The sequence below is a fragment of the Cygnus olor genome, chromosome 9 (genome assembly GCF_009769625.2).
Source record: "Cygnus olor isolate bCygOlo1 chromosome 9, bCygOlo1.pri.v2, whole genome shotgun sequence".
Classification (NCBI taxonomy): domain Eukaryota; kingdom Metazoa; phylum Chordata; class Aves; order Anseriformes; family Anatidae; genus Cygnus; species Cygnus olor.
The window spans coordinates 24162407-24305642 of record NC_049177.1 but is presented as its reverse complement, the minus strand read 5'-3'; the positions used below and the strand labels follow the sequence as shown (position 1 = coordinate 24305642).

Genomic DNA, 143236 nt, shown 5'->3' with positions numbered 1-143236 from the left:
GGAGGTCTGACATCTCAGGAAAATCCTTTGTAGTACAAATCCTTCGAAAGAGGGGCAGATTTGCGTAGGTGTGAGTGTTAATCCTGTAGTCTGTGGTGTGCTGATGACCAGCAGAGGTCATCAGTTTCTGAGCATATGATCACCAGCCATCTGTGGTGATATCTGTGGCAAAAATAATGGATATGGATTTCTTTTTTCAGCCTTGTCGAGCCACACCGGCTTGGTTCTTGGTGGTTGGCTTTTCAGTCAAGATCAGTCATTTAAATTAATTTGCTATGCTTAGGAAGACTGCAGTGTATTTTTGCCATTGTATGTTGGTTACTGAGATCCGGACTCTCAGGAGCAGTGCAGGAAACCTGCTTTAAAACCAGGCACCCATCTTCTTGCTGCCATACCTGCTGTAACAGGACTGCATGTGGGACAAAAAAGGGAGATCCTGGGTTGGGAGAACACACTGTATGAGTACAGGTCTGATACTTCACTATTCTGTACATGTGTTGGGCAGTCACACTCGCAGCAGTGCATAAAACTCCAGCATGGAAACAGAACAATTGGACTCAGGGGTGTTCAACTGTGGCCTGGATGTGCTGCAGCATGTGTGCTCTTGGCTTCTTTCTTGTTCTTTCTCAATGAAACATAGCCATGCACTGCTTAATGACATATATAAGCCAGAACTAAGAAACTGGAAGTAACTGCTTACCTTCCTGGGGAAAGAAAAAAAGAAAAAGAAAAGAAAGAAAAAACAACACAAGAATTATACTTCTAACTTCGGCTGAGGCTTGGAGTGGCTTTTTCTTTCCCTGCAAATGTCTCTGGAGCTGTTGTCTGAAGTGCAAGATGGTAACTCATCAGGACATTTCAGTTTTCACAGCTCCATTTAATTTCCCTTTTCACCCAGGAGCTGCAGGAGTTATAAGACTCTGTACAGGCCCTGCCGTGAATTTAAAGAAGGCTTTGTAAATTCTGGCAGCTTGGGTGATAAAGCTGTCAGGTCTCCACTACCAGCTACTCCAGTAGTAATGATTGAGAGTGGTAAGGGTGAGGGTGAGAAATGTTGTTCCTCCTTCCGTGACTGCTGCTGTCCAAACCTGACGTGGCATTTCAATGTATGACCGGTTGCACAGAGTTGTTAATTACTCCTTAGGATTCCCTAAGGTCTGAAGCACAGCAAGTGGTGGGCATAAGTTTTTATTGTGCACTTTTAGTTTACAGTGTTTGGGGATGATGTAGAGTGATTTAAAATGTTTTGCCACTTTTTTTCCAGTATGGATTTACAGGCTAGCATGTGACTGACTTGGAAATGAATATTCAGCATAGCACAGTGTGTACCTGCTGAACCTTCACATCTGCGTCTGTGTGGAGCTTCACTTGTTCAAACGGGGAAGGCACCACTGCATGCTCCTATGGTCCCAGTTAGGTGAAGGGACCTTTTGGGGGATATTATTTAGTCACTAATATGTCTTGAAAAATGATGTCGTCATCATGGCACAGAAAGAACACTACGAAATTCTTATCCTTCTTTTCTTCGATGAGTACTAAATATTTATGCCATATATTAGTTTTCTGCTGTTACTGTTGTACTCGTTAGGAGCTATATGATCTGTTACCATAAGCACGCTACTTCATCTCATGCTGTATTATGCTTCATTTCTAATCATTAGGCTATCCAAATATTTAACCAGTGTGCACATTGGCAGCTGAATTATATGAATGACATTGAACTCATATGCAACTCAAGATGAGTTTATCCTAGGATTTGCAATAGATTTTGTATCTGATCTTTAAAAGTACTGCTCAGTCCCTGAGCTACCAAGCAATACCGAAGTCATAGCATTAGAAAGGATCAGTGCAATATGTAGGGAAAGCAAGCAAGCACAGCATTTAAAAGCACTTTTAACACAGGTTTGCTCTCATTCTTATAGGCAGAAGACTGGGTCATTGAGTAAATAGCTGTACATAGTTTGCTCGAAAGCTCAAGTGCCAAAAGCCCAAAGCCAGAACAGTGCTGGTGGAGATGTGCCAGCCACAACAGCTGGCTCACAGCAGCTTAATTTTCAGTAGATGCTTCAATAAATAGAAGAAGCAGAGAATGGAAATTCATGGGGAAGATATTCCTGTGGTTAATTTAACAGACCACCTGAGGTCACTATTCCCTCACATAAACAGGATCCAGGAAAGGAGCCCATGAAGCTACCTGAGAAGCTCTTGGACTCCTTGCCCAGGGGGAGCTGCTCCAACTTGCCTACAGGGAGGGATCTGTCCCAGAGGTGTTGTCCTGCTCTGGCCTGCTCTCTTCATTAGTGCATTAACATACATGTAAAACTCCAGAGAATCTAAGAACAAAAGAGAACACAGTGGGTTATACATGAGGTTTTGTTTTAATATTTACTGCGAAGTGAATTTGGGATACAGAGCAACATGCACAGCTTCTAGGACATTTGACACTGCCAAGAGACAAATTAATAAAAATTCCATGATGTAACTCTAGAAGTATATTAAAAACCTTAAGCTGGGTACATGGGAAGCATTGGGCAATAGGAATTATAGACCTCTGTGGTCCCTACCAGTGTCCAATTTAGTTTTTGTTAGGACCATGGCTATAATTACTCTGTATTTTTCACTATCAAGGTCCTAAACAAGCATATGTTCCTAGCAATTTCACTCATCTTACTATTGCATCAAGTAATAATTTGGAGGAATGAAATAGTTTCCATTCAGAGGAACATAACATAACAAAGCACGCTCAGTACTTGGAGTGAGGAAATAAAGGTGGGGCTGTGCTCAAGTGAGCTGCTTAAAGGTTCAAGGCAGAGGCAGCAGCTGGTTGTGCCTGCAGTGCTCGAAGCTGTAGGAGGTCTTCTTCTACAGGAACAGTTTGCGCCTTGCCTGCATGCAGGGCGATAACTCAGCTTCCACATTTAGTATTCCCCCCTGGCCCAAAATGCAGCAGTAGCTCCTGTCTGCCTCTGCAGGTACGGCTGCGGCTGCTGGGTCGCGGGCCCCAGGAGGGACATCCTCACATCCCCTCCATGGATTGCTGCTCCTCTCTGCAGCTTTTTTTTTTTTTTTTTTTTCAGGCAGTTTCTCCCGTACAGCACCATTTCTGCATTTGCAGTCTGGGATTCATTTACCCCCCCCAGTTATGGCCTGTTCCTTCAGGAGAGGAGGGCTCTCGTTGCCTTTTATTGGTTGCAGCTGTGAAATTGCACACTGACAATTTCAACAATGCAGCAATACGGAGCTGTGCTTGGGAAGAGGTAGTGCTGCTTCAGCTTGTCTTCCGTGGCCTCAAGGAGCGCTGCGAACGGGAGGAATAACATCACCTAATTCCTCTGGGACATGACACTTCCAGGCACTGCGAGATAATCTGCACTAAATTTACGGGGATAGTGCTCCAATTATTTCCCAGTTTTTGCCTATTTCTTCAGTTCCTTGTAAGGAATCCAATTAGCAATCCAATTTATAGTATGAGCCGCAAACATTATTACTGCTGAACTTCAGAGGCAAGAACAAAGAGATGAGAAGAAATTTCTTTAAAATAGCTTTCAACAGAAATCTGCGTATTGTGACACTCCAGCTTTAGCTGATCCGTAGATAAAACCTGTGCATTACATCATCGAGCTTTAACGAGCTTTATTGCAGCAGAGATATCTGTGGTTTAGTTTCCTTTAACCAGGTAATGTGTTGCATAAAACCTTCATATAACACATATTTGGTCCAGTGCCGTTCAGAATTGCAGGGTGTACTTCTTGAATAATGTTTAAGAGAGCAGCAGGTTAAATTCAGGCTGTGCAAAGGGTACCACAGAAAAATGGGTCGGTGCTGCTGTTTGTCAGCAGAGGGGGATAATCCTCAGTCTTGCTCTATGTCGAAGTGGTGTGGAGCTGCTGGATGCTCCAAAGGTGTTGGTTTTCTGCAAACCCTGTCCTGCTGCTGCAGCCAGAGGCCCACTGGATGCCTATGGCAATTTCATGTTGAAAGGGGCCCTATTTTTTCTAAATTCCTGGGCCTTTTACGAGTCGCTGCTACCCCTGTCACGGGGTTAGCACCAGATGCTATTTCCCAGTAGCCTTTAAAATACAGAATAACCCAAACGGTGATGTCCCTTGAATCAGGCTGAACGAGGAGATGTCCTTGATTCATGAAATAGGATCCTCTTCTGGGTATTATGAGGGAACATGCTCCCCGTGCTAACTTATGTTCGTTAACAGCTCCTGGCTCCTGTTTCATGTTTATCAAACATCACAGGTTATTGTTGCTTGATAACCACAGAAACCAAAGCTTTTTCCTTATCATCAGGACAACTTCGGTAGCTCAGCCTCTACATTGTCTTATGAATGTGCTGTACTGTCAGAGAAACCCTCTTTGCTGATTAATTCTCCGTTGATCTATAATGCTTGGCTTTTCTGCACCGATTGCAAAGAAGGTTGCTCTCCTCTTTTAAAGGGGGTTGGCAATCTTCGTGGGGTACTGGTACCTGCCTGTCTATCCCTGAGAGCCTGTGCAGGAAGCACAGCCAAGTCCCACAGGTCCATCCAACTTACAGTCTCTTGTACTACAAATTTTCAAATTTCCTTTTATTTTTATTTCTTTATTTTTGCGTGTGTGTGTAAAAGATCATGTCTGGTCATGCTGCTCAGTTCAGCCTTGTTTACCAGGGCTGGGGAACAGCCGTGCCCAAGACTTCCCTTGAAGCCAAAGCATGGCCAGGAACCAGGAAACCTTGCTTTACTTCTGGTATGTTTGTTACCTCTACCAGGATGCACCGAAGCTCAGACTCAGAAATAATTGTTTTAAAAAGGTAAATATTTGTTCGTCGGGTCATGATAGGAATCTTAGAGACTATTGTACAGTAGCTGTTTGTTTTCCACTAGTTTTATAATCTGTCCTGTCTCATCTAAAAACCTCTGGTTCCATTAGTCGGCTAAAGGAGACCTGGTGAAAGGTGTGCTGCCCTCATAGGCACGGAGCTGCCAGCAGAGGAGCCACGGCGGTGTGAACTCTGGGCACTGGCATCAGTAAAATAAATATATTGTTGTAGAGTTTATATTTTCACATATTAGCACTTTGAGTTCTCCTCTGAGAGAATATGAGGATAGCAATATGCAGGTAAAAATGGTTTGCACATTAAGTCTGTTAAAAACCTGTACATAAAAATTGGTGTTGACATTTCCTAGGCTTCCCTCACTCTAGCTGGCTGGAGACAAAACCAGTCAGAGAAGAAGCCATAAACCGTTCAGTGACCTTGCTCCAGAAGCAAACTTGTATTCCTTGTCCTTTGGTTGGGATGTGCACTGCTCCCCCTCCCTCCATCACTGCTTTTGTGGCTGGAAGCAGAGAGCAGGAGTGCGTTGGAGGCATGTTAGGTATTTCAAAGTGGATGGAGGAGACAAAGATTAATAGCTTATAGAGAGAAGGAAATTCAGGAACGGAAGAGATGGAAGGAGGAGGGCAGGAATGCTCTGCCCTCCCAGGGCTCTGCCAGACCACTTAAGCATTTTACCAATAGGTCTCACACCAGTGGTAACCTAGGACATTACTGAAGTAGCAGGTTTGGCAAATGCGATGGCAGTTAGCCATTTATTATTTCTTCTTTTTTCTTTTTTCTTTTTGCTTGTGCCAGTCCTCTCTGATAGTATATGCATTTTATAATTATTCATCAAGATAAATTCTCAGGAAGAGGTGTTGCAATTTCAGTGGGTTGAATTTTTCTTCCCACCGCTCCCATCACGCTGGCACAAGCATGACAGGGAGATCTGACACATCCCTATTAAAAGATGTCTGTACAGGTATTGCTCTGCTATAAAATTGCAAAACTGGAGCTTATCATACGTACGATAGACTTTTGATGTAAAGGCACAGACTGTAGACTGCTCTTTGTGCGTGGAAACTTCCACGGCTGCTATGAATGCTTGCAGCTCATGATTTATGTAAGAGTGCATGCATTTATATAAAAGACAACCTCAAAGACGCTAGTTTTGTTATTGAAGATCTCTTGGGGAAAACAGGTCAAATAATCAGGGTTGTTGCAGAAAGATGCTTACGCCAGTGCTTGAGTCCTGTTTTCCTGTATTGATGTTTGGATTGAGTGCCTTTTAGAAGGTACAATAATTCCGGATAGAAAGCTGATGTAGAACTGAACTCTGAAGTATTTTGATGCCACCAGAATATGTTAAGCTTTTGGATACTAAGATATCTGGACTAATGGAGTGTGAATTAGCCACATCTATCCAGGTGTGAACGCTTTAATGCAAGGAGGACTTGGTGTTTCTCGATGTGTCCCCATGGTACGTGTGCCACAACACTACAGCTGACCACAGTGCTGACTGTAGGCACGCTCACCATGATAGTGAACTAATTATGCTTGATTTCATCATGTTGTGCCTTTTGTTATATGAGGAGAGATACAGGAAAGGGAAGCAAGAAGTATTCATGTGTGATTTGGAGAGGTTTTCTTGGGATCTGAGTATTATCTAACTGCAGTGAAATATCTGCCCTGAATGCCATGTACTGCCTCTGGCAAGCCACCAGGATGCATGGAGTTGGATGCATTTCCTTGCTTTGCACCATCGTTTTTCCAGCTGTTACTTCATAAATCAGTCAATTGTTGCGCAGGTGGCAGATAATTAATGTATATGGGCTAGCAGGCTTCTGTTGTGCAATTCGTGGCTGTGGGGAATGCAAAGAACTGATACAAGCTCTTTCCTCTGCCAGCCAGAAGATGGGTGAGGCCATGTGCTGTGCCTTGTCACCCTGTCCTTTAATTACATTGCTGCAATCCCATTACAGCCCTCTTCAGTATTAGGAGGCTTTATTCTGAGCTTGGCCTCAGTTGTTTTGTGTCAAATACTCTTGATGTACATTTTACTGGCAATTTATCTTCCTGTTCATTTTTTTTTCTTTAACATCTAAACCTCATCAAGATTCATGGCATGTAACTCATCCTTGAATATGACCTTGAAATAATGAGATATATCTGATCTACTCCCTGATTATGAAGCAAAGATAGGAGCTGTCTGAAAAAATAACTGAACCATCACCCTGGCTGACAACGTCTATTCCTGACACTGCCACTGTTTGGCATCCTTTCCTCCCCTCCTCCCTCTTTGCTCAGGCCTTGTAAAAAAGCAGACTGATTTTTCTTACAGATTTTCCAGATTTACCCTATTCTCCATCTTGTAGGTATTTCTGCTCTCCTCTCAGTCCTGCTGCTTAGTTTTTCTCTCCTGCCTGCCTGTTTATCAGCAGTAGGCTGGACATGCTTCTGATGCAAAGGGTACACATGCATCCTTTCCATTCGCTTTTAAACCAAGACTAATGGCTCTTGGTAACTGAGGAAGTAGAGCTTATATTAGGCCACATGAAGCGATTTCTACAGCCTATTTCTATCTCAGAACTTCTTTTTCCAATCTAAGGTAGCCTTGGTTATCCTGGGAACAGTTCCGGGACAGCTTCACTTTGGGCTCACTCTGGTGGAACACCAGACTCAGCACAGTTTATCAGCTATAAACTCCAATGACGTAGCAACTACTGCGAGCACCTTCTGAAATAAGGGTGGAGCAGACACCAACGATGACAGGAGTCTCGGAATTAATTCTTACCTCTGCCTGTGAATCATAGCCTGAGAGCCAGGGAGTTCCTATAAAATTGCCAAGAGGTATTTTCATAACCCGGGCTCTATGAATTCCGTGGCAAAGTATTGCTTTCTCTGAGGAATAAATGACAAAATTGGTCATGCCTTGAACTGAGCTATCTTCATTTAGCCCAGGCCAAGATTTCCTCAGTGTGTGTTGGGAACGGGAGTGAAGAGGAGCTTGCTTTGTTTTGGTTCTTGCTGCTGGCTGGAGCCACGGGATGAGGCCTGTGCCTCTGCCGTGTGCTCACACAGAGCCCTTCCTGCCTTTGGGGACCCTGCAGGTGTCCCACCTTCCTTGTCAGCTAACAAACACTGCCATTACACTGAATTTTCAGCCTCCTGAGATATTGACCTAACAGGTTGGTAACTTCTACTCCCGATTCCTCAGCTGCCACAGGCCTGAGGCAGGCCGCACGCTGTGTGAGGCTCTGTGTGGGTGGAGCAGCTTAGGTGGCGTACTTCAAAATAAGTCTGGCTTTCCTACTGAATCCCCAGTTTTTCACTTTCTGATCAGGTTTTGGTCAGAGGGAAAGGCTGATACGATCTCAATGAGGCACTTCAGGGCTTGTGCAGGAAAATACTCCAGGCAGCTGGGGCCTGGGAGAGCATGAATTGAGAGTATGAGCAAGCTAAGAGACACCAAGTAATTCAGGTGGCAGCGGAGACGAAAGTTGAGATTTTATATCCCTTTTTTCTGATGAACCATCCCATGACCTTTCAGGAAGTAATGAGGAGCCCACCTGGTTTGGGGGGTGTTTTAGAAGAGGATGTGGGAGTTGTGCAAGGAGGCAGGGCAAGGTGGTGCAGCGGGGAGGGATGAGGCTCCAAATCTCTCCTCCAGGGATTAATGCCTGCAGCAGAAACCCCCTCAGAGCTGAAGGGAAGTGAGACCATGATCACTCCCTGCTCAGCCAACCCTCTGTCCCAGCAGCAAACGTCAAACATCACCTCCCCAGGCGGGTGAGCCAGGAGCAGCCTTGGCCCTGCAGGGAGGCTGGTGACCATGCTGCCAGCGGGGCCATGGGCACTGGGTGTGCTGCGTCCTGCAGCCCTGCTGCTGCATGCTCTCATCCCCAAAGAAGCATTACAGGTGGCCTGTACTCCAGAAAGGAGAGGAGTGGCTCTGCTTGTCACGTTTTATCACTGAATTCTGCTGCTGTCAATACCTAGATGCACACAGAGAGTCCAGATTAATAAATTACCTTATCTTGGCTAGGAAGATATCTGGAGTTGCCAAACAGAGGGAAGTAGATTCCGTGCAGAAAGCAGTTTGTGGTAGGATAAGAACGGTGACTTGCTGATATAGCGGGGGTTTGGTATTTTAGGAGTAAATAATGAAGATAGCTTGGGTAGGGGCTGACACACACGAGGGGCAGCACTGCTTTCAGTACAGCATTGGGTGTTGATCCTTTTGTGTGAACATGAGGAGGTTCTCACAAGGTCAGTAGTTTTTAATTTGAAAATTAGCCTTTTCTGTTTCAATTTTCGAATGCTCAGCCTGGCACGCTGCCACTTGTCCATGTCTCTGCCCTGGGGAGCAGTAATCCATTGGCGAGAATCGGCCCGATTTTGGCAACTGCATACTGATGCTGTGCGAGTGTAATTTGGTTCTTACGGCTCTATTGCCTGCCAGCACACCCGGCTGCTCTTCTTGTGCTTAGAGAGCCACTTTCACAATGGTTTAAATATTTCTTTTCCTAGCTTCCAAGTAGGTAGGGAAATTGAACTCTAGAAGTGGGGCATTGCCTTGGTAAGAAGTGAAGGGACACAAACACAAAACGTCGTGTTCAGGGTCCTCCTCAGCAGACGCTGTATGATTAGATGACTTCCCTTTTTGTGACAGTTTTGCATGACAAAACTTTAGGGAAAAAAAATTACTTCAATATCCTTAGAATTTCAAAACTTCAGAAACATGGGGTCTCATTTTTCAGGGAATTCCGTGTAGATAGAATCAGATGCCCAGATGATGATCTGTCTCCACAGGTGACTGCTCCGAGCCCAGATGCCCTGAGGATGTGTAGGACAGTAAGCACTTCCTCACCTGCTCCTTTGGGCTATTTTGCATCTTTTGTAGAAAAATCAAGAGGAAGGATGGGAACATAGCATTCACCACTGAGTTCAGGCATTTCTCTTTCATTTGTTAGGTTATTAACGAGCCACTGAAGGCTCTCTAGGAGTGTGAAAAGAACTGGGAATATCACACTTAATATACATTAATGCTACATATTGCTGCTGCTCATGTTAACTGAGTTTGCTGGCAGCTGATCGTCAGTGACATCTACATCCTATGACCACCTTCTGAGCCAGAATCTGCTGCTACCCTATTTCAGGCCCTGCATTTTAATTCACATGATAGAAGATATACAACAAAATAATATAAAAGAAAACCCGGCAAGATATGCGCTGGTAATGATACTGATCCCTACATGTCTTGTGTAAGGCCACAGCTGAGCAAGAGGTCCAGGGAAGCTTTCCTTACTAGTCTTAATAGCAAAGGCTGCCTGGAAGGGCTTCAGGAAGATGCTTCTTGGGGTTCGTTGTCTGGACACGTGCATGTGTAGTCACCCTCTGCAATGGATTTGGGAGGTGAGCCATGAAATTGGCCGGGAAACTTTTACAGCAGGATAAATGCTAGCTTTGATTAAATGAAATTAAGAAAATGCTGGCCAGCTGAGCTCAAAAATTTCTCGGCGCTTAATTTAATGATGCATTTGTATTTTCAGGGTGAATGCAGCTGGAACGAGTTCATTTTCCTTTCTGCTTTTGTTTCATTTATTGCTGTTGGTTCTGTCTGCTGTCAACGTATTGCCTTTTTTGCATAAAAACTTCCAGCTGCTGTGATCAGCCTGAACTACAAGTAGCATAAGGTAATAATGGAGCAATTAACTACAATTAGCGTGGAGAAATAACGAAGCAGGAGAAACGAGTGTCCTGCCAAGGTGTTTTCTATGGAGCCCATCACTACACTCTTCACAGCACAGTAGTTGCCCATGTGCTGCACGTACCGAGCTGTGTGCTGGTGTTACTGGCAGATCTCTGATATGTGCACCCTCCTGGCATGGCTTATTGCTCTTACAGCAATAGGTTCTTCCATATTAATGCTCAGATGCAATCTGATGAAAAACACTTTTCATCATGTATGAACGGCTTCACCTGTGGGAAAAAGGATTTCAAAACTGGAGCAGCATTTCCTAAGCTGTGGTGTGGTCTCAAGCTGTGGACAGCGGTGTCCCGCCTTCTTCTCTCTTTCAGTTGGGGAAAAAATGGTTCTGTTCTCTGCCGTGTGCCAAAAATGCTTTGGGAATCTCCTTCTGGAACCCACTAATTTTGGATAATAAGTAGGTAGAGATATTTCAGCTTTTTTTTTTTTTCTTCCTAGTAGAAAGGAGTGAAAAGGGTTGGAAAAATCTCAACACGCTTTTCAGCAAGGAGAGGTTATTTTCAGCCATCTCTCTACATCCTCGACAACCTCTTGCCCAAAATCTCCTTTGAAATTTAGTAAACAAGCAGAAAAACACACACAAAAGAAGTGATTTTAGTTAAGTCATCCCAAAGAGAAGCAGCTGCTGCTTTCCTCCTTCTCCCCAGCACCTCCTGCAAAGCTAAACACAGATAACAGGAATAATAAGGAAGAGAAGTGCTTTACAGGACTCCCACCATGAGAGGTCAGTGGAAATTCCCCCTTCTTGCCTGTTTGCTTGTTCTGTTTGCTTTAAATGTTTAAATTGCAACATTACATCGGGGTGTGTGCTCCTTAAGATATGAGACCCAACCTTTGCATACCTATAAGAAAGTGTTTTTCCTTGTACTGCTAAAAGCAGGCCAGTTGGGTTTGATGCCGTTGGGAACAAATAACCTTTCTGGGAAATAAGAAAAGAAGAAAAAGGAGGCAGTGGAGGCCGTCTGGGCTGCAGTTACCACACCCAGGATGAGTTTGTGATCTCGAGGAAAATGGGCCTGGTGAAGAGCAAAGTCAGGACCTTGAACTTCTGAAGAGTGAACTTCACGCTATTTAAAGACCTAGTGGACGAGATCCCCTGGAACTGAGCTTGGCAAGGGATGCAAAACACAACAAGAAAGGATTCTATAGGTACATCACTCAGAAAAGAAAGGCCATGGAGAGTGTACCCCTCTGATGGATGAGAAGGGGGAACTGGTAACAACAGACACGGAGAAGGCTGAGGTACTCAGCAACTTCTTTGCCTCAGGCTGGAGCACGAATGAGGGTGACCATTGCAGTCCATGCACAGATATATTTAAGGAGCTCTGAAACCTCACCCCAAAACACCTGCAACAAAATGGCCTGTTTGCCATGATACCAATGTGGATATGCATCACAGTGCCTATGAGTAAAGAGAAAACACAGGGAGGTACAAGTCATGCACTGAAGTATTGTTTCCAAAGAATAAAATTTTATTGTTTTCAGAAAAACTGCATACACATGTTCAGATCTGTTCAACCTTCAAAACATGTCTTCGTTTCCAAACAAATTTAGGAAGGCATCATTCTTTTAAGCACTGCAGCTTGAAAAAGATTTTTTTTTTAATCCTATAAGTGTGCAAACATCATTTGAAAGCTATTTACATTTTACACCTCTCATTTGAATAACAGCAGCATCAGCTGTTAGATACATGCACTGTATAACTCACATGATTTGATTTGGCATTGATATTTGATTTGGATGTAGAGTGAAAAAGCAACAAACCTTCCGTTGTTTGAGAAACTTCCCACAGGCAATTAAAATAAATCTCATTTCTTCTTTATAAAGGAGATGTCTTTAAGCACTCAGACTTCCCTGCAGTTGTTAAAATGTTACTTCCACTCTATTTACTGGATCATCTTCCCCTGGTGCAGCATGCACTTTGCTTGCCTTAGTGAATGGGAGCAGAAAAAAAAGATGTCTTGGATTTTCTCAAAGGTGGCAGGAGTGCAGTGACACAGACACAATTCTGTTTCTTTGTGTCCTTTTCAGTAAACTGCAAGATTACCTATAACCTTTTTTTTTTAACTATCTTCGTTAGACCATCTAAACAGATGCAGCAACCTGCACGCAAAAAGTTGGATTCAGTTAGTACTCCTATTACTCTCTCTCCTAATTTCCTCTCCCACCCATTACAAACCAGAAGTCATAAACCAGATGTTAGTTAGCACTCAGATCACGCTCTGTTACTCATCTCCTTACATCCTCTAAGCACAACGTATTTTGTCCCAGCATTCTGTTGGCAGAACTTCTTTCGGTAAAACCAGCGCAATGCTTTCCTCACAGCCATCACAAGCAGCCTTTGCTGTTCCCTGTATGCCAGCACGATTAAATTGGGCTGCTGGAGGTGTATAAAGCCATACACTTGAAAACCGTGCCATTCTGACTACCTGCCTTCTGTCACAACAGAGAAAGTCCTGGAGATGTTAGAGACTAGAAGATGGTCTTGAAAGCAGGGGACTCATCGTACATGAATATTTTGCTTAGAGTGAGCTGGTTTAATACTAGGTAAGTGTTGCATTCCAGTGTTCCAGTATCACAAAACAAAAGCAGGCCTGTGTTTAATTCAGCTGGGAGCGTGCAGCCAGTAGTCAGTGCATTATTCTGGTTTTCAGCTATGGTAATTAAGCAAGCCGTATTTTGTAAGATAGAGTGGGATTTTCATAACTGCAAAACTCCTTCAGAATAAATACACAGAATTGTAGAAGCCATTGCATTTCACACGCTGCAAGAGCTGCTAATCACTACTCAGGCGAGTTCAGTTCACGATGGAAACCGTGCTGTCGGGCTGGCCTCCGAATATCTGGGAGAAGAACTCAAAAGCCAGGCGGACGTGGATGGGGACGAAGACGTAAGCAGTGTACACCACCATAGCGAAAACAGTCACGGTGATGGTGTGGAACATGGACTGCTCCCAGGGCTCCAGCACGTAGCTGCAGGTGATCAGCAGGTACTGGTAGTACAGCCAGTAGATATAGTCCTTCACGTGCTTAATATCCATCTTCAGCTTCCAGTGACTCTGAGAAGATGACCTGTAACGATAGAGGAGTCTAGATCGCATCTGCAGCGGAAAAAAGGACCTGGAAATAAAAACTGGTGGGGTGGCCGTATTTCAAGTCCAATTCCATGTGTAATTGTTACATAAAATAAAGTTTGAAAGGAAACAATGCATCAGTACCACGGACAGCCTCTACTGCTCTGGAGGCAACCAACCTTTAGCTCTGGAACTGCTGCCTGCAGTTATTAAAGTTGTATCAGCTGGGCACTCGATTCTGTATTCCACTTATGAGTATGTTTGGCTATTCATTCTGCCTAAGAATTAAAACCCCATTAGCTTGTAAAGGCGCAGGGTTCACGTGGAAGTCAGGGTAATATGCATTTAAAAAGGGAAGGCTTTGGGCCAGCTTCCATACGTGTGGACGGCGGACTCTCACGCTCTGGACTAAGGATGAAATGAAAAGGGCAGCTCTGTAAAATCTGCTTACTTCTGATAATCATTTGTTAGTGCTCTGCATTTGTTGAGGATGAAGACAAGCTATGAAGGAGGGGAAAAAATAATCTCAAATAGCATAAGAAGTTTCTTCAGCTCATTCAAAAGCAGCAAGATACATTATAGATTAGAAGAGTATTTAGTGGAATCTACATGTCTAGGAAGGAATTTCCTCTCAGATAACAGCTTTATGCATTCATTGTTCCCATCTCCACACACAAAGGAGAACGGCTGAGCAAGTATTAACTAGGAAACGGGTTTTCCCTTCCACTCTTTGGTTAAAGTTGTTTTTCACTATTTTAAATAATCTTTAAATTTGGGATAAAAACATCTACTTAGAGAAAATAGAACGATAAGCAACTGTACAAGGCTTCACAGAGAGACTCCTTCATGGGGATTTTGCGGGGGCTGAGTTTAAGGACACACAGACTGAGTTTAAGGCCACACACACGAGGCCAGCTCACGGTAAAAGGGAGCAGCAGACTTAGTCCTGCCGGAAAACCTTCCAGACTATCATTTTGGTGTACAACCTGTTGCCTAAAGTGCCAGGCACAGAGATTTTTGGACACGTCAGGTCTCTCCAGTCTTGAGCTCCTCAGAGAGCTTTGGGCAATGGAAGGTTTCTGTCCCTCAAGGCAATAAATACTAAGCTAACACCGGAAAATTTGCTGCCTGTGATTGCAATAACGATGGATCACTGGCGTACGCCAAATAAATTATGGTATTCAGCCATTTGCTGCCTCTGGGGGCTGTCTGGTGTATTCTCTCCGCAGTAAGGCAGTAGGTGGGTGTTTACCAAAGGGAAGACAAATTACAAAAACCCCCAAACCCCTGGTTTGTTTTGCAGCAGCTTCACTCTGGTTACCGCCGTGTACCACTTGTCCCAGCGGATGCACTGCTACGTGCAGCACCTTGACGGCTCAGCTTTGCCCACCCTTCCCGGCGCACAGCTCGCCTCGCGGAGAGGCCGCAGACAGATTTTTGGCCCCTTTCTCTGGGAGGGCAGCAAGCACAGGCTCACCTGAGCACGGCAGCCTTTCGGGTTGATCTGACTCTCCACTTGCCTCCCCAAGGCCGCCGATTAGGGAGCCTTGGCTCCCTCCTTCATCCGTCCGCTGGCTCCTCTCCCAGCATTTCTCTCCCCCCTCGGCTTCCTATCCAGCCCTCCTCCATCTGCTCCCCTCTTGCTCCTCAGCTCCCAACACCCCACGAACACGACCCCTCTGCTGCCAACAAGTGCAGGAACGCGGTAAACACTGAAAGGGGGGAGGCTGGTTTGCCTTAGCAGATTTCCATGCGGAGAAGTTTCTGCACTCGCCCCGTCCAGCCTTTACTTTCCACCCGCCCCTCTTCTTCGGTGCCCTCCAGCCCCAACCCATCTTTTTCCCCTCCTTCTCCCAAGGCAGTCCCTTTGCCTCACTTCCATCTTCCCCTTTTCTCCTAGACTACATCTCCCAGACTGAGGTCCTACGATGCTTCCTTTTTAACTCTCACAACAGGTATCTGTGCTGTGAAAAGCTTCAGCTGCGAGGGCACAGGCTGGGGAGAAAGGTCTGCCGTGGGCTTCTGGCCTGGCCCGAATGGAAGATGATTCCCTGCAGAGAAATGGGTTTAAGGCAGAACACAGGAGAGGCCTTAAAGCCTTGTAAATATTGCAAAGCCTGTAATAAAAATGACACAGCTGGCAAACTGTGACTCACTGGGAGCCAAAAGTGTCTCTATTTAAACCGCCTGCGAAAGGAGCAGCATTTTTCAGTGAAGAGGTTAAGCCCTTGCCTATAGAACCGAGAGCAGAACGATAAGAGCCCTCTTACGCTATCTAGGATCGCAGTGTTTACGCTGGGGTTATACCCGTGCTGGTTAAACTCATTCCTTGCTTGGGTAAATATCTGTCAAGCCTGACCGAGGAGGAGCCGCGGGGCCGGAGCGCCTGCCGTGCCCGCTTCACCCCGCGAGGTTAGCGGGGGGCTGCAGGGGCTTGGGGGCAGGGAAGGGGGCTCGAGCAGCTTTCTGCCCGCAGCAGCACACACGTGTGTGCGTGGCAGTACGGAGCTGGCATGCCTTCACCTGCAGAAGGAGAAGCCCAAGATAACAACAAATGTCCCCGGGCTGATCTCACCGACCCCAGAGCAGCCTGCCGGGCTGCAGGCGCGGCGCCGTCGCTTGCTCGACGTTGTCCTTTGGGAGGGATACGTGAAGAAGTACGAAGTAAATAAGGAGCAGGCTTCCTGAGTTATTCTGGAGGCACTTTTATGGTTCCTCCAGCCCAGGGACTGCGTTTCAGCCTGGCTCTGTCACCGATCCCCAGCGACACGGGGCCCAGCAGCCAGCCTGAGCTCGGGCTCTTCCAGCACCCCGTAAGGCGAGCTGTGCTCGCGGGCTGCGCGGTCTCCGGCTGAATGATAGAGGCTGAGATAAGTAAAAGGCAAACAGTCAAATTACAGCCTCCGGCCTCACCGCTAACGCTTCCACTGCGTGCAACCACCCGGAGGCTTCTCCGTTAGCAGGGCTCTGGGAACGCAGCAAGCACCAGGGGTGTCTCGGGACGATGCGGTTCTGCATGCATAATTTATCGAAGGAAAACATAGATGGGAAGGAAAAAAAAGCCCTCCCCAAGCAGCTGCTTAGGCAATGAGATACAGGAACCCCGTGTTACAGCTGCCTTTCCTGACCCTATTCCCTCCGCATCAGCTCGGGGCCAGCTTGCAGCATGAGCAGCACCCCGAGGCTCCGCACCTCCAGGCTCACCAGCCGAGCCAGCTGCCCTGTAGCACTCCCAAAAGGAGTGGCAGGTCGCTAGACAAACTGCTAAGGCTAAAAATTCTGCATTTTAAACAGGACTTGTCCTAAAGAAGCTTCTGCTTACATTTTTAAGCATTACTGGATTTTCTTACATTAATGCCGCAGTCAGTTCCAAGCAGAAGGGGTCCTGTGCTACTTGTTTGTCAGTTTACGCCATAATGGGAGGAGATAACTCCCTGTTAGGCAACTATAAATTAGCAATCATTTGTCTACAAATTTGAATTTAAGTATTCTGTTGTGCTGTGGAAATGCCTTCCTGTTTAGAGGGCACAGGACTGTTACAGCCAGCTCTGAATGAAATGAATAGAATCCAGCTTCTGAGCCATTAAGCAATAATCAAGTTATTTTCAGCAATTTCACCTCCAAGGAAAAAAAGCAAGAAGAGAAACCTGTAAAGCAGCTTTTATTGTCTTAAGTGGCAACCTGATTTTCTTGCTTGTTGACACATGTCTCTGATTAGAGCGCTTGGGAAGATAAATCATCACCCCCCAAAATTCCAGGTTTCCTTTAAAAGCATGCCTAGTCTCAAAAAAGAAAAAAAAAAAAAGAAAAAACCCAACTCCAGCTGTAGTTCACAGTGCTACGGCTGGTGTTTGGAGGTATGACTTGCAGATGCCAGCAACAAGCACTTTGCTGTAACATTTCTGCTTTGAGCGACAACGCTTTGGGCCCTCCGTTCACACCAGTCCACAACCGGTGGCTGAAGGGCACCTGCCCAGGCGCACACACTGGGAAATTCCTGTGGAAGGAAACAAACATTCTTGCAGGGGAACTGGGACAGACTGGTTTCCAAAGAATGCTTGAAAAATGCCTTCACCCTCACTGGGAGAGTCTGGCTGGCTACACGTACAGAGAAAAAGGGTTTCCAACATACATTCAGCTCTAGACAACTTTGGAGTGGGGGAAAACAAAGGCTGGAGCTGTGGATAGCCCCACCATCACGGAGCAGGAAGGAAAGGAAAGTAGGAAGGAAAACCAACCAAACAAAAAATCAATCCCAAATATTGCAGATATTTAGCTGGCTGAACATTGATTTTTGCTAAATAATTGCTGTGACAGCACAGGAACAAGACGTGGTCAGTTTTGCAGACTCCTGAGGGACTGCATTTGTGATGAAGCTTCAGAAAAACCCTGCCATGGGACCCCGAGGCTTGTATTTGGCCTCGCACGCAGGACACCCACAGCATGCAGGCTCCACGGGGCAGATCCGACAAGGCAAACTGCAATAATTAGGTACATTGTCTCATTTCTGCTATTAGAAGTACGGGTAGCCATGCCCCACGGAAACTGAAATCTATATCGAGTCTGCAAATTATTTATCTGCCACTGGTGCCATCTGTAATCCCCCCGTGGCAGTTCTTTCTTGCCCTGCTGTTACTCAGACAGTCCACCCTGGCTTTTCCAAGGCACCAGTCTTGTCCCCCTTAATGCTGACATAGCTCTGGGATGACCCCATTGATTTTATGTAGGCTGACGTTTCTGAAAAGGCAAATAGAACGAGAAAGGGATTCGCATTCCCAGTCCAACATGCATCTGCTTTGATGTGTTTTATCCGGCGAGCACCACGCAGTGCATAATGACTGAAACACGGGTCCTGCGGACCAGTAATCAGGAGGAAGTCGGGAAGAAATTTAGATGAGGCAGCAGTTAAAACGGTGTGGAAAATCCAAATGGCAGCATTGCCTGGGGACACCGTCTCGTCTGTGCGGCCCTATCGCATCTGTGCTGCTCCGGTTCCCCGTACGCAGCCCGGCCTGGAAGGCTGCCCTGTGGGCAAGCTGAACCCCGGAGTACTTACACGTGGGTGTTTAGATGCACCCTAAAGCTTGTTTTTCACAGGGAGGTAATGCCAGGTAAAGAATGTCAGTGGAAAGGACAGCAATAGCCTTTGCACAGCTCCCGTTATGCACAGCTATGCGCCATTAATAGCATCCTTACATATAGACCTTAATCAATAACCTCCCCTCCTCAAGTCCTGGAGGGAAAACACACGGCAGCTTTGAGGCTGTTTCTGGTTTCTCTTCCTCAGCACTCGTCCTCCTGCACCAGCACCTCGTCGCACGCTTGGCCACGCGTTGCTGCCGGCTGCTGTGCTGCAGGAGCCGCGCTGGCACGCCCCACGCAGGTGCCCTTTCTGGCCACCATTCACGCAGCAACGCCTGAATGAAGCCGAGGCCGGGTGACGTTTTACTACTGCCCGTGACTCAGCTGTGTGCACGCTGGTGGACGTGCTCCAGCGGCACCTAGGGCCTTTCTTGGAAAAAAATTATCTTCCAGGAATGGGAAAGCACTTCGGGGGTGGAAACAGTGGCAATGGCGTTTTCAGCCACATTTCCGCTTTAGCACGTGCAATGTGAACACAACCTAGGGACCTAACCAGCATCCATCGCTTGGCAAAGAAGGCTTCTTTTTGCCTTGGCAGCTTCCAACAAGGCAGAGAAACGGCAATCGCTTGGCACCCAGCCGTGGCCGTGCCTACCAGTGCACAGACACACCTGCAGTTGGGACCAGTGGCTTCCCACCAGCATCTCTCTGTACCCGGTGGCAGTACACGTAGATAATTTCCAAAACGCAGCTTTGAAGGCCAATTGATTGGAGCCCTCCCCTTTCTCTGCAGTCGGGCAGGGAGGAGGGAGAAGGTGCAGCCCCTCTCTGCGACAAAACCATACTCGGGGCAGCTCCGTCCCGGCTTCTGCCAATACCTATCTCCAGGCCAGGTTAAGCTCTCAAAGAATTTTCTGTTCTTCCCCCCTCTGAAGTTCCCGCAGACACCCTCCTACACAACTAGCTCGTACTTACGATTTACAAGCCCCTTCCTTTCCAGCCTTCTCTGGGCCGAGCATGCTCCGGGCTCTCGTCCTCCCGCGGTGCCAGGACCCGCACCTTGGGGCTGAGCCGGCTTCTGGCGATGGGCACTGCTGGGAGGGAAACACATCGGCAAGCTGAAACCTCAGCTCAACTCCTCCCTGCGTTTTCTGTGTAAGTTTATTAACATTAACACAGTTTATTAACATGGTTTTGAACAGAGCTGATTCCCAACTAGCCCCCAAATCTGTGACAAGAGGCCAGCACCGGGTCTAAACCGCAAATACTTCAAAATTTAGAGCTTCTGAAGAACTAACTTTTCTATGAGGTATCTTATAGGGTTTTGGCCTTGCTCTAGAGGGCAGACCTAAGCTCACACAAGATTTTTATGATTTGGGCCATTGGCTAGATCCTTCAAGGGAGCTTAAAAGGCTTGGGAGCTCAGAAGGCAGTGAACACACATTACTCGCTTCACAGAACAGCCAAGATGGTTTGTGTTCTGCAAAGTTTTATTTTCGAATGTACTTCTTATTTTATTCAGACTCCCTTGGTTCTCTGAGTCATTCCAGAAGCAGCTGTACATAATAGCTGCTCTTGTGTTATAGGTAATACGAGCAGGTGAATACTGTCATGGTCATGGCAGGGACTAGGGGAAAACAGGCACCGAACTCTTGTGCAAGCGCATATCCCTTGAGCACTAGGGAAAGGAAGCAGTGTTGCACCACGCTGGTTATCAGTCTGGAAGGTGAAAAGAAAAACAAAGTGAGACACTTGCAACAGATATAAAATAAAAAGGGAGATCTGCATTTTTCGGAAACCTATTTAATCCCGCAGATGTGATAAGGAACAACTCCCTTGGCAGGCCACTTCATCCCAAGGAGGAAAGAGGTTTGAAGGCAGGAACTATTGATACAGCGGAACACCCCTTAAATGTGGGACACTGCAAGACCACCGTGGATTTTTGGAGCGGAGGGGACAAGCAGCGCTCCTGCTCGGTCAGGCAGCAGGGCACAACAAGGCACAACGTTGCAACACGCCGCTGTGCTGACTGTCCCAAAAAGCGGGGTTGAATCATATTTAACCAGATGGCCCAGGTGAGCAGAGAGGAGGAGGTCTCCTCGAGATCTTACTCGAAGGCACGCGCCGTGCACCCACGCCAGGGGCAGGCTGAGCAGAGAAGCGAGCGGGGCTTCTGCCGGGTGCCTGGTCTGGGGAATGCTCCCGCACTCAGCTCCGTGCCCGGAGCGTGGCAGGACCCAGGGAGCACAACTGCTACCCACACACGTGGGAAAGCTCGGTGCAAGCGGGCCTGGCAGAACGCACCACGGGGCCATGGATGGCTTTTCCTACCGCATGGCTAGGGCACCCGAGTCTCGGTGCCATTCACCAGGTCGTGCGTCCTGGCCACGCTCTTGGCACTGTGTGACTGCGCACGTATTCTGCAGGCACCCTTTCACCCCATTGCTGCCCACCAAGCAGCACCTGAGCTCTGTGCAGAGCTGTCCCGCATTCCTCTGCCAGGACCACATCACCCAGGACTCACTCCAGGGACTCACAGAATGGCTCTCGTGGCACGGCTCCCTGTGCCACGCTCACGATACCCAAGTGCAAAAGACCGAAACATCCAAATCCCTCAAGCACCTGTAAATACACAGCCCAAAGAGTGGCGGGCGTGCAGATGAAGCAAAGTAGCGGCTCTTACGCCAGGCACCCTCCTGCCCTCTGGCACTGCTGCACCTGCATCCCACCGGGGGGGCTGGCAGCGAGCAGCAGCTCCGGGAGAGCCACGGGGCGGAAAGCGGCGCGCAACGAGCGGTGGGAGCACCGCAGCTCGGCACCGCCTCCACCTCCAGACCCCTCCAGCCTTCTCCTCCGGGACCCCCTGGCTTGTTTTCCCCCCCAACCGGCTGCAGCAGCAGCACCTGCAAAATCGCTCCCTGCAACAAGTCCGGGGGCCGGCAGCCGTCCTTCAGCTGCCCGCTGCCCTGCGCGCAGCCCGGCGCTCATCCTGCGCGCTCCGCTCCCGGCTCTCCGCGGGCTGCCCGCGCGGCTCCGCTCCGCCAAGGTCACCGGCCCCGGTGCGGGGACACCCCCAGCCTTGCGGGGGGTCCCTTCCCCTTTCCCCTTCTTCTTCCCTTCTCATTCCCCTTCTCCTTCTCCCCCCCCCCCCCAGCTCGGGGACCCCGTGCGCACCGCGCCGCCCTCACCTCCGCTCCTCTCCGCTCCGCGCCCCGGCGCCCTCCGCTCTTAAATCCCCGCCGCCCCGCTCCGCACCGCACCTCTCCGCCCCGCACCGCACCTCTCCGCCCCGCTCCGCACCGCCCCGCCCCGCCGGGCCCGGAGCGGGGCGGGGGCCGCGGGTCAACGCGCCCCCCCCGGCGGCCCGGCTCCGGGCGGCGTCGGCTGCCGAACCCCGAGGGAGCCCCCCCGCGGCCACCCGCGGGGCCGGCGCGCTGCTGCGGGGGCCGTGCGGGGCCGTGGGATGCGGGGGGATGCGGGGGGATGCGGGGGATGCGGGGGGATGCAGAGGGATGCGGTGCGGTGCGGTGGGATGCGGCGGGCCGGGATGCGGTGGGCTGCGGTGCGGCCAGGCGGGAGCGCAGCTCGCCCTGCGGCTGGGGGGGGGAGCCGCGCTGCGGGGAATGGTGGTGGTGTAGCAGAGGAGGTGTTGCCGGCACAGGGAGAGAGAGGTGCGGGTGGGCAAAGCCTGCGCGGCGCCGCGCAGGGCCGCTCGGCAAGCAGCTTGGGTTTTCTGCGCCCATTTCCCCGCTCGGTACCGAGGGCGCGCTGCAGCGGGCCGCTCGCTGCCCAAGAGCCCCGTGAGCTGCCCGGGTGTTGGCGCTCTGCCTGCTTTCCCCGGCAGCTTGGTGCAGGCGCAGCCTCTCCCGCCGAGCAGAGCGATGGCAGCGCTCCTCTCGCCGGGCTGAGCCTGTCATTTAGGGTTATGGGTGTTCCTGCGGGGATGTGGCATCTCTGGGTGGCTCCTGGTGTCCCCCCGCTGCCGTGCACGCTGCGCCGCCTTCCGAGGGAAAAATCCTTCCCTCGCTTTGACGAGAGGGTGCTGAGAACACCTCCTGAGCACCAGTGGAGGGCTGTCTGTGGTGCCGGGTCCTCGCCTGTGGCCCTGGTCTCTGGCCGGCAGCAGGCAGCTCCCGCAGCCGGAGGTGGGCTGAAGTCGCCCCAGTGCCATCAGAGGCACCATCGCCTCCGGGTGCTGCACCCAGCCCAAAGGAGCGTGGGCACCCACGGGTGCATCCTCAGCCCCGGCACTGAGCCACCCGCTTCCCTGCCCCACGTCCCAGCGGGACGAGCTGGGCTAGGGGAGCCATCTGCCAAAAAATAAGTTTCTTTTGCCAGCGACTGCGGCGCACGGTGAGCACGACTGCCTGGGGGCAGCGCAGGGATGGGGCTGCCCAAGCAGCACCCTGAGGGTTTGGCCATGGCCCGCTGGTCGTGCCCCGAGGTGTGGCTGGCACTGCCACTGTCACCCCAGCACTGCCACCGCGGGGCCGCCCCATCGCGGCTCTGGCACAGAGTGGTGCTTGCTGAAGGCCATAAACGAACTCAGACTGTTTCAAAGGCCAGAAGTAACGACAGTTACTGAAGCTGCTTTTGTATAGGAGCACATTTTAATGATGCTTTAAAAATGCTCTTTCCTCGTTTGGTGTCTTTAAAGGCGCTTACACAAACAAAGTAGCGCCAGCAGCAAAGGGACAGTCAGGATCCGGTGCTTTCGTTCCCAGCTCGTACCCTAAGAACAGTGCCTCTTTCTTCTGCTGCTATTTTTATGGATGTTGACTGCAGAACTGATGCTGGCTTAGTCTTTGATCCTAAAAATACTTACACAGAGGCTTTGTTTTAAGCTAACAAGTAGTCGTACCCCTCTCTAGCTCCATGGATGCCGGGCGTATGGAGCTTGATATGAGATTTTTGCCAGGGAAGTAGTAGCAGGTGTGTATCCCTCACAGCGATCCCTTCAAAATACTTGCAAAAGCACTCTTGGTTATCAAAAATGAGGCTGTGGTTTGATTTATCGCGCACAGGTGCTGGGAAAGGGAAGGTTTGTTCCCTCCACCTGCTCTTTCTCCTTGAGCTGCCCGCTCCTGTTGGTCTCCTCCATGCACTGAGCCAGGAGAAGCCTGTACCAAGCTGGGCTGCCCCTTGTCCCTGGGCAACAGAGCCCCAAACCCTCCCAAGGCCTTAAAAATGGGCCTAGAAAACAAAAGCTAAGTAATATGGGTAACCTTGATGTAGCCGTCACCTTCCTTGGGGTTGCCATCCCTTGCTCCAAACCTATTAGAACCCCAGACTTCCCAAAGAGTCATGCACTTGGCACGGCAAGAGGCATAGCAAAGTCATAATTTTTATGAAGTATATAAAAAGAAGTCAGTTTGTTTCCTTGTCTAGCTGGGGGCTGGTGCTCTGGAAGATCTGCTCCCTTCCTTGTTTCATCACTGGGGATTTGTGTTAACTATTACTGGGGATTCGAGCACTCGCTTTCGCTCCTCCAGGACACATCCAGATTACCCCCTAGAGACAGGAATAACGCGGCATACCTGCCGTGACGGCTAGCACAACATTTATAAAGTCAAAACTGCGCTCTTTGAATATTCCATGAGTCTGGAGGCTCTGTCACACCCTGCTGGGACGTGCCACCGGGCAAGGTTGCTTTTTGGCTCCGCTCAGCGAGCGGCTGCATTGCACACCACGGCAGGCTTTGCTGTCCAGGTGCACGTTGATCCTGTTTCCTTCTGCCAGCTCCTGCAGTTTGGCTCCTGCCAGAGGAAGCAGAGGTTTATGCAGTGCCCGGACCCATTGCTTTCTGCCACTTGCTTCACCCATACATCTCAGGCTTCATCCATCCCGGAAGGTAAAGCACCAGGCTGTGAGGCTGCTCGCTAGGGATTAAGGCAACCCTTTGAGAACACAAAAACACGGAGGTTCTAAAAATAAAGATCTGAATTTGTTAGCTGTCTGCCTTCGTGTCATAATCTATGAGCGTGTTTGGTATTTGCAGGCTTTGAATGGCAAATATTTACCAAGTCATACTGAAGTACCGTGGTGATGATTTTATTAGCTCCACGACAGGCTCTGCACTTGCCCTCTGCAGGCGGTAACTTCTGCTGACACGGGGCAGGGTCTGAGATTCCCCTTACTGCAGTCTGGATCGGTATGGTTTACCTGAAGTGCAGGAGCAAAATACCTGCAGGGTCCTCTGCGCGCCTGAGCAGATGTAAGGATGTTCCTTTGAAACTAAGAAAACAACAGGCCTAAGCTCTTTTTTTCTCTTTTTCTTTTTTTCCCCTTCCTTATTTTTCTTTAATTATTACTATTTTTTTTTTCTTTTTCCAGTAAGAAAACTTGTGGATGTATTTCCCTAGTTAGTCAGGTTTTCTTGATTAATGGAAGGGAAACATCGAAAGTAAGGGTCCCGCCTCGTGCTGCGTGTCCTCTGGGCTTCGTGCAAGCTGGGATCCATGGTCTGGTGGCACGGAACCACGGAACCACAGCGGGGCTGTGGCTGGAGGCACCTCCGGGTCCCTTTGCCCCAGAGCAGGGCCCAGGGCCACGTCCCGGTGGCTCCTGGAGGTCCCCAGGGAGACCCCAGCACCCTGTGGTACCTGGGCCAGGCTCCGGCACCCGCACAGTAAATCAGAAATGAAGTTGCACAGGAAACTGCTAATATGTAGCATCCAATCTCTTAACACCATAAATATCAGCACTAACGGGTGCTGTGGGCAGATTCCAGCTGGGCGATGCTGCCTGTGCCCGGGCCGGGGCAGAGGGGCTGGGAGGCATGCGAGATCTGGTGCCACGCATAATTAGAGGATGAACGATTAATCAACTTGAGTACCAGGGCTGGGTGGGATCTATACTCCTGCATGATTCACATTGTCTCATCACTCTGCTCCCAATGAGTCCTTCTGAAAATATTAAATTGCTACAGCCAGTTTAATAGTCTGTATAAGCAAGTGCGTGATCTCCTGTCACAATTTGAATCTCATAAATGACCTACAGAAGATCTGAACACGTCCGTACCCAACCCTCACTCAGATATCAGGTGTGAATGTTTGTCTTTGTGGATTAAAAATACCTTAAGGGACCTTAAATATCAGACCCTAAAGCTGCCACAAGCTGGGACCTGGCGGCCAAGGGCACCAGAAGTTGGGGCAGCGGGCGGGCAGCAGCCTATGGCACCTGCTCCTGGCACTGCGTCCTCAGTGCTCTGGAGGAAACCTCTTCTTTGGGGGCTGAATGCTTCCCTTGAGAGCACTGGGTGGTGTTCGGTGGGGTTGGAAGCCCTCGCCTGCTGGCCGGTGGCGCCAGGCAGCGGTGCGGCTCCTCTGGGTCGCAGCCAGTGGCTGGAGAAGGCTTTCACCTCCGTGTACACACACGCAATTCCCTCCTCTATCTGCTTCATCTCCTCGTGCTTTCACAACGCTATACGGGTATAACCAGCCTTGTGAGTAATCCTACTTATTCTGATACCAGTTTTCCACGGGAGATTTCTGAAACCTCTGGTGTTTTCCTCCCCCCTCCCGCCTCCTGCTCATCATCCCTCTTCCTTCACAGCTGCCCCTGCCAACTCGCAAACCCCACTTTGCCTTTCAGCTCTGCTCAGAGAAACGTGCTGCATTTCACATGAGGTCTGGCACATGGCAAAGGTCAGCACTACACAGGGAGTCCAAACCGGGCTCCGACACCTCCTCGCAGACAGCAGCTACTGCTGTGGAAATCCATCCTACCAAGGCACGTTTTTATTCTCTTTATCCATTTTTAAAGCCTGCTAGGAGAGGTGGAAAGGAAGTCCCTCTGCTCCTACACCATTAAAAGATCTAATAAATACAATATATTTTATAATTTATTTATAATATTAATTTAGTACTATTGGACATTCACCTTCATTATCCTGTCGGAGATTCTTTCGCTGCCTCTGCTGCTGCTGGGAGAGGTGCAGGGAAGGAGGGGAGAGCTGTGGGCAGGGGCTCCTCTCGGGGCACCTCCAGGGGAAATTAGGAAAAATGTGCCTGGGAGAAGGAGGGTTGGTGGTTTGGTGGGTGCGAGATAACCCTTCCGGGCACGGGGTGCTGTCTCTTAAGGAAGTCCCCTGGCAGCACAGGCGGCAGCGGCTGCTCGTGCTTTTGGGATGCAGACACCGTGTGCAGTGCACCTCACTGCCTCTCAGAGCACGCTGAGGTGTAAGATGGGCCTGAGCCCATGACGCTGTGCTCCTGCCACCTCTCACCTGTTAAATGTGGAGTTGTGTTTTTAGGATGGTTAATTTTCACCTTGCATGGGCACGAGGAGCCTGTTCCAAAGAAACCAGTGGCAATCTTTCCTCTGAATTTAGTTTTGATCTGGAGTCCCTCACATCTAGTTTGCATGTCAGAAGAAACAGTGCTCTCCCTCCCCTGTGGCTCTTTAATACTGTAAATACCCCAAACTCCCAGCAAGTTCTGAGCCCTCCACACACGGCAGGCAGCTTTGTTCCCACCTGCTCTCAGGATTACAAGTGTGCAGCACGCGCCTCTTCTAAAACACCGCCACTCCAAGTGGTGCAACCTGGCTTTGTTACAAAACATGCACTTGCCAGGACAAAGCGTTTGGGCTAAAGCAAAGTAGGAGTTTCCATTTCTTTATTCCAGGGGTGTTGCGACATCACAGCCCATCAGTGTTGTGCCACAGGAGCTCTGCAGGATGGGGCTGGAAAAGGTTAAATGCAATTGCATTTGGGATTATTGTTATTTCCCTCTAGCCTGAGTCTTTTTAGCACAAGGCTCAGAGCTGACTTTTTAAAATGAAATCTGCAATTTTCTGCAATCACAGGGTTTTAAGAGATTAAGCTTTAAGAATACTAAATATCATAAGTCTCACAGCAAAGCTGTGTGGGTCGGCAGTAGTGGTACCTGCCCTGCTTCTTGATACCAGTTCTCCCCTTTTAAAAAGAAGGTGCATAGGCATAAACCCCTGTTTTTAATTAAATTCTGCCTTTCATAAGGGAACATGGAGGTGTATGGAGATAGACCTTCTGTGACTGGTGAAGTAATTAGATGAAAACTGAAAATATAGGGCTTACTCAACAGGGCCGGCATAAAGTGTCTTAAAAACCAGCACCTGTCCTCTGCTGATTAATAGGCAGCTCCTGTGCTGGTGATCCCTGCATCCACCTCTGGTAAATGTTGCCTGTTGTAATTGGGAAAAGCCTTCTTAAAGCTTAGCAGCCAGCCAAGTCGGATTTATTTGTCAGTGCAAACTTCTGGGAACTTTTTGTCTGAGAAGAAGTACACCTGGTCCAGGCTCAACTGCTGTGAGCAGTTTTCTAGCTATATTCCTGTTCTAATAGGTCCGATTAAAACACATTGCCTTAACATGAAGCGACACAAGGTGCTCTTTGCTAGAGAGCTGTGCTGGTGTTTCTGGACGGGGCAAGCGTGAGGTGAATGGGGTGCTGTAGGGGCACAGGGGGCCTGCTGGCAGAGCAGAAGGCTGAGGTGAGCCCTTTTCCCGGCTGGAGAGAGATTTCTTTCGGCCACGAAGGGAAAAGACAGGCTGATGTTGCTCTCTAGTGGAACAGCCTGTGTCTGCACCGCGAAACCGGCGGTGCCAGGGGACGGTGCTGAAGGCACTTGTAGGCCCCCCACTGCTGCAGGCCTTCTGCTGGGTCCCGCCTGCCCTCCTGCAGGGGGAGAGGGCTGTTTTCCCTCAGGGATGCTCCACCTGCAGCGTGGCTCTGCTGGGACAAAGCCATCACCTTGCAGCTGGGAGCCAGGGCCCAGCCTGGCCATGCGGGCACTTGGGCCATGCTGCTTTGCAGACGGTGTGGTGATGGCATACCTTCGTCCTTAGCCTGTCTCCAGCTCCGTTTCCCCTCTGCTATCCCAAATTTATCGCTCCCAAAGCTGTGTCCCAGCAGCAGCGGCTCGGAGCAGGGGATGGCACCCTCAGAAGCCGGCAGGGCCCTCGCCTTTCGATGCTCAGAAAGTGCAATTAATGTTGTCTCTTCATATAAAATCACTCTGACAGTTCCTCTCCTTGCCGTGATATTATCCAAAATCCAATTTTATAGTCCACAGTGTGAGCAGTTTTAAAAAGTAAATTACAGGTCATGACTGTTTATAGAAGTCCATGTGATTTTTATCAGGCTATTCACAGGCAAATGTTTAGCCTGAGAGAAATAAATATTTCGGATCAGTTGGGTGTCTGTTTAAACACAATCAGTTCTAAATTTGGGTAAATAACCCTGCTAGTCTGCAGCATGCTGAATGCAGGACGCACTTCCTTTGGGGTTATTTTGGCCTCCAGCCAGCCTGGCTCTTCCCCCCCACCAGCAAATATCGTCTTCCCTGAAGATGGCACTGGAGAAACGGAGGGAAGCAATCCCACCACTCGCTGTTAGCAAAGGCCCGGCTATTGAGGACGGTTTTGTCTCTTTCTCCTGAGGCACACTGAAGGAGAGCAGCAGTACACCGGAGGAGCAGGGTTTCTGTGACACCCCCACCCTGAAGCACAAAGGGAGACCAGGGGGAGAGCAGGGAGCGAGGTAACTTTATCACTTTTTTTTTTTTACCTCTGGCCATCTCCAGTTCCCAAACGAGCACAATGGACGTGTTTCTTAGGCAGAAGCAACTGCGTGGTGGTGACAAAGGGATTGCAGCGGGGCCGTGCTCTGCCCCTGCTCGGTGGCTCGAGGTGTCCCTTCGCGGGGCGGGCTGGCACCCCAAAGGGGCCTCGGGATCTGCGACAGCTCCGTGCTCCACTTCCCAGCTCCCACCTAAATAAGCACGCGCTGCTGATGGCTTAAATCTGCATTTAGGGACTCCTGAGTGATTGACTCAATAGGATGTAATAGGTATCATAAAGTTCTTACAGTTCTTAAATAACTCCCTAAATGCTTATTTATGTGAAATGGCTGCTTTTGGGTCTTTCTAGTCATTACGCTTTAAAGAGCCATAAATCTCTATTTAGGTGTGACCGCACTGCCAGCCAGCGGGCGCAGGAAATGTAAAGCAACACATGGTGTAGGGCTTGTGGGTTACTTTGTCATAGACTGATATATATATATATTTTTTCCCATGTTATTTCCCCTTGATATCTGAATCTCAGTAACACTAAATGAAATTATACTTTTAGGGGGAGATTATTTTATCCCCTTCTAGCCAGTGGAAATTCCTGTAGCAGAATTTTCATTTTGAGGTCAAGCATTGGGTAAATATTTGAGTAAATCCGAGGTAAATTTGAGGTCAAACCCTACAAACCTGCATTCAGGGCTCAGTCTGGAGGCTGCATGTAGGGTGTTAGAGTGCTACAACACACGGAGGGCATGACAGGAGAATGAAAGCTGTGTCTTGACTTGATTAAATTATCTACTGCACTGTGTCATGTAGAAATACTCCCTCCGCTAATTAACAACCTAGCAGGAAAAATCCATTTCAGTCTGTTTTCTGTTTAGCTTCACTGCTTTGTGAAAATGAATACAGGAGAGCAGAACAGATTCCTGTTTTACAGAAAATAAAATTAAAGGGGGGGCGGGGGAGAGGAAGGAGGGCCTCTTCTAAGAGATGTATGAAATTGTTGCAGGAAATGTGAGAAATGTTAATTGTTTTTTCACGCAGAATTTCCTTTTGACATTTTTTACCCAGCTCCAATACAATTCAGTTCCATTTTTACCCACTTCCCATTCTGTGTGCGTATTCTCTTTTCCATTTTGCCTTCTTGATACCTAAGCATGAAAGTTTAAAAACACGTATTACTACAAACCTGCCTTATTTTCTGTGCTCCTCAGTTTTTCACTGTTTTCTCTATTACTGTATTTCTGAAAGTGTTACCTTAGTTTATCAGTCCCCTTGTGTCTGCAGGCCTACATTTTCTACTTCCATTTGCAAACAAATCGCAGTGAGGCCTACTGGGAAGTGCTTTTCGAATCACCTTTGCCAATCTCATTTTAAAAATTCTCAAATTAATTCAATACAGAAAGTGTTGGTGCAGTTTGCTGCGTCCCCCCGTGCTGTGGCACCCAGCATCCAGGGCCTCAGAGTGCTGGGGAGCGGGGAGCCGAGGGGCTCTGGGGACGTGGTGCCGTGGCCGTGAGCAGGCCTTACGGCTGCAGGTGCAGGTTGTCTGCTGATTTTAACAGAGGTTTGTCCAAGTCACGGCTAGCTTGGGAGCAACAAATGCAGAAATGGGCTGCCGGTGGGGAGCTGCTTGTGTGGGGAGCTGCTTTCAGGCCTCCTCTGGGGAGCTTCACTGCCTTCCCTGAGATTGCTTTCGGCAGGCCCCAGGGGGTGCTTTTGGTGGCCCAGCAGTTATCAGAGGAGCACAGATCTCCCTACCCGCTGCTGGTGTCGTGCCGGTAGCAATCAGCAGCGCCACCACAGCCTTTTGTCACTTGTCAGCTTTGCAAATCTCACTCCAAACCAGTTATCTGCAAATATGCAAAGCTGGGAATGTGCTTGAAACGTACTTTGAAGGAATGTTAACAGACCACATGCATCATTTATATCAGTGAAGTGTGGACTCAGAATCCCCCGAATAAACAAAGTGATTAATCTAGTGTTAAATCTTAATTTACACTCTCAGCCTATGAGTTTCCCAAACTGCTTCAGTAACTCAATAAGTGCTGTATAATTTAAAAACCAGCAGTTGTCACATAACCTAATAATACCATTCCAGCCTGCTGCTGTTTAAGCTATTCAAGAAAATATACTAACCCAGGATTAAAGCTGTATTTCTTGCTTAAGCTTTAACGTGTGGCAAATATTGCATTAAATTGAAGTCCATGAAAGAGTAGCTCTGGTGAGTATGGAGGCAACACTGGAAAATGCATCAGTCTTGATTAAAAATGGTTAATTTTACCCCATTGAGTAACTTCTGCTGCTAATGACAGGATATAGTTATAAGTGATTTGACTATTTTTTTAGGTAAGTAGCTCAGGTTATGGTAAGGCCTGATCCTGCAATGCATTATTTGTGCAAGTCATTCAGTGGTTAATAGCTTTGGGTGAGTAAAGTTTCAGTATATTCCTATAATAATTCACTGTGAGAGTTAAACTGAAGGAAAATATTAAATAAAACTTAACAGTGTGGCCACTAAGATTTTATATATTATATATTTTTATATATATATATAATATATATATATATATATATATAATGCTCTACGTTCATCCCCAAGAGCAGCCTGGAAACCTCTTGGAGCTTTTCCTGTGTTACTGGAAAACACACAGTAAACTTAGTTATAAAATGCTGGAAATGATTATAACTTTTGTCCTTCTTAACTTCTTACATTGTTTAAGAAAGAGAGTAACAAGTAAATGCAATCTTTTCCTAAGCTATTTAAAGTAAACGGTGACTGGTAACACTCAAAAAAATAATTAAACCCTTTGATTCAAGTACACACTATCATTACAATGCAGATGATTAAATGAGTGCATGCAACTTCAGCTCAAATTGAGAATGCAAATTACCATTTTGGTAACAATTTCTGATTAAAGAAATCCAGTGTTTCATTCGTCTTACCATTGCAGAATGAGAATGTATTAGTTCAAGTATTTTTTTCTCCTTAATCCAATAATTTCACTGTTGCAAAAGTATGGTAAAACAGCCTTCTTTTACTAGCTTTAGCATTTTTATGGATTCCTCCACACAGAATAACACAGTCATCAGGGCAGGCTGGCGTACATCATACATCCCAGCGGGCCAGGCAGCCTCCCCTCTCCTGGAAGACCTCTCCTTTTCACGCATCACCTTGCCGGGCTGTTGGGACGGACTTTTCCTGGAGACCCAAATCTCCCATTTGGTAGGGAAGGGGTATTTATGTAGACACCATCCAGTTTGGCTTCTTAAAGAGAATTAGCCCAAGACTTTAATTCCACCACTGTTGGTGTCTCCCCCCTCTCTGAATGGAAGCTCTTACAGGGAATGACCAGTTCTCGCACCGTAAGATGCTCGTGATTTTATTTCTGATGGCTGCAGGGTGCCACCGGCGGGGCTGTGATTTAGGAGGTCACCAGCTGCTTCCTTCCTTCTCGGCCGTGCTGGTGCAAAACAACTATTTCTGTAACAACTGCATGGAAATGCTTTAGATTTACACCGTGTGCCTGAGACGTTGTGTTGTCCTTGATTTAGGTCTAACCCACGAGAGTGTTGCTGCCTTTTAGCTGCGATTTATGTGTACGTGTCCAGTCTTGTCAGCAATTCAGCTGCTGAAGACACAGGTATTTTTAACTTCAGTTTAAAACATTTAGTCCAATTATGGAATTGAAAATGATGATGATTATTATTTTTTTAAGGCCTGCTTGAATTCCAGACCTGTGCTCAGTTTTCAGCAGCACCGATGGGCAGCAGGGAGTGCTGGTGCAGGTCCTGTTGCAGGGGCTAGGACGAGCGCCTGCCCTGTGCAGAGTGGCTCTGCAAAACTCCTGACTGGCTTCTTTGGAACAGCCTGAAAAGCTGGTGAATCGAACCAGCCCGGTATGCTTAGTAATAGACTTTCCTTAATCAACTTTTTATTGCTGAAAGCTGTAGACGATTGTGCAGGAAAAGGTAGCTTTGCGATTCCAGATAAATCATGGAGGCTCACAATTCCCTCAGCTTACATTAAAGAAGAATTGATTGTTTTCTCCAGCCTGCCCGAAACAAGCAGCCTTTCTTGTCTGGCAGCTGAGCTCCGAGTGTGCTGGTATGTAGTAAATTCAGACTGATTGAACGAGACAGTTTCTTGCTCGTGTTTCACCAAGACAGGGCGATGAAGGGCAGCCTCACATTCCCGCGTCTCACACCGCACTGCGCTGGGCTGGGAGATCTGGGAATAAACGATGGCCCGTGTTAGTGTCCCTGGGGAAGGAGGTGGGCGCTGTGACTGCGGGGGGAGAGACAAGGAAAATCAATTAAATCCAGAGGGTTGATCGGATCTGATAAGATCTAGAACAACATTACGGTAACCCTCCTATTTTTGGGTACCTGCAGAAGAGCTGGGGATTGAGTGCTGGTGGGGCCACGCAATGTTGTGGCATGAACAAAGTCCCTAATGCTCCAAAAAACATTTTTTGGCCGAAGAACCAAAGAAGTCCCATGTGAAGAGCAGTGTCGCAGGCTGGGGAAAGCGCTTGAATTTCCTTGGATATCAATGTCACCGTGGTCCTTTCAGGGGACATCGCCAACCGCCCCCTCTCCCCACACCATGCGTGCTCTCATTGGCCACAGCAGCAGCACTTACTCAAATAAAACAGATTTTCTCAAAAAAAAAAGGTTGTGCCTTTCAAAGTGCCGTTGAGGGCAGGTCATCCTGGGAGTGGTACCAACTACAAGGTAGGGGAAAATATACGTGGTTTGTTTGGTCTTCAATCGGGATATTTGCAACGAACTCGTAGACTTTAAGACGCAGGGTCAATATAATTTGTCTCCAGGAAAGTTACTGCCATAGCTGCATGAGAAACTGGTTTTTTAAAGTTAGTGTTTAAAAAGTTTAATTCTTCATATTTTGTGTCCACTGTGCATAATAATCTTTCCTCGTGGGGGGATTCAGATGAATGGCTTCAGAATCACTGGTGGTGAGCTGATACAATAAAAACATCCTAAATACCAGTTTTATTAAAATGTATTTCTATATGTAAGAATAATTAGTTTAGAAACAGGCTTGCCCATTGTAATTAAAACCTGTGTAATGGTTCCTTGCTCTGACCAATTTATTTTCTAAACAGACTGGTAAGGTATATTTTTTGTTAGTTATGTTTTTCTCTTTTTTTGGTGGCAACCCATCCACCTGGCTATGCAACAGGAGAGTAGCTGTTTTCAGACCTGTTGCAGGAGTGGTTTGCATTTTGTCTCTCCCCAGCAGCTGGCTGACCCTCCCGGTCCGTGGTGGTGGTGGTTCTGTACCGGCGGTGGGGTTTGGCTGCGCTCTGCCTGCGCTGAGCTCTGCCCTCCCGTGCCTGGAAGCTTCATGGTGAGGTTGGCAGGGGCTGGTTGGGATCAAATGTGAGGCTGTGCCAAAAACTAGAGCCCCGTGTCCCATCCTAACGCACCTTGTACATCGAGAAGGGATGCAATGATTACACCTGATAACTTCCTGGAGCCGGTGGGGTGAAGAATGGGACAAACATCAGCAATAGGCAACAGTGGTCACTGGGTGTTTTTTTGTGGATAATGTTTGCTGTTAAATTATTTAGTTTTGTAGGGGAATTGCCTTTTTATGTAAGAACATCATGAGCTGTTCCTCTGAAACTGAATTCTTGAAGATGGAAAGGTTTCAGTGCATCCTGCAGACACCCAGCTCTGGGTGGGCCCGTCCTTTTGCCCTCTGGATGGCAAGAACAGTCAGCGTTTCTCCCGGTGGCTTTCTCATGTAATGAAGCACCTCTGCTGCTATAGGAAGGTTAGGTTACAGGTTCAGCAAGAAAGGGAGTCTGTTCTGTTTGTATTTACAGGCCGGCACATGGGATTAAGAAAGAAACAAAGATGCTTTTTATGACAAGTCATCTGAGAGGCGTCATCTGTCCTATAGGAAAAAACAGGCAGTTCTTACTTTGCTCTTTCTTTCTGGTTCAGCCAAACCACCTCTTTAAAAACAAAAAGAATGGACCTGAAAATTTGCACTAAAAGAACGTGCAAGTCTGGGAACTCAGTCAGTAGCAAAGAAAAAAAAATTACTTTGAAATTTTGGAATACTTAATTTTTATATATATGTATTGTTTCATTTATTCTTTTATAGCATAGGTTTTTATGGTGTGTGGCTGTGTTTGGCTCTGAAATCATTACTGAATTTTTCCTAATCCTATGAATGGAAGAGACATCACGATGGCAGTGATCGTGCCACTCTCAGGGGTCCCCTGGGAGCACTTCCCAGAGCTAACAGGAGCAGCCAGATGGCAAGTGCTCTGTAGGGTGGCAGTCAGCAGGGGTGGGCAGGCAGGGGAGTTTCCTGGTTTTTGCTTTACTTTCCCCATAAAAAGAGAGGCTGTGTAAAGCCACCTGCCAGGCAGATGGGCCCAGCACTGCCACAGGTCGTGCGTAGGTCAGCTGTGATGCGCACGGCCGATGGTTCTCACATTAGCAGGAAACCAGGTGATGATCTGGATTAAAAAAAAATGGAAGTATAGTGAAAGGGATGCAGGGAAGAGTGCAGGAATGGAGAGGGTGAGTGCAGAACACACGGGCTGTATGGGGATAAGTGGGTGCAGAGGGTGCTGCGTGCACTTTGTTATGGCCTTCCCCTTCTCCTACAGCTGCCAGCATGTGGAGCTCTCCATCGGCCGTCCCCGCGGCCGTGATGCTGCTGGTGGCAACCACGCAGGCAGCAGCGAAGGTCAGCCCGGCGCTGAGATTCACCAAGCCGAAGCCATCCCCACCGCCGGGCGCTGCCAACCCTTCCCTCGCCCCCATGCCGGTAGCCCCGGGCAGAGCCCAGCTGCCCTCCATGAGCCCCGCGGTGCGGGCGGCCACCACGCTCTTCCCCTTCGAGAACGACACCCTGGACACGGCTGACTTCTTCTTCAACTGCTGTGACTGCTGTCCCCCCACCAGCGGGCCCCAGGGGCTGCGGGGGGAGCCAGGGCCTCCAGGTGCAAACCACGATGGATCGGTTCGCTCACAGCAGGCAGCTCAGCACGTTGCCAGATGTCTGCAGTGCCAAAATCTAATGGTTATAACGAGCAGTGCGCTAGTCTGCAAATGCTCACTTTGCTAGCACTAATACTGGAGCTAGGAACTACTCAGCTGAGGAAGGCTGGCAAAAATTGTGAAATAATATATTTTTAATACAACGTACTCAAGCGATTTGCACTTCCCTTAGCTTCCACAGCGAATGGAAGTTATATTGGCTGTGGGAGGAGTTTGCACTCGTAGGGCTGATGGAGAAGCTCTCGTGTCAGATGGGTTGTGCTGGGACGGCTCCAGCTGCCCGAGCCTGCCCTCAGATGGGCACCGGCAGCCTCTTGCTCCCACAAGGATGAAAAAGTAAACTAAAAGAAAGCTGGCTTGCTCGCCTTTCCTTGTGCAGCATGGAGCCACCTGCCAGGTTCCTCTTCTGTATTTGCAGATTTAATTCTTTTTAAGGAGAGGGGCAATTACTAAGCTATGGGAGCTCCTTGGATGTGCTCAAATATTAAAGACAGATTACTTCTGATGTTTTATGAATGCCTGAGCCCCTGCAGCTTTGAGGCAGCTGAAAGTTGCTTTTAAAAAATCTTTAACTGTAGCCAAGAGCGAAAAGGAAAGCTGTACGATTTGGGGATTGCAGCAGCAAAAGGCGAAGGCTGGGGAGCTGTGTGCCAGATCAGGGCATCCTCAGCAACACCAGTGGGAGCCATGCTGTATTGTTGTCTCTCCTTTATGTCCCCCAAGGGCTTCAGCTGCAATACACAGAGGGCAGGGTCAAGCCAAACCTGTCTGTCTCACGTTTGGTTTGCATCAGCCATATGACAGGAAATAAAATAGCCAGCTCCTAGCAGGGTGATGGAAACAGGGTTGCCCTTGTTGCATCCCCTGATGGCATGTTGCTTAGCTGTTATCACACATTTTCTCTGTAAAGTTAAACCTCTGAGTTACTAAGATAACTTTGTTGATGTGATTACATTACAGGTCCTAAGGGGGAGAAGGGAGATGCTGGTGTGCAAGGTCTGCCGGGAACCCCGGGACCCCAAGGTCCCAAAGGCTTTAAAGGAGAAAGAGGTAAAGTAGACGAACTGCTCCTTTGGAAAACAAGTGCTGTTGTCCTCAGCAGATAACACAAAACTGTAGAAAAAATATTTTTGCAAAGGAAGCAGAGTACGCTGATATGGATTGACACCTTGCGAGATTTAGCATGGCATGAACAGAGGGACAATAACTTGGGTGGTGGTGGCATATGCGCAGGCGGTACAGGAACGGCTGCTCATAAAGATCCCACTCAGAACTCCTCGTTTTTGAGGAGTTTTTCCCTTGTTTCGGGGCAGAAATCCAACATGAGTGTGAGATGGAGTTGTCTGCATGATGGTGCTTGGTGCTGGGAGATGCAGCTGGGGGTTGTGAGGTCTATTCTTGAAAACAAACATTGCTCATTGTGCTGAGGGACACATGCAAAATGGTACCAGTCACTTTCTGTGTAATGATTTCTGCGCTGCAGACAGTGCCACAAATGACATATTAATGGTGCGATGTCCTAGGAGGCAAAGGGGAGCAAGGCGAGCGAGGAATAAGTGGAAACCCTGGTTATCCAGGCAAGCCTGGGCTGCAAGGTACGTAACACGGGCCGGGAAAGCCGTGAACAGTGCATTGGCCTGTCCCTTTGCTGCTGGTGATGGATACCCTATCCTACACTAGTGGCTGTAACCTTTTCTCTGCCCCTGCTCTGTCCTAGGTGAAGCTGGAGTGAAAGGCAATAAGGGCAGCTACGGCTTCCCCGGGCTGAAGGGACAAAAGGGCTCCAAGGGGGACACTTGTGAGAACGGCACCAAAGGAGACAAGGGGGACAGGGGGGACGCCGGGGACCCGGGGGTGGACGGAGAACAGGGTGACAAAGGGGAGAAGGGGGACACGGGGGACAAGGGGTATTGTGGGGAGCCGGGGGGGAGAGGCCAAAAGGGGGAAAGAGGGGAAGGAGGGGCGAAGGGAGAAAAAGGCAGCAAAGGGGAGATGGGAGCTGAGGGCATTCAGGGGACGGAGGGAAAGCAGGGAGAAAAGGGCGAGCAGGGAAGTAAGGGTGACAAAGGGGACCTGGGACCCGCCGGCGTGACGGGACCCTCGGGGCCCAAGGGGGTGGCTGGCAGCAAGGGGGGCCGTGGGGCGCCGGGCAGGAAAGGCTCCCGCGGGGCGAAGGGGTCCCGAGGGGACACCGCGAAGCTCCTGCGATCGGCCTTCAGCGCCGGCTTGTCCAAACCCTTCCCTCCGCCCAACGTCCCCATCCGGTTTGACAAGATTTTGTACAACGACCAGGAAGATTACAACCCTTCCACCGGGAAATTCAACTGCAGCGTGCCCGGGGCGTACGTCTTCGCCTACCACCTGACGGTGAGGGGCCGCCCGGCCCGCGTCAGCCTGGTGGCCCGCAGCAGGAAGGTGGCCAAGGCCCGTGAGACGCTCTACGGGCAGGAGATCGACCAGGCCTCCTTCCTGACCGTCCTGAAGCTGAGCGCGGGCGACCAGGTGTGGCTGGAGGTTGCGCGGGACTGGAACGGGGTCTACGTCAGCGCCGAGGACGACAGCGTCTTCACGGGGTTCCTTCTGTACCCGGATGTTTTTGAGATCCTGCTGTAGGTTTAAAGGGTAGAGCTGTCGCTGAGGAGCATGCCTTTCCCTCCGCCCTCCAGAGGAGAAACAAGTATCGGTTTAGTGACTTGGCAGTGTATTGGTTTAGTTTCTAGGTTTTGTGATTTTTTTAAAAAATGTTTGCGAAAGAGTGATTAGTTTTAACTAAAAGCCCCAAGAAGCAGCACGTCCTTCATGCAGGTGCCGATAACTAAGAGAATCCACTGCCCAAAGGCTGTCAGGACCAGCATGGGGAGGGGGAACCTGAGGGGGTTTCACATCATGGGCTTCAGATTTATAGTCAGCATCATCAAATTACGTGATGAAGCTCCTTATCCAACTGAAATTTTTATCAAGCCAGCTCCGGCAGTCCTTACATGGTCAAAACTCCTCTGGACATCAGTACTGGTAACCATTGGAAAGTCACAGTTTTGACAAAGGTTGTAGTGTTTGATTCATAGAGCTTAATCCAACACGAGCACGAGCAGTAGGTTTCTTCAAATCATGTGAAAAAATATAAAAGTATTTTATTGAATCAGTATTATGTAATACTTTAGACTGGTCATTTTTTTTTTCATAAAAAAAAATAAAGCTGAGATCCCATGATTAGCATTCAGTAGCATTGGGATTTGCTCCTCTTCTCAGGCAGTCGCAAGCCTGGGACATTTTCCCAGTGCTGCGATGAATGCTGGGTCTGACCCCAACATGGGCACAGAGAATTGGGCTACTATTCCCCTTTCTCCCACCTTCCTTGCTTAAATTGCCATCATGCTTGTCATATGCTATTTGAATACCATCATAAATTGTGTCCCTCATTTCTTCTTTTTCCATGGCACCAAGGTCAAGTGTTCCTGAGACTTTTTATATATGCTGAGAAAATTAACACGGGAGAACTGCTGTTAAATTTTAAGATAAAAACAAAGCAATTTAAAAAGGTTGATCCTATCTATTTGGTAAATGCAAAGGGTGCTTCAACTCATCAGCTTCTCAGCCCCACTTCAACATCAGCAATTCAAATATGAGATGAACCAGCTTTGTCAAAGAGTTGGTACTTAATTCGGTGCTTAATCTGAGTTAGCTCCTATGTGATTCAAATTCAGAGTACCAAGTATATAAAAGATGCAGATTTCAGTTTATGAACTCCCTGGCAGCTGTTGAATATTGAGGAAAAACAACAAGTTATAATAATAATTTCAGATTCCTGCTGTCACAACACCCTTAATTCTTTTGTTGTGCCTTCATGCTGCTTCTCCTACAGTCCCTGTAACAGATGGTGGTATATGGACATCTGACTAGCAATTTTCTCCTCTCCTGCTGAAGTTTCTTACACTTTCTATATAAATAACCTCTACAAACGCTCCTGAGAAAGCAATGCAAAAATGTGGGGTCTCACAAGAACCTGCTCAGATCTAATCCTCTCCATAAATTAATTGCTTGGCTGTTTGGGGAAAAGAAGAGCTGGCAGTACTACACAAGCTAGAGAGCTCCTGCTTCCTTACAGACATCCCTGCACAAAATATACCCAGCCAGATTAGGGGTCTCTGGGCTGCTAAAATCCTGTGGAGGTGCCCTGAGAGCAGGTTAATAGGAACAGCTGGAGACAATTCAGGCTATGCAAAGGTCCTCGCAGATGCTACGGAAGGATATGGGTTGCTCACAGCACAACCCAAGTCATTTCTGAACCCCCATAATGGATATGGGAGAGCTGTAATGGCACTCTGAGCTGGCTTCTATGCTACATATATATTTTTGTCATTAACTTAATACCAGTGGAAGGTATTTCTGCTTGAAACCCTGACTGGGAAGGCAGAGAAGCATGCAGGACAAGTTACGGAAATATCACACAGCTCCTTCATATGTGTAAGTGTCTTAGGGTCTATAGCTTTGCCAGTAGTACTCTGAATTTAAAGCGTGCTCACATCTATTCTGTGTTTCTTTTGAAATAATTTATTTTCAGATTTAATTAAGACACATTAAACAAGTATCTTTTGAAGTTGAGCCTGTGTAAAGCACAGTGAACAGTGGTTTAGATAAATATAGATCTTTGTAGAGAGGGAGTTATCTTCATCAAATATTAAATAGAATTAACAGTAATGCCTGGAAAATATTGTTTCTCTACACTGTTATCCTTTCTACTTCAGTGTCTTGGCAAAACCACGCGTTGTTTGTTAGTCCTAGTACAGCTAATCAGATCAGTCCACAGCTGGGCTCATGAATTGCCCCAAATTAGTCAAAAATTTCAATGCAAACACATGCACACACCTCCCCCTTTTACAGGCAGAGACTCCTGGGGCCGTCTTTTAAATGTCACGTGAAACCTCCTTGCTGAAAGGGCTTGGGGCTGTAGGATGGGCATGGAGCTGCCCCTGGGGCCAGATGCTGCAGCATCCTGGCACCTCTGCCTGCTCAGGTAGCCTCCCTGAGCAGCTCTGGCTGCAAAACTTAACTCAAGCCTTTAATTCTCTCTCTCCCTATTTTTTTTTTTAACCATGTCATTTGCAGTCTCCCTGCTGTGGGGTGCTCTGGTGAAGCGTTCTGCTCCAACAGCTCTTAACTGAAGCAAACTGTTCCGGGGGAAAGTTTTGGAGAATTAAAAATTCCCTCATTTTCATATGGTTTTCCTCATTTTTCATGCCCTGTCAGAACAACAGCAAATGAATTGATTGAGGAGGTACTTTTTCTCATTGCATGCCGTTGCTACAAATGCCAAAATATTTGTTCCGTTTCACTTGTGCTTCTACTTAGTATAGATTTATTTTGTAAAACTAAGTGTCTCCTGTCTGTGTTGCAATGAAGCAGTTTGACACTGGCATAAGAGAAAATAAATGCTCATTGTGCTAATCAAAGAGCAGCTGTTTTCAATAACTAAGAAAAATTATTCCAAACTGACATAAGGACATAAAAAGCAGCTGCTTCTTTAATTAGGATCTCGAGGGCTAAATCTACAGGGGAATTTGGGTACCTTGATAGAAAAAGTGTCCCTGAGCCCTATGTTAGACAAGCAAGACCTCCATATAAAGCCTGGGAAGAGCGAGGGATACCAGATGGAGGATGGGAGGTGCCCTGAATGGTCACGACTTGCTGCAAAATTCTTCTTAACCTCCAAAAGCAGCGTGTGCTGATGGGAAGGAAAATCGCTCCTGATACTTTGATAAAGCCCCTATCTGTTGCACCTTTGCTTTATGCCATCAGTTTCATCCCCAGGCCCATGAAGTGTCCGGCGTGGTGTCAGGCCAGCGCTGAACTTGCCCTTTCCTGGCGCAGGTCGTGCCGCAATCAGCTGCACCCACAGTACAAAGCTGCGCCGATGCCCACCTCCCCTCTGGATCTCTTCTTGCCTTTTCATCCCCATCTCTGAAGTTACACAAATGCCATAACACTAACTCAATTTTTGTAATCGTGTTGGCAGGGCTGTGGGTTTTGCCCAGAGGAGTGCTGGAGGCAGTGTCCTACAGGGAGTAGCTTGGGTCTCCTGGTGCCTCTTGCTCATGGTTTTTGGATTTCCAGGTGCCAGTGCTTGTGAGCAGCTGGGCTTGTTTTCAAGTCTCTTACTTTGCTCACCTGCTGAGCTGGGATTGCTGCAGAGCGAGGGCCACCTGCAGAGCCTTACGGTTGCTGTGTTGGTTGATAAAAGGGATAATGTCGCTTGGGTGGAGGGTTTTGTGTTGGTGTTTTTGGGTGGCAGAAAGCACCCAAAAAAAAGAAGGCACTTGGTTGGGTCTTCCCCACAAGATTGATGTGCTGGGTCCTTGGCAGTGGCTAGGTAAGTAAGTGCTTGCTTTTACTGGCTGGTTTGAGTAAAAATAGATGAGTTTTAGTGACTTCAGGACAGGAATTCATAATAGGTTTGAAAACACAATATGATAATCCCACTTCAGGTATTTCAGTTGAAATATATCTCACCTTTTCTTTGGAGACATGTAACTTTGCTGATATCTGCTTGGTTGTGGAAAGAATCCCTTTTGGAAGGAGAAAAAATGCCTTTCAACGTGAATTAAAATGGATTATAGTGTGATCACTGCCAGTTATCTAGCATGCTTGTAAAATGCTGGAGCTTCTTAATAGAGGATATCTATCAAGCTGTGTGTAGGCTGATATTGTTTTCTAGATATAGCCACTATTATTTATTCACAGTAAGAGCTCTATCACAGTTTTATGTACCCTATCTGCAGAGCTGTACCTCTGAGACTAGAGTTTCAGAAATATTATGTGAAATTGTTTCAGAGTGGCGCGATGCAATGATTTAATTTCAGGATGGAATGTGTTTACTCTTGCGTGGTTTTACAGGGTCTGGTTTAACAAGAGCTATGGTCTTCCACAGAGGTGTCTGGGCTTAGGTACATGTATTAAATGTTTTAAAGTCAATTTTGAGGACGAACTTGAATCATTATGTCCGTTTCAAAGACTCTTTTGAATTGTTCTTCTGTAAGTCAATCCTTTTTGAGTGGAGGCTTTCTGTCTTAATAAAGAAGATTTCTGGGTAAAACTCTACTTGCTGTAACCAGACCTTTCATGCTTTAATTTTTTTTTTCTGGAGTTCATAAAATTTGGGGTGAAACCTCAAACTTCTTATTTCCATAAGATAAAGTTGAGGACGGACAGAAAGTGAACTGGTTTTATTCTGTCTGATTCTTCTCAGTTTAAGCTTTGTTTCGCAACCTCTGTTCCCTCAAACCCTATGTTTGAGGCTCTTTGGACTTTGAATTGAATTAAAAATATAAAGAAGAATAAGTAATCCTAGAATTGAAGTCTTTGAAATGTCTTCATGAAGCAAGTATCTTTTTTGAAATTAATGAACCAGCAATGATGAGCACTATTACTAGCCATGGTGTGTCGTGTTTAAGGGAGCATGCCTGACTGAACTGGGCTTTGTACACCTTTAGATGGTGGTCATGTCATGTCCTAGCAAAGTAAAGTGGGAAAGTTTCTTAAGGGAAAGAAATCAAAGAGAGGGCCAGCAAAATAAGTAGGACTCTTGGTTCTGGTTCTGCTTGGTAAATGAAAATTTGGAGCTGAACTTCAAATCCCCATCGTGCCTCCGGGGGATAGGGGCCAGGTGTGACTTGGTTGGGCTAATGTGTTTGGTGTTAGAAATAATATACAGGAACAAACTTGTCTTGGGATTATTTACAGGAAAGAATGTGGTGTCATTTGAAGAGTTTACAGAACAGGTTTTTGGTCTGAAACTGTCAAGTTTCTGCTTTTTTTTTTTTTTTTTTTTACAGTAGGGACTACAAAATGTGTTTGCTCTTGGCTCCTAGCTGGTCCTTGGCTGCTTTCCATGTCCTCCCCAGCCTGAACTGCATATGTAACGCTTATGTGCATCTAATTCAGCGTTACACTTTTAACCAAAATATTTCAGTAAACTGTTGTAATTCTATTTCTCTGCCTTTCCTGGTCTTGTTTTCCAGGTAGGTTTTTTTTTTTTTTTTCCTGAGAAGGCTCTCACCCAAAAGTGTCATGTTATGGTAATGGATCACTTTCCAAAGAGATATTTTAGTGAAATATTTTACATGTCAATGCAATTTCAGAAGGAAAAAAAAAATCTTGCTCTACATAGTCTGGAACAGGGTTTTGGCCCGTTTCTTCACATGCTGTGTGTGTGAGAGCCACCTAGCAAGTCCTTAATTGCTTCTGCTAGGAGAACCAACTTTCCCTTCCTCTCCACTAGTGATGCTGAAAAACCTGGGTTGACTTGGATGAAAATCCAAGTGTTTTTCCTAAAGATCAGTGCTCCTTACTCCAGATTGCAGCATAGCAGCCAGGCGCAGAAGGGGTAGGATGCAGCCTGAAAACTTATTTTCAGTTTCCCTTCCATGTTTCCGGTGGATGCTGTGTGGAACAGATATGTTTAACTTTTTGGCAGCCCCTCTGAGATTTTTGTCGTGTCAAGCCCTATATAAATGTGGAAGGCTCCTGTTCCTGCTGCAAGCTTTCACTTTAGGTGTTTGATGGGAGAGAGAGTGTCTGAAACAAGAACTCTTTGCAAAGGGGCTGGCATACGTGGACTGTCTTATCCCAGCTCTGCTTCTCGCAGGGAGCCAGGCAGACCTCTGGGAGAGGAGGTGACCAGAGACAGCTTTGTTTTTCCTTTCTCTTATGCTGCTCTGGTAAGAAATCAATGCAAATGTCTCCTTTAGCAAGGACTTAATTGCTCCTCTCATAGGAGGAGCTATGAGGCAGTGGGGAAACAGCTGGTGTGTGCCTGGCAGAGGAAACATCCCCCCTTGCTTTATTGCTAAACCTTCCCTATAGTTGCATCTTGCTTGTCTTTATTTTCTTTCTATACCTTAAGCCTACTGCTCTCCAATGGAAAAAAAAAGTTATTGAGTCAAAGCTACTTCTGTGGAGTTTATTGCTGCCCAGAGAAGGAGCTGTGCTGAGTCACCAAGTGGAGAGAAAGGGCTGGAAAGCTGGAGTTTGCTGTGAGGGCAAGGTCATAAAAACAAGCTTAGGGGCTGATTTTAGTTGGATTGTGATTCAAATGAGCGATACTCTTTTATGGTGCCCGTGTAATGCTATTCTGACATTTCTAGTCAGCTACGTAAACTTTCATTGCCCCATAACAATTTATTAAGCTAGAGGGTCTTCGCAGGTATGTGGCCAGCTTAATGCAATTGTCTGCCATAATTATTCATTGGTTTGGTATTGAAAGGGTACCAACCTAGTTAATAAAGATATCTGCCTATGATCCTCATAGTCTTGGTGTTTGTTCCGTTTTAAAGAGTCAATAAAATGTTAGAATAAAACAATCACTTTCACAAGCTAAATTGTTGTTTTTCCATTTTGACTCTTGCCCTTTTTCTGTTGGTATTCAGCTGCATAATACAGAGCAGTAAATTGGCTTTAGAGGTTTAAGATTGGGGTTACAGAGACTAACTTCATAAACACAAGCTGTAAGGATTTACATTCAGAACAGCTGTGGCCCTAGAGAATGCCATTGCTGGAGGAAAAAACAGTTTGCAGCTTGTTCCAGAACATTTTTCTCTGTAGCAAGTGAAGAAACTCAATTGTGAGAGGTAAGGTTGAGAGCACACAAGATGTTTCTTCCCATTCACAACAGATCTTAAAATTTTGAGTATTTAAGTTTATGGTATCAAAACCCAATTAAAAAAGTGTTTAAACCTGACAAATCCTCTTAGAGCTTTCAGTACCTCTGTGGCATGTGGATTTCAGCTCCTGATGGCACTCCTAAAATGTGCCTAGCAGGGATGGTTTGGGGGGCTTTGCTCTGGGATCGGTTATGGTGGTCGGTTGCAATAGCCCAGGTGTGTGTGGTGGCTTTCTGTTTTCCTACCAAGTTCTCAAAAAATAATGAATTTAATCCGCTTCGCATGCAATGCGTTCGGTATTTAGAATACATGGATGCTTAGGGTGACTGCCTGCTTAAATAGGGACAATTGAGAAACCTCCCATCCTGGTTACTGCCTTGCCCTAAAGATCGGAGAGCCTGCACTTTCTGCTCCCATGGGGATGAAGGGGCAGGTGCCTGTGCAATGCTGGGGGCTCTCATGGGCAGGGTTTATACGGTCCTGACTTGGGCGTAAACTCAGGCTGTTTTTCTAAACTTTCCATTTTCAGTGGGTAAACTAAAGAATATATTTCTTCTAGATCAAAGGGGAGGCCTCTTACTCTTTTCTGTTCCTCCACTGAGGGTGGAGGCATTAAGCGGGGGGGGTGAGGAGCTGGGCTCAGCTTCTTGTGTGAGCTCAGCAAGGATTTTATTCATCCATAAAATGGAGCAACGTTTCCCCGCCTCAGAGGATAGCTGTGGTGTGATCTCTAGAACCATCTGGGAGGCGTTGATGCTTTAGGGAAGAGATCTGTGTATTTGTGCTGAGACGGACCTTGAGAACAAGGGATGTTGAGCGATAACCAGCAAAGTGTTTTGATGTCTCCTCAGAGTGGAAACTGGGAAGGCCAAGGTGGGAAGGCAAAACCTGGGCTTGTGCAGCTGTGGCAGCCTGAGACCAGGCAGCCTGTGCTTAGGGCTCCTCTCGTGGGTTCGTGCCAGGAGCTCTGGAAGGCTTCTGCAGGGCTGGGAGAGCTCTGGCAGAGCTGGTGTGCTCCACAGATGAGAGGACAAACCTCACCCTCCATCAGCTGGCTTGTCCCTTTTAATTTAAGCAGTTCTGTTGTCAGCTCTGTAGCTCGCTTTCCTGCCTATTTTGTATGTATCAATGTCATCTGCCTTGCTCCTCTGCTGCAGGAGATGGATCGAGGGGCTCTGATGTATGTAATGACAGCTGATGTCTCTTAAATTGCAGAGCTGCCCTGCTTTTGATAGCTGGTGAGCAGGAGGGTAGCGGGGGCTCCTTTGGGCTCTGCCCGTTTCCCCATTGTGACAAGAGGAGCAGAAACACCTGCCTGAGAGCCATGGCCAGAGCCAGATCAGAGGAAACAAATGCCACAGATGAGAACTTCTATGAACTCCTCTGTAGTTTGTAATGGGTACTTGGGAGGCCCTAATTACACAAGAAAGCTTGGTACAGGCGCAACATTTCCACCTTTCAAGTAAAGCTCTGCTGCTTTTATGGCTTCTGCAAGTGGGCTGAATGGCCTGGGAGTGTTAGGGCCTGACCATGACCACCATGGCCCATGGTCCAGCTGTCAGAGGACTTAGGGCACTTCCAGCATGCCATTACCTGCTCTACACAGTAGATTAAACTGCCCCACAAATGCAGCTGCAGGTAGCTCTTTGTGGTGTGTTCCTCTGCTTTCCCACAGAAAGTGTAATTAACATGGCTGCAAATGAGCTCTTTCAGCAGTTTTCCCCACTGTCCCATAAAATGTGAAAAATATGGGTCAGTGCATTTATTAGCTAGACCCTCTGAATGTGCGCAGCTCTGTCGGCTCCTGGCACTTAGCAATAAGTCCTCTGCTCTCCCATTAAAATGCAAATTGGAGGAGAAAATGTCTTCAGGCTGGTGGGTTTCTAACTTTGCTCTTCTGGTGCTGCATGGGAAGCTAATGGGAGAATGTGATTTTTCACAATCCCCCTCATGCTGAAAGAATTGGCTGTTTGAGGCTGATATTTAATTAGTTCTGCTTCTACTGGATAATAAATGGGGAGAAGGGAGTTGATGCATGTGTTACTTAACTTCTGCCTGCGATGATGACTTGAGGGAAAGAGCAAGAAACTATTAACTCGCCAACAGCTTGGCCAGGGCTGACACAGATGTAAGTGGAGGTTTCCACCTCTGCAGTGTGCTAAATATAACTGAAAGGTGGACGGGTATGCCTCCGATCATAAGCAGGCTGCACCTTTAGACTGCTCTGCTCCTTTCATTCAGCTCTGTTTCTTAACTGATGTTGGCAAAAGGATGCCAACGAGTGCTGGAGCCTCTCACCACGTGAAATAAGTGGTGCTTTGTAGGGTCCTGGTGATGAGCATTCAAACACTTCAGCTCAAACTATTCACATATTTATGAAGAACTAGATTTCAAGTTTAATTAACTAGAATGATGCATTTTCTTAGACCAAACAATGTCTGCTATCGTGCTTGGTCTGAAAATAATTTTAGAGCAAGTATTTATAATGCTTTGACACTCTTGTTCTCTGATCGCTTCCTGTGCCACCCACCCAGCACAGCTCCATGGCAGCAGGAGGGAACAAAATACTAGAGCAGGCAGGCTGAAAGGTTGGAATATTTCTGCCTGTGCTCAGGACAAAAGCTTGGGTTTCCTTGTCTGTTCCGCCTGCTTCTCCTACTCTGATTTCCAGTGTTCAAGCTCCTGAAGTTCTTAGGCAGCCAACTGTATGTGATTTAAGAGAAAATTGTAAGAATTCCTCTGAATAGAGGAAGGTTAGTTTTCTGGTCAAAATGGGCTGTGGGCTGTATTTATATATAAAAAAAAAGTATGCTTTCTGATCCATATTTTCTTTGAGACACTGAATGTTGATGACACTTAGCAAAATAATAAATTGGTTTTAACAATCATCTCAACTTCCATCTGGAGGTACCCAAAGAGAAAAGCTTTCTCTATTCAAACTATGCCAATGTGGATTTTGGTTTGGGTTTTTCCTTGGCTTTGTTTCCCAGGTAAATCCTGCTTGCAGTTCTGATGCTATCGCTGCCTGGACGGGTGGGAAATAGCTGCCAGACTAATAAGTAGCTCAACCCTGTTAATTTACCAGGTAGATGGAAACAGAGCAGGGACTGGTGTAACTGTCTCACTGCCAAGTGTAATCCAGGTGTCTGACGGCCTCCTGGAAGGAATACTTAATGCTCCTGCAGCTCTTTCTTTTTCCTCCCCTTCTGTGAAGGGCAAATGCCAACAATATCTCAGTTCTTTATCTCAGTGTCCTCTGTCTGAACAAGACAGTAGCCTCTGACTTACCGGAATTTGCATCTGTGGATCTGGCAAACAGTTTCTGGACAGGTGCAAAGCAACGGGGTCCAGGAGGAGGACCTGCAGCGCATATGCTATTTCTAGACACCGTGCGTTACATGTAATCTGTAATGTGAACTGAAGGTAATGACACAGCCCTGACATGAGAGATGATGAAATCATCTAGACCATCCTCTGTCTTGGCAAGGTTGCTTGATCTGAAATGTTTCAGAGAGAAATGACTCCAGAAAAGCTATTAATTGTGTAAGGGATTGTGCTCTGTGACTTTAACGCCCTACTAACTTAAATATTAAACTCTGGGCATTAATGGATCCTGAATATCTCACCCCATCAAGCTGCTGATGCACAAGGCTAGTTCACTTGCTTTCTGGGCACGAGGCCTGCCAAGTGCTTTTTGGGCTTACCCTGGTGAGCATACAGTGCGAGGAGGTTGGCGAGCCCTGGGAACATCCTGCACAGACCAGGGGAAGGGGCTAGGGGTGTGATGGCCTTGCTCCTCTTCTGCAGCATGAAAGGCCAGGAAACACAAACATAGGGACCTCTGTGCTACAACAACTAATCTTCAGTGCTTAAGATCTCAATCTGTCTCCTTCATTTTGTTAAAAATGCAGCCATGCAGGAAACGAATGTTTACTAGTCGCTTGTACATAACTGCTTTGTTTTGTCTTTTTCTTCATACTCAGTTTATAGCTGTTTGTATTCTGCATGCCCATGCTCTTTATTTTTGTTTTCTCTTTTTTTCTGAGTTCTCTTGCTATCCAGATTTTTCTTCTCCCCAGGGTATATCTATTTGTTTGGATGACTAACTTGCTTCTCCTGTACAGATCTGAATTTCTAAGTTGCTGATCCAAATCTCTCCAATAAGTCATTGTCCATCTGTTTGCTTCCTCCTGAGCTTGCAGTGAGCTGCAAAAAGGATCAATGTATATATAGTAAGCATGCAAGTTAGGCTAGACAGAATTAGTAACAAACAGCCTTGTGTTTTGTTCTTTCCATGTTCCTGTTGGTGTTTGATTTTTTTTCCTCTGTTGGTTTCTGTCTCTGTAACCTGGTCCCCTGTTCTGTGCTTCTCCGTGGCAGTTAATGAGTGATACTCGCTCCCCCGTGCATACAGCTCTCTCTGCTCAGGCTGCAGGGATGGTTAATGCCATTTCCCAGCTACTCACTAGGTTTTTCATTTTTTGGAGTGTTGAAGGAGTGACCGACTGATCCCCCTCACTAATAAGGGGCTTTGTTTTCCATCCTTCAGACAAAGGAAGTCAAGACATGGTGAAACTAAAAAAAAACATTTGTGAAGAGGGGTGTTTACCATGTTCTAGTGATGGCTGGGCAATGCTGAAGGTGGTGTCTCGGAGGTGAGATTCATTTCTGGGAGCCACTTTTTCTTCTATATCTGCGAAACAGGGCCAACAAGAGCTCCTGCCTTCAGGAGTCTGCTTGTGAAGGAGATGAAGTGGTGTCTGGAAGGTGAGCAGCCTCCAGGAGGTCCTTGCTTCTCTGGCCTTTCCTGCCTGGCTGCTGTGATAGGGATTGTGACACATGAGATTAAAGAAAATGCATTGAATGTGCCGTATTTTCTCAGATGTTTTGTAAAGCAGGGAGGACAAAAGAAAAGGAACAGTACATCTGGTAGACAAACCTGTTACTGTTAGGCAAACAGGGTAATTGTGCTCGTCTTCAACGGAGAGCTGTGACCAGTGGAGTGCCCTGGGCTGGATACCAGCTCTTGAGGAGGCAGTCCCCTTTGTGGGGCTTATTTTCTCAGTATTTGTGCCTGGATGACCTTCTGAAGAAGGTTCTCTGATTTCCCACTGTGATCAAGACCCAGGTTCCATCCCTGGTTCTGGGCAACTTTGTCCCAAAGCTGCTGCTTAAGCCTGTACCTAACAAAGCCCTTCCTAGAGGCTGTATAGGAAATAAAACCAGCAGGACGGAGGGCAAGCCAGGAAGGTTGCCTGCAAAACAAGGTAGCTGAGGTGTGCTTGTCTGCTGCATGTCAGGTTTAAGCAGGAGATTACATCTGCTGCAAATTGTTTGTGGGTTTGTTTTAGGAACCAGTTAATTTTTTAATTATCTGAACATGTGTTACTGACAGAAGAAGCATAAATTATTTCTGGATGATGGAATTTCTAGCTATAAACAGCTATTCAAGTGATACACCCATGCATACTATCACCCTGAAGTACCAAGATTTAATAGTTGCATTGCTGTTGTACACAGCCTCTTGTTTGTAGCACTTCATCCGACTGCATCCTTGCAGCTTCATGCCTTGTATTTCTTAAATAGTTAATTAAAATGTTAAAATCCATTTAAATAAGCGATGGATCATGGCCCTATTTGCATTTTGAACAGCTTTGTTTGGGCTGAGCTAGCTGTGCTGCTGTATTTCACCTGGCTATTGCCGAGGCTGCCAGAGAAGGGGAGGACAGCAGATGGCAATGTGGTGCCACAAAAGGACCAGCACTCCGAGGAAACCCTCGTCTGGCCTACTGAATGCCCTGAGAAATCAAGACGACAGATGCCATGTAGGGCCTTCCTTCCTCACCTTGGGGCCGTGGAGAGGCGGCTGGGGCTGTAGGGATGGAGGCCAGGTAGGCCTCTCTGCTCACACCAGGCTGTGGTGAAGGTTGGCTTGAATTTATGCTCCAGAAACAGCACAAAAGGCAAAGCTTGGGTCCATGTGCAGCTCCCTGTGGAGGCTGAGTAAGTTTCAGGGCTGTTACACCCAGCTGAAGAAATGGGTGCTGAGGACATGTGGGTATGGTGGCCGTGCACTGGGGCCAGAAATGGCTCCTCTGAGCAATCTGCCTGGCCCAGGCATTAGCAGAAGTTATTAAAATAAGGATGGAAAACAATACCTGAATGGCAGTCTCAACCCATCTGGTGGCAGAGACACTACAAGTAAAGCAATAAATGCTTTGTTTGTAATGCAGTTTGGTGATCTTTTTTCCCTCCCAGAGAGATGCTTTATGAAATTGTTGTGCTTTACATTCTTCAGGACGGAACTTCAAACACTGTTTAAAGTTTGAAGCCACACCAGTAGCTGCTTCCCAAACCCCAGGGCTGGGCTTGAAATTGGGCTTTTTGTTTTTTGGACAAAACAAATATTAATTAATGTGGGAACTGGGGAGCAGAGAGGGACTGTGCTGGGAGGTGGAAAAGGGTCTGTAAGGAAGAGCTGAACCAGCCTGGTGAACTCCAAGAATGAAAAAGTAGGATGTGGGCTCAAGTAACCTTTATCATTTTCAAATTGTGTGTCAAAGTATGGGTTTTTCCTCTTGCTGGGACAGAACTTGGTGGTACTAGTACCCTACATATTACCTTTGGGTCTGAATCCTCACCACATCCTGGGGGTGTGCATATCCAGTGTGTCACGAGTGGGCCTGGGGCTTCCAGCAAAATACCTTCTGCTGAGGGCTGGGTCTGGGCTGCTACTTCCTGCTGTGTTGCTCAGCTTCCAGCAAGCATAAGTGATATTTGTCTAAAACACCTCTTATACTACAGACTTCTTTTCTCATTAGGCTGTAATGCGAGGATTTCTTAAACACTGTCAGCAACACTCACACCAGTCTAAGCTATTTTAGAATAGCAATAATTATTTTTCACTAGAAATCTCTTACAGTAATGTTCTCTGAAATGTACTGGAGCAGATGGGAGTAAGAAGAGATGAACATCTTGTTTTTTATTCACTATAGCTTAATGGAAGTAGCCTTTAAAGTCAAACGGCTTAAAACTGATTTTCACACAGTTTATATGTATGAAAGAACAACTTCTGTCTTGTCAGGACACCCAAATGACTAACACCAGCAAAATGTCTCATTGTGAGAGATTAAATAAATAGTATGGGCATAGAAGAGGAGACAAAAATGTTATTAACATCAGTGAGGAAATAAATTAAATCGTGGTGAATAGGCTGAAGCCAGATGTGAGGATCAGTTACAATGAAGAAGGCGTTAAAGTATGCATAGCATAATGCAGCTTGACCTTTACTGAGAGACCACCTTGACAAGGTAGCTGAGCTTTCTTCATCCCTGAGGTGGTTGTTTTACAGTATTTAATCACTGGCTTTCAAATGTCAAACAATTTTAGGGGGAGAGGCAGTGTGTGCCACTGAAGTTCTTAAAAACAAGGACTTGACCATGAGTGGTAGCTCGGCTCTGTGCTTCTGAGCCAGGCTTCTGTGCAGGTGAGAGGTGGACAGAGGGCCTGGTGTGTCCCTCTGCATCCTTTTATTGGATGCTTTGACAAGGGTGTGTTGCTGATTGCTGCTGGGGTGGGCACACAGCTTGTCTGGAGGTTGTTGAGTGTTTAAGGTTGGAAGATGTCCCTGGAGGTCTTCAGCCCTCCACCCAGCTGAGGCAGGGTTAGCTTCGAAGCCATGGCAGCTTCATCTGGCTCCTGTGGTAGCACCTGAAAGAAGTTAATTAAGATGATGGGGGGGGCGGTGCAACTTTTTGTCCTTGCTTTCCTGTATGCAATTTGAGAGAAATCTAACTGTGATACGAGGAGGTATATCTTCATTGACTTTCATAGCCAAATGCCTCTTTCAATTTAGGCTTTGACACTTGTTAAACATCCCAATGCAGCATCTTATCAACATTCTTGTTGTTTCCATAATATAACTAATAGCTGGCTGTTTGTACAGTATAACTACTCAATTCATACCTGCACTTCACATCACTGCGCTAGGTTTTGGGGATAATAAATCTATCAAACAGGTGCAGTAACTGCTTGCCTTTAAGCTTAATAAGATTTATTCATGTGGATTTACTCTGTTCAAGTAGTAGTCACAGGCTCTATTGGCTGTAGCTTTGCTCTCTTATTCTATAAAGATACCAAGGCACAACAAATACCACTTGAAAGCAGAGGGCTCTGGAATATCACAGTCTCATGAAGATAGAACAGTATTTGCCATCTTTGGTGCATTGAATATTCAGTGCTGAATACAGCTCTGCTGTGAGGGTTACCCACTGGTGAATCCAGATGAGAGGAATTTGGGTGATGAAAATACTGAGGATAAAGAGATTGGAAGCGAAAATGCTTGATAGATTTGCAGTTCTGGTTTTATGAAGAATTTATTTAAAAGCACTCTTCCAGAAACTACAGTTTAGGAAGACTTTTTCGTTGTGTAACTGGGGAAGTCTGCTGTGAATCTTGATAATACTAGGTGTACTGATCTTTGTGTGTGAGTGCACTGTTCTCCCCAGGTTGTATTTGTTCCACTTTTGATGCTTACATGGGAATTAAGGGTAACTGCTCCTAGGCAGGAGGACAAAGCTTTGTGGATGGGAGAGGAAAGGAGTGCCCTGTTCTGCTGCGTGCACCTCTGAGCAGGCACATCCCAGCCTGCGGTGCTGGTACAGGCACGTCCCAGCCTGTGGTACTGCTGCTGTGATCCAAGGTACCTGGCCAACAGCTTCCCAGGAAGTTTTACAGTCCTGTAGGGTGTGTGACCCTGGCACTAATGTGAAAACTGTAGCCCATCTTTTTGCACTGGAGGCAATGTAAAGAAGAACATAAATTTATCTGCATTCCCCCCCGGTTTTCATGCTCTCTGCTAGAAGGCACTCTGCTCTCCGTGCCATTAGCTTCTGCATGTAGTTTTTGAACCCATCTCTTGCAGTCTGCCTTGCCCACTCCTACCTCTGGGAGAAAGGGTCGTGCTGAGCTCTTAATTCCAAGGCCTGTCCCTCTGGACTGGCTCCCATGCCATTTAAAAGCAGCAGAACTGTTCTGGATCCAGCTATGCAAGGGGTTGACTGCAGCCCAAGTCCTGGCTCTTATTCCTGAATTAGGCTGTATAAAGAGAAATAGGGTTTCAACATTTGTAACATAAACAACAATAATGAAAAAGTACCCGGAGCTATTAAAGCAGTAATCACAGTTACAAACAGCCATGCCACAGTCTCTCTTGCTATTTCAAAGTAAAACCATCCATTTGTTATCCACTGTTGTTATCTGTGTTTAACTCCAATTGAGTGGAAATAATTGTTATTTGTAGTTGACTCAGTCACTTTAAGGAAAATAACTTAAAAAAAAAAAAAAGCATCCAAATATATTCTTTCACAGGCTCATAAAACCTTCCTTAAAACTTTAGAATAAACAAACATGTATGAGCTGCTTTTCCCTGTGGAGACTAAGTTCATCTGCAACACAATTAGAGTTGCAGCATTTCCTGGCAGCCAAAAAGAGTAATCGAAGTAAAACTAGAAAGATCTAAGGGATAGAAAACATAATTTAAAACAAAAATAAAGCACTTGAGTGAAAAACAAACCTTACAATGAAAACAGTTTTTGGTAACAAACTGTCAGATCAGTCAAACAAGGTATCTAGTTACCATAGCCTTGTCTTTGTTTTATTTTGAGCTGAAACTACAGGAATCTCAACAGTTTCGGCATCTGAAGCAAACCCATGGATAACAGAAAACTATCCAAATTCAGTGCAGAAAGCAGCATCTGGATTTTTTGGCTTTTTGGAGAGGTGTGCAGCCTGACATGGGGAATCCCCAGCCTGCGGTGCCTGTGCCAGCTGCTGACCTGTGGCGTTCCAGATGTGTGCTGCCCTGCAGACGGGCTCCCGGAGGCTTCCTTTCACAGGGCTGAAATCGGAGGAGTTGCTTAATGCCACTACCTTTGCTTTGATGGAGATGGAAAATATTTTCTACTGTCACTTATATTTCAGCATTTTGGTCATGCATGTTTTTAGCAATATTATATGATGTGGGCCTAGTTTTACTGGATAAAGTGTCTTGGTTTTATAGAAAAGCTAAATGTGATATTTTTCTCAAGTTGATGTAAAAGATGTAGGTGTTCCTACATCAGACGAATATACAGAATAACCTGCTAAATGAGCCCCGTGCTGTTCTATTATAATCCCAATGTTGCGTGAAGGGTCTAAGACTTCATTTGGGCAAAATGAGAGGGCACTGTGCTAATAGTGGTGCTTGTGCAGTGGAGGTAGAAGCTGTGGGAGAAGCTGGTCTAACAGCCAACAGGTGAGCTTCTGATGAGCAGCTGAAGGGCATGCAGATAGATCAGCAAATGCAGGGAGAACAATACAGCCATGCTGCCCCAGAACTGTCTTCTGAAACGAGCAATGTGTCCATCCAGCACCTTGCCCTTGGTGGCAGCCTGGTAGCACTTGCCAGCTCTTAACAGCCCAGGCGTTGCTCTCTGAGGGGTTACCATTCCACGATACGCTGAAAATCCCTAAACAGCTTCATCCTAATGAAAAAATCTTTCACAGTGGGCAGCTTGAAAGATGTGAAAGTTATTATCAGTCATTGAGGTATTATTGCAAAAGTTGCTTCTGAGTGCTGCGTCACTAAGTGATACTAATAAGTCAGCCCTGGTGAGAACACCAAAGTTTAGTGGGGCAGAAATTATACTTTTGGTAAATGATGGGGTTTTCCTGTAATGCTTCAGGAGCACCTGGCAATCTCCAGCCCCTCCTCTGAGGAGGATGTGACTGGGATGGGCTGCACCCTGGCTCGGTGCTCTTATCAGCCCAAATGTCTCTAAGGCGTCCTGGCTGTGCGGGGATTTATGGTGAATCGCTTTCCATGAGATTTAAAGTGACTTCAAATCTGTCTAAGATTTAAAAGACTTAGAACAGGGAAGCTTTGGGGATTTACAGTGTTTTTGAATTTGCAAATGCTAGAAATGCCATTATCTGAGCAAAGACTGTATTAATCAAAGTAAATAAAACCATTTTTCTTTCCAGCAGAAAGCTGTAGAGCAGCTTCTGAACTTCTGGGGAGCGTGTGGTAAAACATGCGATGAACAGAAATCTGTAATTCCACGCCCTGGATAACAAGGAGCTATTTAGAGCCAAATTGAGCCGTATCACTCAGGTGTAGCTGAAATAATTCGCTGGATCCTCTCCATGTGTGTAGCCTGTTATGAGAGGCCTCTGAAGCCCGAGGGAGTCTTTACTATCAACAGGAATGAACTTTGGAGGCAGAAGGATAACATTTATCTCTGCGTGGCACACCTGCCCTTTGAGGAGGACTTCTCCAGAGGGCTTGGTGCCGGCTTGCTTTGTGAGGCCTTCCCAGTAAATCTCCCTCCCTGTGAGCAGCTCCAGGCTGTTGCTGTGCTACAGGACCCGGTGGGACCCTGAGGCTCTCTGTGGGGTGGTTTCCCCTGTGATGCTGGCTGCTGTTACTGGGTTGTGCATGGGAAGAGCTGGTGACGTGCGATGCTGGATGGAGTGCTGAGCAGCATATGGCTGGTCCGCAGGGAGCCTTGCGAGTGATTTGCTGTGCGCGCTATGCAAAAATGTTTTGTTTCAGCATGCTGGCTTCCTGGATGGGGCTGATGGTGGGCTGCTGACTGCAATATATCAGTGAGCTCAGTAAGGTTGGTAATTCTGGTCTGTACCAAGCTCTGAGGACACTTTGACAATGTGTGTGGCTCTGTGCAGTGCCGACCCCTGTGCTGCAGCTCCACAGCCCTGTCTGTGCTGGTGGGTGCTTGGTGCTCCTGGTGCACGTGGCCAATGTGAACACAAGTGACCCCAGAAGAGTCAGAGTGAGAGAGATTAATGGGTAGTTCTACCTGGAGCTAGCCAGGGTATGGGATCAAACCTTAAATGGCTTGTTGAGAAGCGCTTCTGGGCCTGGGCGGGCTCACTGCGACACAGGCATTGAGGCCTGCTTTGCTTTGGGGTGGTGCAGAAAGGAGCAGGCTGGCTCTGTTTCTGCTGACTTTTGCTAGGTTGTGTGTTATAATCCAGCAGCTCTTTTGCAACGTTGTCTGGCCCACTTCATGCTTTGAGCATTTACGGGAGTTTATGTATAAATTGTTTTCTTTTTCACTGCTGACTCTCCCCAAATATTCTACCTTTTATTTGTGCATTATCTTTGTCAAAGCATTTCTCGACTTGATACCTTCTGAGGTTTGTCTCCTATTACAGGGGCTTTTTATTGCTTTGCACTGGGAGCTCGCCGTGTGCTGGTTTTGCTGCTCTTGCTGATTATTTTGCTTCTTACCCCTGACAGCCCTTCAAGCTCCCCTGAATAGAGGTGTCTTCGTGCCGTTTGCTTCCTTGCAAGCAGAGTCAGCTTTTTAATACCAGGGAAGCCTGAAGGGAGACAAAATGCAAAGGATGACATTTCTGAAGAAGAAAAGATTTGCATTTTGTCAGTTCTTCCATTCAGTGTAATGTCAGTGTTCAGATGCAGCGATGATTGATTCTCTCTGCCATTAAAGTCTTCCTTATGCTTCTGAGTAGGACCACCAGAAATCCAGCTAGAGTCATTTGCAAATATTGTTTTCCTTATCCCTTTCAAAAAAGTGATTAAAAAGTAAAGTAGTTAAATAACCCATTCTGCCAGCTCTCACAGTGTATCATGTTCCTGTGTCTTTGTACATCAGCCTTTACTGAGCTCTGTTAAATTGTACAGTGCTCTAATGGTGAGCTCTCCTTTTTCCTTCTGAGCCGTGGACAGGATATTCTTGCAGCTTAACATGATTGAAGTGTGCTGTAGTCTCTATATCACTATTGCAAAGTCCTTAAAAGTGATACTTATAATTTAAGATATGTAAGATTTATGTAAGGATAAACAAAGTCAGTTTAAATAAATTTCCCTAAATCGTGTGATGCATGACAAAGCAGGCAAGAGCAGAAGGTCTGCTTTTAGCAGGTAATGTGCCAGCAACCAAATGGGAGTGGAGTAATGGCTCCCGAAGGGCTTTGCTGTTAGGCAACAGACTGATTGATCAGACCAGTTTTACGAGTCCAAGGTAAATTCAGTTGTTTGTAAACTTAAACTAAAGACAGAATATATTCTGCTATTCTGTTTTACGAAGTTAAGAGACCTCTAAGATCATCTAGTCCAGCCTTTAACCTAGGACTGCCAAGTCCATCATTAAATTATTGTCACTAAGAAAATAGTGCGTTGGATTTGTTGGTGAGCTCCAGGCTGATCCATAGCGGAATTTTTACTGCCGAGATCATACAGATGTACTCAGTGTCAGCTCACCTGCTTTATCCTATAGCCTGTGTGTATTGGTATCTAAAATGACCCTTGAGATGAATGTATAATGATTGTGAGGAAGTTATAACGTTGTCTCTTTTCAAATTGTCTGAGAACACAGTAAGGCTTTTTGAGTTCACTTTTAAGTCGGTGTTAGCTTTTAATACATTCTGCAAATACTTTCTAGCCAGTGGATTTCTTATGGACAACTTGTTGCAAGTATTTGAAATCCATATAATGCCTTTTTCTTTTATCACTAGTATAGATTTATCCTTGGGCTCTGCCTGGGGCATGACCTAAAGCCAGCAGTAGCTGTTCAGTTCTTCCAATGCCATTAATCACGAGAAAAACAGAGTATGTTAAAGGTCTGATTTTGATTTTACTCAATCCCGTTGGTTTGAACAGGGTTACAAAGACTTGAAGGATGTTGCATCTTCTCCAGCAACTTTTAAAGAGAGTGCTCCTCGCTTTGGACACCTTTGTAGCTTATGAAAGGCAAACTGTAGGCTTTTATTACCTAATCAATGGTTCTAATCAAGTTATATAGGAAGGGTAGATTTATTTTGTTCTCATAAATTCTTCTCATTTTGTCTATCAATATTTACAAGATATTTGAAAAGTAGTTTGAAAAAGAAACCCAATTCTCTCTCTCATGTCTAGTTTGTCAACAGAAGTCTTAAATCTTTGTCCATGTTACATTAAAAGCAGAATCAAGGAAGTGTTTGATAACTGCCTATTAAATCTGCTCTCCTAAATCAAATCACGACTAGAGACATCCCAGATGGAAACTCATCTCATTCTCATAAACACACTTCATGCACACGGGCACAAGGCATGGATACTAATGAATCACTGAAATAAAACTCTGGAAATCAGAAAACCCACAGTGCTAAGTCTGTTCCCTGTGCCCTTTTTAGCACGCTGCAGTTCTTGTCTGTACCTGTTCTGTCACCGAAACAAATAACACTAGGTATGAAACCTTTGAGCTGCAACTAGAAAGGATGCAAATTGGATTTTCAACCTCAGACTCCATCCTTAAACCCTTAAAACAAATGGGCATACTTTCCTTGTTGCTGAGTACTGATTGAATGAAAATGGATTTATCTAGGGGATTCAAAAGCCCTTTGGTGACCCTGGGGAGCCAGAACACCGTGCAGTTTTACCTGTTCCTGTTATGAGCAGGATACTATTTCTTTATTTTTATTGGAAAATGATTGCAAAACTGAAGCAGAGGGCGCAATAGCGAATACCACGTCTGAAGTACAGTAGCTAGACTGCAGGGTGTTTGAAGTCTCTAGCAGTTCATTGGAAAACAAAATGGAGCTCCTGCTCAGGAGAACTTTGGGGTAGATCAGTGCTGTTTTCAGTGTTTCAGAGGTAGCACCAGGGACCAGCTTCCATCCACATTAAAGCTCATTGCTTGCTCTGTCCTTTGGAAGGTGCCAGGGAACAGGAGTTATTTCAGCAAGGGAGCCTAAACTGCTGATAATGAAGCTCTGATTTTTGCATTAGCTGGTTTCCAAAATTGTTTCTCTGACCTCTCTAGCTTAGTTTCTAGAGATGTCTCCTTAGGCATCGCAGATACTTGGTTCCAAATTTCATAATATTGTACATATGCTGTATGAGTTTCTGTAAACATCTGTGGATAAGATTATTTCTGGCTTTAGTAAGATGCTAGGAGAACATCTTGTTTTTTGGGAAATAGCAGCTTTAATGAGGCTCTGCACAAAGGAGGAGTTACCTGCCCTCACAGAGCTGGGTTTGGAGCATGGGGGGGCATTTGGGGATTTTTTTTCTGGTGAGGCTTGAAAAAGTTGAGTTGAGCATGTAGAAGAAAGCTTATTAAACTTTTAATCTTATGAAATCTGAGTATCAGTGCTGCTTCTGAGGAAAGTAAATCTATTTAAAAAGAGTTTATAAAAATGACTCCAGTGGGATAGTTACGATTTAATCTGAGGCGTAACTGCTGTTTTCATCTGTTGCTCTTCTTGGTTTCTTACCAAATGTTGGGTTGGAGCTTGAAATGAGCAATTAAATCCAGGCAGAGTTTGGGTAGGCAGACAGAGGATGTGAGAACTCAGGAATTAAGCTCCAAGTGACTCCCTTGCACATGCAGGAAACTTAGTCTGCCACCCAGCAGCAAGTGCAGGGTAAACACCACAGAAGGCTATCAGCTGCGTGCACAGCCTGCTCCTGTCCTCCAGGCCCAGTCTGAGCATGGGAATGGGGCGATCAGACCCTGAAGGATGAGATGTACCTACCTGGGTGAAGTTTTGTTCCCCTTAAGGTGCCACCATGGGTGCGGTGATGGAGGTGTGAGCCACCCCCGATGTGAGCTGGCACCACACAAGCTGGGTGAGCCTGCGCCTTGGAGGGCACCTGGGCTTCCCCAGCCCAGCGTGATGGGGCGGGAGCGCATGTTTAGCCAAACAGGCAGGTATTGGAAAATCTTGTCATTTGCAGAAAATAACTATTTTTGTCTCCTGTCACTTGAAAATAAATACTACTTACGTTTTTTGTGTTGGAAGTAGCTTTTCTCCCTCAGTTATGGTGTTTGTGCTCTACTTTCTGATGCAGTTGTTATGCTATTTTTTCCAAAGAAAGATTTGGAGTTCGTGTTGGTACAAAACCTGGCCCCGAATCTCTGCTCGTTTGGTGCTTTTTGTTTCATACAGGGGATGTTGTATTCATGGGGAAATGTTTCATGGGACTTCTTGCAGAAGGACAGCAAATATCAGCCTTTGAATTGCCAGGTCACTGCCCACATATGAGCGGAGGTGTCCTGACCCCGAACTTTTTACAGCAGCAGAAATAATTTGTTTGATTTCTGTAAAGGTTCGCTTTCCTTTTGTTTTGGTGGAGAATATCTGTTTATATGGACACGCATAATGTCGCCCAACTACCCAGACTGCTGATTTAGTTCAAGGACGGGATCAGGAGATGTTGCCAAGGCATTTGAGGTGCCCTTCTGTTGTGCAATATTGTGTCCTATTTCCTTAATAGTTTGCAGACATCTTGTATTCAACAGTTACTGCGTGTTTTAATTCATGCTGAAGTTCTAATTTATTCATGGCCAAGATGACATGGCTGGATTATTAAGCCTCCTAATGAGGATGTTTTCCAGTGGAGGCTTTATTTTGTGGCTGAGCAGGAGCTGCTGGTGGAAGCCGGGCGGTGACCTGGAAGGATGTGGCTGCTGGGAGCCTCACCTCTGGACGGGGCCGGGTCACCTTTCTTCACACCGCCTCCTGCTGAAGTCACTGTCACTTCAGAAGAAACTGTGCTCATGGGTAAGAGGCCAAGTGTTGCATTTTTATTATATATAATGTCACGCAGACATGGGGAGGTCTCGGCTGTGCCCCTGTACCTGGTCCATTACAGCTGGCAGGTCCTGCAGTGGGCTGCCTCCAGCAGCATTAGGGTAGTGGCTTTTTTAACCTTTCCATGGCATAGACCATAGAAAACCCTTACTGGCTACCCCTCACTTTAAAAGTAAAAACAAGTCAATAGTAAAAGAGAACAACAGCAATTCTTGCAATTTGGTAAATCCAGTTAACTCCTCTGGCTGGGGAAGCTCTCTTCCCTCTATCGCCTGTTAGGGATTGCTGTTTTTGGGGTGGCTGTTGTTTATCAAACAGAAACAACTTCACTTTTTTTTTTTACCCCCCAAAGATTCACTCAAGTGCATCCCCATAAGTGGGGAACAAAAAGCAGTCAAAAAGTGGAGGTCTTGAACCAAATAACGCTCCAAAGGAGCTGTGAAAGCAGAGGCACAATGCAGAATACAGCCTGCGCTTGCTTTCGTGCTGCCTTATGCTCTCTGCTCACGGCTACCAAGGACGGTACGTGTGCTGCGCGTAAAGCAGGGCAGGGAAGATGCTCTTATCTTCTGACTAGTAATTAACCCTGAAGCTGAGCTCCTTCCTGAGTAGGAGGCTGGAAGAATAGTGTTGGAAGCAGGTACTTATCTGATTATTTCTCTTTGGTTCTTCTTGACACGCTGCATATTTATTTCCAGACTATTTCTGGCTGGCAGGAGTTACTGATATTAATGATGGGTGAGACTTTCAAAAGATCCTGAATTTTAAAGCAACTTTGAAGCCAGTTTCCTTTAAACTCACTTGAAAACTTCAGCCAGTACAAATTTTTTTAACTTAAATAATTAAAATCTCGCATCTGTGTGATCCTGCAGTTATTACTCTTCATTCCTAAGTTTTTTTTGTGATCTAGACTAGTAAGTGCATTTCTGGGACAGAGGAGGGTATTCCTGTACTGCTTTAAAAATCCTTAGGTAGGTCTGACAGCCTTATGTAATTAAACCAAGACCCTGGGAGGAGGCTTTAACTTATATCATGGAGCTGATGAGGACATTCAAAGGACACTACATCTAAGGGGTGGAACAGGCTGTCTGAACCAACTCTTGCTCCAACTGACTCAAATCTCATAGAGTATTTAAAATCCAGGGTGTGGTTTGGATTCCAGTTTCCCACAAACCTCCGTTTCTGCTTTTTGCTATCATAAAGGGGTAAATCTTTTTCATTGAAATCTTAAAGAAAGCATTAACTGAGTGTTTTGGTGCTCTTTTGCCATGACTGTACCTTCCCCTTGACATTTGATGGCAAAACGTCATTGTTATCTCTTATTCAAAGATGAATTATCTGAGCTTTGCTGCTGTTTGCTCCTCCTTGGCCACTTGTCTGATCAAGCTCTGGTGATGGGGAGCTGCTGATTTTCCTTTATGAACAAAAAAATCCTTCTCCTGAAATCCAAAAGATCCAGCTTGTTTCAAAGAATTGCTCTGCTACAGTTAAGGTGCTCAACGGGCATTTCATCCCTCAGCTAGTTAGCAGGTTAGGGAACGGAGCTGCTTCTGTTGAACTGGCCTACAACTAACCAGGGAATGAAAATTACTGTATTTTGTGTCTGCTGGGGATGTGCTGATGGATGCAGAGCATGGTGATGGACCAGATCCATGATCAAACTGCTGATCTCTGCTGGATCTCCTGTGCCACTGGGGTTTGGGTTATGTATTGCAGACTTGCTTCTGCACACGAGTGAATACAAATATCAGCAAGTCGGCTTTTGTTTAATTGTTTTAGCTCTTCTGCTAGAGGCCTGATCCAAAGCTGTCAGCTTTTGGTTAGTAAGTTCATTTCTGTTCTGCTGAAGTCCCTCCTTGCTGGGTATCTAGTGGATCCTGCCTTGTGGATGCTCTGGTTTATGGCTGAAATGCCACAGGCATGGCGAACTCAGGGCCTGCTGGGTCCTTCGGACTGTTTGGGCTTTATCCAGGGACAGCATAGGGATTAGAGAATCCCCATTTGACTTGATCGTCTCTGGCAGGTGGTCCCCAGCAAGCCTCATCTTTTGGTGTGTTCCTCAGTTTCCCTCCTGGTGTGGAGGCCGGGCTGGAGAAGCTGCTTTGCTGTGGCAGATCCCATTTCTTTGTCAAGCAAGGCACTGTCTTAAAGAAGGAGAGCTCAATTTCCCCCTCCTATTCTTTATCAGCTGTCTGTCCAAGAGCTGCTACTGGTCCCTTCATAAGTATGAGGTTTAAAAAAAAAAATCTTTACATCAGAGAAGTCCTGCAGCCAGGATAGGCTCTGCTCATCCTCTGCCCCGGGGCAGGGCGTGCTTGTGTGCCTGGGCTTCACGGTACATAAAGTTGTTCTGCAGCTGACATTAGAAGTCCCACGGAGATGGCACAGCACTTGGCAGCAACGCATATTCATCTTCTGTCTTGTTTTATAATGTGCGAAATGTTGTGGCTTAGGTGCCTGCCTCGGAGCAAGTATAATAACTGCGGTCCTTTCAAAGAAATAATTGATATTTGCTTGGGGGTGGCTGCGAGACTATTGTCTGTTGCTTTATTTATATGGGCTCAGATCCAATCGGCTCAGTCTGAAAAAGTGATGATGTCCTTACAAAGTCAATATTTCAGAACAGTTTTAAGGGGGGGGGAGGGGAGAATTAGAGGATACCAATATCCAGAGCGACGGCTTTTTAATCCCTTATCTCTAATTTAGCTCAACTATTGAGAAATAATCTTGTTATCCATAGCTACCTGACTGGGTAGGATGACATTTCTTCATTGTTCGTGTCTCCAGCTCACCGCGCTCCTTGTCTGTAACAGCAACGTGTTCCTGGATACCTAATGGTAGCATGCAAAGTGTCTGATATTTTCAGATACTCTTTAGCAGAAGCTATGAATTCACATGTAATGAAGCCCAAGCGTCAGGGAGAGTCACTTCAATTATACTTCTGACTAATATAATATTTCTGAAAATGTAGAGAGCTGTGAGAAATAGTGTTCCTTATTTATATGGCAACTTCTAATGGAATATGTATATATTTTTTCCCATAACATGATTTAGTCTCATGAAACAGGTTTTCTTTTTTTCTTTCCTCTGGATTGTGGCTTCAGCTGCCGCTTTCTTCTGAGATGGGAATTTGCTACTGAGAGATTTTTCTTCTGTAGGTCGACTGCTTTTAGTGGCCATCTGAGTTCAGTGGCATGACTTTAATTTTAGCCAAATTTGCTAACGTTCCTTTCTGTGTGTGAGGCAGAAAGGCTTGTATGACAGATAATGGATCATAAGCAAGAAAAATTGCTGAAATGTAAAATAAATGCTGCTTTAAAGACATATCTTTATTAAGGGTTTGGGGTGCCTGGTGTGCCTGGCACCGTGGTAGTGTGTGGTGGATGGGTCATGCTGGAGCCCAGCCCTGGTCCCATTTGGTGTTTTCTACTCCCCAGCAGAGTGTATTCTCTAAACAAAAAAAGCGAAGTGTATTCTCTAAAACTTTTTTTTGAATGACAGACAAGAATGAAAATGCATTCTGATCGGCAGAAAACTTTTCTGGCCTATTGAGAATATGCTTGCAGTTGTGGGAAGTGCACGTTTTATTGAGGAAGAGCTGATATTTGGTGCTAGATTAGTCTATGGAAAACACTGTTGTGCTGTCTGACATTTAAACGCAGTCACTTCAAAATCTTCTTTACAGAGGAGAATATTGGATTTATCTTTTAATATTGGTACTGAAAATTTTAACGCTCTCAAACTGAGACTTGTTCACTTTATTTTAGATACCAAAAAGCCTTCTTTAAATCTCAACTATTTCTCTGCGGATGTATCCTACTGGAGGAACTTGTCTGATGTGGAATAGTTGTAAACAAAAAGATGAATTTCTCTTGTAGACTGGTTTAATTAAAACCAGGACACCTGGCTGTGATTCACCTTATATATGTTGCCAAGGTTATACTGGTGCAGGATCTGTACAAATGCAGTGCTTACCCTGCCCCGTGCCTGCTGGTAGGGAGCAGCAGTTCTGAGCCTTCTAAGCCAGAACAGGGCTACCAGGAAACTTCTGTGGGAAGGATGAGGGTGGTGCTGGAAACTTTTTTTCCCAGTATTTAGGGTGAAATCCACTTTTTTTTCCTTTTGCTTCCTCTGAACTAGTATGCTAATCCTCTGCTCTAACACAGAGCCAGGCAGAAATCCTGTGATCCTGTTGATTTTTTCATGTAGGGTTGTTTTCATTAAATATATACCATATATTTAAACACATCCAATAGAGCTTAAAGGCATCAGAGATGTCAAACAGCATAGGGTGGGCCTTGTTAAACTTGGGAACTCTTTATAGGTATTGAGACAAGTTCACTGTTTGGCTAAAGCGTGTACAGCTCTGCAGACTTTGGAGGTTTATACCAGTGGTGATTTGGCTTCTGGTGAGTTGAACACGATGCTTCTGCTTCAGAGGTAAATCTGGACCTAGTCTAAGAACTGTAGAGGATGTGCATTTTGGGAGGATGCTCATTTAATTGAGTATATTAAATAGAGTATAACATAATAACATATTTTGGAGGATGATTTGTTTCAGGAGAATAGAATATACTTTATGGCTGTTCAGGATGTTTGCAACAGAAGTCTTTAAGCAAAGACTAAGAGCTTTATAAAGGAAACATTTTTCCTGATTTCAAGTTGTTAATCCTTGAATGGACTCTTGCTGATCTTTACGTACCTAATGCCACGGCATTCCCCATGCTGCAGTCACCTGGTAGTCTAGGTTGCAACAAGCCCTGGTGGCAGAGCTTGTGTTGGCTGGGAACCCTTGCAACAATCTGCATATGAGTGAGTGCTTTTCTTATTTGGGGTTTGTGTGTAGAAATTTGGAATCATTTTCCATTAGGGAATACGTAACGCTTTATTTTGTCATCAAGCCTGAAGTGCTTTTGGATTCCAGAAATGGCACTGACAGTCCTAACTGCTGCCATCGGAGTGCTAATTGGTACTGACTGTGCAGAAATCAGTCACCCGTCTAAAGGCAAGCAGAGGAATCCCATGAATGGTCGCAAAGTAACTGGGATGTCAATCAAAGGCTCAAAGATTTGGAGGTTATTCTAAATTTACATGGAGTTGAGATCCCACTGGGGACCTGTACCCTGCCTGGGAGGCTTAATTAGCCAAACTGCCTGCCAGCAGCATGAAACAGATGGGTGCCTTCCTGCTGGAAGTTGGTTAATGCACCTTTTGGTAGCTCCAAAAGCACATGCACAAACTTTTAGGCATCTTCAGCTAAGCCTTTTCTTTTATTTCCTTAAGGAGGGTTTTAATAATGGGAATAACTACACCAATGAGCGTTGTATTTGAGTGCTGTGAGCTAGTAACATCTGCCGGGCATGGGAATTCATCTACGGTCTGAACCTGATGGGTGCCTGAGTAATTTTAACAGCACAACATCTCAGATAAACATAACTTACAGTTTGGGAAACGTGGGGGATACTTTCTTAATGAATTGAGGGATAGAATGTATTAAATAATTTTACTTGAAAGTTTATACTTTTAAATACTGACATTTTTCTGAAATAATCAATAGCCTCTTTTCCTAAGCAGTACATTTTTGTGAAGCAAAACAGCCCCATCCTTGCACAAAGTTACGTGGGCACTAACTGATGCAACTAAACCATAAGCCAAAGACAAATGCACTTTTCTGCAGCCAAGATCTTGCCTGGGGCTGAGCTCTCCTCACCAGCCCCAGGTTTTGCGGCTGCTCCTCGTGTCCCACTCTTGTCGCTTACCCCTCTGGGACAAACGTTCCCCTCTTTGACATCTCTCTCAAATCAGGGCTGAAGCGAGTCCCTGCCCCTAGCTCGGGGACAGCTGAGGTGAGGGCATGCTGTAATCTTATGTGGTGATGAGGCAGACTGAAGGAATTATTTTTCTTTGTAGGGAGGAAGATAAAGTTTTCAGTGACTTCTAGTTAATTTAGCTCTTTGTACGGTATGTTTTCTTGTCTGAGCTTCTACCTAGCTGTGTGGTGATGCTCTGCTGGCATATCTGTTCCACATACAAGCTTGTTCCCCCAAAAGAAGAAGTGGAAACACAAGGGATTCTATCCAGTTAAAATTTACATACACATAAATAAAATCTTAGTACTGTTTGGTGTCTGACAGTCTGGGGACAAGCCTTGTATCTGCATTCAGGCATTTTGGAGGATTTCCGTGCTTCTCTGAAGCCAGCCCAGGATCTGCAGGAGCTCTCGGGGTCACTCAGCAATCTTCATCTTGTTCCTTGCTCACAAAAACAGATGGAGGCTGCCTTTGTGCTTGGGCTAAGTTCAAGCAACATCAGGAAATCAGTACAAAGGTAGATAAAGAGAAAAACACTGACATGTTCATTCCTGGTTTACAGAACTCTTTTATATCCCAGCGAGTGTTTTCCTTCGTGCTGTCTCTTGCCAGAAAGGCAGCCTTACCAGCTTTGTGTGGGATCTGGGTCATCAGACACAAAGGATTGAATCTTCTGTCCTTGAGTAGCTTTGTATGGACTTTGCAGATTTTTGGTTAGAGTTCTGAACAGGCTTTAATTTAGCCAAGCTGGCAGTTATATTTCACTTCTGAAAAATAAGAGGATCCTCTTAGAATGGTTTGTTACGTTCCCCTGCCAGAAACCTGTCCCTGAAGTTACTGTTTTCATAGTCCCACGGCTCTTGCTGCAATATTATTTTCCTGGCTTTTGATGATTAAAGGAGTAGTAGCTTCTTAGCTTTACATCATGCTGGACGCTTCAAAAGTGACTTGTATTAATGTGTGCCTAGGTGAATCTGTTTTCATGAAAACACTGGTGTTTTCATGGATGAATAGGACTTAATTCTGCTTGCAGGAAACATCACTATAAAGCAGGGCTGATGCGATTGCATTGAGAAGAAACGATTGTAAATAATGGGAAGAAAATTCTGCTCATGGGAATATTTCTTGTCCAGAAGGTCATACGCATTGCTATTGGCTTTTAACTTGACAAATATCTCTACTTGGAGTGAACACAGATAGTGTTGCGTTTTGTGATCTTTTTAAAGGCAGCAGCTGAATGCTCTGGCTGAAGTTGGCCAAGTTTAGGGTAACTTAATTGCTGAGAACACCCTTCTTACAGAGTCTTCCTGTTGATAAGCTCTACGTGACAGAACCATCCTCCCACTTTTTTTTCAAGCAGAGGAGTTTTTCTCCTGCTGTTTTGATGGTTTGCATTTCATCACATAGATGTTGAAATTTTCTGAGATGAAAAAGTTGCAAGAAGTTATTCTCGAGGCTTCCCTTCAACAATTTTCTCTGACAATTCTTCTTTAATGCTATATTATGCTTGCTTTATCCTTAGTTTTCCTAGGTCTCCTTCCTCTTTCTTTCTTCTTTCTGACACTATAGCATGTTCCTTTCAATGTTTTTTATAGATCAAAGCGCTCTCCTCTACCTTCCTGTCGCTGTCTTTAAAACAGGTATTTCAATTAATGTAGACTGCAGCTGGAAAGAAAAGATGATTCAAGACTGCTCTCGTACCATGGCAACTTCATTTGGACACCTCTGGGTACCTCGCTGAATTCCCACTTGTTAATGTGCTGAAACTTTTTGTCACACTCAATTTTTATGGAAATCTTACAGGATGCATCCAGACAGCAAGAGAAGAGCGAAGTGCCCCAAAGAAAGCAGAAGAAAGGGAAGAGTTTAGCGAGGTCTCTTTTTTTTTTTTCTTTTGGATGATGAAATGAATCTTTAATTGGCAGCGAGCTCCCTGGGACCACTGTTCTCCAGTCTCATGTGTCCCTTGGGATGCGGACACCTTCGAAGCCATTGCTTGCATGTTTTAGTTGTCTGTGCTGCTGGCAGCCAGCCTGCTGCAAGCTCCCTGGGGGAGATCCTGGTGCACCCCTTGGCAGTGGGAGCAAAAAACTATTCTTACTTCAAAAGAAGCTGCTGAACTGGGTTCGCTTTATTTCATCCGAACAGCTAACTTAAGTTTTGTATGTTCTCTCTATTAATTGATGCATCTTATCAAGCAAATCCCTTGGAAGAGGACGGAGGTGAAATCTTTCACAGCTTTCTCCATGGTGGTGTGCTTCTCTTGGAAGTGGAGGCTGCTGAGATGTCAGAAGTTGAAAGGGAGATGGATGCAGATGGTCCTTCCTTGTAGCATCAGAGGAATCAAAAAGAATTTATAAGGATGTTCATCCCTTTTAATAAGCTGCTGCTTCTGAGAAAGCATCAGTTCTCCATGAAAGACGACTTTGCTATATAAGAAAAGACTCCATAACTCATCTACATGGATGTGGATGTTTTTTTCCTTGAAGTGCTCTGCCCCTCCAACTCATCTCCAGGCTCTCCTGTCCCTGTGTCCTGGCTGAGCAGAAGGCTGTGGGGCTGTACAGGCACGTTTTGGGTGTCTGTGCCTAGCAATCACCCATCCCGGGCTGTGACCTGTGGTTGGGCCTGCTTCCCATGGCATGTGCCACGTGCGTTTTCACTTCCCTTGTTGTAGGGCCTACCCCAGTCCCTTTCCCTGGTTGCAGTACAGAATTCAGGTAGGAATAAAATACAGTGGCCTGGAGCCTCCCGAGCCAGGTTTAGCTCCTGAGTTGCATTTTGGCCACCAGTGCTTTGTTCTGAAGTATGGAGGTGTGGATGTAAATGTGTGTGTGTGTGTGTGCACGTGCAGTCCCTTATGAAGAATTTTAATTTCTTGCAAGAGTGGGTGCTTCAAGGTACTGAGCTGAGAAGGCAGGGGCTCTATTTATAGCTGGTGTTTGAGCCTTTGTGGGTTTTGTGAGTATGTGAGAGATGTACAGCTGTGCCACGCGGGCTCTGCTGAGCTGAAAACTCTTCACGGCAGTAAGAACAGGGGATGGTTTTGGTTATTTAACTGCTCAGTTGGAATAAAGCAGCTGATGTCTACTGAGATGCTGCAGGCTCCGGTCTGCTCTGTGCATGTCTGTCCCTGCGAGGTATCTCAGGTGAGTCTACTGAGAGCAGCACTTCAAGAAACCTGAAGAAGAGGAGAAACATCGAGGTGGACAGGTCTCCAACACCATCTGTGCTCACACCTCCCTCATGCCACAGTCACGCAGAGGTGAGGTTGCACCCTGACAGGAGAGGAGCTGCATCTGCTCGGTTTTACAAGCCTTCGCCTAATCTGTTCTTGAATCCTGATTTAAAAAAAAAAAAAAAGCTACTGTTTTATTTTGGTAGATCTTGGTGTCTAAAATTTCACAGAACCATTATAAACTTGTGGGCAGTGTAAATGTATTGCAATTCCTTAAAATTGTTTTGCAGTTTGATTAGCTGCTACTTTGGTCTGATGCAGTGTAAACAGGAGAGTGAGACAGTGCCTTTTCCCTCAAAGGCCCTGGTAATGTTTAAACTGATAAAGACACAATTTGTTTCTGCAGCTGCTTTTGGCTCAGTTTGTCATCAAATATATTTATTTGTTAGAAAGCTGCCAGCAGGATTATGTAGTCTTCTTTCCTTTTTTTAAGCTTTCAAATTTCTCTTCAGTTCACAAATACTGCAGGAGCATCACACTTGTGGTATGTTAATCTTGTCTTATGTTCAACGGAAATTGCATTGGTTGTAAGTAATCATAAACCAACAGACTTGAAAAAGCTAACATTTTCTGGCTTCAAAGGAATGAAAACTGGTGATAAGTGAGGTTGTAAAAAGTCAAATTAAATGTTAATTGATGCAAGGGCACAAAGCAGGGAGGTACTTAGTTCAGATGCAGGCACTATGTTTGTCTTGACAAATTGACCACTATGGTTTCATGGATGTTCTTCTTTCTATTTTCTTCGTCTTCATTTACATGAAGAATATGTTGTTGGGAAATACAATGTTGGTGGTTAGACTACAGCTAAAGCCAGCTGCTTATTTAGACTGGTGCAGAACTGCAGGTATAAGGTGAATGTCACTGTACACACTTGAAGTGTTTTATTTTAGGAAAAGTGATCTAAGAGGAGAAAAATACTGACTAGTCCCGATAATTTGCATAAGAAGAAAGGACATGCACATACTTGGAATTAAATTGAAAATCCTGTCTTAATCATATTACCTTTTAATTTATGTGAATTTGCATAAATCCAGATAAATACTAAAAATTGAATGAGTCTTTAGGATTGTCACAGAATCATAATAACTATTTTGTTATTACATATCTAAAACAAAGAATTAAAGTTATCAGAATCAAATCAGATGTTAGGGACCATTCTTCTTTTCTTTTTTTCTCTCTCTCTCCTTAATAACCTGAGATGAATCAGACCGTTTAGAATTGCTTAATGCTTAAAATAGGTTGCAGAAGTAGGGCAGATACATGAGCATTGGCCTTCAAAGTAAGCTGATTTGGAGGAAAAAAAATGGGGACAAAAGTCATCTTTCTCCTGAGAATTAAATTCTTGTGAATTCTAAATCAATGTGTCTGTCTCTGAATACTGTCTGCTCAGCTGGGGAAAGCTTTGGTGCAGAAATAGCAAGGCTCCCACCCTGGTCTTCAGGTTTCTCCTAGCTCAAAGCTGAGCCCTGCCAAATTGGTCTAAATTTTGTGTTCTCAGAAAATAAACAGTAGGCACTTTCTCACCCACTCATCTGACTTGTGTTAGGAAACCTTTGGGTCTACTTGGGTGAGCAGTATGAGTGGGGTTCTGCACTGAAGCTCCTCATATAAAGCCTTCAAAAATTAATGCATATGTGGAGTCTGAGAGCAGCTCCTTTATAGTGATAATTTTTGTGCAAGTAAAGCTGTACAGCAGAATAATAAGCACTTAAATAATGAAACAGTGAGGCAGTAAGTGATACCTCTGGGAGGTGGTAGTAATATTAGATCACGGATTCAGGTTTGTGTTGCCAGGACTGCGTAGGTGTGAGGGGAACAAGAAACCTTGTCCCTGGTTTTGTACCTCTTCAGCAATGTCAAACCCCGCAGCCTCACTGTGTCTTCAAAGACTCCCACTGCCGCTATCTTGGGCGAGAGGAGTGTGTTGTGGCACAGCGGAGACAGGTGCAGATCCTCTCCAGAGGAGCCTCTCGCTGCTTGCTTAAGTGTATGAATATTTTTTCTTAAAGAATAAAACCAAAACGAAACACAACCGCCCCTCTGACACAGGCATGCTGTCACAGATGCAGGTATCTGCATTTTTCTGACCTTCTGGAGAACGCAGTCTTTCGGGAAACTGGACTCAAATCTCTGATCTTATCTCGTCGGTGCTTTGGTTGCATAGCACTAATCCTATGAGGAAGGAACAGGCTTGCGTCCATTGGACTTCGTGTATTGGTTGATGCCTGCTTTGCCATACAGTGAACTGAGTCCGTGTTGACTTTGATTCAGAAGCCAAGCATTACATTTTTAGTATAAATGATGAGAGGATTACAGGAGAGCTTTGCAGATTGCTGCAAGCCAGTCACAAAGAAGCATCCTGTTCATTCAGCGCCTCCTTAGCATCTGGATGCTGATTGTAGGGATAAACGTGGAAACCACACAGATTTCCTTTTGTGAATTTCACATATACCATGCTCAAAGTGGGGGTGTAGGGGGGAGTTGAGTGATCGGCTCCAAGTACTTTTCGTATTGAGTAGGCCAGGCAAACGAAGCCCTGTTAGAAGTCAGGATAGTCCTGGTGAGCTGTTGGTGCTCAAAGCAAAGAGGGCCCAGCCAGCAGCGTAGGTACCTGATCCCTGTTTCACAGAGGCATCTAGCTGAATCTGGAAATGATAATCTTTTAATCTCTAATAATCTTTTGACTGCAGTCAGAAGGCAGTTCTTGGCTTGTGATGACCATCTCATATAAGCCTCCTTCCTAACTGTTTTTCTCAACTTTGGCCTAAGTTTCTGGTTGTGAACCCACTTAGACTGAAAGCACAGGGAACGTATATCCCCCCAGAGCATGCCAAAATCAGTCACTTTCTTCTAGTTTTCTTAATTCTGTGTTCCATTGTGGCAAAATGGAAAACATTTTGGCTTGGTGCTGCAGATCTCTGCTTTGCTTGCTGCCCAGCTTCTTTGCAGGGATCTCCTAAGCGATGGCAGGCCTGGTGGTGGTCAGAGCAGGCATTTGTCCTTGAGAACTGAAACGGTTCTCTAAGTGTGGACTCTTTTTTGTACTAAAAAAATAAGCCCTGAGAGGGAAAAATCAATACTTCCTAGCAATACATCCCAGAGCATTTTGCAATATTAAACTTCTGGTATTTTACGTTTTAAAAAGGTAGCTAGGTTTCAATATTTTCCTTGTTTTTCTTCAAAGTGATTATCCATGAAGGGTTAGGAGATACTTGCTCTGGCATTCTCTGAGTTAAACATCAGGCTGTTTGTATGTACTGAGAATGACTCCTGAATTTTGCAACGTGCAATAACGTTATGGAAAATTGTTCGTGTTTTTACAGATACTTGGAGATAGCTATTTGAATGTGTGGTTTCCAGTCCTTCTGAAAGGACTTTGCCTTTTCTACTGCTTTGCTGTCTATCTTGCCTTGACTTTCAGTAGTGTTTACCTTTTTTTGTGAGTGGTGATCATCCCAAACTATGGTTTGTAAGCCCCTCCCAGTGACTAATATACAGCATCTCCACGAACCATGCTGCTTTCTGTGCATGTTAGCATTGCCTTGCTATTTGAGACAGTTCGAGCCAACTGGTTGATGGAAAATGTGTCAAGTTATGGCTGAGATGTGTATAATCAACTTTTAAACTTACGAAAAATTTCTCACACTGGAAGTTCTGGCATGTGGAGTTAACACAGCTACGTCTGCAGAAGCATGGATGGTACAGCTCTAATAACATCTCCTGTGAATACTGTCTATCAGTATATTTAAATGTATTTAATTATATTGGGAAAGAATTTGAAAAATAGCAAAAGATTTTCCTGGTATGTCTGTCTTTATGAATTATATGTTATATATGTTGTACAGAGCTATTAAAGAGCACTTCCTTACCCAAAATCTCTTAGCTTTCTGGTAGGATTAAGTAGGCTTGAAACCAGCCAGACAGATGTCTAGAAGACCCATGGAAATAAATGTGAGAAACAGAACTATAACATATTCTGTGCTAGCAACAAAGGCTCCAAATGGAGTGTACTCAAAGTATACAAGTGATCTTATTATCTCAACAACTATTTGCATAGTAACACTTAGACGGATTTAGATTAACTACATAATTAACTGATACAGAAATGCCACTTGAATATGGAATAGCTGGGAACACATCTGCTTGTTTAAAAAGTATGTTTTAAGATGATAAATTGTTGGGGGAACAAAATACATTAAAGTATTGGCAAGAAGCAAAACTTGAAAGTCTTTCTTCCAAGGTCTTTGCTATCTGTGAACTTTTTCTCCAAAACACCCAACTGTTCTTAAAAGCAGACCAATGCTACATTTTCTGCTTGCATGAATTTCCTTACATTTCAGTTACTGAAGATTACACTTCTGGCAAGCCCTACTTATTACGTGCCTGGCCTCGTAGCCTGCTCCACGTACCCTGGGCTAATGCTGCTGGAGCTGGACCAATGTTCCAGGGCAGAGCAGGGAAATCTTCCCTCCTCTTCCACTAAGTGCTGCTAGGGGCCTTCGCATCCAGGTTTTCCTGTGCTACTTTCTCTTGCAGACAAATTATTGAAGAGGAGAAAAAAAATTTTTGCAGGTAACTTTTTACTTAAACTTGGATAGTAATTATGTGCTCTATACCCAGCCAATTTTGCAGGGCCATTTAATTTTCTTGTAAACAGCAGGGCTTTTTGTAGAATATAGTATCAGCTTCAAAAAGCTCTGAAACATTTTAAAGTAAGATTTTGTGACTCTTTGATGCGAGTTAACAGTTCTTATCTCCTCTTTGACTTTGTCAGCGTGGGTAAATTCCCTCAAAATATTTCATTCTTTGTCTCCACATTTTGACTTTTATGGGTTGTTTGTCTCTAGTTCACCTCCTCCATATGAGTTAATCACGCAGATCTTCATTTTGTATCCCATAAGCCTCTTCATTTCACACTTCCATGGAGCTGGTTAATATCCCTTAATATCCTATAGAGGTGTGTGTGTGTTGATCTCCAGACATGAGTTAATAATGTCTCTTAAGACCCAGGGTTTAAATTTATTTAAAGTATGTTGGATATTTTTACTTTGTGTCAGTGCAAGTTGTATTTAAGATGTATTTTTAAATACGTGCTCCACAAGGGACTATAAAGTTGCATAATAATATTGCAAGTTTTTATGCAGAGACTTAATGATGTTGCTAAAGGTAAAGAAAAAATTTTTGTTGTTATAAAAATGTTTAATGCTGTGATGCAGCCACTTGATCCTAAACCGGTGGTCAAAGCTAACTTCTACATAGTTATGACCAAAAACTCCTTATGCCATGCCGAAAGAAATAGTCTCACGTTACGGAACAGTTGTGTTGCTTGAAGACACTCGGTAGAATTTACAGGGCATATTATCATGCCATCATTTCAAGACCCAAGCTATAAAATCAGGAAGCAAGACAGTGGAGTTTGAAAAACTGGAACAATCTGGTAAACAAGGTAATTTGTACTTTTCCTCTGTAAGAATACGCGTGAGTCTAGTCAGAGAAAGCAGTTGAGTTGGACTCTACCTTTAATAAAGGGGGAATTTCCTTCTGCTTCCCCTTTTCTGCATGAAAACTTCTCACCTTTAGGGCAATGCTTTCCAAATAGCTCATTCTACTAAGCTTGAAGTCATCAGCCATTTTGTATGCTTCTTCGGGCTATCACAAAAACAGCTTTGGCACCAGGGCGTGCACTTTTTGGGGGGAGAATATTTGTTTGGAGGCTGACTTTGGGTATGCTCAGTAGGCTAGTGACTGCCTTGGTTGCTTGACTACAAGAGCTGGGTGAAATGCTTGCTTTGAGTTTTCCTAGAACTCTAAAGAAATAACTGCGGACTCAAAGTCAATATTTACAAAGTATGAGCGATGGTGGCTGTACAGCAGCCTTATCTTTCTGTAATATGAAATAGCTAAATGTGTGTACATGTATGCATTTATAAAATTACATTACGTGGTCCTTATTTTTCTCCAATATTCTATTTTTCTTTCCGTTTTTCTATTTTCCTTAAAATCAGCTTTTTGTTGTTGTTGGATGTTTATCATGGGTGTGTACAAGACTACATATCCCTTGCTGGGTTGAGTGTGACTCATGTATAGACCTTCTCATTCTCCTTGCCTGTTTTCTTTTTCATCAAGATAAAAAGTGAAGAACTGTTCCATGTGGCATTTCCTTCTGTGAATGTTTCTGAAATCCTTGCCTTTATTTTTGTTTTAAACCCCAGGTGAGGAGATCCCATTTCTGTGAGTTTCTCATGAACTATATACTCTACTGGGGAGGAGCTTCATAGAGGGAGAGAAGAAGGAATGATGAAGAGGTTTCCAGGAGTCCAAGCAGGACTGATATTAGAAATGGTACTTGTAGGCTGGAAGCATTGATGCTCGTTGCTCCCATCTAGTAAGATTTACATGACTGTTAACAGCATAAACAGAATATCAATGTTTGTATACCACAGAGACTTGTATTGTGCTGTGACCCAAGTCAAAAATCTCGAACTCATTCAGAAGGGATGGCTTTGATAGCACTTGATTTGTTAAGGTCCTTTGAATTTCTTTGAGTATTGGACATGGCAAGAGGCATGCCATAATGCTGTAATTCAGTAGTATTTGTAGCGCAGTGATTACTGGAGAGGTCTGGTATGAAATTTTAGTAGAACTCACAAGAATTCAACAGAAATTGCTTGAGTTGACATAATCTCTGCTTAACATTGCTTAATTTAAAAATTAGTATTTCCTAGTTTTTTTTCCCTCTTGAGGGGAGGGGAATAAAAACAACTCTCTCTGCAGCAACAAAAGATTACTTTTCTAATGCCATAAAAATCTATTTTAACTTTTTTCCCAAAATGCAATTCTGTTTGTCTTGCTGTCATATTTGGGATAGATAGTTTCTCAGTCCGTGTGCAGCAGATTGTGTGGATGAGCAAAGGAGAAGACAGTGAGTGAAAACAGTTTGCTCTATTGTAGTCAGCAGGGAATGGCATGATATATAAAAAGATTTAAGGGATTTAACAATAGATGCTCCTGCAGCTGAGCTAATATGGTAAATGAAAGCTGAATGGTGTTCTTACCTGGATTATGGCTGAAGCTGCATTTGAAATGAAAAACCTGGCTTTTTAACATACGTATGGCATATGTGATTATTAGAAGGTTGTAATTACCCTCCTTTTGATTGCAGTAATAAAATCTTAAAAATAAAGAGAATAAGATGCAAGTCAATGGGAAAAAAACACAGATACAGTCCTGACCTAATATGCAGCAAATACATATTTTTTTTGCAGCTCACCCCACTGTTTGTGCTCTTTTGTGATGGACAAAGTAATACTCTTGTGCGTATCTGTACACCCCATAGTTATCTGCAGCTGTGCCAGCTGTCAGGTTCCTTCCTGTCTGCAGAGGTCAATGATGGAAGAAAATGTCACTCTAAGCTGCCTGTTGTCTGAAATGGCAGGATTAGTTCTTGCAATATATAATATAGTTATTTATCTACGTAATATTTAAATGACTCTCTTGCTTTCATCCTTTCCTAAGGGACACTATGACTTAATCCGTTAGTACCTGTGCTTATTAATTTTCCCTAATGTGGAATTAAGCAAAGCAAAAATCCAGAATTAAGTTTATCCTGGTTTTATAGCTATTTTTCTGTTTTGCTATGTGAGGCCAAGGGGTATTGTGTTGGCAGGCTGTTGCACAGTGCACATCTCTCTCAAGATGTGAAAGAGGAGGTGAATGTTGAGATGGTAAGACTCCTTTAACCTTATACCTACATGGGCAAAAACATGACCAGAGCATTTGAATTATTTTCAAAACTTTATATAAGAGGAGTTGAAATAACATAGAGCATTTATTGTGGACTCTATTGAACATGAGAAACTCTAACATCTTATTTTTTTTTCCAGTGTAAAATTGTAATATAAACACCAAGTGCCACAAAAATGAATCCATTTTCTTTATACTCTTGAGATTTCAATGTCGTGGTCTTTCTTGCATGTCACGCTTTGTTTTCAGTGGGTCTTTTCATTTTGAAAACTTCAGGTGATTCTGTGGGTACTGAAGGATTTTGTGCTGTAATTTTCTTAAGGACATTACCAATCATATCCCATGTCCTGACTAACATTTCATTCTCCTGTGAAAGTTAAAAAGGCTTTTCTACAACAGAATCAGGACAATTACTTCAGCAAAATTACACTACATTATCAGTGAAGTGTCAGAAGATGGCAGCCAATTTCTTCTGTTTGATCAGGATGTTCAAGATCTTCCTCATTCAGTAAGAACAAAAACCCTCAGAAGAGGAAATGAGATGTAATGGTAATTTTCAGATTGCCTGTCAGCCCTAAACATATTTCTATCCATCAAGATGGTGACGTAACGTTGACTTCTCTAGTATTTTATAGTTAATTTGCATAACTTATGGCACCAGTACTTCCTGAGATTTCATAGCAATTTTTCCATGTACTGTAGTTCATAAAAAAAAAAAAGCCTTTCACATATTGTAAACAAAGGTTAAAGGAACTTTACTGTCACTGCATGACTTGCAGTCTCATTATCTGAACATATTATGGTACTGCTGCACAATTCGTGTAGAACTTTCGATAAAAATGACTGCTATAAAATCAAAGCTCTCCTCAAATAAACCATACTGATATTATTTTATGCTGCTTATTTCTGTGATTAGGATAATAAATACTTGGCAATAAGTTTCCTACAGTTTTTGATGGCTTGGTGTTAGATGCCTAGTTAAATGAATGCCTTTGGTCAGATAAAGGATACTGAATTTATCACCTCTTTGGATCAGCAAAGATGTATGTCCTTCTGGATGTCCAGGCTGCAAAAAGAAAATGCACCCCAGAAGAAAAATGAAAATAACTCTCAGATTTTTCAAACCTTTGACCTTGGCTTATCTGGTGGCAATGGATAGAACTTGTAGGTTCAGTTAACAAGGACTTCCCAAAAGGATCTTGTTAGAATGAAGACCAGTGGGGAGTGGGGGGAGAAGTATTTACTTTTTTATTGCTAATTCTGATTCTGTCAGTACAACAACAAAGAGGGAAAAGTGTTTAAGGTGCTTTAATATTGGGTGTTGTTGGGGGGAAAATGAATTGACACTTCTAAGTGTTTTATTAGGATTTGCCTAGGATGTAGCCTAAACCTGACAAAAGTGCAAGCACCAGTGTAGCTCTACCAAGGTCTTCGATCTATGTGCTAGCAGCAGATGGTCAGCCTACAAGGAAAAGACAAGAAAAAAAAGTAACAAAAATGAACATGGATTTTTTTATAGAAACAGAGGAGGAGAATATGAAATATAATTGAAAAGGACAATGTTCTTGTCCTCAGTTGATACTGAAAGAGGGGTCACTATCTTACTTCCCTGTTCTGTTTTAGAGGGAAAGGGAAGGAGGAAGGTGGCATCCTCCCCAGAGGGATGCTAGAAGGGCAAGTAGCTTATCTGGGAATGATTTATGCCGATAGGACCAAGAGAAATCTGCTTTTGGGTGGTTTCTTTTTTGTGTTTTCTGAATGTCTAAGGGGGAACTGACAATAAGAGCTTAATTTGACTGTACTTCTAGTCTGAGATAGACCGAGACAGCTGACCCCAGGGGGACAGTCGGGGGTAACTGCAAAGAAGTTACCTTACATAGCACTGTGTTACAGAAGGATGAATACAAGACAACACCAATGCCAGAAAAGGTTCACCCCAGTTTTGTGAGATCTGAGAAACTTATCCCTTGCAGTCAGGTATATGCAGCATCCCTGCTCAGGGTGTGTGCCTGTGTTGATTCTCCCCATAATTCATTTATTTGCTGCCTTGAGAGAAATGTGGTGACAGTCTTTGCTGCATTAAGGGATTTTAAATTGTACGTAATGCTTCAAAATAAATGAAGCAACAATTTGATCCAAATGATAATCCTGCTTTAGCTGAAGACATATGGCTATTTTGCCCATGTGTTTTAAGTCTTTATCCTTTACATATTCATAATGCATAATATAATCAATTATTATAATTCCATTGGACTCCAGTGGATTTATAAATCCATTTTTATAAATAGGTTTTTATAATTCTATGTGCATCTAGCTGTAAGTTGGAAGACAAGAGACACTATTGGGAAAACCCATTCTTAAAATTTCCCTCCCAGCTCCCCAAACTTTGATTTACCATACTGCTTCTAGCACAGATGTTGTCTCAATGGCTTCCACAGAAACTACAGAAGTTTTACTTAGACCGGTCTGGGTTGATTGAGGAACATCAGATTTCGGCATTGTGGGTGTGAAGATCAGTCAACGCTTGGAAAGTGTTCAATCCTGTCAGGATCCAATTAAGCCTCTGCTCATCTCCCAGCGTAGTGAACTTCTAAGGCACATTTCGTATGAGGTGATCTTCATAATCTGCAATCCACTAAAGTGGAAGAGCGTAGCTGCTGCTTTGCTATGGCCAACGGGTGTGGTAGGGCATGTGGCTCAACTGAACATTCTGTGTAAATGCTTCTGTTTTCTTCATTTTCTTCCATAAATGCTTCATATCAACCCCTGTTTGCATGGTGACTCTTCAAAAACATCTGGTACTAGAAACTTAAACAGAGGAAAAATACCCATGAGTATGACCTGCAAAACTTTGCAGGTACAGATGCATTTGGTCACTGTGGATGGAGCATTTTTGGGTGAGGACTCTTCTTTTGTCTGTGTTTTCAGCATCTCTGGAAACTTCATTCCTCATAAGTAGTCTGAAATTTCTCCTGACTTTTTTCAGCAATATCACTCCTAGACTATGAACATCTGACTGAAGGTGAACAGACTTCACCTGATAGCGTGGCCTACTGAAGCTATCAGATACAGAGCAGCAACATAGCCTTCTTTCTGAACCCTTTTTGGAAAGGGGTTTATTTGTATTGTATTTATGTTATAGTGTCTCCTGAGGTGTTTTATGAACAGTCTAGAGCATAGAAAGACAGTTCTTGCCTGAAAAACTGATGATTTGGCAAGAGGCGAGCTCTCAGGTGGATGGTGTGGTCTGTGATACTGTACTACAGAAGGTGTAGGTTTATTTGGGAACCAGGTTGCCTGCCTGGGTGTATGATGTTAGTTGTGCTAGCTAGCTTCTGAGCGTATACAGATGATGTCGAGGTTAAAAGCAGGCAAGGCTGATGGCAGTGGGGAGGGACGGCTGTTACTAGGGAGGGGATGGGGGGACTAGGTAGCAGAGCAGCCTGCTCTATAGAAGTGTAAATGTCTATCAATGGAGAAATATGAGAGAAAGAGGAAAAATAAACTTTGAGATTAAGTCTGGGAGAGGTAACTCCAGACTTTGGGTGGAAGACTGAAGTGTGCATTCAGGGTGAGAGTGTGGATGTGGACAGACTGCTCAGCACATTCAGAGGTGCAGGGGAGGAGTGAGAAAGGATGGCAGTCACAGAAAATTATATCTCCTGAAATAGCTTGCTTCCAAGAGTGTTCGTTCCTGGGACTACAGGGAAGGTATCGTTTTTGATGAGTATTATGTCTATAATTAGGCTTCTAAGCTGCTGCAAAGGAGAGTACAATTTTTCGAAGGAATGCGTGCCAAATATATTGAATTAGTTAGAAACAAATGGGCTTTGTTTATGTTTTTGAGGCAACTTCCTAATTATGTTAAGTTCAAGTGCTCAGAATGCCAGCAAGCAAAGAAAATAAACATGTAATTTAAGAAAAACCATTAGATACCTTTCCTTGAGTAGAAGGATTGATCGCATATCCCCAAATAGCAAGAATATTACAGTCAAAGGGCTCAAGTAGAGTTATCTAAAGGCTGATTACAGAATAACAGGTATTTCATTTATTGCGTACAAATATGCAGTTATTACATCCTGTCTGTAAACTTCAATTCACCTGTTTAAAAGAAAAGCTTTTCTTTTTATCCTTTTAAAGATGTAATATATAATGTAATGTGAATGAAAACAGAATATGTACTTTTATACTTTTTGTACAAATTCAGTTTTGTTCAGGGCTGAGGTTCTGTTCACACTGTTTAATTTTATACTCTCAATGTCAATAGTTTCTACAGAAAAGAATATTCACCCTAGAAACAAAAAGCCCTTCAGATAAACTTTGCACATCTGTCTCCCCTATGGCACCTCTATTTCATTTCTTCCAACATAAACAATTGTCTTGCGACTCATTGGGCTGCAGAGTGGGACAGAATTGTAGGATCCCAGACTAGAGATCCCTTTGCATCTCCAGATCTACCTACGTTATCCCATGCAGATGCACATCTAAACTCTGCTAATGGTTTTCACACACTTCCCAGTATTTTCTGCTTTTCTCTTTTTAATTAGTCTCTCATCAATAGTTGTGTTTTCTAGACCAGTTATAATTTTCATTGCATGTCCTATTTGCCTTGAATGTTGTCAACGGTGAAATTAGCTTTAACTTCATGCAAAGTAAATCCAAAGTTACTAAAAATCGCAAAACAATAAGATAATTCCTATTTGATAATATGTATGTTCATGTGTTAGTCTACTGTATCTTTTGATGAATCCTTTAAAAATAGGCAGTCCACAAACATCGAGGTGTTATATTTCATGTTGTATTCGCTGTATGCCTTCATAAATTTTGAAGTTATATATTGAAGAATATATTTTGGTGTTCTGATGAGAAATCTTAGAAGTCAAGAGGCTGTGAAGAAGGGAGTTTATTTTTTTCCTTAGTCCTCCATGCAGTTTTCAGCTTAGCTGCAATGATATTCATTTCCAAGAAGTAATATACTGCCCTTAATTTCAATAATGATCACATCTGCTCTTATGAGTCAAACAGTGTTATGGAGCGACACGGAACATCTTTCGGTGTTGATGGTTCAACTATATTAATGTTGATTCAGCCTGCCTGAGTTCACTAATCCCTCTTGCGTCTCATTTAGTTTCTCCTTTGAGCTGAGGATCAGTACAGAATAGTCTCGAAACTCTCTCAATGACCAGAATTCTTCAGTGGGACTGGAGTTTCTCTGAAAGCATGTCAAAGCAAGCAGCAGTCTGCAAATGTGGGTGCTGTGGGAGGAGGGTTCTGGGAAGTACCAAAGCTAGTTTCCTACCTGAAGTTCTTGCATGGCAATAGAGAGAAATGAAGAGGAAGAAAGAAGAAATAGCTCTCATCCATCATCAAAGGAGGAAAAATTTACCCTTCTCAGATGAACTGATGGTTTTTCCGCTCCATCATCCATCTTACAAGTAGTAGATTCCTGTTCTAGCAGTAAGCATGGCAAGATTGGTAGATGATTAGCAAAAGCTCTGACCCTGCAAGTTTCAGAAATTTGTTAAAGGTCAAGTGAGAAGAGATTTGGATCTCTGGCAATGAAATACACTCTGCGAAGGGAACGTTCAGTTTTTGCAAGCACCTCAAACAGCACTCTCTCTGTCTCTGCTCATTAATCTTGACCTAGCAGCATTTCTGCTATCATATATCTTTTCTCCTGTTAAAGATGAAGATTTTTCTTGTAATTATGAAGGCACAGTTACAGACAACATATGTGCATTGGACAGAAGTGTTATCTTAGTACTGAATATCATCAGAGAAGCCGGGTAGAACCCATGAAGTGTATCTAAGAGAATTAGTAAATGAATTAGTAAATTTTAGGGGGGGAAGGCATTTTGTTTTGGAAGCAAATTTTTTAAAGGAAAAAGCTGAAAATAATCTGGTGTGGAAAATGTGCAGTTTTGTTTCTTTTACAGAGAAGAATGAAGCTTTACTGCCTGTATGTTGGGTCCTAAGACCCCCTGAAGAGTAGCTCTATGCGTTAAAGTTTTGTTAGCCAAAACAGTCAGTACTGAACTTCAGTGTCTGGTCTTTGCTATACCTGCAATGGTCTCCTGAATTATTCTGATTAATTGCTGCTTTTTTTTAATATTACCTTACTGATATATTCTTTAAAGACCAGTGGTCTTTGAGTTCTTTCTTCCCATTAGATGCAATAACTCACTTTTATGGTTTCCACAGGAAGAGCTCATGCCCTGTTATTGCAAAAGGTGGATATCTGGGGTAGTAAAGACTAGCTATTTGACAGCACTTTTCCTTCTTTTATAGGTGAACAATGCCGAGGAATATTTATTTCCTAGAGGGGAAACAGTCCGAGCAGAAAACCCAGGCTACTCTGACTATTCCTTCCTGGTAAGAGGTAAGATTTCTTAAGTGTAAAGGTAAATACTAACCCTAAGTCTCACTCTCACCTCTCACTTTCTAATGTGGAGGTGCTCAAAATCTATTGGAGATCCCCACATAACTGGAGTTTTCCTTTAAGGGCTCCATCAGTGCAAAGACCTTTTCCATTATAGTAGGGAATTGCTCAGAATAATCTATAGAGAAGAAAAAATTTTGCTGAAATAAGTTGGGATGTTGCTTATTTTCAGGGAATTAGTGTGAAATGAAGACTGTCTCTTAAATTTCTGCTGGATCATGTCTTCCTTCAATTTTGTTTAACAAAAATTAATATGATGTTTTAAATTTCACCTTGCTGTTGCATGTAAGCCACTGCTCTGTCAGCCAGTCAAATAAAGTCTTCAAAGTAATTGACTTTCAGAAATATGCACTTGTTACTTCTTAGATATTGATATTTTCAACTCCCAGTTTCATGCTTATCTGAAGAAATGAAGAATATAATGATAAATTAGATTAATTCAGATAGATCAGTTTATTTGGTCAAGCTAGGTAATTTTTAGCTGTCTCAGTTCTGAAGAATCATAGTTAGTGATTGTGACACAGATTATAAATACTACTAGTGAACTGAGTTTTATTTCCTTGGACTGCTTTTGAGTGCCTAAAGAACACCATCCTAGGGTGGTGAGTTCAGCCCCATTAGGGTCCAGAGCTTGCTCTTGTTCCACCTGAATTCACTGAAAACTTTTCCTGTTCTTGAATTAGTCTATTAGATATCTAATCCTTTGCTTGCCTAGGAAACTCCTCAGGGAAAGAGGACAAGAAAGAGAGGGACACTTTCTGTGTTGCACGGTGTACATATTGGCTGTGTGAAGATGATCTTCCTTTGGTTTGAAAATTGGATGCCACCACAAAAGCTTTGCAGAAGAAAGGCTTAAATTAGTACCATATAATCCTCTATCTGCACCTAGGGATACTTATCTTAAGCATGTTGCAACATAAAACCACTTTTTATTCATAAAGATTCAGTAATCTAAAAGTAAAATGCTTTTATTTACTGTCCACCGGGAGACCAGCAGTGTAATATATTGCATTAATTTTACATGATAAATGAGTTTGAGGTGCATGTGCCATTTCTTTCCAACTACTTGTGTAAATAAGTAGCATTTTTTAATGCTGTTATAAGAGATAAATTAACAGAAAACAATGGATTACCCAATGTCTCAGATTTTATGGGTATGAGATATAATTGAATTCATCTTTGTTAAAAGTTGACCTTTTGAATAAGTTCCCTGCTGAGTGTTTTAATTATTTGAGCAGGTATTCACAGCTTGAGACCCTTGACAGATTGATTTGCTTTGAGTGTATCAAAGAGACTGGGTCACATTAATCCATGGTGTAACCTTGCTGAAATCAGTGCCATTTCTGAAAAAGGAACAATTTGAAAAATTCCTTATAGGAATACCTATTTTGCCCAGGGGAGTCTTCTAAAAAGTGTCTCATGCTTATGATATTTTAATAGTGCAAACTTAGTGTTTAAAAAAAAGTGTTAGCTATTTGAAGCTTTTTTTTTTAATTACCATGTAAGGAGCGTGTTTCTTTATCAAAGAGCAGGGAGATGGTAGACCATTCTTGGTGCTAAGCCAGCTGGGAAATCTAGGTGTAGGTAGCCCCACAGCCATTTTAGCCATCCAGATGTTGTAAAGAAGGATGCTGGGCCCAGCCTGCGGTCCTTGCACACATAAAAGGCATTAGGGCAGCTTTGGCTGCTGCCCTTTGCACCTTCTGATGGCACAGTGACTGTGACCCACAAATCTGGGCAGCATGCTGTTCCTGCCCACATAAACAGGCAAGCTTATTTTAGTCTCCAAAGACTAAATCATGGAGCAGGGTTTCCAGGAAGCCAATTAGTAGTTAAACAGGAGATAATTAGATTTAATAGAAAAACTGTAAAGAGCCTAAGAAATGAACCAAAGAGGTGAGAACAATAGGTTGTGTTGAAAGAGTAGTGGGCAAGGGGATAACTATCAGTGGAGTTCCTTGAAAAGCTGGTTTAAGAGAAATATTATTTTTTGGCTGATGACTTTGGCACTAAAGTAAAAAATGTGCTAATGAAATTTTCTGATGACATAAAACCAGAAGACGCTGTCAATGCTGAGAAAAATTGGATTAATTAGGCAGAGCTGGATGGTGTTGAAGATGAGAATAATGGAATTATGATGAAATTGAGTAGTGCAAGTTCAGGGTTATGTCCTGAGGACTAACAACATGAATATCATTCAGCACCAGCAGGAAGAGAGAGACCTCTGGGGCATTTAGTCGATGCTTCTGACCTGTTAATACAATGCAGCGTGTTGTGAAAGGTGCTGTCGAGTCCTCAGCTGAAATCTGTCTGGGGCTGTGGCTACCTGTGCTCGGGGAAAGCAGAATTTGGGCCAGAGCAGATGCCCAGAAAGGCTGTGGCACGGGGGGACAGAAGAGCCGGTCCCAACAGAGGCTGAAGCAGCTCTGCTCATTTAGCTGAGCAAAATGAAGGGAAATGATTGCCATGTATGAATACATCTGGGTGTAAGGGAAAGGAGGGGGTAAACTCTAGAGGATGTTTTTTTTTGTCAGCAGGACAAGTGATTTACAAACTAGTTTTGAATAAATTTAGGCTGAAAATTAATGGAAGGCTTCTGACTGCAGGAGGAGTGGGAATGCTGTGTAAGAAACCTGTCCAGGTTTGTGAGGGCAGTGCTGAGGTGCAGTAAAGGTTTGGACTGTCAGCAGGGAGAGGCCCAGGAGCCCTTCCAGCTCCCTGGTCTCGTAGCACTTAAAGCTCAGAGCTTCCTGTTACCCAGCAATGCTTCACGTACCCCTCGGAGGTAATTTACAGGCCTGTCCAGACAATCATCGTAGCATTTCAGTAGCTTGTGGGTATCTGTAGAGGTCTTAACACCAAAATATAGAGGGGGTATTGCTACATTTTTAAGCCTGTCACGTAGGCATTCAGATCCACGCCTCTTGCAGAGCCCAAGTGAGTTCACTTGGAACAATCCTTGGGGGATCTGGATTTTGAAGGGGTGCTGTGTGCTTAGTTGACATCTGCAGTGCAGATAAGTTTTGCATAACTTTTTTTCAGCAGGTGATTTTTTGTAAGCTCTTTATACAAGAGGGCACACAGAAAGGGGAGTTGGAAGAGGTAAGGTTCATCTTGAGTGCAACGTCTATTTTAGTGAGGAATACTATTTATCTTGTGGTTATACCTCAAAAAAGACGACAACTGGCAGATGGTTTTCCAAAACATCATCAGGCTAGTCAGTCACGCTGCAGGATTATGACATATTACAAAGAAATAATAAACATTTTTTGGACGCATCTGGAGACAAGTGCTTCCCTCTACTCACTTGACAGTAAGATACCCAGGTGAGTTAAGAACATGCAAAATAACCTGTATGTAATACATTTTTCAGGTCCTACTTTAAACTTGATATTTGTTTTTTAGAACGTGGGGTTTTTGAATGCCTTCTTCACTAAGGTATCCTTTCCAGAAGGCCAATCAGAAGTGCCTGTTACCTCTGAACTTGGCATCTGGTTACAGATATCCTTTTTCATTTCCCACACTTCAGAGCTGTTTATATAAAGGCAGTCCCATGTGGGCTCCTGCGGGTGTGGAGCTGCGGGCTCAGAAAGGCGATTAGCTCCCAGTTCTGTGCGCAGGTGCTGCGCAGCACCCTTCAGCGGGCACTCTGCTCGCTGACATCCAGCATTGGTGCTGTTCTTTCTTTTTCTTACTGCTTTCCATGGCTGCCTCAGATCTTTGTACCTGGGACAAACGGGATATTTTTGAAACAATCAGAAATTCTTCATGTTTTGTCTCCTGCTTCCTGTGCCACTTTGGAGATCATGCTGCCACCAGGACCTTGAGAAGTTCACTTGGTATTCACCATTGCTTTATTCCCGTACATCTTTGGTAGCTAAACAAATCTCTTGTAAAACTTTGGGTACCAAGACATGATTCATTTGCATACAAAAATGATTTTTGACTGCTGTAGGGAGTACATATAAACCTCTTGTAACTTGGCAAATACAGATTTCATTGTTTGTCTCTCAGAAGCCATTTCCTGAGTATAACCTGGGAGTATTTGACTTTCCTGAATGCAACCAGATATAACCCTGATGAGCTAATACAGTTTTAAAATTATTAGTTTGTTATTTGAGTGTAATTATATTCCAAGACCAAATCTTTTCTAGAATTAGTTTTGGTTCTGCTCCTACAAGTGGGTATTATTTGCTTTGTGTAATTGTAGATCTTCAGTTGCCTTGGCAACGTAACACTGTTAAATTTAGAAACTAATTTGTTTTCTGTCACTTTGCTCTTTACTGTTAAGAAGACAAGCTGTTTGCTATTAAATAAAACTTGAAAAGGAGGAGAGATAAAGTGTGCATAAAAATGTAACGTATAAAATATCATGTAGCCTTCTCTCATGGATGAAGGATAAAGCACTGGCAAGGCCAGGAGGGAAACCCCTCTGTTCCCGAAGAATTAAGTGGAAGCTGCTTTATGCTTCCGCGGGGGATTTGCATGGAAGCATCCCTGCCCTGCTGAGGCACTGATACGCCCTTCAGAGTGCCTCCTGCCTACGGGCCATGTAACTGTGAAAATTTGTGTGTGTGCATACGTACAGTTCTGTGCACATGTACATACATACGATACACACATATGCAATGGGAGAGCTGCAAAAGGTTATGCAGGTGTTCCACGTCTGTGTTTATAATCCTGGTTCTTGCACTGGCTTTGTTCTTTCCCACAGGGAAGGTCACTTGGCCTCTGTAACTTTTAGCTGAAATACTGATAGCGAGCAAGTTACTGAATTAAGCACAGGGAAAGTCTAGTGAACTTTTGCCCCTAGGAAGGTGCCCCTCTGCCCACTTTCTTACAACTGAGAGATTTTCTAGCCTCTTTGCCTGCCTGGCAGATGCTTGTCTAACCTCTTAAAAAACCTATCCTGATGGAGGTCCCTAAATAATGTTTCACTGATTAGCGCTCTTCAGTAGTAGAAAAAAATCCCAGTATTCTAGTTAAATTTCTGCTTCTGTTTAAGCCTATTACTCTTGTACTGTTCCCAACAGGCATGAAGGAAAGCATCCTCTCTTCTCTTCTTACATGTTTGAAGGCTGCTATTGGGCCTCTCCTGAGGGTGTGTGCGGTGTAGCAAACACCCAAATTGTCCGTATGTGAATAGCAGAGGAAAAAAAACGCCTTGCTGATAGCAAGACCACCAGCTGTGTATGTTATTGCCATCGCCCCAAAACACCGCTAGCCCTCAGTTCAGCTAAGGCTGTGGGTGATATCATCTAGAGTATTTAATATATAGTATGAGCGAGGCTGAATGGGATGAAGTCAGGCAGTCTGTGGGTGGTGGGATCACTTACTCATTTTGCTGACGGAAAAGTTCTGGAGTACCAAAAATCACATGGGTGCCCTAGACTGAAGGTGGATGATTTTGATGGTTCTTGGTCCACAATGTCAGAAGACAATGGAGATAAGTGAAACAGGTCCCTGAGTTCTTTTTTTCCCCAAGTAGTGTGATTTAGGAAGCCATGATTTACCTATACAGAACCTTACTTGCTACTGTTTTCCACTTAAAGCCAGCAAGTTCAGTCCTATTTCAGAAAGAACTCAAGTGTGTGCTTGACCTTGGAGGGATTCAGGTACTTTCTCAAGTCAGTACCTACGTATGTGTGCCACTGCCTCAGCTTTGATTTGTTTAGATTAGTTGAAATGGTGGCAGGGCAACTATTTTGTTGGATTACTTTAGATCACTGGTTTAAAAGGAGAAGGGAGGAAAAAAACGAAGAAAGAAGCAAGCACTCAAAGATTTCTGGTCAGTGTTACTGTGCAACACCTAGTAGAGGCTGTTACAAGTGTTTTATTCTGTATATTTTCTGGATATTTCTGCATTACAGCACTACATCTTGTTAGTATATTTTATAAAATCTATCAAAACAGACACAATTGCAAAATTGTCTTTGGGATGGAACTGAGATATGTATCATGTCACAGCAAAAAGCTTAAACCAGTGCTGAGAACTTTCTAGTGATGTTAGCAGAGGGTTCCTGAGGAAAACCCATGGTAGTAGTAATCTCTCCATCCATGATTATGTATACACTTTCACAGCTTCTTTAAAAGTGCATGAATCCTGTACACTAGAGATTTGTCAGTATATGGCCAAGTGGCTTTTGTCTAACTGGTTGTGTGCCATTTCTTAATCATGAAATCATCTACTCTACAAATACTTTCATATGTAAAAAAAAAAAAAAAATTTAAGCACACACTTTCATGACAATTTTATTTTGCTTTGCTTCCTAAAATAAAAAGCAGTAGTAATAACAATAATAAAAAAAAATCCTGACATTTCCAATAAGCGGGTCAGTCTACAAATGGATAATAAAGGAATGAAAAAAAGGTAGAATAAAAATTCCTGCTGGCAGAGATAGATTGCTGGGCTGAGAGTTGCTGATGATCAGCATTACTGTGCAGCCATGTTTTTAATGGCTTTTTATTCAGCCACTTAAAATAGATCATTTGTGACCATTTAGGACACTACTGAACATGCATTGTCACTCTGATGTGCCAATTATGTCAGAGAAAAAATAATTTTCTAAAGTCCTTCTGGGATTGCTGTGTGGCAAAGCAAGCTCATTTTTAAAGAATATGAGAGTTTCCTTTATCTTAACACTTTGTCCACTGTGAGTTTTGTTGGAGGTTTAATTCTCAGACTATTTCTGTACCTTTGGATTAAAATGTGATGTTCCCTTGGAGACAAAGGTGGTATTTTATATTACATAATATGATGGGTTCAGTACTTTTTTTTAAACAATGTATAAATCAGCCTGGTATCTTTACAGCAAAAGGGAGAATATAAAATATTGATGTTACTGCTGTAAAAGTAGGTCTTTCACATTAATTTTTTTAAAATAAGGAAGTAAAGTAGAAACTCAGGAATGTTTAAGTCAGTAGAAGAGTAGGCTGGCAAATTCATCCAGAAAGTTGCACTTTTGTGTTGTAGGAGGTGTTTTTATCCTGCTTACACTGGTGGCCTTAACTTGGGCTGGTGAAAGCTGAAAGTTGGTCATCAAAACTGCAAACTGGACCCACTGCTTTGGGTGGTGACTCCCTGCATTTTGTCTCAAAAGCACCAAAGGAACCTGTGTACTTAACAAAAAGTAGGATGATGCGTGTAGTTTTTTTCAATATGTAAAATTCTCCATAGTCCTGATCCTGGTGCCATCGAAGATGGTGGGGAGAAGTCCTAGTGCTTTCAGAGATCTCTGCTCCCACCACTTCTGAAGATGTACGCCTGGAGCACCGTCCAAAGGCTGACTGGGTGCAGGATGGCCGTGATGTGTGACCTCACCGGCACGCGCTGCAGATGGCACGTGGTGCTTGCTCTGGGGCCTGCTGGTCTCCAGGGGCCTTCTGGACATCACAGCAAGCCCCAGAGCTGCCTCTACTTCTTCAGATTATGCTAGTACCTCGTTAAATAAGGTTCTATTTTACTTTGTAGGCAGATTTTGCAACAGCGTCTTAAATTGTGACCGTGTCCTACAGTGCTTGAGTACTGTTTGTGTTAGGGGTCTTACTTGAATTTTATGTGACCTTTAGATCTGTTAAGTATTGAAAATAATATACACCTTAAAAGGCATTCTCTTCTACCCAGTAAGTTTAGTTTGTGCATTTTTTGTTTCTATTTTTGTTTTTATTTTTAATAACTGCTAAACCAATAATGTAAGTATGGTTTCTGTTTTTGTGCACTTGGCGATATACTCACGTAGATAAAACCTAATTCTGTAGACCAGTATGAATCAATTACCAGTGCGTTGAAAGTGGTGCTAAAGTACAACCAGCATCTAGCTTCATGCATTTTATCAGGAGCATCAGAGCAAGGACTGACAATGCAATGCTGTATGCTGATGTTTGATTATGATCTATAGTTCTAATCAATATGTTAAGCAATATCAAATTTTATCCTTGAGGCTTTTATTTTTATAGAAAGAAGTAATAATTTGTGTAGAGGAAATGAAGTTGAAGGCTGGCAGTTTGAAAATGTGATCTCAACTTGAACTAGTGCTGCCCTGTCCACAATGTCTCATTCAGGAAATAAAAAATTGGATTTGAAGTAGACAGTGCTGCATGTTTCTGCAACGGCATGTGCAGGGTAGACACAATCTTCTAGATTTTTTTGGCTATGTTCCATTTTAGTAAATGGACTGGTCTTTTACCACCTTTGGTTTAAGGGCTAACAGATAAAGTTATGGAGTCTCACCACAAAAAGAGTATGTCTTAAGTACTGCTTGTACTTTTGGCTTGTACCTTTTGCTTTTGGCTTTGGAAATACCCTACCAAGTGTTTGTTTTTTTGTGAATGACTTTACAGAGGATACATACCAGGCAAGTTCAACCTACTGGTGCCCAGTTTTCTCATTGTCATAGGTTCTTTAGGATCAGCATAGCTACAGTCAACAGTCATATTCAGGAGTGTGGCAAGCTAAGAACTTGACTGGGCATCATAGCATGTAAAGTATATAAAGTAGACTTAATTCATAAAAATACTCTAGATTTTTCATCAACATTCAAGGAAGAATAAAGAGGAATACCCTCCAAAATAACTTCTATGCTCAGAACAGATTAGTTATGTTTAAATAGTTTTAAACTGATTAAAAATTCTGTACTGCTGTAAAGCACACTTATATAAGTTCTGTGCTCAAATAATAATAAAAAAGACAAAATACATAAAAAAAAAACTCTACGCATAATCTTAAACAGGAAAGAGGTGGGTGTCAGTTTTGTAATCCCAGTGTCTGGCTTTGAAAGGCAAATCTGAAAAGCACGCAGCATGTCTGCTTGTATTTAGAATAGACTTGTTGAATTCTGTTCAGCCAAAGGAAAGTAAGCCAATTATAAGGAAGTCTTTTATTTTTAGTTCAAGTAGAATAATAAGATGAATCAGCCAGTATGGCACTTGGGCTACTTCAAATACTCTGTCTTTCACCCAAGCAAATACTGCAAAACATTTATGATTAATTGGCTGCTATTTCCTTTAACTGCAGTTGAAGTTGATGGAGCTATGTTGATCTCAGTGCTTGAGGAGCTCTCCTCTCTGTAGGTTGAGAGCTGTACCCCGAATCCTTTTACAATGTGTGTATGGGGAAAAATGTAAAACCATAATTTTTTGCTCTGTTTGCTTTCACTTCTGTTGCTATTCGTGGATTAATCGATAACTGAAAAGTAAGAGGTACTGCAATAGAATTTTCTTGATTTTACTGTTTGAGTTTGCTATGACAAATTTGATAGTATGCGTTGTACAAGGGAGCAGTGCTACCAAAAAGCATGCAAAAGCTGTACAAAGGAGATGCGGTCACAATCTAAATACAGCTTGCGTAAGCAGTTCCCCAGGTTGAAAGGTGGCATACTGATGCCTGCCTAAAACACTGAAGTGTCTGGGAACGTTAATAATTTTGATCATAAATTTAATACATTTGCTTAATAAAGCCTTCCTTATGTTTCTTTAATATCTAATGGTGCTGTCAGTGTAGTTGTGGATGCTAAAAGGCTGCATCAACTGCACGGTGCTTCTGAGGAGCTTCTTGCATCTGTCCAACTTATGAAACTGCGGGCTGCAAAGATTCTCCCTTTTGTTCAATAAATATGCCAGTACTTCCCACTTGATGGTGTAGAAACAGCAATTCACGTTGAATAACAAATGTGTACCTATGTGATGGAACAGAAACGTGCATTTCCCGATGTCTGACCTGCTGTGCATAGAGGCATTGGGACAACATCTACTTGCCACAGCCTGTTGCAAGTGGTGTATACCTTTTAGCTTAATCATTGGATATGCTGCCCCTCTGTGATTGTCATCATTTTGTTATAAGAGCTTCAAGGACGTGGATGTTTTCTGGAAGGAATCAGCAGAAGATACTGATAACTTTATTGCATACTGAGGTGAGCTTGGATCCATCTTTGGAATGGGTTTGCAAGAAGCAATGAAATGGCAACAACTTCTATTCCTTAGAGTGAACTAAAGTTCAGTCAGTCTTTGCTAGATATTGGATGAAAACTTTTTTAAAAATTTTAGCCAAACCTACCTAATGTTTCTTTTAATTTGGACATTTCAGATGATCCATTTTGCTGTGGATGGACTCCAGAGGTGACAAGTCTGAAAAGAAAACAATGGAAGTACATTAAATATCATTTGCACAGCTAATTTATGTATATACTTGATAAAATGACAGGATTTCTACAGTGTTAGGCTTAAACATTATGCCCACTCAGTTTTCTTATCAGCTGTATGCCAGCAGGCTATACACATAATTCTCTCTTTCACTGCTTACTGGACCCAAGCCTACTCAATTTAGTTTAGCTGGCAATGGCACTTCTCACTTTCTTAAAACATGGGGCCTTCCAATTTCCAAGAATGTTTATAGTATCATAATAATTTGGAACAGGTGTTCGAACCTCTCTCCTCCACTGCACAACAGAAGGTTTATATATTTTCCATTATATATGGAGACAACTCATAGCACTTAGGATGACCATCTGTCATTGAATTTCTTCTTTTTGACTATAAGCAAAATGGATTTTTTTTATTGCGGACACTGGTGCAGCTGATGGGACATCCCACTTCCCACATAGAGTTTTATGGTTAGTCATTTCCAGGGGATTAGCCTGCTTGATTACTTGACGTGACTTTCTTTCATATTTGGATAATTCCAGTGAAAATAAGGCTGTGTGCACTTCAGTTGAAACTTCTTGGTGCGTGATGTCCCTGTTTGAAACTGTTGAACCTTCCTGTGATAAGGGATCACTTCTATGGGGAGTACCCCAGAACTTCTGGTGCTACTGGATAGCCTCTTATTCCACTCTACATCTCATCTAGATGGGTCTCATTCACTTTTCTGTAGAGAATAATTTTTTTTTCACAAGTTGTTTTCATTGGTGCCCCAGAGGGCCCACCGAGCCCTCCTCTTTCTCCTTTCCTTCCCTTCCTTTTGTTTCCTGTTTTCCCCAAGCTCATCTCCTGTCCTGTTCAACCTGTGCCTGTTGGTGGCCTCTCTTCTCCCATTTGGCTACTTCTTGTTCTGCCTAGCAGCTCTATAAGCCCTTTCATGACAGTTTTTAGGGCTGAATCTGTGGTGTGTTTTTGTTTGTTTTCCCCAGGTAGTGCTGAAGTGCATAGGCTACACTGGATGAGATTTCAGATCCCACACGATTTAGCTGTGAAACTGGAGTGGTAGCAGTGCCTGCACGATGGGCTACCACAAAAAGGAATTTCTGGTGGAAAACACAAGTAATGCTGCTGTGTTCTGGGCTACGGTTCAAGCTTTGTATGCACCAGTCTGTACTGTGGAACTGGATGTTTTCTTTTAATATTGATAAGATCACTAAGGTGAGCTGTGATGAGAGTAGTCACCACAGTTCACTGTGAAATTATATCAAGTCTAGCAATAACTTTTTCATGATGAAGGCACCAATTGCATTTAAACAGTGACTTTAGGCAACTTTTTGTGGCATACCTAATCTCTCAACTGGGAAGGGAAAGCAAAGTGGAAGATGCATCCCTCAGAGGTCCATGACTACCAGTGTCTCTGGTGTGCCTGCTGGGAGCTTCCAGCTGTGCCTGAGAGCCTGGACCTCCCCTTAATGCCTCTTCAAAGTGCTGTGCCTTCAGCCTGGTGCGTCACTCAGTGCCTGCTTTGACATCTTGCAAAGGGCTTTTATTAAATTTGCAGAAGGAAGGGATTAGTGAAGAGTTGTAGGGAGAGAAACCCGAACAGTCTGCTCTGTGGCTGGGGAGCTGCGGGGTAGGGTAGGGAGATTCAGGGAGACCTCGAACTACACCGTGAGTCAGTAGATAGAAGAGCTTCTGTTAGGGGGCTAAAAATCCTGTTGGGCCTAGGAAGGATTTTGCAATGGTTTGCTCTTTCTTTGAACTTGCTTAATAATATAGTGTCATTAATGTGCTACTAAGCATGCTAACACAGCTGCAAGCTATTGTGTTTTATGGATATAGCAGATCTTGTATCCCTGCCCGAAGAAATCTTATGGGAAATTTTCCAAGAACTCATTAATAGCAGACACTAAATATACATTCCCACTACAAGAACAAGTACTCTCAGGTCTAGTAAATTGTTATGTCAATTAATTTTATACAAGAACACTTCCAGACACACAGGTGGGTGAAGGCTGTAGTTAGGTGAGAGCTTACTTTGTTCCATCCCATCCTAGATTATCAAAGCAAATCCCTGCTCAAAGCTGAAGAAATACACGGCTCCCGGATGAATGGCTCACACTGAATTGAAGTACAAAGCTTTCCCATAGTCACCCATTCAAGGGGACATTTGATCTGAGTACAAGGCCAGTCATTTCACTTCGCTGCTTTTTGCATTTTTGAGATAGTTAGGGCTCTTGCCCCAGTAATTCCAGCATGAAGGCTCTCCTGCCCTTTCATAGTTTGTATAAGAGGTATTACTTACCTTTGTAATTGCAGCTGGGGATGATTTCTCCCCTTCCCTAGGAAAAAATAGTATTGAGAAAGGGTAGAGATGGTCATGTTTGGGATGTCTCCTCACCTCTCCCTCCCAGTATGGTGCTTCAGCCAGAGCAAGGTGGCTGGCCACATTGACTTGTGTCTTTGCCATCTGTCTTTTTCTCAGGAACATAAGAGGGGACTCTTCAAACAGAATTTAAGAGGATGGTCTAGCCTTTGCATGACCAGGGATTTTCAGAGCTTCCTACAGTTCAGCCCAAAATGGGGTTTGGAAAACATTGTATGCTGAAATGAATGGGAACTGGGCACCCAGAGAACTTTGGCAGACACAAGCACCTCAGCTGCATAAGAAAAGATAATTCAACTCAGCCAAGTCCTCGGTGTTATTGACAGTGGAAATAAAGTCCTCAAGTTCTGTGCTGGCTACAAAGGGACTGGAATTTGGCTATGTATTCTCAGGCGCATCTAATTCTGATACTAAGGAAATAAAATTATTAGTAGTATGCTTATCTTCAATGTATTACAATAACATGGGAAGCAACAACTTTTTTTTTTACTAACTTGATTGGTAGGTGAATAGAAAAATACTAAAACTTATGAAAGAATGAATAAGAACAACTAATAGAATAGTCTCTCCTAATAGCTTCCAAGGGAAGATCAGAACAAATAATTTAGGGTAGTTTTGCATAGATAATTTGATTAGTAGGTGAGAGCAGATTTCCCTAAATCTCAAGAATAGCAGTTAAAACAAAATGGTAATAGCTGAAGAGAGAGCAACAATTAGCCCAGTTCTACTAGTCCCTTTTAATTATAACTAACAGGAATGGCAAATGGGTTCAGCCCTTGGAGATCTGCATCTGCCTCTACCTCCCTTGTAGGCTTCAATCTATATCTGAAAGTAACTATTACTGCATTTTTGTGGAGTCAATGGCTGCTATAACCATCAGCAGCTGCAGACAAACCCAGGTAAACTCGTGCTCAGGCCTGTTTCTATTTAAGAGCTGTAATCTGGATTGCAAAGTTTTATTGATATAATTTACAACTTTGAACAGAAGTAGTCGTTTTCGTAGTAGCTTATATTCTCATTCAGCCTTTGAAAAATAACTTATTCCATATACATATTTAGTTTATATACATATAGACTTACAGGTTACACAGAGACAGAGTCTGCCTAGTGCTTACATGTCTAAACAAATACAGGGAAAAAGACTGGAAAATTAACTTCTAAATTGAATAAATTTCAGCCATGCAGGTGAATAAGTTGCAGGACTGTGCTCCCTAGAAAGCAGTTTTTCTTTCCTTGTATTTCCAGAGTAGCTGTTGATACAAAAATGCTTTGTCAAGCTGAGCTCTTGGCTGACAGTATGGCAGGTTACTTCTGGGGAAAAAAATAAAATTGGTTATTAAATAAATTTGGAGTCACATCAGGAAAGATCTTTGTCATTTTTTTCGTGTGGCTTTATTGAGGTCTAATAAATTAATTTAGCAATTAACTGTTACCAAAAAAACAAACTGTTTATCAGTTTAGAAATGCACAGGGGCAACATATAGCTTTTGTTGCAATGACTCCTATAGGTGGTTATACAGTGATATACATAGCTAGGAGAAATTCAGACTAAAATATTTTCTTGTGTATTCTTATATGTGTATTATTATTTTGATCCATTCTCTTGAAATAGAATATTTTTTTTTCCTCTTTCAGGATATAGAACCTGCTTTGGGAACTAGGAGCTTGAATTTCTTTGCCATAGTCAGCCCTTTCCTTCCTGTCCGATGATACTAATATTGCATGCAAAGAAGCATATGTCATTAGACACTTATAGCAGTGTGAAGTAGAGCTACAGTTTCTACAACTTATATCCAAACGAAACAAGTATGCCCTTATATCTGTGTACTTCTTGATGTGCTCAGAATTTGTATATTTTGCAATACATGATAGTTATCAGTGTTCAGCTGAGAGCATCTTGCTAATTTTAAGCTCTAACTTGGGGGTTATTCTAAAAAATTATAGACTTTTCAAAAAAGAGGGATAATAGATTGAATTGAGTTCTAGTAGAGAAATACTCTAGTAAGAATTCATTTAACTCCACACAAATGTAGCTCTTTACTTCACCTCTTCCATCATGACCTCTGTTTTTGAAGCCTGTAATTGTTATGAATTAATGTTTCTGAATGGATTTTGAGTTCCTTTCTTCAGATTTATTCAATATCTAGACAAATATAAATTACCTAATACATAGGAAACTACCTAACCGGTCTTCAGTAACCAAAGGGACAGCTGAAGATAAATGATATTTATATTCAAAAATTTAAATAGAATGTTTTTTTCCCCTGTTAACATTAGTGGAAACTGGATCAGATGGCAGAGCTTATGAATGCATGCCTACGTTCTTGCTTGTCTTAAGTACAAAGCTTTTGAGAAGAGGACTGTCTTGGTGGCACTGTCTGGGCAGCTGGTGCAATGTGTTACTGCTCAGCGCTGGAAAGCAGCGAGGGCTGCATGGAGAGCGAGCCTACTGCCAGCAAGGAAAGAGCGAAGGGCTGCAGAGCAGTTAATGGAGGGTAGGATATGAGGGGCATGGATCGTGGATCTAGCACTCCTAGATCTTTGCTTTATGTCACTTTAAATAGGTTGGTCATCTCTGCATCGACCCCTTTACTCTTTACTCACAGGAGTGTTCCTGGCCCACCGTTGCCTTGTCCTTTCCCCCCATCCTAGTGCTGTGGCACTAGGAACCGTGACAGAACCGTGATCATTAGAGAAGGTGGATGGAGGTCAGGATGCTCCCTCTGATGTAAATTCACAGGCAGCGTTTTGCTGCTGCTGCAGATGTAGCAGGGCTCCAGTGATTTGGAACCTCCCACTTTACCTAAGCCCTCGTATCTTGTTTTCCTTAGCATTTTCTTAACCTTCAAAGAGGAATGGATTAACTTTTTAAGTAGGCATAGTGCTGGCAACTATAAGAACTTGCATTTACCACCCGGAAGAAACTTCTCAGTAGAATAAGTTTAGGAGAGTGGAGGATGATTCCTTCCTTAATTATACATTAAAAAATGGTAAACTTATTCCTGCAGATTATTCAAAACAAATTATTCAGCCACCCTTAGGGAGCACTGTGAAGCCTGCAAAATGGGTAATACTTGGGCACTTTTGCTATGGATATCTACCGCAGCTATAGGTGAGAGAGTTTGAACAGACAATTAGCCCAGGAGGTGGCTGCATGGAGGCAGAATTTGTGTGAGGAGCAAAGGGATCACACCAGCTCCTAATAATCACGCTTCTGTTGAGATATCTACTACAACTGCAGCAAGTTCCTTGTCCTTTTTTTCTTGCATAGATTAATACTACTTTTCTCTTGACTTTAGATATGTGTGATAATAAAAGCTCCCTAGCTGACAACATAAGCTGTGGGGAAGAAAAGACTGGAGAAAAAAACACTTGCAGGGCAAAGCCTGCCATCTGAACTCTCGTTATATTATCCTGACCTAACAGCGAGCCACTGTTATCTGTTGAACATCTTGAGATGTACGTGCTGCACTGACATCACCTCAGCCTTGAAAACGTGAGAACCAGGGATACAAGTGATGCAGTCCCCTACATGATAACCGTCTTATGACCAACAACCCAATCTGTATCATTAAATTCTTGAAATAAGTTACGGGATTATCAACCTAAGCGTTGCTGAGACAATGCAGACCAACCATTCTTGGCTTCTTGTCAACAGCCCCATAATCTAATGCTTTTTCTAGAGAAAATATGTTGTGGCTAAATTCCACGGAAACAAAGTACTCTGGATCTGGAGAGTGAGTATGGGTTTTTGGACCTGTGGTGAAGAGAGGAGTGGACCTGGACCTGCGGTGTGGATGTGAGAGAGGGATTTGGCAGGGGAGTTGCAATTTTTGTCTGATGGTGTGTCTGAGAGTGGTGTGAAGAGGTACCTCCTCTTTGCCCTACCTGTTTGCCTGTGAGTTTTCACATGGGTTGAAAAATCTCTTTGTAATTTGCTGCTTGGTTAATCACTTTAGAACTCGGTTGTGGGTTGTGTTTTCCGTATAGTGCTGTCTGTCTGGATTCTCCTTTGTCCTTGGCTGGTAGTTCTCATCAGTAGACGCAGAGACTGCAGTCAAGTTGTGAGAGAAAAAACAGTTAAACTTTATGTGCTAAACATGCATTTAGAAGACAAACTTTCCAGAACAATCAGAAAAGGAAGAATCTGGTTCTTGATATTATTCCTTGTTGAGTCTTATGTAGCCGGGTTGAATCTAGAATGTGCCCGTTGGTGTAGTTTGTTATACATCATGTCATGTTTTACAAAAATGTGTCGTGTTTGTAAAAGTAATGGAGAACTTTTGCACCCGTAATAAAATACGTCTGCCATCTTTAATTAAGTCCAGTTCCTATGGGTAAAAGTATGTAAATCATTCTCCAATAATAAGTTTGCCATTTAGTTTTATTTGCAAAATGACACCACTGAGTAATTGCAGAACATTATTTACAAAATTAAACAAAAGCGCATGCAATTCAAAGAATTAATATATCCACAAACTCAAAAAAAACCCAAACAAATCAAAGGGAATTCATTTGTTTGACAGGCGCGCAAACTGAATAATAAAGTGGAAAAAAGCATGAGTTTGAAGCAATTTGGTGTGGAATAATTTGAGACAGGAAGAGAGAGAAGGCGGGGGGGCAGGAAGAGGAGGGAGAAAAACTGTTTTAAATGACAGTTTAACTTGGTATAATCTCTACTGGACAAATTGAATGAGATTACAATTGTATGAGTGTCAGTGAAGCAAATGTATAACAGTAAGAATTGGGGAAAAAAAATCAGTTTGCTGTTTGTGATGGTTCTATTTAATTAGTAGTAAAAACAAAGAATAACAACAACCATTAAAATATGCAAATTCTGGGGCTTTTGCTGATTTACCTGCTTTCATTCAGTCTGCTGACAGGACTCCAGTCTCCATTCTTGTTGTTGTAGCACTTGTGAACTGTATGAAAATACAGGACTTCCCATGGATCTGATGGGGAAGAGAGTGCATAATTTCCTCTTTGAAAGGTCTAGCTTTAAATTTGCTCTAGTGGAAGGTGTTCAGCAGGGTGTGGACGTAATAGCCTGATATTTTCTCATGCATCTATAACCAAGGGTAACCAAATCAACCAAAGGCAGCCCACTGAGGAAGAGGGCAGATAGTCTTCAGTTTGCTTTCCGTGAGGGCTGATCTCTTCAAGACACAAATCCCATGGTGCTGGTACTTACTTGATTTAACGTATTGCCAGGTCTAAAGCCATCGGTATGGAAGTTCTGTATAAAAGTGGCAAAAGGGTAGGAATATTTCTTTTAACTATTTTGGTATTAGTATCAAAGCCCCATAAGAAGGACTGAAAAACATGACAGTTCCTTTTTGGGAAAGCCTTGTATGTGTTACAGGCTGAGGCTAACAGTAATAACATTTTTCTCTTTTCTGACTTTAATAAATGCCTCAGGGCATTGCATTTGGTTAAATCAAGCAGCAGACAAAATGTAATGCACTGGTAACCTCTAAAGTATGTGCAAAAAGTTTTTTCATAAAATATGTACGCAGAACACAGTGCTGTAACGATAATGATCCTCTCTAGGTTATTCTATGAAAGATTTAGTATTTTAGGGTCTGTAGTCTTTGATTTTGTTTGAAAGGAGTTCCAAGTATTTTACTTTTGTATTTGTTTATTTTTAATGAACTCACCATTAGCATATGAAAGTCATATTAACATATACTATGCTAAGTACTCAGTTTGTTTGTTTCTACTCCTGGTGTGTATTTGGATGGGAAAAGTTGTCGTATCGGCCTGTAGATGGCATTCTTGCTCAGCAATTTAGAGGTCTGTAGCGAATACAGAACTAGTCTCGCTTTTTGTGCTGATGTGGAAGATGTATTTTAATTTATGATGCTCCCTTCCCCCATGTATGCGTTGCATATGCTGTGTATAATCCATTTGGAGCGGCTGGCATTTCTGCAGAGTATAAGAATGATAAAAAGTGCATTGAGCTTTCCTGATAACCATTTAAGTGATTTCTTCTATAGTCTGTGTTTGACACTGACATGATCTGTAGTTAAATGTGTTTTCCCTGTTAAAGCTGGAGTCCTCATCTGGGTGTGTAGGCAGAGGTGTATGTGGGGGCTGTTCCAGTTCCCTCTTTGTGGAGAATGGGGTCTTTTCAGGCAGCAGAAGCGGTGATTTGTAGGAAGATGTTGCTTTGTGCAAACAGCAGAGCGAGCTCTGGAAACAGGCAGTGGTATGCTGGAATTTGTGGGCAACTACTGCTGTTTGCTTTTTGTCCTCTCTCCGTTAAGCGTTATATTGCAAAAGAAGGAAATTGCACAGCATGGGTACTAAACAGCCTGCAGATGGGGACAGCCCTTTCTGAATTTGGGTGCAGGTTTTTGCTCTGGATCTGGGGGTGCAGCCAGCAGGTGCACAGATACCACTGTGAAGGCCACTTACAGGTACATTGTTCACCAAGTGCTAACTGTGGATGATGTGCTCAGGGTCTGTGGGCAGGGAAAGAAGAAAGCAAACTGGAATGGGAAAATGGTTCCAAATACTTGAAGCTTCTTTCTGGCTCATCAGGAGTTGAAAAATCTTGAAGTCTGCCACAGTGCCACAATGCAACAGATTCTAGGGGCCATCGCTGTTGTGTCTATTTTGCAGCAATGATGACATGCATCCAGCTTCCCTCCCTAAACTCTCAGATTAATTGATTCAGATCTATGGCTAAAATCACAGCCTCAGTGGTCCTTCAGTTGCTTTCCTGTATGGTAGGAACTGAGTATTTGTGCGTGCGTTTTGAGTACTGGGTCCTAATTCCTTTGAATAGCCTGCCATCCGCATTGTTCCTGCTGCATCTCATCTACTGTCCCTGTGCTGCCGCTGCAGTTTATCTTCATTTTCCCCAAACTCAGCAAACTCTTCCTATCACACCAATGCCTTTTCTGCTCCTAAGCTGGAAGCTCTCACAGTCAGCAGAATATCTTTGGGGTAACTGTCTCTCCCAGGAGAACTGAAGGCACAAGCAACCCATCTTCCTCTTGGGAACAGTTGAAGGTCTGCTGGAGCAGTGATCGATTTACTGCTGGAGGTGATGTAAGGTGGGTTTGCTCCTTGTGTCTTCTTCGAAATTACCTTTGCAAGCAGTCTGAAAGCATAATTGTCTTACAAGACAATCCCAGAAATCTGGATGGGTCAAACAGTGTGAGTAAACATCAAGCCCCTTGTGTGCAAATACTCCTCAGCCTTACCACAGCAGTAATTCTTAGTAAGGAAGAATAGATGAGAAACGTTCCTTCATTAACTGAAGTCATAGACAGAGTGTGAAACATCATTACTGGGTAGACCTGGGAGGATAATATTGGGTCAGAATGAGTTGCAGTTTTGGTAATTTTGTTGGTTATGATTGACTTCTTTCCTAGTATTTCTTTCATGGCTTCTCTTCAGGAGACTAATTTTAATTGTCAGGTAAACTGAAAAGTAGTGGCCAGGTGATTATGCTAGGTCACTGTCTCTGCAGAAATACAAAGGAAGAAAAGCAATAAAGTAGAGGCAGTTTTACTGCATGTGCCAAATCTGTCATTAAGCTGTGTTAACAACGCATCCATCCACAAGGAGAAGAAATGCTGAGAGCTGGTAATATCACTTTGCAGAGTTCAACTTACATTGTATTGCTGGGTTCTTGATAATGTGGGATGTTTAAGATTCCAGGCTAACATCACTTTCCATTTGTTTAGAAAATCCAAAGGGTCATATTCATCCTTGTTGCTGCCAGCCTCAACTCTGATGCAGTGCCCAGTGCACTGGAGTCCAGTGTTAACACTTCTTGTGTCATACAAGTCTGCTTCAGGCAAAGTAGACAAGGGGTTCACATATTTTATCCTGCAAAGCATGAAGCAGAAATTTCTCTTCTTGTATTCTTGAACTTTTAACATCTTTCAAAGAGGAAGCAGTGTTGTTTTAAATTAGTGTAACAGTGATGCCTGATGGCTCCAGCAGACATCACTCACGGCACTTGGGCTAGGTAATATGTGAGAAACAGTAAGACTTCCTGCTCCAAGAGGTTGATAATGTAGATTATAATGTGATTATGCTATTTACAATCAGATTACTCCAGTGCCTTGGAGTTCAGGGAATGGACTAGATAACCTCTTGGCTTGGTTATGCTCTCAAGAGCAAGACAGTTTTTTTTTTTTTTTTTTCCTAAAGAGCTGGAAGTGTGGGTGTAATACAGGAGAAAAGTGATAGAGAAGCAGGAAGAAAGAGGACAAATCAGCTTAAGAGACAGTAGTCTCAATACATTTGTGGACCAACCACTGCCCTGTTTCTAAGGGTGAGAAGTGAGAGGAGAAATAGAGACGTGTCCTTGGAGTGCAGGGCATGCTCGGATTCAGAAACCAGAACCCTATTCACAGCTCAATAACATACACAGATGAATGTAGGGGGTTCTGCGGGTTCATTTACATTTTCATAAATGAACTAATGAACTCTAAGACTTCAGAGGCAGAGAGAGAAAATGAAAGGAAGAAAAAAATAACTCTTCCCGATTTTACCTAAAATAGGCAAAATTTTTCTTTCTAAACGAATATATTCAGTAACCAGCCCTGGAAGATAACTTTCATTTTTTTTCCACATTTTGCTGACCTTTCCTATTTTTATCACCTGGAATCTATTCTGGGAGTATCAGAGAAATGTGGAAAAGACCCTAAGAAGGAATGTTTGAGTGGGATATCAGGAAAGGAATGATTATGTAATGCGTTTTTATTTTTCAGTTTAATCTTAGATCTGAATTTGCATTACATTAAAGAAGGACTCTTGGCCTCTGTTGATAACTGTAATTGTGCTGGGATGTTGCTGTCCTACTCAAGGTTGCAGTCATGTGTTAACTGTATCTGTGTTTGAAGACGACAGAAAGGAAAATTGTTTGACTAAAAGAAGGAAGTTTCAGCTTCTTTGCACTTGTTACCCACGTAGTCCTGTCACTGGTTTATCAGGAGCACAATATATTCCAAACACATGCTGGAATAAACAGCACACATGACTTTCCTCTGATGAATACTCAATACGGAGCTGTCTGCTGTCTGAGCCAGATGAGTTTACACAACTTTTTTTTAGCTATTCAAATGCAAAGACCAAGAGTCAGGGACGTCATGTGGATTCGTGACATTCAGAGGCAGACAATGGACTCAAAAACCAAGGAATATGTTGCTTTCATTCATACAGTGTCTTCCGCAGTCCTTCTTTGTCTCTGACAGTTATAATATTCTGATGGTTAATAATCACTTAGATCATTTAGGGGCAAAAGCCACATTTAGTATATATTGAATCTCATAAAAGGATTCCCGTTGACTTAGAGTGGCAGCGCAGAGACCTTAGTAACTCCTATTAGAATAATTCAATCAGAGTATTAATGCATTTGAGAATGACAATGTGGTGTGTTTTTTTTTTTTTTTCAAACAAGGTTGAGTAGAAACTCCTCATGCAGTAAGAGGAAAAGAGCTGATAGTCTCTGGGAAGTGTACTATATTTTTGAGATGTATCTTTCACCCTTTTATGTCATTCTTGCCCCCTACCTTAGAGGTAATAAAATAATAAAGGGCTACTTGTTTTATGAATATCCTTACCAAAATTAAGAGTGTCATTACAACTACTGTAACAAAGGCATAAAGGTGCTAAATATTGTATAAAATTATATGGTTAAATTTCCATAAACATTTTTAGAACCACAGATAGTAAATATTTGGGTGAATATTGTTGCCATGCCACAGAAAATAAATCAGCATCTTGGGGAAAGAGTACTTTTCTAAATCTGAGTAAGAAAGTGCACATTTCAGCCAGCTGAGTATATCTGGTTTGAATCACGGGAAATGGGGTTTTAGTAATTACATGGTGCTTACCGTAGGAATTGCTGTGCTTACCGTTGGGGTCTCGTGGCAGAAGTCTACTTGAGCAGCCACAGCAGTGTCATGGGAAGCCAGGAGAACATCTTGCATCCAGCAGAGATGCCTGTCACAGGGAGCCTCTGCCCTGAAGAGTTCAGAGTTTTCTTTTTGAGGAGAAAAAGTCTGGGAACTTGCTGCTGATGTGGCTGAGTCATTTGGGGAGAAAGACAGCTTCTCAAGCAGCATGTTACAGACTCGTGGGACCAATGTATAGAAATGAGGGAGGCTACAGAACACTGCTGTAGGTATATATGATCAAGAAATCCAGTAGGAACATAACCTTATTTTGCGCTAAATCAATTACATTTTTGTGAAGTGATGTCTCTACAGACTTGGATTTTTGTACAGCTAAAGAGAATTTCTCTGGAGCCATTTCTGTATTTCAGAAAGGTGCGACGCACTGAAATCCTCTTCTGGTACTGCCAACGTGGGGGTAGTGACTTGTGGGAGTACTTGCTAATCTGGCATTTGCACTGTAAACAGCATACATTTGTGCACATATGGAACAGCTTTCCTCATTACATTTGAGATATATTTCATTAAGCTCAGTTTATATAATTGCTCCGAGCTATATGGTAGTTTTAGTAAATTGTCATAAGTTCCTTAATGTCAATCATAATCTAGTGTGACATTTTAGATATTAATGGAACATTTTAATGGAAGCTGGTGGTAAATTCTTGTGGTTTTATTAAGTGATGTTTAAATAAAACATTAACTAGAAAAAGTGTGTGAAACTTCTGGAAAAATACCTGCAAACTGCTGACCAGCCAGCGCATTTCAGAGTACCTGCACCATAGCAAATTCTAGTCTTATGTCCTTGGCATGGAGGGAAAATGGTTTTGTGGGTATGAAACACCATCGAGGAAAAAAAAAAAGTTTGAATTTAAGATAGTTTGTGTACAAAGCTTCATATTATCTTCATTGTACCTGAAAAGGGAAAGGGGAAACTTTGGTCAAAATCTACAGCAATCATTTAGGATGATAAGTGTTTAAAAACATTGAAGAATGCTAGGCTCAGAAGAGCAGAGCTGGAAGCACCGAGGCTTTCATGATGTGTTTTCAGTCATTTCTTATTTTTGAAACACTAGTGAGGTCCGCAGGAATTTCATCAAGCTCTTCAGCTGAGTATGACAGAGCTATCAGTCTACCTGTGCAACAAAGCAACCCATGACCTTTAAAGGATTAATTTTGATTAATGGTCTTTTTGGGGGTGCCGTCCTCACCTGGCCACTTGGATAGCACTGGGAACAGATATCACTGGCACAAAGCACGTGTGCCTGGTAGTAAAGCAAAACCTGTAGAGCTCTGTCTTTCTCCCCAGATGACTAAGCCACAAGTCAATGATGAACAAGACCAGCGGATCATTATGTAAAGACTGCCCCCGTAATCTTGCCAAGGTCAGTGTCAGTTTGGCTTATTGGCTGTGTAAGTGCCGGTCATGCAAGTTAAAGATGCCTGAAGGCAGCCTTAACCCTGGAGCACGTTTCAGTGTAACTCAAGTGTCATATTCTTACTTCCTACAACAGAAGCTGATGGAGTGTAACACTGCCTGAAATACTTGCTATTACTAAGGGTTTAGGAAGTATTTCTACCTGTATGTCAGATTACGTTAACTAAGCCTGTGAAGATGCTTGCGAGGTTAAGCACTTCTTATTTTTATTTTTTTTGCTAGAGGTGTTGTTACAGAGAACAGAGGCATTTTACAGTATGGACTTCCCACTTATGAAATGTTAAGTGTGAGGATGTTGCAGAGAAGACCTTTATCCATGATAGTATAGTTATTCCAAATGGCATCAATAATGTTATTCTAAAGGCGTGTTTCTGAGCTGACTTGTTAATATTTACTACCACTCTTAAAAACAGTTAAGCAAATGCGTTTTTATAACATATAGAGCTAAGGCCAAAAAGGCCCCCTAAACAGGCTGCCCGTTTGAGAGCTAACTGTCTCTGTGGACATGGTGAAGGATTGCTGGATGCGGAATCCACTGAGCAAGAAATTCTCACTGAATTTCTTTGTATTTTTCTGGAAAACATCCTGACATGTTTGAAATTTGTGGGCTTCATGCTGTGCAATTTGTCTCAGTAGAGGCTGGCCTTTTTTCTCCTTTTGCTGTCATTTGGCACATTTTGCTAGTACTTAGTGGTATTGGATACTACAGGATATCACTTTGTTGTATTTAATCCCACATCATTCCTGCATGTATATAAAGCCTGGGTTCTCTTTTCACGAAAGAGCAGGATTCATTTAATTGCCTGATAGAGCTGGAAGAAAGAAATTTCCCTCTGCAGCCCATGCTGTACTGGTGTACCTGTGCTTGCTGTTGTTGGTATCTGTTCTCTGTTGGTTCTCTCAGGCTTCACATTCTCTTTCCGTAACATGTCACGCATCCTTGAGTCCAATTCTGCGTGAAGAATTTCAATTGCTGGTGGTGCAGCACCTCTTATTTATGTCGCTGTACAGCCCCAAATGAATATGCAGTGAGCTCAGTGCTGCAGGTACATGGTCCTGCATGGTCCATGGCCAGGAGTAGCTTCTTGCAACTCGAGGACCTCTGAGCTCATGAGAGTGAGCCAGGACGTAGAACACTGCTGGAAGTAAGTAGCATTAAAGCCATTTTATTACGGGGTTCTCTGAGACATAGGGTGGCTAAACCTGCTCTGGCACAGCCTGCAATGGCAGCATCGAGGCAAAAGCTGGGCTTTATCTTGGCTCCCATCCTGTGGTCTAACCACTACGTGACACAAAAACATAATCGTTGAGGTAGTTCTGCTACTTTTTTCCCCAACAGAAAATTACATTTTTATAAATGGAGATAAATACAAATAAATTATGCATTAAAAAGACTGAAGTGTAAAATAAGCTGTGCAGATTTATCATTCTGGTGGTGTTATGTTCAACTTAGCTCAGTTTTTCTTATCTTTAATAGAGCAGCAATTTTATATTCTCTGATGAATTGTTTCAATGACTGTTGACTTTTGGCAATTATGAGGCCACAGCAAATAAAACAAACCAGTGTGCACAGGAGTATTTTAAATATAATATTCTCTTTTAGATGACATTTGATGTCTATGCATTGTCACAGTGTATAATGGCATCCTGTGACATATGTCAACCCTATGTGACAAGCAGCATGAGGAATAGATTTGAAATATAGAGGAAATAAATGCAAGAATCAATGGCTTCTGCTGGCTTCAGTGAACTGTGCAGGCCTCTATGCTTGGCAATTTCATGTTTTATGTAAAAAGAAACTCTTCTGGAATGCATTAAGGAGTCTGTGCACAAAACCACTTAGAGTAAGTGAATCCAAGAAAATATGGTCAAGTAGAAAGGAGACCAGTGACCATACCTTGTATGTCTGCAGGTACTTTGAGTAGCAGCTCACAACGCTGTTGGCTGTTTGGCTTGTAAAGTTTTGAACCCAATGATTTGGACGTGCATTTAGGGAAAGAAGCATAGTTTAATGGAGTTTTGTGGGTATTACACGATATTCTTTCTACAAGCTTTTAAAGACTGCAATATTCTTGCATTAACTACAGGAAACATCATAGACAATGGATTTTTTTTGTTATTGTTGTTACTTTGGACCTTAAGAAAATACAGTGAAACTTGCCTTTATTAGTTGGCTCTGTCTTGCAGCATAACTTATGTGATTATCTGTGTCTCTGTTTTAATCCAAATACTTTTCTCTTATTTAAAGAAGCTGAACCATTTTGAATGTGAAAATAATGTGAACTAATCCTTCCTGGATGCAATGAGAGGACCTCTGTACAAAGTCAGAATGATTTAATTCCACTCATGCCATATTTTAATATCAAGAGTTTCTCTCAGAAATGGTTCTCAAAATCAGAATGTGTTTTCTTGGAGGAAGGAGAGAAGATGTAGCCCCCAGAAGAGCCCAGTGCCCTGATGTTATAGTACTCAGGCAGGGTGTGGGAGACCCTTGCTTAAATTCCTGCTCTGATTCAAAAAGACTTCACTGTTCTATAGCGTTTGTCTTCCTGGTCAGGTGGATGTTTAGAGCTTGGTATTAGTTATTGACTTAATTAATGAAGCAAGACAGATGTTTATTTCCCATTGGAAATGGAGTGAATGTACTGTGAGTTTGCCAAGGTGGACACAAATGTAATGGATTTTGATCCGTAAGTGTGACCTTTTGATCATAAGTGCAACCTGCAGGAAGGGTGAGGCGATGCTGCTGCTTCTCTCCCACCACCCTCCCACACCTGCTGTCCATGCCAAGCTCATGCCCATCGACCCGCCGTCCCCCTGCGTCACGGCGGTGCCGGACCTTCCCCCTCCTGGCAGGTGGGGATGCTCAGGCATCATCGCACCTATGGACGTCCCATAAAGCCATGATGAAAGCCGCTCATGTGGCTCAGCCCTCCAACAGTGCTGTCACCACAATGTGATTTAAAATGTCTCCTATTCGTGTGGCCCCTGAGCAGGGTTGTAAATGATGATACAATTATTCCAAATGCCATGAATCTGAGAGGATTTGAATCACTCCAGAGTGCAATTGTTTAAAAGCAGATCAGACGTGGCTGACCCCATTTCTTTACTTCCTAATTTTATGTACCATAAATTTAGCTCTTATGCAAGGCTGAGAGCCTGCAGTGACATTGAATGTGTAGCATAACACTGAGCAAGGATCCCTGATCCACTTTGTTAATGTTGTGCTGAGCACTAAAGAAATGAAATTCGGAAGATGAAACACAGGTTATGGCCATCAGTACCCATCTGTTTAAGCATACTTTTCTTCAAAGTGGACTGCACATCTTGTTTAAAAAATATAAGGTGGTCTTGAGTGCAGGGTCACGCCAGCTGTATCAAATTAAGAGTCTGTGCTGAATGCACAGTGCTCTGCAATAAACCATGTTGTCAACACCAGTGTTTTTCTGCTGGTTTCCTTCTGGATAGCTGTAAGTGCTGCTGACGTTATTTTTTATTTTTCTGAGTAACTGCAATGCTTATCAAATGTGCTGCACTGGCAGCCTGGGAGGGTTTGTATGTGCGCACACCTGCGGAGCAGGTATTGAGCAGATGAGAGCAACGTGGAGTTCCTGTGCTGGCGACAACTCGTACCAGCAGCAGGACTCACCCCTGGTCCCTGTGCATCCTCCTCCTCTGTGCAGTCCCCTGTCCCCTCCTGCCCCTCAGGTTTGTTTGCAAGTGGGGATGTAGATGACTGGATGGGTGCCCCCAGCTCATGCAAGCTTGCATAACATGCTGGCACATTGCAAGGAGCATTTTGGCTGTTTTACTTGAGATACGTTCGTATTCAGATAACTGTCCATTAACATGGATTTAATTTTAAAACCAGGGCATGTGAAATATGAGAGCAAAGTTTGTTTATTTTTTAAGCATGAGCATTTTTGTGTGGAAAGTTTTTAGTCCATTTTTTTTTTGCTCAGGAATTAGCCCTGCCTTGCAAGTAAATGAATCCCATGCTAACTAGGAAAGAAAGGAAGAAGAAAGTCTCTCTTTGCTTGAAGGATTTTGCAATGAAAATAGACTCATTTTAGAAAAAGGGGAGAGGCTTATATTAGGCTTTTTGTTTTTCTACTAACATTTCATAACTTCCTAAAGAGTGAAGACATCAGCACCTTAGCAGTAGCTAACTGATCTAGGTGAATACAAATTGAGCAGTTCAAAGATTTGTTTCAAAAACTGCCAGTGGCAGGAGGGGGTGGTTCTTTATTTTTCTGGTGGATTCATATTTTATTTAGATTTTGCATTTTTTTCATTCTAAATGGAGTAATAAAACCTTAAATGTTTTCTTCTGCTTCCCAGTTTCTCTTGCACTGCGGTTCTGACTGATGTAGCCAAGACTAAGCTTCACCCTCTGAATAATGTATTAATTTCTCTGCAAGGAGTAGAAGTCTAGAGACTGATTTCTGTAAGTATTGTGCTTCTAGTTACCATCAACAGAAACATTTAATTCCAGCTGAATATCAGAAGGCAGCCTCAGATGTCTGTGTGCAATACACCACGATTTACCCAGTGGAAGGGGCGCACCCGCCTAAAAGCAGACTGGAGCGGAGGTTGTCCTGACTGGAACAGATGGTTTCTGCCTGCTATTGCTTGGATATCTCACTGGTTCAGAGTCGTACGCCGCTCAGACTGGGAAAACACCACGAGCAACCAATAGTAGGGAAGCATTTTGTTGATAGCAGAATCTGTTTTTCACTACTGACTTGCTTTAAATTCAATGAAAACGTTACTTAAATGGAGCTAAATAGCACAGCCAAGGGGGAACAATTAAAAACAATATTTAAAAAGTTTTACTTAAGCCTATTTGATGATTTTTCTCCTGTTCTGATAGCTGAAGAGACCCAGCCTGCTCAGAATGACATATTGGCCTTGCTTTGTGGACAGGTAACTCCAGGTCCCTGATGTTCTCAGGACGTGTGGTCAGCCCCTGGGAAGCCTCTTGCAGAGGAGCCCCAGATTCCTGAGCCGGAATAAATTCTAGCAGGAGTCCGTATTAGAAAAACAGGGTTTCGGGCAAGAGTTAAATGCTTTGTCTCTTGGATCAAACGTACTTTTGATAAATCCTCAAAAATGGAAAATGAGAGGCGCTGGGCAAATTAACAAATGACACTGCTGGCTATAGTTTTAGCAATGTCACTGTTTTGACAGATTCATTTTCTTTCACCCACTATGATTGATAAGTGTATCTGTCTGGGATTAGAGAAAGTTGCTAGGAAGGGAGTGCTTGAAGGTCAAATTGCTCTAAGGAGACATTATATTTTCCTGCCAGTTTCTTTGGTAGGGTCAAGGCTTTTTTTCCTTCCTTCTATAAAATGTAGAAAGCAATTAAGTTTGATTCATGCCACGAGCTGCTACTTTTGGTTTTGGTTGCCTCTAACCATTCTAGCAGGAGAGAAAAACAAACCAACCCTGTCACTTGATCTGTAATACTGAAAAAGAGCTTCCAACACAGCGGGTAACTCCTTACTGCTCCAGAAGAGATGTTTTGTGAGTCTTAATCTTGAAGTTACATTGAAAAACATATCAGTGCTGTGTAGTGCCATCCAGGTTAATGACCGCAAATTTCATCAGCGGGATGCACATGTGAGAAAGCTATTAAAATATTGCTTAAAGAGGACAAAGTACCTGTATGTCACCTGCATTTGGGTGTAGGGGGAAGCCATTCATTGTTTTGCTGACCGAACAAGACCCCAGGAAGATATAGTTATCGATGCTGGTGGCTTGACCACTACTGTGGTTTGCATGTGTGCGCGCAAAATAAAGGATTACAAGCAAAAGAGCAGGCCAAAACTCTGTAAGAGACAGCTATAATGCTGTTTCTCTTCTGTCCAATGTAGGAAATGCATTTCATGCAAAGGGCCAGCAGAAGGCTGTTCTTAGGCACTTTGATGTTTGGGTGGATGATTAGAGCCAGTTGTCCTAGCTAGAGCTGGATGATGTGAAATGGTCCGTGACCATCGCCTTGGAAGCCAAGAGGGATGATTGTGAAGAGGTAGCCAGTGATTTTCTCATGGGAGATCAGTAAAAAGATCCGAATCTGGTGGTGGTGGTGGTGTTTGTTTCAGAAAGAAATAGGGATTTGTTCTCAGGAATCAGGAATGCCTGACGCAAGTCGGGGACAGCTGGGAACACCTAATGTTCAGGCTTTACATTTTTGGTTAATTGCTTTCTTTCTTTTGTTCATGGTTCATGCTTTTACTTTTTACTTCTTTCTTTTTTTATTTTACCTCCTCCCATTTATTATTGTTCCTTTTCGTCTCTTAAATAATAGTGCCCAATTCTTTCCATATAGTCCTTCCTTTTCCTTTCTCCTGCTCTTCCTACCTTACGCTTGTTTCTGCCTAAAGCACCTGGGTAGCTTCAGCTGTTTATTTCTACAGCCTGATGGTTTGAGTGCTGTAACCACAAGTTGCTTCCCCTGCATTAACATTGCCAGACTGAGCCCAGAGCAGATTTTGGGACAGTCGAGACCAGGAGCAGGCTGCTAACGGCTGGATTACTAAATGAGCTAGGATTACCAAGCTGCATTTAGTGGATGCAGCCATTGAAAAATGGCAAATAGCAAGAAAGCCTTCAATTAAGAACTGTTAAGCAGAATGACCCCTCAGCAGTGCAATCTTTGTATTAATGGGAAAGAGAAATTTTAAGTACCTGAGGCTACGCAAGGATTGGTATCAAGCCACCCTCAGTGTTCATGGTACTGTGCCCAATGGCATCTGAAAAACGTAGAACAAAGCATCATTTTATCAGTTTACTTTGAAGCTATTTTTTGAGTCCAATTCTGTTTGAAGTGGGAACTCGCTAGCTGAAGTCATTAGTGCCCAAAAGCTGTGGGCTGCTTGAAATGACTTTGAAGAGCTTGGTTCAGCCCAGTTCAGCTGCCAGCAGAGTGGAGACATCAAAGACAACCTAAAATGATGCATCTGAGACTTCCCACCAAACTGCTAGGGACTGGGTTAAATTGGTGTTGATGGGAACCATTTTTCCTTCTCTAGTTAACTCCTGTTAATGCAGGGAGTGACTCACGGACTCCTGAAGCAAGCTCCTCAGTGAGGTCCATGCAACCCTCTGAAATAGTTTAGTGCCTTAATATATACAGAAGCAGGAGATACGGGTTCGGCTCTTTTCCCTAATTAACCTACTTGAGGATCGGGCTATGCTGGAGGCATGAAGGAGGGATGCTGGCATTACCTCCTGTAGGAACACTTCTACTTCGTTTGAAAGAAGAAAATATTCTTTTCTGAGGCTGAAGTTTTGAGAATGACCTTGTTGGGTGGCTGTGGGAACATTTAGATCCCACTCTGTGAGTCACTGGTCTCTTATCTTAAAATGCTGTTTCCTTATTATTAAACAATGAAAACTTTGGGAGGCAGGGACAAAAAGCCTGTCTCAACTGGTAAGGAAATTCTCATCCAAGGAAGATTTGAGATTGGTAGGACAACTTCAAAGAAAGGTTCAAAAGCATCCCTGTGACCTAAGCATGGGGTTCGGGGCAGAAATAAGACTCCTCACTCCTAGGCAGGGATGGGATCTGTGTGCAGGATTTTCCACTGATGCTTTTCACAGCCCCTTGCTCCATACGTTTGCTTTTCTGAGTACCAAAATTTGCTCATGACATTCATGGTCTAAGATGAGTGTTGTGAAATCTGTTGGGGTTGTGAGACCCATGTGTACTTTATGGATCTACGCTCAAAATTAAGCCTTACTTTAAAAAAAAGCACGATGTTCAGACCCCTTTTGAAAACCTGGACGTTATGAGTCACAACAGGAGATAGGGAGTGCTGGGCACTTCTGAAAAGCATCCCTAAGTTTCTGACAAATTTTAATTAAGAGACATGAAAGAGAAATTACAAACTCCTTGATGGCTGGTCTGGTGTAGATTTAAATACACTCATTATAGGAGCTCAGACACGTTTGTTTGAGTATTCTGTGCACTTCTGCTCTTTGGGAGGTGCCTGGTCTTCTCTTTGGGGTTAAGTGGGGGCCACACTCTTCTCTTCACAGCAAGCTGTAAGCCTGTCTCCTGGAAATAGCACTTCTGGTCTAGGTGCCAGTGCCAAAAGGCCTTTTCCAATTATCCTGCCTTTCAATGTGGGAAGACGGAGGATGTGGTAAAAGCTTTTGTTTGCATGAATTGAGTGGTACGTGCAAACGCTTCTTTTGCCAGCAGTGAGAGCAAGAAGTCAATCTTAAAAAGCTTTCCTCTCTTTTTTCCTTTCTTTCCTTCCTTCTTCAAAACAATGAAGATTCTGGAGGTGCAGCTCTGTAGTGGGAACGTGCTGCTGGAAGCTGTTTGCACGGCCCCGCGCGATGCTGTGGCGAGCCATGCAGGACGTTTGCTTGATGTTAGCTTGGAGCTACCCGGAGCTTCCAGTTGGCTGGTGGATCCCCGCTGGTCACAGGCTGGTGCTTTTATAGCTCTGCGAGGTACCACGGTGCGATTTGAAAGGGATGAAAGGTGTTAAGAGCACAATGGGATGCACGCTCTGAAAAGCTGGATGGGAAAGCTGAGACTTTGAAGTGCAAAGAGGGTGAAATCATCCCTGTGTAGGGAACTTGAGAGAGTCGTGTGTACCATGTAAATTCCTGTTATACCATCAAAGTAAGGCTTAAGTTGAGCTTAAGTGACTGAGTCTCATGTGAGTGTTCTGCCTGCGGGTAAACTTTTACCCTGGCTGCTTATTTTTGGAAAATAAGCTGTTTGGAGGAAACTAGAAAACACATTGCTAAGTCGGGCTATGAACAGGTATCTGTCACCCAGCTGCCCAAATCGGGACCCAAATCCATCCTTTAGCTCCTTGGCAGAGACGTTATCTTGGAGAGCGCGGAGACACTCTGCAGGCAGTTTTCTCTTCTGATGGACAAAGACCTGAGGAATTACTGTGAGGAGAAAGGGAAGGGAGAGGACGAAGGACGGGGAGGCTGGGAGCAGGACGGAGAGCGGCGGCACCAGGCTCTGGCATGAACCACGCTTGCGAGGGCACCGAGCAAACAGAGCAACCTGGGAGGCTCAGGGGGTGATGAGGGTCCTGCAGGGATGCGCAGGGATGTTCATTTCTTTGGATTTTAGTTTGTTGTGTAGGGAGGTCAGGGCTGCAGCAGGAAGGGGATATCCTGAGATTATCCTTGTCAAAAGGCAGTAACTCGTGTCTGTAGAAGAGGGGTGAAAAACCCTGCACAAACCTCTAAAATTAAGGCAGGCACAAAGCTGCAACGAGGATGAGTTTTGGCCAGTATCTTTTCTAAAAATCAACAAATTTCTTATCTTCAGCATCCCAATAAATCCTTTGGAAGTGGGGTTTTCCCTCCCTTCTTTTAGAACATTTTTTTAAAAATAATGCATATATTTATTTATTAAAAGGACCGAAAACCTTATTTTTTCCACAGAACCAGCCCTCCCCGAGCGGAGCTGTGCATGGTGGCACCACGGGCAGCGTTCCTGGGGGCTGCTGCAATAAATCAGTGCCGCGGGCAGGGGCCGCAGCCCCTGTGCTGCAGTGCAAGGTGCCGGCGGCTGGTGTCATCCCCCTGCCGCTGCGCCTTCCTGCCTGAGCCTTTAAAGCACCGTTCTGTAATTTTTGTCTTGGAAGTAATGAAGCCTGACAGCGCTGGCTTGTGCATGATAACAATCCCACACTGGTATCTTCTGAATCCTTCCTTGCCAGTTTCATAAAGGAAGAATGACTTTTCCAAAGCGACAGTAAACATGTTTCATTTTATAAGACATTGTGGTTAACAGCCTGAAACAACAAAGTGTTTATTTTTTTTTTTGAGCTATAACTAAACTAATTCGAGCTATATTAAAAGTGCTGATCTGGAAGCTAAGCCACTTTTTTGTAACACAGCAGGAAAACATATATGGCCTAACTCTCATAGTTTGGACTGGGAGGAGGAAAGGAGTGTTTGCGGTGTTTTTGGAGCAGCTGGATCCTGCACAGCACGGACCCCAGAGCAGCAGGGCTGTGCAGCGCTGCCGATAGCGTGGTTTTAGGCTTTTAACGTTGTGCTTCCTGGGAAGGAAACCCTTCAAAGATGCTGCGTGGAAGGAAAACCCTTCAAAGATGCTGCATGCAGTTAACAGCAACCTGTGAAGGATCAGGTGGTGGTGATTTTAGTGCCATGGGCTTGGGGGATTGACTTGAAATGATAAAAAGTCATTTGAGCGCTTGCTTACTGTTGGATAAGTACAGCTTAATTTGGCTGAAGTCAAGTGAGTTACTCTGGGACTACCTTAATGTAAATGAAAGAATAATTTGTCCCCTTAGGACTCTTGTGTGTTGCTCTGCATTTATTTCATTTGATGATATTTTGTACTCATGATTTGCAAGCGTAAGCAAGAGGGCACAGGGCAGGACGGCAGGGGGTCAGGGCCCCGCTTTGGGCTTATCTGGGCTGGAGACTTTGGGTCCCTGTTTGCATTAAAGTGAGTTGATTGCTCGTTAACCTGAGTTCGCTAATGTGTGTAAGTGCTTGTCTAGCTCATCTACAGGCACTTGTCCCAGGACGCGATGCCGAGCTGGACTGTATTATGGAGAGGCTAAGCCAGATGTTAGCTTGCAGCGGCAGTCCCTAATTTCTGCCCATGTGAACAAAGCTCTCCCAGTCATGGGGCTTCTCAACCGCTGCTGATTTTGAACTGTGCAATAGTTAAAGGTTTTTTTAGGAACTGAATTAAATAAGAACAAACTGTAACTCGTCTAGAAACATATGAAAAGAAATCTAGCGATTTATTGAAAATATCATAATCAGACTGGGCTTGATTGCACCTCATAGGCACACAGCTGCTTTGGGGGCTTCCCAGCGATCTGGGGAAGCGTGTGTCCTATTGTGCTTCCTGAGTTATGGCTTTATGGAAAACATTGTGGATAAAAATCCAAGTGAGCTGGTGTGGGGACAAAGCAGGAGGACAGCACAGGACTGCAGCACCAGTCCACAAGCACTCAGATGCTCCGCCAGACCCTGCGAGGAGTCCTGCTCTGGGGATGAGGTTTGAGCCCTTGCCCTGAGCAGGTCCCCCAGGGGGCTGGGGGGGTGATGGGGTGGCGGGCCCATGCCTCTGCTCTGCCTTTCCTCCCTGCAGTGTCTTGGGTGCTGTGGGACATAGCACTGGCACTCCTGTGCGTGCAGTGACTGATTACCCACCTCTTGGCCTCTCTTTGCACCATGCACGCTTGCAGGGGCACTTAGTAGAGGAGCTCATTGCTGGCACTAGCATCGCTGGGAAAGCCGTGAGCACAGCTACACTGCTGCAGGGGGGCCCTTACCACGCAGGAATAGATTTTTAGGGCAGACAAACACAGGTACCACAAAGGATCAGGCATGGGGCAGAGCAGCCCCGTGGCCCCTGCGCCCCCTCCCCTGCAGCCAGCTCAGGCTTGCAGGGCTGGCAGCTCGCACTGCGCCGTATGTACCACATCTGTCAGTGCTGCATCAGGAGCTCAACACCCTTTGGTTCGCAGTGATGGCCTCTCTGTTGGCAGCTCGTGCTGCCAGAGCCTCTGCTCTGCAAACTGACAACGTAACAGGTAAAGTTTTCTGTCTGGTGCTTCTTGTGAATTCGTTTTAATTGGAAGGGCATGACAAAGCAACAAAAGGTTAGAGGAGACAATGACATTTTTAAAACTGAAAATGTAATTGCAATTTGAGGCTTGTAAATATGCTCTCAACTATAAATAGGCCATTTCCATCACTTTTATAAGGCTCTTAATTCATTTATCAGTGATAGCAGTAAATGCAGCTCCACACCTTTCTGACACGCTCAGCGCGGTCTCCTTGAGGTGCAGTGCACAGGACTTGGCAGGAGCGAATCTTCGCAGATGGGACAGGGAGAAGGGAAAGCCCATTTTCAGCCACAGATTATTTTCCTGCCCTACAACTTAGTAGCCACCAACAGCCTATTTAATATGCAAGGGTGTTTTTCACGTCCCCAGAAAAGATGCTCCCTCTGCGGCTGCAGCATGTGTTTAGGTTTTTGTCTGTTGGCACAACAGCTGTAAAGGTTATGGGCACTCTAAGGATGCACTGAGGCCATCAGAGAAGGGATGGATACCAGGTAGAGCTGTTAATGCTGGTTATAGAAAAGTAACATTGTGGGTGGGGAAAAGCAGAAGGTGGTTTTAAGAACATCTTGGGGAAGGTTTATGAGCTGAGAACATTGGGTTGGAGCCCAGACTGGGTGCTGCTTTCTCAGCCCTTTGGTCCTGGGGCCTGTTTTCTCAGGGCTTTGCTGTTTCTCTGGGGTTGAACGTGTGACGGGGCCATGGCACCGGGCTGCACTGCTCACCGAGACATTGTGCCTTGAGATGGTGTGATGGCGTGATGACCGACAGGTCTTTGGTTGTGCTCCATGTCCTTAGGTCCTGCTGTGTTTGTGCCGCAGTGCCCTGCAGGACAAAGTTGCCCTGGGAATTATTAGCAAGGGCCGTGTGTGTGTGTTTAGGATTTGGTTTGAATTTCTGCCTTTTTGTTGTTCAATCTCCACCTAATACCTTTAAGCACCTTTCCCTTTTAAAACCTGAACTTGTACCTGAAAAATTGCTATTAATTTTGCTTTTGAATCTTGCTTTTTGTTTGTTTTAAAATCAAAAACAACGGGGAAAGTGACAAACTAGGTGTGAAGTATTTGTGAAAATACAAAATGGCATGCTATAAAGAATGTGGCAAAACAATACTTGATTAATAACAGCTATAACCATAAAACCATCAATTGGTTAAGAGTCTCTTAGTCTTATGATTAATAGTTTGCTCAAAATCTTAACGGAAAGACTGCAAAATTAATCTTAAAAATGTAATACTATAGATGAGTTGCTGAAAAACGGTTGTTGAAATAGCTTTAAAATAGTTTATATGTTAAAAGCTACAGTAGATTGAAGGCCTTGGGTAGAAACATGTATATTCTGGCATTTAGGTATAGAGACATAGGACAACTTGTACCCCAAAGTGCAAGATAAGTGTTAGGCAATCTACAGTCAGAGAGAGCATGGAGACATTTTATGGCTCCTTCGCTGCAAGGTGCTAAAAATCCACCCGAAGACGCACCTGCCATGTGGCTGGCATTTGCATGCAATTCCATATTCATGTGCTCTCTCTTCTTTTCCAAGTGCTGCGTTCAACCCCCATTAAAAGGGAGCTAGGTGAGTCTTAGCACACTTGATTCCTTCATGTGAGAATATTATCCTTGTCCCCAGCACTCCCACTCCATGCGCACCTGAAGCTCCCCCAGGAGAGACGGGCATTCACAGCACCAAGTGTTTCTAGCCCTGCCCATGCCACGGTGGCCATTTGGCCTGAAGCTTGAAATCATTTTGCTCTTAAAGCTTGGTTTTGGCTTTTTTTTTTTTCTTAAAGAATTCGAAGGGAACAGGACTTACAGTTTTTGCTGGTTTTGATGATGATTACTTTGACTTTTTTAGCAAGATTTTTTAAACTTGGTGGCTCCTGCTCATACTTAGGAGTACAATGCGGAGCCTAAGACCATAACAGCAAATGTTGCTCCAAAGTAGTTTAAAAATCCTCTTGGGAAAAGTATCTTCCTTCCCAGATGGCCCCTGTATTTATTGTCATTACACCATCATTCCCTACAGAAGAATGTGATTCCTCTTGAGAAATAAAACCCCAGAACGTGACACTGGGCAGATGCCTGGCATTCTGCAGCCAGTGTGGCTGTTGTACGTTTGCACAGTGGAGCCTCTGGAGCTGTGGACAAGAGCTGGTCTCCTTGTCCTCAGACCTCGTGCTGCCCAAGTAACCTGCAGTGACAGCATGCAGCAGCATTTATGTGATTATGGGATTCAGAAACGTCATAGGACAGCTGATATCAGTTAAAGACGAGAAGCCAAATCTCCGCATTCTCTTCTTGTCAGAATCCACACATGAAAATAAAAATAATGATACACCGAGTTCCCTGAAGAAAAGCAATAATCCAGTATTTAAAATCTAATCTGCGCTTTAATTAGCGTTGTCTGTTGTAAGGAGAGGGAAAACAAACTGTGTGCAGCCTGACAAGGCAAACGCCACCTCTGAGCCTGATGCAATTTAAACTGTCAAGTTACGAAGCACGAGAGAGAAAATTGGATGTAATGAAATGTAAGGAGATGGCACCGGCGACAGCAATGCTGTGATGCAGCTCTGCTTGCCACAGGAGGCCGTGCTGGAGGAGGCAGGATTTTTAAAAGTGAAGACCAAAGTGGTGCTGCCCATAGGACCTCCGCCACGTGTGTGTGTGCTCGTTCCTCCTGTGTGGAGGAAAGCATGGCTGTGGTTCTCCCTGAGGGCAGGATGCTGCCTCATTTATTTCTGCTGTTTCCCGTCTCTCTTCCATACGCAGCACAGGTGTGAGCTAAGTGGTAATTTTGACCATTGGAAGTTTTTTCGGAATAATTTTTTTAAGTAAAATTTCCAAAATCGTTTTATTTTATGGTTGTTATCTTTTTGTCATATGCTGCTGCTTTTAGCAGCTTGTTAATCCATTTCCCTTCTCTAAGCTTTTCATTTATATGCTGTAATTCAGTTTAGCAATGTAATGACTTTTATGATAATCCATTTAATAACCCTGCAAGGAACATCTCAAATGTTGGACGTTTGTTTCAGTGAACACAATGTGTTAAGTCTTAATCTGAAGGTATTTTAGGTTATAAAGTGACACTAGAGAATCCAGTAGTCTCACAATTGATATATTTGGCATAAAACTGCACCTCATTATTTTACTGAACCTCCTCAACATGAAAACAAAGAGCCCATGCACTTGCACTGTCACGTTTAGCTGATAAATGTCTCCTCCACCTAAATTTTGATATATTCTGTTTCTGGTCGTGGAAGATGGTGATGGATGCACTTCTCTCCACATGTGTGTCCGATTTTCTTGAGCACTTCTGTTCTGGCTTCAGTGTGTAACGCTGGTGCCCTGATGTGCTGCTGAATGCAGACGTGGGGGTCAGGTGTCCACAGAGCAGGTGAAGGTAGATGGCCTAGGGAGGATGGCAAATGTGTAGAGCTGCTGAAGAGTGGGAGATAAACTCACCTGAACAAAAGGATCATGTATGTACGGTTGTTTTATAAAACCTTAACCTTAAAATGTGCAAATTATACTACATTATTTGAAATCAATTGGTTTGTATACCTGTGCCTTGCATGGCATTTCAGCTTTTGCAGTCTGCTTGCTAGGGTTCTGCTGCCCGCGTGATGAATTTCAAAACTTAAATGTGTTCCAGGGTGAGCTGGGCAAGGATACGTCTCAGCTTCTTACATGTTTATGGTAGTCAGCATTGGGCGTTTTAGCTAATAATTCATCTAGGCTGTGGTGATATCCTAGCTCAGCCTGCACCATGCTCAATGTCAGCATTAAGCAGTGTCCACTATAATCTTTTTTAATAGCTTGAACTACGTCAATTTTTATTCCTGAACTGTTGATAAGCTCCCTTAACTCAATTCACCAGAGTTTATGAACACATCTTTCATCTCTTGACTTCACATTGAAGTGCCTTTTTTTTTTAAATGAAAGATATAATAGCAACTGAACATCAACAGAAGTATGCTGTAGCTGTACTCCATGCCTTAAAAGGATGGAGTACAGCTACATCTTAAAAGTTTCAGTGTATCCTATTCTACTGAATCTTGTTGGATGTAGTGAGTGTTCTTTTTTTTGCTTTGTAGTGGGTGTTTTGTATTTTGTCCATTAGCTAATTAATAGTTGAAGCAAGTTTCGTGGAATTAGATATTTCATAGTTGGATTTTAATTAAGCAGAACAGTAAAAGAAGCATTTTGTTGTGGAGACGTTTTGATGAACCATGTGTCCAGTAATTCCCTTAATGTGGGAGGATTCATTTCTTCAAGAGAATTTCTTTTGGGAAAGAAAACACAAACAAATAGCATAAACTTGCAGTCTGCAGAATACCGGCCAGACGGCATCCAGCCTGCTTTACATGCCTCCCAGTGCTAATTAGGAAACCAAATTTTTGTCTATATAAACACAATAATAGCTTTGTGTAAGCAGGTTCTCAATGTGTGAAATACCTTTCTAGCTGAAACAGCTGTTAATTTCCGGGTCTCTTTTTTTTTTTGGTGCTTTTTTCCTTAAAGAGAATTTGCAAAAATGAAGTTATAAACATATGGTCAAAGTTTTAAGTGCTTTTGAAGCACAATTTTATAGCTAATGCCTTCTTTCCGGTGAAGATGTAGGCTGTTATTCCAATGGATGCATCTCTAGGAAAGGTTACAGACTTGTGAGCGTGCTCATTAGCAGTGCACTTCTCCACATGCTCCAAAAGGATGGAGCTGTTCCCAAGGACGGGAGAAGCAACAGGAACTCGGGCTCTGTGCAAAGTGACAATGGAAGAAATGCCAATTTATCAACTTCCCTGGGGCCGAGGCAGTTTGATTTCCTGGGCAAGTGCCTGCACGTAAATCATGGCTGATATAGCGTGGCTGCAAAAGGTAAATGTAAAGGTAAAATTTACTCTCTTGTCAATAGACATTGAACTTCTGAACCCTTATCCTGTGATTATGCACCAAAATATATAATATGAAAAAAACTTCTGTTTATGTTAGAAAACAAGTTAGATTTTGTACACTTTGACGAAATATGACTTAAGACAGTAGTGGATTTGACCCTTAAAAGGCTGAAGATTTTAGTGTGTCAGGTGTGGATTGGGTTTGGAAATTTTCGATTTTTTCTTTTGGAAAATGCTCACTTGTCAAAACAAACAAGCAAATAAATACAGTGATTTGATTAATCCTTCCATGGGAATTACATCTGAAATCTGATTGCCTTCACCCTAGGCTCATAGTGTCATGTTTGTGGCCAAACAGAAACATCTGGCTCTCCAGCTCCCTGCAGAGCTCCTGGTCAGCCTGTGAAGGTTTCCAGGCAAATCACTGGGAAAAGCTGAAATCTGCAACTTGACGGCAGACGTGGTTCTCCATGAGGATGGAAACTCCAATCTCCACAGCAGATCACAGGGCAATATACCTCGAAGCCCAAGAGGTGGGTTGATGTTGTTTTGGCTGATTGGGTGTTTCTTTGTGGTGGTTTGCTGTTAAATCCTGTATTTTCTAAACATGAAAAATGTTGCATTGGCCTGGTGAGTCTCAGCTTCCTTACCCAAGGGATGCTATACAGAGGAAAGCCTCAGCATACCAGTAAGACCACAAAAAGTAGTGTTTATACATTCAATGTGTCTCCCTTCCTCCAGATTTATCTGTACAGTTTTCCACCTTCTGCTTATGAAAGGCTTGGCAACATTAGCAGTTTGTTTTTGGAGGCAACATAATTTCAGGATAAACAGAAATATTATATTGAAGGTATGTGAGCAAACAAGATTTTTCAATAGAATTTTTGAAAGAGGCTTGACATTGAAAGCAACTTCTAAAATATTTTATATATGTATTTTTTAATCTAAATATTTACAAGAAAATATCTAGTTGCTTTATTCTGAACAACCACTTATATTGAAAGGATTGCTGTTGTTTCTGAAGAACAGGAAAGTACGAAAATTGTGAGAGTGTTTCTGGTTTGCAGTCTCAGAAGAGCAAATGAAATTATCTTGAAATAACTCTTTACTAAAGTCAAAAATGGGCATTAAGTGCCATTTCTACCAGAAGCTGCAGCCACGCCCCTGTTTGGCTTGTTGTTTGATTTGCTCTCAGTCTGGTTAAACTTGAGTGTGACTGTGGTCTTATGTGAGTAAATATTGCTTAATATAAGAACTGAAGTTTCAGGTCCTGTTTTAAAAGACTGACCTACGCTGCTGTGCAGGTCTCAGTCAGGTTTCTAAGATAATAAAAGAAGGGTTCAAATATTTTGCTGTTCAGTGAGAGTTGCATCCAGTGTCCTTCGGCAGTGCTTTATGCACGGGAGCTTTGCGCATGCTTTGGGTCTCTTGTCTTCAGTGATCTGTGCAAAATGCTTTGTGGGCCCGAGCTATTAGCAATCTAAATTCTCTCTGCTGTCATATTTATCACTCCTTATTAATGTCCCTTAAGGAAAACCAGTGCAGATAGTGTTTTTTTAACTTGGAGCCTGCCCTTGTTTGGCTTTTATGAGAGTTTTTAGGCGGAGGAGGATAAGGTTCTTGCTTGACAGAAGTCGACTTCAGAAGTGCTGCCGAAGGCAGCGTTATCAGCTCTAAGCAGTTTTCTAGATCTCTCTTACTGTCACTATTTACATTAAAACAATGAACCAGTTTTTCCCCAAGAAGTCTCATACGAGGTACGACCTTGCTTTCTAGCATGTATAAGTGTAGCCTGGCATTGCATTGAAGAACCCTTTCTTGAGGTATCCCAGGGCAGTTCTGTACTGTAGCTACTCATTTTAATTCAACTTTCACAGTGACCTTTTCCAAGACAAAAATAGCCCTCTATCATTCTTTCACCCCTTGATTCTCTGTTCCTCTGACCCATGTTTAATGCTCAGCTGCTTCCCTCTATCTACTACATCTCAGAGGTATTCACCTCTGTAGCACTGCCTACAGCAAAAATTGCTGGAGGAGACTAGGACCAGTGTACAGTGGTTGTAAATTTTCCCTTGTGAGTATGAATATGTCCAGTCTCTGCAGCTACCAATTTGGCTTCATCCATCCCCAGGGGAATGTCACGTGAGAAATACAAGAAAAGTTTGTCTGGAAGTTGCCTAGACTCTCCGTGTGGCTTACTCAAACTCATCCAACTGAGTCGTATTAGTAAAGCTCATTTAAAAAAAATTCATTAAGAGCCCCCCAGGGCTTGATTCCGCTTCCACTAGCATTTTTGATTAACAGGAATAGTAACTCAGATTAAGTTGATGGAGTTACACTGGTCTAAATCAATACATGAATAAAATGACCCTTCTTTACTTTCCTTGAAATTAATGTAATGTTATGCCAGATTTTTTGTTCTTTTTATGAACTGTGTTTAGCTTCAGTGGGAGAGAAGGGAGGGAATGCAGATTTGGAAGGACCGTTAAGTTATAATACTATGATTTTCCCAAGAGATGGCCATTCTGAAATGAGCACTTGTTTATAGGCAGCTTTCTTTGCCAATTTTTGTGACTTAATTTTTAACTTGGAGCAGCTGTATTTTTCCCAGCTTCCTAAGCCTGCCTAAATTAGCTAACAACTGGGGAGAATCCCTTAAGATTTTTTTTTAAAGAACTAGATTTAAGCCTTGGAATTAGATCCCAATTTGACAAATGAGACCACTAGAAAAATGAAAATATCACAAGTCAGAAGAAACATCCCTAACTTGAGACTATAAATCCACATGGTTGCTACTTCTGTTTCAGGGCTGTGAACAGGGCAATGGACTTGGCTTATCGTTTAAGGCGGGATGTGGAGCTCCTGCAGTGCTTCATAGCTGAGACCTGCAGCCTGCTGGCACATAGCATCAGCCTTTGGGGACACAGAGAAATTGGGAAGAGAGTAGTGAGAAAGATGCAGCTCTTGCATGAGCTAAGATAGAAGGAGGTAGGTTTTTTGTCCTGGACTTTGTCTTCCAGTGTGTGCTTTCCGTGCAGGGCCCTTTAGAGCAAGGACGGGTACCTCTCCTCTGCTGTCTCTCCAGTAGCAACACAGAGCATCCCATCTCCTGGGAATGCCATAAAAGAGTTGAGGGCTGGATACAGGCCTAAGATGTATTTTGAAGTCAAAGTCTTTCTAGATGGTAACCCCAGATCACCTGTCTTCTCTTAGAGCAAAGGTGAAAGCCAATCCTTGATGTCAATCTCAAAAATTGCATTGTCACAGAAGAGGTAACAGGCTGACTACCAGCAAGGATGTATTGACAGAAGTGTTGTAACATACTGCATGTTCCCACTGCCCTGCTGATTAATTCTTCAAGATACCAATGGAATAAAATATTATCTGCCACAGGATAAGGGATGAAGCAAAACCATCCCATTTATTTTCCAAGCTGTGAGCTGACTTTCTGTGGGAGACAACACCTCAGATAAATTTATTTCTATTATGGCAAAGGGCTGATACAGATGCATTCAGTGCTGTGGATGCAGGTGAGTAGGTGTTCTTCATTTGATACACTTACTGAGTTGTGACTCTTCAACTGTCTTAAGGGTGGGCTCTTTGCTCTGGCCAGAAAAGATGTTTTTTTTTGCAGAAAAACTTCCCAATTAAAGGCATGGGAATTCTACAAGTGTACTGGGCCCAGATCTTGTTGCAGTTAATGGTAATGTTTCTAGTGACCTCAAATGAGCTTGGATGCAGACTAGAGAAATTGTGTTGAGGAATACAGTCAGGTTATTTGAGCAGCATCAGTAGGTATGGCAATATGCAACCTGATTACCTGGCAGCTTTTGATTTAGTTCACACATACTTGGACAAAATTTAGCTCAAAGAAATGAACAGATTTTCTTCGGCTTTTGAAGAAAGACCTTGCAATCTTGCAAGGAGAATTAAGAGAAGATGAAAGAGGCACCATAATGGGTGTTGAGTTGGAGATGAACTGTGGGGTAGATTCTCCCTAATTAGTTTAAAGATTGTGTACTACTCCCTATTTATTAAGTTTCTATGCAAAATCTATGTCAACATCTGAGGGTCTAGAGGACTTTAGGGATGCTTTGGCTCCACCTGACCCTTCCCCCCCACCTTTTTGTTGTTGTTGTTTTTGTAGGTCAAATGGGCATTTTTGGCGTATTTGGGAAAACTGCTGAGTTTAAGAGTAAAAGGAAATATGCATGGAATTAAACACCATAACTTTCTCAAAAGAGATGCTTCCCAGCACTTCCTTAGGAACTTAATGTTTTGAGTTGCCAACTCTCTTCTGGAATTTTGTTCAATAGTCAAATCCCCCTGCAGACAGTGGATTTTTCAGACCTTTCTAAATGTTCTTCCTAGGCGTGTTCTTCCAGACATGTCTGGTCACCAAAGCATGTGTTCTGTTGTATTGATTCATGTATAGAAATGCATGGCTAGCTGTAGCTGGAATTTGCGTCACTAAAATGCTTATTTCCTCTGCTTCCTACAAGCCAATAGAGACTAATTCTAAATGTTCTTTCAGCCAGTAGAAACTGTGATTATGCATGCTTGTGATTGAAAAAGGTTATGGTAATATAAGGTGTGTAAAGCAAGTGGTTTTATTTGAGGAACCTAAGAAAGATTATCAAAATAATTTGATATTTTGTATGAACTTTGTGTGCAATAACCCCGTAAAGAGCCCATGAAGAGCTAATTACCCTATTACCCTCATTTTTTTAAAAAAACTTGTACATTCTTGCATTGTACACCCCAGTCGTTTTGGTGTGTGTGCGCGTGCTCATCACATTCATTGAGGCAAATTGTTCATCTTGGTGTTTTTAAATTGATCATATTGTCGTTGCTAAGATAATGCCTATAGAAAAGGACCTTGTCACAGGATAATGGTCCTGCTGCCAGATACATACTGAGGCAAAGCTGGGACATTTGTCAGAAATACACATCAAGGTGAAGCAGACACATTTATTTCCAAAGTGGGAGGCTTTTATCCTGTCAAAACCTACCGTACTTTTTTTTCTTTCTTCCTTTTTTTTCTTTTTTTCTTTTCCCCCTTTACCTGCATCTAAGCCAAATGACTCATGGCTTGGGTTCTGATGTTTTATTTGTCATGTTAGTGGAGTTGTTGCAGGTCTTTGGTATGTGTGCTAAGTTGTGCTCTGGTTGGATCAAGAGGACAGAATTATGCTATGGGAATGGATGATGCAATGAGTTCGTTCATGTTGCTTGGATCCTCAAGAGAGTAGTTGTTTGACTTGCCTCTGATGTCAAGACATAATTCTCATGAACTTGGCCAACTTAATAAGGAAAATGAGAAGCTGTGATCCCACACATCCATGCCTACATTCAAGGAGGTTCAACATAGCGGCAGGATAGTCATGTACCGTATGCTTATATCCTCTCTAAATAGCTCAAAAGAGGTCATCAGGCCTTTGTTAACTCACACCATTTTTGCGTTAGTTACGTAGGCAGATGTTTCCTGTGAGAGATATGAGAAAAATCTGAGAATTATTAATCATTCTGAATGGAAAGTTCTTTGGTCTAAAAAAATGTCTCTCCAGTTAAATAAGTGTAACAGAATAAGTACTCCTTATGCTCTTATCATGCCTAGCTGCTAGGGGGAAATACAGCCTCTGATACATTCCTGACTGTCTGGGCGTGCACAAAAGACAGAAATAAACAAAATAATCATCAGATGGCATAGAATGATGCAATTTTGAAATTTAATGCACCCATCCATTCAATAGGTCATAAATGTTGGTCACCCAAACTTCACCGGAATCTTGGCAGCTAAAAAATGTCTGCTTAGGAAACAAGGAGATCTGAAGATGTCTGCTAAATTTTTCACCTGTCAAGTCAGAAGTAAAAGCTTTTTATTCATGTACCTCATTGTTTGTGGATTTGGGTATTTAATCCCCTGGTCTAGGAGTCAGGATTTCCCAAAGCTAAGCACCAATGCATTATTCATTAGGCAATGTCAAATCCTTACAAACTTACTATTTATTCAAAGCATTTTCATCTTCCTTTTTAATATAAAGTGCAGTGAGAATGACTAATACTTCCCCTCATCTCCATGAGGTGATGGTATTCATTCATCTGCTTGGGGAAGTTTCAGCTTCCTTGAACTGTGTATATATTGCACAGAATATGTAGACATTGTACGTAGGTCTGTCCTAAACTTTTCCTGAATTAGATTTTCTAATCTCATTGGTTCAGAGCTATGGACACTGCTACTTCAACCTAAACAGCTTTTTTCCCCCCACTTTAGCAATAACAAGAGCTGGGCTTTCAAAATGAGATGGGCAAATTGCCAGCTGCATTTGCAAATGTGTATGACCATGTCTGGCAGCAAATGATTCCTTTCAAGTGCTGGCATGCATTTTAGGTTCAATCTTCTGTTGGATATGTACCTACTCATCACTCAGTCCACTTCAGAAATAGGTTGGCTGATCTTTTCTGATTTCAGCTGTACTGCTGAATTCTAGCTGCTCTGCATTCAGAAAAATAGGGTAAGATTATCAATCCTGTCCAATGTGTTTTGGGCAAAGAGGGTGGGTAATCTCCTTGTGTGTGTGTGAATTTTCTGTTCATTTGTTCCTAGAATACTATATGAGCCTGTAAGTCAATCTGACCCAAAGGTGCCTCACACTGTCAGAAACAGCCAATAATTTTGTCAATGCATAATAATATTTGAAATCTTTTATTTTTAGCAATAATAGTTAAAGATAAAGCATGTTACCTAGTACCCAACAGCTCTGAAAATAAATCTCCTTTAGGATTTACTCTATTCCCATTTATCTGTACATAATGAAACGATGAATTTTGACTTTGATTTACAGATTCCCTAGTCTTACAAATCCTGCCAGGAAGATGAGCAATTCTAAATCTTTTCTGCATTGATGCTGCTTCAGCAGTATTATTCCGTGTGTGCAAAGGTGTAGTCAGTCTTCTAAACTCTAAGTACAGTGGACCAAATCAGATGAAACTCATGATTACAGTGTATTTTGTTTAATTTGCTTTTGTTTAATTTTGCTTTCAGAACCAAACTTCTGATCTACTGCTCCACCTTAGGAAATACTGTCTAATACCTGTCAAACACTGCAGCTGGGGTCCCTGCCACAAAAACACATGTGCATCTATCCCCAAAGTTAGATCTGGAAGAGAGCCCTGGATAAGGGTGGTGGTCTCCCAGATGTACCTGAAGTATTCCTCCCCTTAATTGGGGGAGAAAATAATGCTTGGGTCCTGCTGAAACTGCTGCTGCTGTGCTTCTCCAGGTCCTCTCTGCCCCCACCAGAGGCTGACAGCTCTCCGGGGTCCCTCCACAGGGTGAGGCAGCCGGTGGTGGTGGCACAGAGCTCGGTGCTCTGCTGGACTCGGCTGCCCCAAGCCTGTCTCATGGCATCGCTGCGAAGCCTGGCACAGGTCCAGGGGTGGAACTGCCTTCAGGAGCTGACATCTGCAGCATGGGCACGAGCCCATCGATATTTTACATGGAGGTTGCTTGCAGTGGTTAAGTCATTGACCTGGATGACCTGGCATCTCCCCAGCTCCCTCCACGTCCCGACGATCCCTCTTTTCACCACGTGCTATGGCACAAGCAGTGTCCTGAGGCTGCCTTTAGTCCCAGGCCCTTATAATCTGGTACTCTCCCTTTCCCACAAAAAGAAGCAGATTGCAGCTCCTGTGGAAATGGCAAGGCTTCACTTCTCTGGGCAAGTCTGGGAAGGAAAAAGAGATTTTTAATAACTGAATATTGATTGCTCCCCTCTCAGAGCTGTGTGCGCTGCAGCATTACAGCACATGACCCCTCCTTTGTCTTTTTCAAATGAAATAAGCCTGCACTGGCTAGAGAAATAGATCATACTTTCTCATTAATGAAATATTAATTGTATGTTTATATTTTGGTGTGGCCTAAAGTGAATATAAGTGCACATAAATAAAACATTGCCAACTTTAATATAAGATGGGGTTTTCTCACGCTTGTCTTAAATGAGCTCATTACACTGGAGAAGGTAATAAATATTTGATATCATAGCATGTTAATGAGGTGCTTGCTTGTGAATTCAAAGTGTTTAGCATAGTTTTCTCTCCCCTTCAAACATGTTATATAGTGCAAACATTTTGAATTATTTAATCAGGGGGATCTTTAAGCACACTGGCGCTGTGTTTAAAAACCTAAACCCACAAAACCACAAAAGTAATTAATGGTTGCAGCTTCCAAAACGGACTATAATTTCTTGAATAATGTTGTTTATAATTTGGAGTTACTGCAGAGGGCTTTCCTGCTGTAAAGGAGGAGCCAGCTCTCACTGCAGACAGCACGTTGTGCTAGCGGTGCTCACCTGGCGTGTGCACAAGGCGTAAATTGCAAGGTGCGTGCAAACTTTGTCTTACTGGAATTTTAGCCACTGGATTTGGCCATCAAGGTTGTTTTAACACACATACAGGCGGAATGCATGGATATGATGCTCCACAGCTGCAGCCCTATTTCTTGCTGGTCACCTCTACATCCTCAAGGAAATGTTGCAGATGTTGGTCCTTTGGAGTAAAGGGGAGTGGAGTTTGTGAAGTCCGTCCTGGTGGATCTCTCTCACTGGAAGTTCTTCTCTCTGGTATAAGACATATGTCATTGTAAGCTGTGATGGACTGGGGAGGGGACGTGGCTGTGGCTGAGCCAGCAGCCAAACCCTTCTGCTCTTGGTCAGGTGTCCTGGTTGCTGCTTTGCTGAACCATCCGTACAGCTGAGATAACATCCTTGTGGCCTCCTGTGCTTAAAAGGCAGCTTTCTGCTCATCTGTTCACCGGAACAAATTCCGCAAAAAGAGGCAGGCAGGTCTGATTGAAAAAATGGCATAAGACAGTTACAGATAACTAAGTGATAGAAGTGTGAGCAGAAATGTTTCTCTCATCTTCAAACCTTTCCAGAATATAATGTCATCTGTAATTTGTGTAGCTCCAGGCTTTCAGGAAGGTGAAAGCTCGTGATTTTTAGAAACCTTCCTTTCTTTGACTTCTCTGCTTTTAAATTCCCTTTTATAACTCAACCATTAGCAGAGGTATGTATTGTTTTTAAGGCAGCAAGTTCTACAGTCTTAGATGGAAAGAGACTTTTATGAAAAGTTAGCATGGGTGCTAATAGGGACGCATCTTTGAGTGCTTGATTCTGCAACATTTTGAAATATTTCTACCTTTTGCTGACATAAAGGGAATTTCCAGATCAGACCCAGTGTTGAGAAACTTCATTTCTTTAAAAATGTGCTCTGTGGTATAACAGCATGAAGGTTCAACTCCTTTCATAATAAAAGATATTTTCCTCAATTCCTGTTTCAAAACCTCTTAAAATATCTATTGAGTTCATTGTTTTTCTCCTACATGTCTCTGTTTTGTTGATGAAGGAGGATGATCCATATTATTCTAGGTATATGTAGGCTGTTTTGCACAAAGTACCACAGTGCCCAAGTGGTTCAATAGGCACTGAGATTAACAGTTCTAAACATCAGTTTTCTGTTCTGGAAAACTTAGCCACTTAAATTCAATGAAAGTTAAAATGCTAATTTTGCATTTAGCTAAGTGCTAAATTTAAATATTAAATTTAAAGCCATATATATATATATATATATATATATAAAAACAAAACCAACTCAAGTGCTAGTGAGGGCAATCCACCTTTGGAAATTAAGATGTTGGCTCTGATTTGGGGCACTGCAATTTCTATACAGCACTGACCTGGAGTTGCTGAAAATCTGGCCATGAATCTGCCTAGGAAAAGAGCAGGGCAGCTGACGACAGAGCATGTGTATGCTCCTGACCTCCTCTTGCAATGTTTATGATCTCGGTAGGTAGGAGTGACACAAAATCATTCATTAGGTCCTCATTAGATAGTGCGTAGGCATTAGTGACAAAGAGCCAGAGACCAGAAGAGAACGTCTTTGCCCTGCACAGCCACCTCTCATTTTCCTTTTCTTTGAGCTTTGCTCTGCGAGGAGACCCAAGGAGCCTGATGGTGTGGCTTCTGGAGTTGGGTGATCATTTAGCCAGTCTATTTTGATTTTAGGGAGATAGAGGCTATTTTTTGTCCACTTGTCAACCTGGATAGTAAAAATAGCATGACCCCATGGGCACAAGTGTTGGGTAATTAAAGCACATGTGCTTGATCTTGTGCTCTGGAGAGGTGCAGGGCTTTGCTGAGCATCAAGGTGAGTAGCTGAGTGCTACTGCTCCAGGAGTCATTCATGGTTCATCCCAGGAAAGCAAGGCATTTGCCTGTAAAAATTTAAGTGCGTTAGACTTAGTCTGGAGTGTTTATCAGAACTAACAAACAAAAAACCTCAAATGATATTCCAGTGATAGATGGTTTTAATTAGAAGTAGGTAGAAAACTCTTGTTTTAAAAGATATAATTTCAAGCAGTTTCTATACTTTAGTGCTCCTGGAAGGCAAATAGTATTTATTCTTGAAACAAGAATTGGAGAACTAATTGGGCCTAGGTTTAATTTAGTGATGATACAATTTAGCTATAATTAAATTGGAGCAAAAAATTCTAGATAACAAAATTTAGTTAATTTAGGTACCAACTTTTTTTTGTTCCTCCATAATTAATTTGCTCTTCAAATTGTTACTTCAAAATACCACCATCCCTAGGTAAACAAAATGCAGTCAACAGCCTGTAACTTCCAGAATGTTACTTAAATAGTTTGGGAGTGAGAACGTAGTAGAATAACCCTTAAAGTAAGGTCATTTGACATGAGTGCTACCTAATTGTGTCTTGATTTCTGGATCATTGACTTCACATTAGTTGAGCCTGCCTAATTGTGACAGAAATTGACCCATTACAATTTACATGTTTTGGATGTACTCCTCAAAGGATTGAGAGAATCCAGGTTTTCTGTGTTGCTAGATTTTTGTAAATCTAATTTTTGGTTTCTTAGTCCATGAAGATTGATAATGCATTTGGAAACACTAAAGTAAGTTTCAAAATAATTTGATAAATCATTCATCATATTTTTGAAAATAAAATTTTAAAGCTTACGTAGAGTAGCAGCATTCATGTTTCTTTCTTTACCGAGGCTAGAAGGGTGTACATCCATACCACATATCTTAATTCAGTAATGAGGAATTACATTTATTAAGTTCTGAAATTTATTTTCAGGAGCAGCAAATGATTCTCTGCATGTATCTGGATAATTTGACTATATCAATATTGATCCATGCTTTGCAGTTGTTGTTAATCTCTCTGGGAAATGGATTCTTTCAGTAATATTAGTTGAGCAGATGTTGGTTGTTGATTTTGCAGTTTTATTCTCGGTACTTTCATTTTTCTCAGAAGAAGGAGAAACTTCCTTAATCCTATGCAGAGATAGAAATATAAATGACAGCTAAAAATACGCTGAATTTTCTGTCCTTCTGCAGCTCTCAGAATACACACTGCATTGAGAAGGGAGGATAAGCATGACTGCATGTATCTCTTTGAAGTACTTTATCAGCATTCTTAAAAAATATCAAAGAGGAGACTTACGCCATGTAAAAATAGTTATGATTACATCCTCTTTGGCTGGATCTGATACAGTTCTCAGGCAGTACATCTGTGAGATGACTACCTGAATATTCAGGGGAAAAAGACACGGTTTTCAGGGACAAGACTGCCTCTTGCATTGTGAGGCCATTTTTCATTTCCAACACTGCTTTTTGTTTTTGTTATCATTTTGTTTCAAGGGTCATGGATTTATCCTCAGCTTGTAGGCTGTATCACAAGTTTAAAATATAGTTTTAAACGCTGAATTTTTACAGATTTTCATTTAACAAAGCTTTTGTAATTCATTTTGCATTGGTTGTAAATGCCTGGCATTTCAGATTTTTGGAGCAATAAGGCATGTAGCACTAGCTTTCTCTTTAATAAAATATTCAGTGCTGTCTCCCCTCCTCTGGCTTATTCACTGTTACCTTTCTGGATGAATTTGCTGCTTCTGGATGGGGTTTGGATAGATATTCTCCCATCCTGTGACTGCTGAATTCAGGGGGAGCTCGTCCTCTGTTGTATGGACATCAAGCAGCCCTGGGGCTGTCACTGTCACCTTGAAGAGGTTTTTAAGAGAATTGTGGTCTCCTAAAAGGAGACATTTTTATTACAATTCTGCACAATTTTTCAACAGCAATTTTTCATGAAAGTGGCTTTTCAGCTGGACCAGGTTGAAGAAGGAGGGGACCTCCTCCCGCGATCCTAGGGAGGAGCTGCCATGACTTCCTTGCTGTGGATCGTCCCTCTGGAGTACCACGTTGGTCCATAGAGGTCTTTGTGTTTTCATAGGAGCTCCTTTTCATAGAATCCAACAATTAGATGATATTTGTATAATTTTATGAAATTGCTATCAGAACTGCTATGTCTTTTAATCATTCCTTTAAAAGAAATCTGAAGCCACCTCAATATTTGTTATTTGGTTCTTTTGGATGCTAAGCAGTGATGCTATTGTGCAGATTTCAATCTTGTTTCCTCTGTTTCTCAATGTATATTTTAATATTTGTTTCCCCTTGGAACAAAGACAGTCACGCAAATAAAAACAGTAAGGAGGAGCAGACTTATGAGGTATGAAAGGGAAAAGGCCAACTGATCTCTATGTAGGTAGGAGGCATTTGCATCGACTCTCCTGTCTCTCTGTTCTCCATCTACCGTGACTGGAGTAAGTACTGCATCCTTTGGCATTATTCATGGTTTACATTGGTTTGAGAGTTAGGGAAGAATAGGGTCCTGTGCCATCTGAACAAGCAAATGGTTACTTAATTCTTGACAGAAAGTAATCCATGCAATCATATTTCCAGATCCTTTCTGGCCATCTTTAAATGACTTAATATTTAGTGCAGAAATATGGTTTTAAGAATTTCTGTGAAGAAATCCTCTTCAGTGTCTGTTTTCATTGCTGGTTTATCTCATATTTTTTAATTTACTCTTTTTCATATTTCATTTCCAATTCTCCATCCTCCAAAAATCTTCATAAATTGCTACATAACAAGTGCACATTTACCTCCTGTTCAATGAAAAGTACCAATCAGGCTGTGATGACTGTGACATCTCTTACTAAGAGAGAACAAAGAAATCACTCAACTCTAAATAATCAAAGTCTGGCTTGTCAGAGTTGGGGTATGTGGTCTATTAAGCTTTATTGAGGGCATGTTGTGAAAGCAGTGGTGCTTAAATAAGTGTACAGGCCCTTACGTGATTAGTTATGCAAGTGGCACAGTGATCTTGTAGGAATCAAATTTTATTCAAAGAAAGCAGAACTATCTCCAATAAAAATATAATATAGCATAAAGTCAAGCAGTGCTTCTTTGCAAGCAGAAAATGCCCTGTTCCTACTGTGTTTTGTTTCTGGGATGTTTAGCTGGGAGGGGTCTCGGGGGGATCTCACCTGTGTGTGTAAATATTTGACAGGAGGGAGGACCAAGGATGGAGCCAGGCTCTTCTCGGTGGTGCCCAGTGAAGAGACGAAAGGCAACAAGCACAAACTGTGCTGAGACTGTGTGCTAAAATGCTTCACTGAGACAGTCTCACCTTTCTTCAGCCAGCACATGTGGAGATGGCTGAGAAGCAGCTATTTCTGAGACAGATACCAACTGGAGGGGTGGCCTTCAAACCGTGCTGGTGAATTCAGCCTTCTCTGCTTTCTGCAAAGTAAATCTCCTGGCTCTGCAGGCAGAGCTTGTCTCGGGGCTGGCTTTGCCTCCCAGCCTGCTGCTCTCATCAATTCTGCCACACTGGAGGGCAGAAGTGGCCAAAAAGAGAGGGAGCATCATTTTGGTGTACACCCTTCCTTGCTTTCTATTTTTGATCTAATATTTTCTAGAATGGGCTTCTGTTTAGCACTTCCTCTGTTACTCAGTTTTTCTCTGTTAAATGCAGTCAGGTTTCCTGTCAGAAATTCAAGATGACAATTTATCCAGAGCCAAATGTTTCCTTTGCTCTCTTTTGCTAAAGCTGGGGACTTTCCTGTACTCAGAAGTTTGGTGCTAGCAGTGTGCTGGGAGGATTCCTTGGTCATGTCAAAATCAGCTGGGCTTCTCAGTTGTATAACTCAGACGAAATGGAAGACATTTTTCTTTAATAGCAAAATAGCAAAGGATATTTTACCCGTGAGAAATTTGGGCAGCACGCCCACGCTCCATGGGGGCTCCATTTGTCCTTTTCATGGCTCTCAGCTCCCTGCCACCCCACCTGAATGCTCGCTGGGGCTCCAGGCTTCGTGCATCAGGCCAAGTCAAAATGCAGCTTCAGAATCTGCCGTGAAGCTGAGGAACAGCACCTGAGCTGACCCGTGGTCACCAGGAACAGTCCTCACCCCCGAGCAGGGCCATGGGTGTGTGGCACATGTCCCTGCTCCCCTTGAGGTGCCTGAGGGCACCCTGTGCAGGGGCAGCCCGCGGTGACTGTGTAGGCAGCTGCTGCCATTTTCTGGTGAATAAGCTGTAATTCTCAGGCACTTTCTCTCCTGTGAATAGTCATGTTATTTATCTCCATCTGCTGTGTTGGTTTTTGTCTTCTCATTTGGCATCTCGGTTTGATTCTTTATTTTACATCCTGGTTCCTGACATATCTTGTTTATCTGTCAGCCTAAATGGCAAATACCAGCCTCTGACTTATGACTCCTCCTGCTGATGTTCCCAGTCGATCTAAGGTCTCTTTTCCAATTTTCAAGGCTCTCCTGTGGTACTCCCAAGCAACCTGCACACTGTAAATTCTGCATTGTCATTTACTACTCCGTCATCATTACCGAACCTTTATTCCACAGAATTTTAATGAGACATTTTGCATATGAACAGAGCCGTGATGGTTATTTTCCAAAGTGGGATGTGCACCCAAGCTTTTGTTATTGATAAAATATTGAGCTTTCCCTCTGGCCTTCTCCTGTATGGGGGTTCCAGTGCTATGTGGGTAAGACTTCATCCACTGGATTTCTGCCTGGTCAAAAACAAAGGACTTATCACCTTAAAAGTCAACAAGTCCTTTTATCTGAAAAATTGTCATAAATTATTGCCAAATTTTCTTTGACTGATCACCGATAGCTGCTGAAGAATTATTCTGTGGTTGCTTAGAGGCTGAGCTCAAACATTTTGTATAGCGTGAAATCTGAAGACTTTGAATGGGTCATTTTTACAGTTGATTGTAGGACTTTTACTACTCCAGCTTTCATAGATGCACGTTTGAATGGCTTGATTTATGCAAAGAATTGATGCCGTGGTTCTGAAAAGACATTTGCAGAACTTGCATGCTACAGGCAGAGTGGTGAAGATTGAGACTTGTGGCTTAGAGAATTATTAACTTGAAGAAAAGGAATTCAATAAAAATAAATCCAAGTATGTATTGAAGTCCTCTGTTCCTGAAACTTGCTCAGATTCACCATTAACTCTGCTTGAGGTGCTGTTGACAATTGTTCTAATCTGAAAGATGAGGAACGTAGCCTCACACCCCACCTCATCCTGCAGCATTCAGACAATCCCCCCGACTGGAGTAAAGGCTGTAGTACCTTGAGGGAAACAGACTCTCTAAAGTAAGAACAGGGGAAGCCATGACTTCCTTGGGGCTGAGCAGTCCCCCTCCAGGGATGGTCTTTATCTGTCTTCAGTCAAAATTGACTTGACCAAGGAAAATGTGGTCTCACAAACCTACGGAAACTTCTTCCTGCTGCGAAGCTGCAGGTCAGGAAAGCTCCCAGTGCTCTCTTTAGGTGATATTGTGTCTGTACCCAAAATCAGAAAGTCTACCATCAACTTAAAAGGGGAAAAGGGAAAATGCTTCCTTTAGGGAAGCCCAATTAGGCAGATAAATGACACAGATGACTTCACTAATTTATGTTCTCTGTGATTGTTGTGATGAAACACAACACATATGCTGTTCACTCTGTTCCTTAGAGCTTTGGGTAGTTTACTGTTTGTAGCTGTAAAAACACAATAGGGAATACCTTAACATATGCTGGAGCTAAACTGAATGAAAAATGGCAGCAGCTAATGTGTGAAACATAAAATGCATTTTCTTGAAGTGTTTGTATAGAAAAAAAAGGCCATTTTGACTTCAAGCTTCTCAAAACCTGTTGGAATTCTCTTCATCAGAGGTACTGCCTCTTAAATACATAAATTTCCAGAGAAATATCTTCTGCTTCATTAAAATATCTTCCCACTTAATGCGTTCATCTGCTAGGGTAGGACTAGATAGCAGTGAGACTACTCCATTGACCACAGGGTTCCTCATTTATTTAACATTTCTCTCAGTATTAAAGGGCAAAAAAAAAAAAAAAAATAAAAAAATCTGTAGCTCTTAAAGCTCTCCTCTCATAAAATGTTGTTTTGTAAAATGTTTGTGTCCACTTACCTTCTGTTTGCACTGGATGGGCTGAACACCTGAAGTGGGTTCCTGCTGAGAAGAGCAGTAAAACGGGCGGTGGTATGAGCCCAGATCCATGCGTATCTCCTGGGCAGGTGCTCCTCAGGAAATGTTTGGCTGAATAACTCTGGTCAAAATGCTACTTAAAATGCAATCCCAACTTAGTGTCTGCATGTGTGCTAAACCTGAACTGTATTAACGCTCTGAAATATTTTGGTAGCAGTAAGCAGATTTTGAAAACTATGATAAATATTTGGTTAGTATGGGATTTTGATCAGGCAAGAGCTGGAAGCTAAACTGAAATGACTGAAATAGCCTCTCCTTCTGCCAGTAGGGACCTAACTATTAGAAATCTTAGAATGAGTCTTAATCACAGAGAATTTCCAGATTGAAGCATTGTTTTACTGTTTCAAGACACTGGGGTAAGTCTTAGGTTCATTTTGAAATGGTTATCTGAATTAAGTTGTTAGAGGCTTATCTATTTTTATGGCTATGCTGTTTCATTTGCATTTAGGCACAGTGGATTTAATGATTAGAAATCTTTTAAAAAATGGTCCCAAGTGTGTGTTTCAAAGATTCATTACCTTAATTTCTTTTGCTCTTGAGATATGATAGCCTTATGTTTGTGCTTTACTTGCTGCTATGATATACTAAGAAGGCTAGAGCTAAATTATATGTCGCTTT

General features: G+C 43.4%; 2 protein-coding genes and 1 long non-coding RNA gene across 11 annotated transcripts; 2 read left to right on the top strand and 1 right to left on the bottom strand.

The window, feature by feature from the left end:
- Positions 1-12036: 12036 nt before the first annotated feature.
- Positions 12037-22012, bottom strand: LOC121074831 (serine palmitoyltransferase small subunit B-like). Of its 3 annotated transcripts, none has more exons than XM_040567406.1 (3): positions 21921-22012; positions 19708-19823; positions 12037-13648 (listed from the first exon to the last, which is right to left on the bottom strand). In XM_040567406.1, exons 2-3 carry the CDS (start codon positions 19749-19751, stop codon positions 13375-13377), a joined length of 318 nt encoding a protein of 105 aa, XP_040423340.1. In that variant the 5' UTR covers positions 19752-19823; positions 21921-22012; the 3' UTR covers positions 12037-13374. The 3 variants fall into 3 exon arrangements, with proteins under 3 accessions (XP_040423340.1, XP_040423339.1, XP_040423341.1); XM_040567405.1 differs by having other exon boundaries at positions 19708-19826; positions 21921-21982; XM_040567407.1 differs by lacking the exon at positions 21921-22012 and adding an exon at positions 20383-20451.
- Positions 22013-35682: 13670 nt separating this feature from the next.
- On the top strand, positions 35683-116994 carry OTOL1 (otolin 1). Of its 7 annotated transcripts, XR_005822527.1 has the most exons (7): positions 42648-42696; positions 70035-71659; positions 85664-85754; positions 109558-109633; positions 110698-110831; positions 111290-111530; positions 114028-116994. XR_005822527.1 is itself a non-coding variant. In XM_040567251.1 (4 exons), exons 1-4 carry the CDS (start codon positions 35944-35946, stop codon positions 38940-38942), a joined length of 1386 nt encoding a protein of 461 aa, XP_040423185.1. In that variant the 5' UTR covers positions 35683-35943; the 3' UTR covers positions 38943-39491. The 7 variants fall into 7 exon arrangements, 1 of the variants encoding a protein (XP_040423185.1); XR_005822532.1 differs by lacking the exons at positions 110698-110831; positions 111290-111530 and having other exon boundaries at positions 114028-114088; positions 114182-116994; XR_005822528.1 differs by lacking the exon at positions 110698-110831.
- A 9515-nt stretch (positions 116995-126509) lies between these two features.
- On the top strand, positions 126510-134312 carry LOC121074944. The gene is made up of 3 exons (XR_005822642.1): positions 126510-126710; positions 131931-132045; positions 133223-134312. It is a non-coding gene; the product is annotated as an uncharacterized LOC121074944 (long non-coding RNA).
- The last annotated feature ends 8924 nt before the right edge of the window (positions 134313-143236 follow it).

What these genes read in the sequence shown, in the direction of transcription:
- LOC121074831 (XM_040567406.1), bottom strand. Translation starts at nt 19,751, where the DNA reads ATGCTCGGCCCAGAGAAGGCTGGAAAGGAAGGGGCTTGTAAATC. An exon ending in AAGGAAGGGGCTTGTAAATC is followed by an intron (nt 13,649 to 19,707) that starts GTAAGTACGAGC and finishes CTATCGTTACAG; the next exon opens with GTCATCTTCTCAGAGTCACT.
- OTOL1 (XM_040567251.1), top strand. Translation starts at nt 35,944, where the DNA reads ATGTGGAGCTCTCCATCGGCCGTCCCCGCGGCCGTGATGCTGCTGGTG. An exon ending in GGGGGAGCCAGGGCCTCCAG is followed by an intron (nt 36,272 to 37,289) that starts GTGCAAACCACG and finishes ATTACATTACAG; the next exon opens with GTCCTAAGGGGGAGAAGGGA. An exon ending in AGGCTTTAAAGGAGAAAGAG is followed by an intron (nt 37,380 to 37,852) that starts GTAAAGTAGACG and finishes GCGATGTCCTAG; the next exon opens with GAGGCAAAGGGGAGCAAGGC.